Genomic DNA, 138837 nt, shown 5'->3' on the forward strand with positions numbered 1-138837 from the left:
TACATTAAAAAAGACGGTTATAGAATAGGGACTTTGAGGTTATTATGTGAGCTTCCTCTATGTTCATTTGCTTATCCCTCACTCCATGCTTTCATTATTTCCTCGTTTTATTTTTCTAGTTTCAATATATCATTGGTTCATCATAGTTCCAGGGAACGTGTCTTGTCAGAATGGTTGTTTTGGATGTTTTTATGACAAGATTATAAATTAAGAGCAAATTGAGGGGATTTTTTTAATTAAATTTGCTTATTGATGCATTCACAACACTTTATTTTTGTCTATTTCTTATTGCCAACTTTTGTGCACTCATTCGATATAATGGTGTTGACTGCAGAGATTAAAAACCTGAAGAAAATATTTGTTGCACTACATGAGGAGTGAAGGTGATTCTTCAAAATACTCTCAACCTTGAACTTCACATTTAATTTCTATTTTCCAATCTGATTTATATGTGCACATTGCAGCACTTCAAGCAAAGGATAAAAGACTTTGCAAATTGCACATACATACGTGAAGGATTGAAGATTAATAACTATACTACTATTCTCACGATTGGCTTATGGGCAAAAGGTTTAAGTGGCTTTGCCCTTATGCCTGCAAAATTGTGAAAGGTTTTTAGGTATTTTCAATACATCGAAAGACAAACGTTAAAAAGTTTTGGGAATTAGACAAAAAGCTAAGAATGTGACATGCGTAGATTATTGAGAAATGATTAAATTTTTGGGGTCTAATTAGTTTGTTCAACTTTTGGTTTTAATGAGGTTTATAAAGCAAGCTTGCTAAAACTTAGCACCACTATGCACTGAGCATGGAAAGTAAAATGATATTGCACTTTCAAACCCGTGCATCTGTTCGACGAAGTCATTGATCTTTGTCCAACAGAGAAGACATTAACTGGATTCATGGTATGCTAATTCTCCAACTTGCTTTTATGAAATGCCACATGTTTCAATTCTATATTTATTTTACGTGATGTTGTGGCTGTAACATTATCCTTGTTCCCTATAAATTGGAAAACCAATTTTTTGTGCATGCAATTCATGAACCATGCAACAGTTTGCTTAGAGCTGAACATCTCATATTCAAGATAAACATTTAATTCACATTATTATTAGGTTATTTAGTATTTTGCTCTTTGAAATTAGTAATGCTAACTGTGGGTTATTGTATTTATTTGGTACATGCACAGTTGAAAATCTATAAGGTACAATTAACTCCGTTTTAAGAATCTATGAGATACAATTAACTCCATTTTAAGAATCTATGAGATAAAATTAACTCCATTTTGAGAAACTATAAGGTACAATTAACTCCGTGCATTGGTAAGGAGAGCAGTTGTGATAGGGAGCACTTGTAGGAAGTAACATTATACACTTTTTTTGCAAATATTTCTTCTTAGGAAATTAATTGATTGTTTAGGTCCACAAATACGATCTGCAATCAGTAGTGTTAATATTAGTAAATCAAAATCTGCAACATTATCATTTGTTCAAGATGTTACAAGGTGGTAGTGGCAATCAAATCAAATTTAATACATGCTTGACCTCCCAATAACAGCGTATGGATCAAGAAAAGTAAAACTTTTTTTAGCAAAACGCAAGGCATCCATCTATTAGTTACTCGAAGACATTGACGTCTGTAAAACTTGAAATTTTGACATGAAAGCACAATTTCATTTTCAATATAAAGTTCGCAAATATTTATTGTTAAGAAATTTTTGAAAATACTAATAGACGAGTAAAATGTATGACATATAAAGTTATTTTGTCATTTTGTTAATATAAGAGGTTATCACATCCACTGAGACTGTCAATGAAACCACAATATCAGCTGTAGGGCTTGGTGCATACATAGTAGCAAATGAAATACTGATAAAAGCTCAATCAAACATTTAAGAAAAAGATTTCCCATATTCAGGGCAAACAATTTAAAATTTGAGTTCATTTTCATATTTTTTTGACATGTGCTTCTTAAAATAAAAAGTTAGTTTTTGAAATCTATAAAAAATCCAGCCTCAGTGCTGGCTAACTTTGGAAATTCACACACAATCAATCACAAGTTCAATTATGTCAAAATTTCCACATCTTAATTTACGAGTTAGATTACTCCCATACCACATTTGATGTTTAACAAGAACAATGTAACAATGTTTAAATGAGCTGAAATTTTGGGATATTATAAAGCAATATAATATGCCAAAATTTCAGCTCATTTTAACATTGTTACATTGTTCTTGTTAAACATCAAATGTGGCATGTTAGTAATCTCTGGAAAAAATTCCAAGTAATGAATAATGAGTGGAATTTAGGAAACTCAGTCGTAAACCCAGTTGAATCCACAGTTTCCAAAACTGGAACACAAAAACATTTACCTATCATTCCTCAAAATTTCTCACCAATAGAATATCAATTAATTAACTTGTCATGCAACCAAACACAAGACATAATAATTGATATGTTGACATAGAACTCCTAACTTAATGAATCCCTAAATCAGAACGTAGACATTCCATTTCGATATAGCACAGTGGAAACACAATTGTCATAAAACTAAGTCGCTAAACATGCTAACACAACAAACTACTCCCATGTATCAGCAACATAAATAATCTTAAAAACTATAAACTCATAGTTAAGGCAAAATAATACCTTCTGAGTGAAATAAGTGGTTACTAAGCCATTTTTGTACAAACCCAGTATGCTGAATAATTCCCAAAAAGATTTAGCTTGGTTGGTGTAGTGATGCCAATGGATTGACTGTTATCCTGATGTTTGAGTCGGGGTACGTTCTGTGCTTGCATCGGTATATTTGTTGGTCTAAGTGGAGGTATTATAGTATGATTCTTCCAAACTATTGTTCTACATGTGGTCGCTACAATCATTCCAACTGTATATGTTAGTTGGAATTAGTGATGGATTCTTAATGCAAGTTCTAATCGTATAGCCAAGGTTGTTACATCGGCTGCATTTTTTTTTTTTTGGCCTTTTTAGGCAGCCTCGGTGCTCTTTTTGTTAATACAAGCATAGAGTCTTGGATGAGGTTGGGATTTGCCTAAAAATCTAGTACACTTGTTCTATTTGTAAGAGAAGACATAAATTGTAGCCGCAATATGAGGCTATGGATTCCTTTCATCATTTTTTTGTAGGCTTCGAGGCTCTACCCATCAAAATACTACAAGCTCTTGCATGTTGCATTGATTAACCCTGTCTGCACCATTTTGCTCGTGTACACCTTCTCTAATTGGCCATCATTCTACAAAAGGTTGTTTATCTTTGCAGTTTTCAGCCATTGCATTAGTTTCATACATTCTGGAATTAATTGAACATCTTCAGCTTTTTAATCAGCTAATGAATGGGAACAAGGTATGCGCAGCCTCTCAAGAAGTTGGCACTGGCATGCGGCAAGCTTAGATTGGTGATAGAATAAAACCTTCCACTCTTTGTTTGCCTTTCGGAACTCTTTGATGCTATAAGTCCAGGTGCTTATGTCATCTACATATCCTTTAATAAAAAGCAATCTCCCTTTTTTTAGTTCTATGCAAACTGTTTAAAAAATAGACTTTGTGTAAATTTCCCTAACTTGCCACTCATATTGTCTTAAGTGGGTGCACAATATAGGTGACCATATGAATAATCAAAACCATTATTTCCCTCCAACTCTTGTTATTTTTTCATTAACCTGTCAATTTGACCCACAAATTCTATTAATCACATTTTTTTACTGACATATTAGTTTAAGAAAGCATTAAATCCCTCACATCCTGTCTCCGCATTCCCCCGAAAAATTGTCCTTTGAAATAAGGTTTTGCCCATAAATGCCTATCAAGATACATTTTCTTCACCCATTCGCTACTTTAAACTATATATTTATGCACCATCGCATCCCATTTGCTTTGAAAATCTTCATGCTCATTTGTGTAGAGCATGCAATCCTTAAAGTTAACTATGAATTCTGTTTTGCCCACATTTGTTTGTGCATTCCTCTCAAGGTGCCAATAACACAATTTATGGATTGATTGTGGAAGTGTCTTTAAAATTACTTTGCTTATTTCTTTTTTTTTCCCATCAGTTAAGATTGCTTTTGGATGTTTGCTCTCTATAGCATCCAAAAATGTTGTCAACAATCATATATAGGTTTGTTTAGTTTCTGCAGTCAGCAAAGTGAACCCAAAGATTGTTGTTCTATAATGGTAGTTAATGCCTACAATAACAACTAAAGGTTTGTGGTAAGCATTTGTGCGGTAAATTGTATCAAATGCAAAAACATCCCCAAATATTGCATAATCTACCGTACAACTTCCATAACACCAAAAAATATCACAATCTATATTGCTCGTCAATTGTGTACTCAAGATAGAAAGAAAGGCCAGAGTTTTTTTCTCTCATTAAGATATGCTATGCATAACTCAGAATCAGAATCCTTTAGTTGTTTTCGCCTTTAACCTACAACTACATTTTTAATATCCCTTCTCATGTAGCCGACGTCGGTATATCCACCAAAACATAGGTCCATATACTTGTGTATATGAAAATGCTCAATGCCCACACGATGCATTATTAAAGCAGAAGCCAAATCCACCCTAGAAACTTTCCTATGCGCCCAAATGTAGTGAACATGATGTGGTGGGGTCAAGTTATGATTGTTATCTACAATAAAAATTGTTGAGACCTAGACTCCTTTATTTGGATCAAACAGAACCCGTAGTTCTGCCCTGCATCTAGTTCTAATAACAGGTCTTACAGCCTTTTTCTTGTTCGTGTTCTACATATACTTACGAGGCCTGAACTCTTCCCAGCTGAAGACATATCTCCTACACTTCACTTAGCCATTTCTATCAATGCATTTCACATATTTCCTTACTCCAAAACTTTTCAACTTGTCATAACTGAAGTACAAACTCTCCGCATCATTTTTGGTGAAAAATTCACTTCCTATAGCAAAACGATACTCCAACTAATCATATGTAGCTTCTCGTCTTATATTGTTTGACTAAGGATTAGTAGTTCTTTCATTCGGTTGTGGGTTTTGATCTTGCAGATGGGGTTTTGTATGTGTATGTTCCCCCACATTTTCACATTTGCATGTGCATCAGATGAAATGCCTTCATTTGGCATGTAATTTGCCCAAGTCGTAATAGATTCTGTGATGAAAACATTGACAAATGGGGTCATTTTCATGAGGGAAAAAGAAAAAAAAATGGGTCCTGTGCTCATTATTGAAGATGTAACATAATGTGATGACGATCCCTAAATTATTGCATAAACAATTGTATTTATGTAGACTTTAATTAATATTGTACCTATAAACAAAACATACTAACTATTGTCCAAACAGTTGGGACTATTTGCCATAACAAATTGCCGCAATCAATGTTATCTGGGAAATTGATGTTTGGCATAGTTGTAGTGGGCGTTCTCAACCGAGAATCAATTTTTCTGCATACCAAAATTTAAAGCGATTATATAAATTTTTTTAACCCCAAGCTCAATACATGTTTAATCGATTACTCTTCATAAATAAATGCTCACCTACCTCGATTGTTGGAATTGGTTCGTGCTTAGCTTTTTCATCCTTAAATTGGTGACGATAGGCGGTTCCGCAGTCAATCTTTGTAATTTCGTCCGGGAATAGGATGATGAATTTTGAACATGCTTGGACTTTATTGTTGGTCTTTATCATTCCTGTCATTTTTTTTGCACTTTTCAATTTTTAATTTTGTTGTACGGATTGTCTTTTCCTTGACAACAATAATAATTCACTGGAGATGTAGTGAGGCCAATAGAGAATTTCTTCTTTTACAGCTTATGCCATGCTCAACTTAAGGTGCCTCCCACTCTAAACCCTGATGTCACAATATTTGTTAGAGAATTATAGAACTTTGTGTGATTGATTAACATGATGAAAGTTGCAGAAATCCCACTGTGTGTTTGGTCAAATTATAGTGAGCAGTGCTAGCAACAATAAGTTGCTAGCGTTGTGTTGACACGTATTTCCTTTTTTTTTTTAATTCATTTTATGGCTACTGAATTTATCCTAACATCTTTATAAAATCTTTGTCTATTAACATCTTAATTTAGTTAGTTCTCATGATTTTTTTTTAAATAACAAGTTAAACAAATCCCTATCTTAACAAATGACTGTCCTCAAAATTGCATGACCTCAAAAAAAAAAAAAAATTGAGTGTTATACTGAAAACTTTATTTATGAGCAAATCTAAGCCCTTTTAAAAGGGTTGAAAAAACTAGAACAACTTTTGTTTGGTGGGTATTTTTGTTGGGAAGAACGAAAGTGTTTTGAAGAGTTATTAATGATTAACACGTGATTATGGATTTGAGAGTGAGAATACCGGCTATTGATGAAATTGAGAAATCAACTGAGTTTAGTGAGACAAACAGGGATGGGCGGCTTGAGGGCTCGACTGGATGGAGAAAAATCCAGGAAGAGAAGAAGAAAAAATGCCTTGAATTATAAATTTGTAATTTAAAAATATTTTTTTGGATTAATGAATAAAAGTTTGCAGTCTCACGCAACCAAGTGGGGGGAAACTTTTAAAATAAAAAACCAAACACGTGTCTGCATGTAGAATCGTGGCAGCACTGCCCCTTTTTTTAGTCCTGACATTTGCCTCACATTTCTTCAATGTATTCACTATTTAAATAGATGAATCTATTCTGCGTATTACATGCCTACTTGTTCCACCACACAAACATTTTAAGGGTTACTGAGTGAGTGTCCATTCCATTTAGGATACTTGTATTGAATAATCTCCATGAATGAATAGTGGATGGCTTTTCCAAAAGGCCAAAAAGAGAAAATCTTTCAGTATAAACTTGACATAATGCGCAATCGGTAAAGAAAATAACAGAATGCCAATGATGGAATTAAGTCCCATAAGAGTAATCTTAATGTCACACAGATTATTAATGAACTGTTCATGAGACTGGTGAATAAATAATACAATCAAATTGTGGGACTCTTTGCACCCTCAAAAGTTTTCTTATAATCCTTTTCATTAACGTATAAATGAATTGTATGATCCCCAAGTTACATCTTTTTTCATGGCTGAGCATATTCTTAAGTTGAAGTCCTAAAGCTCCATGATTATGTGTAATAATAATTTAAACAAGACCACAGGCCTTGTTCGATTCTTTATTCATGTCATCATATTGCAATTCTGTCATTAAATTCTCATTGACGGCTGAGAAGGAACGCAAAATGATTGTTGCTCATCATACCTGGATACTTGCAAAAATGAAAAAAAATGAACAAAAAAAATACATGGACAAATTCCATTGAACATGTGTTAACATTAAAACAATATTAAATTTGTATTGGTTTTCAAATTATTTCATCCGTCGCTTCAAAATAATTATTTCAAACACGTCTAGATGGATAGAAGTAGGGGTGGCAAAATGAATAATCGAATTGAATTCGAATCGAATCGTAAATGAATTGAGTCAAAATTTCATGGATTCGGATTCGATTCGTTTATTAAAAAAATATTAAGTTCTATTCGATTAATTCATTTAATAGAATTGATAAACGAATTGAATCGAATTCGGATTCGTTTATGATTCGTTTATCCTATTACGAATCTATAACGAATCGGATCAGGATTCGTTTAGGATTCGTTTAGAAAAATATAACGAATAAATAAAATTAAGCAAAATAAAAAATAAAAAAGCCACATATTTAATATCCTACAACATAATACAAATAACCCAAACCATATTCATAAAATTAAATATACAGTTGTCTAAATATTAAATTACAAATCCCTAATAATACAAATAATGATAATTCAAATTCAAATTATAAAGGAAGGTAATTTCTTTAATTCTCTTCATTTGTCTTTGCCACCTTGAAAACAAAAATCATGTACCAAAAAGTAAATAAAATGTTATTAACATGCTGCAATATTGATAATAGTCATGGTAAAATTTTAAAATATCAAATATATAGCAAATTTGTAGTATTGTTAAGGAAATAATAATTAAACAGGATAAAACTTTACCTATCACACTCACACACTGTAATTTGGATTATTGGCACTCTTTGCAGATGGAGCACAATTAGTGCTCATGTTCATAATATTCTGAGTAAGTTGGTCCACAGTGACATCAAAATTTTCTACAATAATTTATAAAAATAATCTTAATTAGAAACAATTGCACATAATATTATAAAAGAAAAATAAACAAATTTTATGAACAAATTTTACCAAACTCTCCAAACATCCAATCTCTAGTAGTAATAATTGCTTGGACTGTCTCTGGCTTCAATGCACTTCGAAATTGATCAAGAACTCGACCGCCAGCACTGAAAGCTGATTCAGATGCAACAGTGGATATAGGAATGCTCAAGATATCACGAGCCATGGAAGAAAGGTTAGGATAACGAAATCCATTTCCTTTCCAAAAACTTATAATGTCCCAATCAAATTTTCTATCAATTCTAGGCTCATCTAAATAAAGCTCCAGTTTAGATTTTCTAACATGAGCACTACAATCCATGCTATCAAAATCATCAAACTCCTACAAAATAATTAAGAAATAAGAATACTCAAAATCCAAAACAAGCATGGAAATAATAAGTTTTTACAATGAATAAATAAGAAAACTGTAAATATACCTTCAACATATCCATGGCCCTTTGGTTAAGTGTACTCTGACCATTGTCATTACGTCCCGCACTTGAACTAACATCACTCATTTGAGTGAGTACGGATGTAGAGGAGGAAGATGGTGTGATCAAATTATACTTACCAAAAACTAAAAACAACTTATCTCGAACATGTTTCAACTCCTCTGAATTTTGACCATAAGCCTTGTTATAGGCAAACTCAATGAATGCCATCTTGTATCGAGGATCCAAGATGACTGCTATTTCTAAAATGGTACAAAAATCATACCAATACTTCTCAAATTTTTCGATCATTTTCTGTGCCATAGTTTTCATGTACACATCCTCACTACACAATAATTAATCCAAAGCAACCTTAGCCGCAAACACCTCGGAAAATACAAATTTGAAGTGGGATATTTTGACCCAGAAAAAATGCATGCGATCTCATAAGACATAGATAAGAATTTCTCAATCTTTTCTATTTTCCTCCATTCTTCTTCAGAAGGACAATTCTTGTAATTTGAATCACTCAATTGTAAATGATAGAAAGCATTTTTGTAATACACAACACTATCAAGCATAAGAAAAGTTGAATTCCATCTTATAGGAACATCTTGTCTTAATCCTTTCCTATCATTTAGAGATACTTGCTTAACACAGTTTAAGAATTTTCTTTTTCTCACTTGTGACCCTTTGACATATTTCACACTCTCACTGGCTTTTTCTATTTCTTTCTCAATTTCTTTCAAACCTTGTTGAACAATTAAATTAATAATATGAGCACAACATCGAATATGAAAGAAATCTTCATCACACACCAAAGCATTCCTTAATCTCAATTGACTTTTTAACATTACAACACAAACATCATTACTTGAAGCATTATCTACAGTCAATGAAAAAAATCATTTGCTTAATACCCCATTCACACAACAATGGCAAAATTTTTTCGGCCAAAGCAACCCAAGTGAGTGGAGTTGGCATTTCACAAAAATTCAACACTTTTTTCTGCAAATTCTATCCCTTATCAATGAAATGTGCAGTGAGACACAAATAACCATATGTAGTTATAGAAGTCCATAAATCAGTAGTAAGACATTCTACTAGGAGCTTCTCCTAACGTGCTTCTAATTTTTGCCTTTTCCCTATTATGCATTTTTAACACATCTGCTTTCGCAGTGTTCCTACAGATGTTGGGCACTTCATCACACAAATAATTTCAAATTCTTCTAATTCTCTCATATTCAACAAATTGGAATGGCAAATCATGCATAATAATGGCATAAGACAATAATTCACGAAACACATAAGCTTCAAACTTGGGAACATGAGTTGACAGACCATCACTACGATCTAGCATCATTTGTACATGATCACGCCTTTTAAATTTTGCACAAGTTTCATAATGTCTTCTCAAATTACCTGTACCAGAATTATGCATAGCTACATACTTAGTGCCGGATTTTTTACACACCGTTCTCGGCTTGTTGTTTGGGTACTTATCCCCTGAAACCTTACGGAACAATGACCAAACTTGTGAAGTTAGTTTCCTCTGTCGTGGTGCCTTTTGTTCGACCGTCCTTAAACCTTTTTCAATCTCTTCTTCCATTTCGATTATGTCATTTACATCATCATCTCCAACACTAGAATCATTAATTGTGTAGACTGAATTACTTTGGCTTGTGTCTATTCTCCTAAAAAAAAAATCAAAATTATTTAGGAAAATGAATTAACAATTTAACTTAAATAATATATATATATATATTAATTGAAGAATAAAAGATTAAAATTAATTAATTAACTATTTAGGAAGATGAATTAACAATTTAACTTGAATAATATATACATATCTATTAATTGACGAATAAAAGATTAAAATTAATTAATTATTATTAAATTTTGTAATTGAAGAATATACGCAAGAAATGAATACGCTAGCAAATATATTAAGCAAAATCAGGTTCATAGTACAAACCAACTCTCTTGATCCGGGTTGTATATTTGCTGCCACTAGTTAGCCGCCGTTGTCAGAAAATTCTTTTGGGAATTTCGTTTGGAATGCAAATGCTTTGTGCAAAGATCATGATGATGAGGTAGAATTGGATGGCTTGGTGATTGGTGTAGAAGCTAAGGGAATCATTTACAAAAGTTGTAAAACGTGTTCAAGGTGATGGTGAAGGGTACGGGTGGTGATTTCCTCGCGAGCCGCCGCTGAGTTCAGTGAGTTGCTAAGGGAATAAAGGGATGAGGGGAAAGAGAGTGTGAACTGTGAAGTGTAGCCCTAATTGACTTTATATATTATGTTTAAAATTACAATATTAGCCTTCAAATTTTAAAAAATTTTCAAATAAATTTAAAGATAAAAAAATAATTTAATTAAACGAATTTTAAATGAATCAACTTGTATTCGATTCGTTTATGACCCATTTATTAAACGAATCCTAAACGAATAAACGAATCAAAATCTTCAAACACTCATTCGATTCGTTTAATTAGCGAATCGATCGAATTCACCCGTTTATTAAACGAATCGATTTTTTCAAACCTAAACCCATTTAAATCGCATTGAATCAAATCGAATAAATGAATCATGACCCATATTGAGTCTGTAGTTGGTCAATTTTTAAGTGCACTTGATGAATTAATAGGGCATTATTGCACAATTTTCAAGCAAATGGCAATTGAGACATTAAGTGATTTTTTGCTAAAGACTACTAGAGCATACTCTTAAATATTGTACCTATACCATCAGATTTTGATAATGCAATGTATTAGTCATAAGATACATTCATTTTTTCATTCTTTTTATGTCCTCTATAATTGAAGAACTAAGTTTCTAAATTATGAAATCTTAAAATATTTAACAGAGAATGGTATTAAATTAAAAGACAACGCATTGGTAAAAAATTACAATACTTTAAATGATAAATTGGAATAAATTCCAAACAAACTGGCAAATTTGAAAGTAAACATGATGAATTTCATACTCGAATCTCCTAAACTATTGAATACTGATTTCAACTATAAAAAGATATTACACCACCTTCAGTTTTGTAACTTGCACATATTAATTGTTTAATTATAATGTTTACAATGTCTTTGCAACAGAATGAAGAGATGAAAAGAGCATAAACATAAAAAAGTACATTCCGATTATATTAAACTATATATCTCGTGAGGCCTAATAGTGATAATAATAATTGTAGTAACATTAAAAATAAACTAAATTACAGTAGAAGAAATAGAAATAAAATAAATATGGCACATATAATTACAAATATTTCTTAGTTGTACCTCATGATATAATCAATAAGTTACTAATTTTAAAAGAAAATAGAGTGGTAATTTGTTTACACGACCTAAGTTTTTCTAATAATTTTTTAAAAACAGAAATACTTAAAAATATTGAAATGATATATAAGGGGTGTAAATACTTACGAGAAAGATGAACTCACACTAGAAAGAAAAAATCATTTTTCGACCAACATTACTAGGTGGTAGAATTCGAGTTATGCACGTTTTTACTTCCTAAACTTGTGGTAGAAATAAATTATTACTTTGGATCACTTTAAACCATTAAAAAAATAGATTAATATTTACATAACATTATTAACTATATTATATCTCCTCCAAAACAAAACTATGTTATATGTTGTAATTAAGGAGTTACATTAATTGTGTACTCATATTTTTTTAAAATTTGAATGTTTAAATTTTGAAGGTATTATTATACTTAATTAAGAGTGAGCATATAATATAGTTATAAGACTACGTTATATCAAATTAATTTTATGATACATACTCAATTATTCGTATGACTAAACAAAATAAAGAAATAATAAGTTTAATAGTACTCTATTACATTTGTGATCTCATTCAATCATCCAAATAAACTTTAAAAACCAATAATTATCAGTTGTATATTGATTGTTAGTATTAAATCATTTCATAAATTAATTATCACATAGAATTTTATAGTAAAGTATTCTAACAAATAGTATCATATGATTGATCAGCACTATCGAATCAATGTAGAGACTAAATTTTAAATACTGAAATTATATAGTAATATTTAATAACATTTTTTTGTATTTGACAATATTACTTAAGAAATTAGTCTGAGAATGACCATATAATTAATTTCACCATATAATGATAATTAGTTTTATAATGATCATACATCTAACTGCACAATATATTAAGATTTATTGCAATAATTAATTTCACTATTATAACATAAATAAACTCATTGTAGTGTCAATACATAAATTTTCTTACAAGATAACTACATATTGTTAACATTAATTTGAGAAAATGAGAATGGACATGTAAAAGATTAAAAGCTCAAATATACATATAATGAATTTCAAACTATTGCTTCAAGTAATGAAGATTTTTATGTATTATGTGACAAAATGATTTGTGTTCGCATAGTATGGGATTAACCATAATTCATCGATTTTATAGTAATCTTTTTTTAAAAAATTTTAAAAAATCATTTTAACATTTTTAGAATAGTCATTTTCTCATGAAACAATGATAATTATAGACCAAAAACAAATTTCATTGGAAATTTTCAACATCGATGTTCATTTTTAGAATAGTTGTTGATATTTTAGCAATGATGGAGGAGGATTCGCAGAAACAGCCACATTCACGGAGCAAATAACATTACTTTTAACATTAATTAAGTTCCACTAGATATTACATATATGAATCGAATTTCATAGTACATGCAAAAACATAGTAACAACCATCCCACCACAAAAAAGTTGATACATGAACATTTCGAATATCCATCTTATCACAAAACATAGATAAGTCTGGTATGAGCTATGTGGGGAGATCTCTGGTATATACATTGGTAGGTTTATTTGCCTCAAGTGTAGGAATATTAAGATCTGGAAGTGCATCTGCCAATGTATAAAGATTCATACAATTTTTTTATCCCTCTTGCTTGAGGAGAATTAATTGACTCTTTGAACATTTACAGGTCATAATCAAGGATAATGTTTTCTAATGTCATATGCATGGCTGGAAATTCCTCGAGAAAGTGATTGACTTCAACAAGCGCATTGTCCCAGGGTTGAACCACAGCTAGCTTGAACTGCTCATTCGGCAAAGCACGCGGACCGAGAGTATTAGCAATCAGACCGTACCAAGCCCATTGTTCTAAATGCACTCTACCAATATAATGTTCATCCCCATCGTCGTTAACAAATACTAGAACGGATCAATTTACGTCATCCATCTGAAATGTTTTTTAATACCCACCGGTGACTCTTTATGGGTTAAAGGTCTAAAGTGCAACACATATATGATATATAAGGGGCGTAAAAGAAATTTGACAAAAATATACTTATAACAATGAAGGTGCTTGCTAGAATGACCACAACTTATTTTGTGTACGATTGAAAAGTAATATAGAATTAAACTCACCTGGGCTTCTTCATTTCCTTGATTTGGAGTTATTGGTGAAAGCGAAAAAGTTGAGTCTTTAAATAAGAAATAAATTTTCCTTCTTTATTTTTTAATTTTTTTTTGTCATCACTTTTTCACTTTAAATGGTAGGTTGGTAGAGTGAAAAGTGAAATGAGTGGTTTGTAAAGTTGAAAGTGAAATGAGTGGTTGGGAGCATTGAACGTAATCTTAAGTGGGTGAAAAGTTGGGGTGTCTATGGGTTACCTTCCAAGTAGTCAAATCATTCCTGATGTCGAGGACTTGCCTACAATATGATGGCATTCAACAATGGCTAACCTATAAAAGTCATTTTTGTTGTGAAATGACTAAATCACCGTTGAGATAAACGAAACTGACCTTAATGAACTAGAAAAGAATAAATAAATAAAAAAGAATGACTAAGTAATATGTAAAATAAAAAAATTAAGAACATAAACAATGTTCCTCAACTATCATAAGGCTATTTACAAATTACACATTAATTAATGAAGCATTATTCTTAATTTCTTATTTATCGAGCAAACATTAAATAAAGTAAATTTCAATAATTTGCCTACAAAAACAACCAAAAGGTTATTCTTAAGCTAGTCAAATCGCCCCCATCTTGTCACTTATTAAGTGAAACTTAGGAACAACGGTATGGGCTTGGACAACCTTCCTTGCTCAAGTCACATCGTTGATGCTATGGCAATTGTCTTATCTATTATTAATTGGTGAAACCTAACGCATGTGGGAATGCTTTATCAACAAGAAATCGTTGATATCTTGTTTAAATATTTTTGTTTTGAATCGTATTATACGTTGGTAAATTTATTGTAACCTTAAGTGTGGGTTTCTTTAAAAATACCCGTTATGAAATTAATGTCAAAGTGATTTGTTTGATGTTATTTAATAACATTTTGCAGCTTACAGTTGACATAATGAAGAAGTAACTATAATTTACAGACTTTGCTTCCATAGATGATTGAGACTATTTGCATAAATAATAATAATAATAATAATAATAATAATAATAATAATAATAATAATATTGATTTTCTCATAAAACCCATTAATGAATGGAAAAGATTACAATTCTACTTTGAATCTGTAGGCATTTGTTCAATGACGAGGTATGTCGACACTACATTAATTAAGTATAATAATACCTTCAGAATCTATTGAAAATATTATCGATGTTAGCATAAATATTCTTTGTGGGTATATTATTGATTTTATTTAAATTATAATATGATCGTAATTTTTTTTAAAAAAATAGGTTTGCAATTGAAAAGGCAATAGCCTTCACTTTGGCCTTCAACTCTTCTGATATTTGGCTAATACATAGGTTACAAAACTAAATTGGCAACCACTTACACTTTCCAAAAAAGGGAAAAACAAAAGAACTAAATTAACAAGGCAATCCCTCACATAATTCCATTGAACTTAGCTGAACCTATTTGTCTAAGCAAGCGACTAAGCTCTTTCTTTTTTGTCTAATAATCATATGTCAGAGAAATTGATGAAAGTGGGAACAAAGGGAAAGTTAAATCAGCTAACAAGGTAAGATAATTTCGTGCTAGGACGATGGAATTTCTAACTCCTCCCTTTTCTTGCCACAAAGGTTATTTGTAGAAAATCACTTGTGGGAAAAAAAATTCATAACAAAACTACATAAATTGTTCATGATGAATGTGTGGCTAACTGTATCGCAAAGCCAAGGTCAACTCTTGAAAAGTTTGGTCATATAGTCCGTTAATATCCTGTACATGTCTAATGCTCGGAGACTCTCCCATATGTCATAAATATTCTTCAACCAAAATAAATGGGACTGAAAAGAAATTGTGTCAAATTGGGAAATGGAGACTCGTAACTCAAGAGACAGATGGCTGGTAAAACACTACAAATAGTAATAAAAAAGAGAAGAGAAATGTATTTAGATTACTATTTCAGTCTTTGCAGTATAGAGAAGGCTTGGTCCCAAGCTTTAATCGCCACCTAATAAGGGTAAAAGACAAATTGGCTGATAAAAAGGGGAAGGTTACATGGGGTCTTTATAATAGTGAATCAAATGAAAGCAAAGGCAGAGATAAAGGTAGTTCGGTAATAAAAATTTTTGATGATGAGGTTTGGAAAGACTTATACTCAGAATCATCATTTGATTCAGATGATGGCGTTTATAAGGAGTTGAGTAAAGCAATAAACAGACTCGAAGATGCAATTAAATTTATTGGCATCCCCAGCAAGAGAGTGGTTCATAATTGTTTTGCACTTGAAGATTCAGAAAATGAAGACGAACATTTGCCACATATAAGCGACAACGACGATGAAATTGAAGGGTATGATTCAGAATATGTACAGCCTGAAGTGTACGACAACTTTAGTGAAACTTCAGACCTGCTGTAGGGGAGGAGCTTAACATTCTCACCAGGAGATGACAACAAAATGATATTGCCTTTGGGGAAAAAGTTTCATTATGGATTGGTGTTTTGGCACGCAGTTAAGGCTCTAGCCCTGAGGGATGGTTTCAACATCTGCTGCAAGACCAATAATGAGTAATGTATTTCCGTTGAATGCTCAGAAATTAAGTACGACTAGCATATAAAGGGAAAAAGATTAGTTGAGGTCATGCATTTGACATGACGAGCATTAATCTTATCCGTAACTACTTCCCAAAAGGACGAAACAAAATAGAGAGTTCAAGGTGGATAATGTACACTTTCTTGCATGAATGGAATAGAGATCTTGAGGTTACTCTAATCACTATGGGTGATAAAATTCGACAATTATTTAAGGTTGATTGTCCGAAGACTAAGCTGTAGGAAGTGCAAAAAATGGACCGTGAAATTCTAAGGGCTAACTATGTTGATTTATATACATGTCTTGGCCAGTTGGTTGCTACAATTGAGGACATGGATAGCTCGCACAAAGTCTATCTTGAAATTGAATAGTGCAGTGTTACAAATCAGCATTGGTTCAAGGGATTCATCATTTGTTTATATGAAATTGTTTAGGGTTTTAAATTTCGTTGCAGGCATTTTATTACACTTCATGTATGGCGTGTTATGGGTAAATTCAGTGGGGTTATGTTAATTGTCATAGGAATCGTTGCCAGCAATAGAATATGGCCTGTAGCCGTTTACGAGATTAAAGAGGAATCAAACTCCACTTGGTATCATTTCTTACTCAAACTATATGAACTGTTGAGGGTGGATAATGGGGAAGGTTTTTATTTTATGTCACATGGTGAGAATAGCGTTAAGGAGGCTTTAAAAGCCTTAATGTGTAATGCAGATATCGGAATTTGTGCTAAGACTGTTTATGAATAGATGAAGGCAGAATTCTCAAGCAACCTATTATGCTATCTGTTTTAGAGGGCTTGTCACAGTACTAGCGCAGTAGAATTCTGTAGACATTTAGATCAAATAAAAGTAATAGATGAGAGGTGCCAAGAATGACTGATGCGATCAAAATAAGAAATGTGGGCTTTGCATTGCATTTGCATGCTTGCTTGGGAAAAATGTACGCATGTTACAAATGAAATGGGAAAGAAGTTTCAATTGTGAATGCATAATTACTTTGCACAAAGCATCACCAAAAGAATGTGAGCGATTGTTAGGAAGATAAGACATTTGTTCAAGCAAAGATACTTAGCATAGTTGTCCTAGAAAGGCCAGCTTCCATCTGTTGTTAGTAAAAAGGTTAAGAATGCAATCGAGGTTGTAAGAGATAAGGTTGTGGAAACAACTGAGGGGCAGGTCCTATGTGTCTTAAAGAATGGAAATAGGCAGGTCAGTTTTGATATTAAGAAGCAATTTTACGAGCGTGGTATGTGGCAAACTACTGAAATTCCATATGCTCACGCATCGAGATATATCTTGAATGTATGGAGAGAAGTCAAGGACTTTGTTAATCTATTACTAACAAAAGATAGATATATGTCAATGTTAGAACTTAAAAAATTTGTCACCGATTTAGTTCTCCCAAGATCCACCTTTATTTGCTTAAGATTTCAGAATCTACTTAGTTTTATTGGCTAATGAATAAAATGGTAATTCACTCAAGCAATTCAAAGAAAACAGAAAAGAAAGTACACACATTTGACACCAGTGATTTATAGTGGTTCAGCCACAAGGTGAGCCTACATCCACTGTGAAGGAGAAGAAGAGTTCCACTATTAGAGCTTATTAAAGATACAAAGTTCTTGAGAAGATAGTACAGAATCACGCTACACAAGATCTCATCATAGGGCAATATATATAGTACGGAAAGGATCTAGAAGGACCCTTCATCAGTCAGCTGCTAACGCCACTTGGCTTTGTTCATAACAAACCCAGTCTTTTGCCCGCGTGATAACAGCCTTTAACGGCCTTTTGAACCTCTGGTAGCCATGTGTTTCATCTTCTTAAGCTCCTGAGTACAAAGCGGTATTCACCTCTGTCGCTTTGAGTAAGTGATGCACGTGTTTCATCACGTGAGTCACTTACTTATTTTACCGACAGAGTAAGAATGTCATACAGCTCCTTGAACTCCTACGACTAATATGTCATACCCAATGCAAGGTTTAAGTTGACTTGTCGTATACAATCTCAAGTTTAGATTTTGAGCTCCATATCTAATATCCTCCACCTTAAACTCAAATTTGCTACTCCCATTCCTCACCATCACTTTACATCTGCAGTCTATATCTTACAGTTCCCAGCTGACTTCAAACAGAACTCAAACTTGGCACCTGGAACAGCCTTAGTTAGGAAGTCTGCAAGGTTATCATCAGTGTGAATTTTCTCTAACTTCACTACTCCTTTTAATACCTCTAGTATCAGAAAATGAAGCTTAATATCTATGTGTTTAGTTCTTTCGTGATGGACTTGATTTTTACTCAAACAAATAGCACTGTGATTGTCACAATGAACCAACACCTGCTCTTGTCTGAATCCCAATTCAGTTACCATTCCTCTGAGCCATATTGATTCTTTAACAGCTTCTGCTGCTACAGTGTACTCTGCTTTAGTTGTTGATAATGCTACAACATTCTGTAATGTGGCTTTCCAGTTGACAGTACAACCATTTAGAGTAAATAAGTAACCTGTCAGGGACCTTCTCTTATCCAGATCCCCAGTAAAATCAGCATCTACAAAGCCTTCAACTCCGACTTCCTCTTGTTTTTTGATTCTATAGACCATACCATAATCAGATGTGCCCTTCAGGTATCTCAGCACCCATATCACAACTTTCCAATGTTCTTGTCCAGGGTTTGCCATATATCTGCTTACCACACTTACTACATAAGATATATCTAGCCTAATTAGAACCATTGCATACATTAGGCACCCAACAACACTTGAGTAAGGAACTATGTTCATTTCAGTCTTATCTTCTTCAGTTTTTGGGCATTGCTGACTTGAGAGTCTAAATGAGCTGGTAGTGGTGTTTAGACAGACTTTGAGCTCCCCATCCCAAACTTCTCGAGTACTTTCGTGATGTATTTCTATTGAGTTAAGTATAGGATACCCTGCTTTCTATCTCTGATTATTTTTACCTCAAGTATTTTCTTTACTGCTCTTAAATCCTTTATTTCAAAGACTTCTCTCAGTTGTTGTTTAAGGACATTTATCTGCTCCATGTTCTGACCTGCAATCAACATATCATCAACGTATAACAGTAGATAAATCTTGGTGTCATCCTCCACCTCTTTAAAATATACACAGCAGTTAAAACTACTTCTTTGGAAACTATGTTCTGACATAAACCTGTCAAATCTCAAATACCACAGCCTTAGAGATTGTTTAAGCCTATATAGTGACTTCTTTAAACGACAAACATAATCAGCCTTTTCTGGATTCACATAGCCTCCTGGTTAATCCATTACAATCATTTCATCCAATTCACCATGAAGGAAGGTAGTCTTGACATCTATCTGCTCAAGGTGCATGTCTTTCACAGCTACTAGTGCTAATAAGATTCTTAAGGATGAGTGTCTGACTACTGGAGAAAACACATATGTGAAGTAAATACCCTCTTTCTGTATAAAGCCTTTGGCAACAAGCCTAGCTTTATACCTTTGAGGTTCAACACCTGATATCCCTTCTTTAATCTTATAGACCCATTTACAGCCCACTACCCTCTTATTTGCTGGTTTTTTCAATCAGCTCCCATGTTTGGTTTTTTATCAATGATTGCATTTCCTCATCTATAGCTTGTTTCCATTCCTTTGACTTATTACTCTTAATAGCTTCTGAATAAGTTCTTGGTTCATTATATTCAACTTCATGTGCTGTTGTCAATACAAATGCAATAAGGTCTGCATAAGCATATCTCTTTATTGGCTTTATAACCCTTTTCTCTCTGTCTCTCACCAACTGATAATCCCTTACTTCCTGATCACCTATTGAGTCAGATATAGACTCAGGAATCTGCATATCAGATTCTGACTCAGGTTCAGCTCTTGGTTCATGTCTTGCATTAGAAGTTGGGATCTCTACCTCAAAGTGAAACTTCTGGTTTCTGTCTCCAAGCGTAGTGATCACAATTTTTGGTTGTGTTGTATTTTAAAGCATTTCAGCTTCATTAAATACAACATCCCTACTGATAATAGCTTTTAGTGGTTTCAAATCAGTACACCAGAGTTTATATCCCTTCACCCCATCTGGATAGCCTAAAAATACACCCATCAAGGCTCTAGGTTCTAGTTTCCTCTGCTTAATGTGTGCATATGCAGGGCAACCAAGCACCCTTAAATTGGAATAGTCTGTTAGTTTACCAGACCACAATTCAATTGGAGTTTTAAAGTTGATTTCAGAAGAAGGACTTCTGTTTACAATGTAATAGGCTTAGATAAAGCTTCTACCCATAGAGCCTTTGACAGTTTTGAGTGTATTAGCATGCATCTCACTTTGTCAACCAAAGTTATATTCATCATTTCTGTTAATCCATTCTGTTGAGGGGTATGCCTAACTGTTTTATGCCTCACAGTACCATTTTCAATACAAAAATCATCAAACTTCTTATTACAAATTCCAGCCCGTTATCAGTCCTTAGCCTCTTGACTTTCCTATTTGTTTGAGTTTCTACCAGTGTCTTCCAAGCTTTAAACTGATCAAATGCATCATCCTTGGTTTTCAACACATATACCCAAACCATTCTAGAATCAATGAGAGATAATAAATATCTTGCCCCACCTAGTGAAACTGTCTGTGCTGGCCCCCACATATCAGCATGAATGTAGTCTAGAGTTCCCTTTGAATTATGAATACCAGTACTGAATTTTACCCTTGAAGACTTTCCTAGGACACATTCTTCACAGAACCTCAAAGACTCTATCTTGTCTACACCTAGAACTCCTTGTTTTGTCAGTTCTTTTAAGCCCCTTTCACTTATATGGCATAACCTCATATGCCACAGTATATATTTGTCTATATTCTAATTTGTCACAGCAACTTCACCTGTTACAGCTGAACCCTGAAACACATACATGCCATTGTTCATGTTCCCCTTCATCAAAACCATTAACCCCTTCATAACCTTTAAAATGCTTGATTCAAGTTTAACTAGACATCCCATTTTATCAAGCATCTCAAGAGAAATAAGGTTTCTTTTTAATTCAGGAACATGTTTAACATCTCTTAGTTCCTTAATCATGCCCAAACATTTTTAGCCTAATTAAGCCCCTGCCAACTACCTTACAGCTAGCATCATTACCCATTACAACTATTCCACCATCATAGGCCTCGTAGTTCATGAATAGACTCTTATTATGGCACATGTAAAAGGAACAACCAGAATCTAGAACCCAATTACCTCTGGTTTGATCATCAGTTGCTATTAGAACTCCAGTTGAGTCATAGCCATCAGATCCCTCGAATTCTTATGCAACAGCAGCATCTTCACTCTTCTCTTTTGCATCTTTATTCTTGTATTTCTTCTCAGGACAATCCCTTTTGAAATGACCTTCCTTATGACACTGAAAACATTTCCTTGATTTCGATTTGGATATTTTCTTCTTTCCCTTGTTCCCTTCTCTTTTTTCAGTCATTCCTCTTACTGTTAGGCCTTCTCCATCTCTGGATTCTTTCTTTGTTGCAGCCTTGGAACTCAGAGTCTCATTTACATTTACCATGGTAAGAGTTTGCCTTCCATACATAAGTGTGTCAACTAGATGTTCATTGGAGCTTGGTAGTGAATAAAGCAGGATTATAGCTTTGTCCTCATCATCAACTTTCACATTAATGTCTTCAAGATCTAGTATGATCTTGTTGAAAGCATCAATGTGATCAGTGATTGAAGACCTATATTCCATCTGAAGGGTATAAAGCTTCTTCTTTGTGGCTAGACGTTTGGTCATTGATTTCTTGGTGTAGAGATCCTCAAGCTTTTTCCACAGACCTGCTACTATCTTTTCACCACCAACCTCTCTGAGTACACCATCTCCAAGGCTTAGAATTATTGCACTGTGAGCTCTGTCCAGTACATCTGGTAAATTTTCATCAATAATTTTTCTTGGTTTCTTCGATGATGAAACCTCCCCAAGTGCTACATCCAGACCTTGATGTACCAACAAGGCCTTCATTTTAAGCTTTCACAGTGAAAATCATTTTCACCTGAAAATTTCTCTACCTCAAGTTTTGGTGCAACCATTCTAAGATCAAGAATTTAGTGGACTGGCTCTGATACCAATTTGTTAGAACTTAACCAATTTGTCACCGATTTAGTTCTCCCAAGATCCACCTTTATTTGCTCAAGATTTTAGAATCTACTTAGTTTTATTAGCTAATGAATAAAATGGTAATTCACTTAAGCAACTCAAAGAAAACAGAAAAGAAAGTACACACACTTGACACCAGTGATTTATAGTGGTTCGGCCACAATGTGAGCCTACATCCACTGTGAAGGAGAAGAAGAGTTCCACTATCAGAGCTTATTAAAGATACAAAGTTCTGGAGAAGATAGTACAGAATCACGCTACACAAGATCTCATCATAGGGCTATATATATAGTAAGGAAATGATCTAGAAGGACCCTTCATCAGTCAGCTGCTAATGCCACCTGGGTTTGTTCATAACAAACCCAGTCTTTTGCCCGCGTGATAATAGCCTTTAACGGCCTTTTGAACCTCTAGTAGCCACGTGTTTCATCTTCTTAAACTCCTGAGTACAAAGCGGTATTCACCTCTGTCATTTTAAGTAAGTGATGCACGTGTTTTATCACGTAAGTCACTTACTTATTTTACCGACAGAGTAAGAATGTCATACAGCTCCTTGAACTCTTTCGGCTGACATGTCATACCCAATGCAAGGTTTAAGTTGACTTGTCGCAAGTTCAGATTTTGAGCTTCATATCTAATAGTCAATATATGCATTGATGATGCAAATGGTTCCAGATGAGAAATGTTGGCCAAGTTTGAAGTTTCAATCAATATTGCCACCAAAAAATGGTGACACTACCCAGCTAAATACATCAATACATAGGGTAGAAAAGAGAGAGTTTAATATTTCGATGGCAAAAGAAGTTAATGTAGTAATGTCACTTTATTGAATTCAGCCATGCAGATTATTTAAATGTGTCTTATCATGTTAAATATTACTAGTACAAGTTTGCAATTCAATTCTTGTTCCATGTGTGAAGGATATGCTTGATGAAACAAAAACTTCAGCTCCCACAAGCCTGTTTGAGAGCACAAACCTTGACTATAGCTCAAAGGCCTATAGCGGTAAGTTATTTCTAACTTACTCTTCACAGTTGTATATTCAATTTTATTATGTGTCTTTGTCCTTCATACTTCTGCTATTTAATTGATAACACATCTGTAATTATGCAATAATAATTATAAAGTAGGTATTGAGATATGATAAACTAACCAGTGATGTTATGAAGCAGACATGGAAGAGGAAGTGTGCAGAATTGTATTTTTTGGGTTATTACAACTAATATTATCTTTCGCAATACATACACAATCGTCAACACTGGGACAACTTTTTGTGATTCTAGTGATGGAACTTTTTTTATGTATTAATGATAATGGTCATAGTGTAACCATATAACAATATTTTAACATCAATATAAGTGGGAAGAATATTTGTGTTGGTTCAATTGGTTGCATTAATGGATTAATTCCTCATTTGTGCTGATTGTTAAAAAATATGAAGTTGATAACTATTTATATAGAGTGCATGTGTGACAATGTAGCAACACCATGTAGATGACTAGATTTTGTGACAAAAATTCATATTTCCAGCTATTATACTTATAATGATAAATTCTATAATGTAGTTGTTAAATCGACTGGGTGAGGAAAGCAACATCGACAATTGTAATTTTCTGATTTAGGGTTGGGCCATTGGTGGTGAACAAAATCCATTATGTAAGGCAATCAACATTTATAATCACAATAGTAATAATTCACATTTGAACTGAACAGAATCTTGAAGCCACTATAAGAACACAATAACATAACTGATTATGTCATTTTAAGACCAATAAGAGTGTATAGCCATAATTCAGATCTTGGCCCATTGAAGTAATAAGCCTCTTTGTAAAGAATAATTTTCAAAATTTCCACATGAAGTTAGGATGAAAAAAATTTCACATTAACATTTCTTTTCATGATATTGACACTATTAGACTTGTTTGATTTCTTATCTTGGACGATTACATAATATATATTTAATGATGCATATGATATTAAATAAAATTCACACACAATTTTTGAAATGCTCATGTATAAAAAATGGCTTTTGAAAAATTTCGGAACCACAAAATTGTTTCAGAATTGATCAAATTTTGGTCGGAACACAAAATGGAGGAAAACACAGGGGAATCGGCTAGCCTCATAACCTATAGCAAAACCGAAACCTAATGGCCAGCCAACTCAAATAAAGTGGCTAGCCTCTATGTTTTTGCCCACGAAGCGGTTAATTGCTTTCTTCAAGGGGCTAGCTGCTTCTTGGGCAAAAACATAACGGCTAGCCGGCTCAAATCAAGCAGCTAACCGTTATGTTTCTACTAAGAGCATCTCCAAAAGCCTCTATAAATTTTATTCTTCAAATACCTATTTGCTTACCTATGTGGCAAATAAAAGAGTGAAAAAATATGATATTCTCCAAAAGACTCTTCAAATAAAAATAAGTTAATATTATTTTAATCATATAATTAGTTTTTTAAAGGAAAACTCAATAGCAATTAAAGCACTTCTCTCTCTTTCTTTAATGAAAAGTAATAAAATATAAATTGAAGATGGAGAAATTAACTCTCTAAATTTGAAGAGAGAGAATCAATTCTTATTTGAAGAATCTTAATTGGATTGTCTTTTGGAGCTTTAAATATTAATATGACTCTTCAAATAAGTAATAAAATCTTATTTAAAGAGCCTTTTGGTGATGTTCTAACAACACGGTTAACCGCTTTCTTTAAGGAGCTGGCCGCTTCATGGGAAGAAACATAATGGTTAGCCAGCTCAAATCAAGTGGCTAGCAGTTATACGGTTAACTATTTAAAATAAACGGTTCATCATCTTCCTCACTTGTCCTCGCTCCCTCTCTTCTCTCAAACCTGTTCTTCATCCTCACTCTCTACAATAATTCATTTCTAATAAATTTTCTTGTAAAATTGAAACTGCAACATTGTTTCTTATCCTTTAAAGCTCCATTATTCATCTTCAAATCATCATTTTATCCTTTTTTCACAAAAATCCCAAATTTCTAAACCTAACTCACCCGTTTTACACACTCTCGTATTGAAGCCCTTTTTAGCCTGTTCTTGACCAAATTGAACCTGTACATTGTCTTAAATTATCTTTAGGATCAATATAATCCGTTTAAAGTCATCCATTAATTTTATAAACCTGAATTTGTGTTTTTGGGGATTCTTGATGTTTCAACATGCCTGGTGAGAAGTCTAAATGAAAGCATACAACTAAGAAGCGCAAAGAACTTGATAGAGACGTTCCGGAATTCATTTCCACCCACTTTCCAACTTCGCCTGTATAGAAGCGCTTCTATGACCGATTTATATTAAGGTCGGTTCTCACTGTTTACTTTGTTAACCTTGATAAGTTAGAAAATTTGTCAATTTGTAACAAAACTCTTAGAGAGTTACTTGCTAATATGGGTTGGACCAATGCCTTAGTTATTAGAGAGCCAGTTTATTAGAACTTGGTACGACTATTTTACTCGAACATGCTGATTTCTACACACATTGCTATTAGAGTTGTTACAAATGTTTGTAGAATTTCTATTGAGTTTGATGTGGAGGATCTGAATATAATCCTTAAGACTAGGAATAAAGAGTTGGATATCTATACATCTATGCAGAGAATTGATTATCCTTGCTATTATGTTGTCAATGCTGTTATGAATATATGTAGGCGATCTGATTTATCCTCATAATTTTGTAAGTCTACTTTAAAATCACAAGCCTTACCCCTTCAACTTTAGGTTCTTCATAGTCTCCTTCAACATGTAATTAGCTCTCGTTTAAGACATGGCAATGAAGTTACACACTTAGATGTTGCCTTATTAGATAGTATTTGTTCATTGATTTATATAATCAATTATTATCAATGCTAATGTGCAAGTATACACAACAAATAATAAAGTGATGAGTATTCAAGATCGTCTCCATAAGGATTGATGTTACTCCAAAATGCTAAAGCAATCACAATAGCACAAATCAACTAAAGATCGAAACAAACAATTGTCAAATAATTCTATCGTAACTAATAATTATGAGAGATGGAAATAAAATAATATTGTACTGAAATAAACTAAATTAAATGTGTCTGAGCTTTAATTGAGAATATAGTAGTTGAATGATCAAACTCTCCTAATGGGGTGACTGTTGTTTACCAGATTAGCACCAGTTGTTACAATAAGTGCTGCAGCAATGGATAGAATAAATCTGCATCTGCAGCTATCGCATGTTGGAAATCTCATACCTTTAAATCTACTAACAATGACCAGTTGCTCATATATTTATGGTACGACATTATAACCTTTAATCTCTCTACCCTACAAGGTGAACACTTATGTCTAAAGTGTCACAAATCTTAACTTCAAGCATTGCCCTTATGGGATTCAAGGTAACCTAATCCAGGAAACTCGACTTAAGAACAAGTAATACTCTAATAATATCTGTTAAGACATGCCTTTTTGCTGCTTTATCTTAACTAAAACTATTAAATGGGAGGTCAACCGAAATAACAGTTGTATTCATAAGAACTACTAGAGTATAATGCTACAACATTACCATAACAACATAAAAGAGCAGTCAAGAACCCATTGGATTATTTGTCATTCAACCACAAGTAAATTTAGTTCATAATCTGAATGAGAAAAATAAACACAAATATGTTGATTTCGGAATACATCCAAACAATTCAAGGAAGAAGAGAAAATATAAGTTGAGCACGATGAACGAAAAATAATTATGCACGGTTCTTTTCTTTGTTTCCGAATAGCACTCTTCAATCTTGATCTCCTTCTTTTTACCTTTGTAATTATTTTTTATGATAATTCCTTGCCGCCTTTCTAAGTGGTGCACGCCTCATTTTATATTGAAAATTAGGGTAAAAGACCCAAAGTCCATGCGCGTGCATGCGTTTTAAATTAGGAAACATGCAGATCGCGATTTTATGGCTAGCCCACGCGTTAACCTTTCTCCTGCATTGCTCTCTGATTGCTGCAGCACTGGTTGCCCTAGCATCCTCAACAGCACTGCATTATTACCGATTGTGCTTGTCTTCTTTTGTGGCCATCTTCTTTCCTCCTCTTACTCATCTAATGTCTCAGCTTCCCCTTATGAATTAAAAACCTACAATTATGCACATTTTTTTTAGCACAAATTACTTTATTTAAATAAAACTTATTAAAACCCAACTAAAATGAATGTTTATTCAAAAGGTAATCAAAATGTAATAAAAACACCTTATTTATTTTCTAAATGACCTTGATTCAAGTCTGGAATTGATGTAATAACTCTCATTTCCTAGAGTTATCAGTATTCTAGAGGGAATGGTGGTAAATATTGGGTATATCATTCTTCAGCGTATGCTTAGTACTCCGGGTATAACAAATAAATCTTTTTCTTTTGGTAGGATAATTACCCGAATCCTTAAACATTTTTTAGTTCCTATAACTGCACCAACTTTTGACGATACCAAAGAGTTAAGGGACGATGCTATAGCTAATTTGGGGTTTGTATGGGTGGATGATACATGGGTTAAAAACCAACGACTTAAGAATAAGGTTACAGAGCTTGCTCCTTTAGATAATTGTATCTTTAATGATGTCCTTTCACCAGACCAGCTTCCCAATCTTAGCGGTCCACAACGATTATATCCTCGACATCCCCCTTCAGAGGATCGTTTCTATTCTACTTTAGAGGATCCTTCCCATTCCACTTCAGCAGTTCTTGAGGACCCTATGCAGTGGTTGTTGAGTGAAGTGTGCTCCATATCTAAGCAGCAGAACTGACTTCAGTCACAGTTGGAGGGATTTCAAATTCATTTCTTTTTTTAGCAGTAGCGCCTCTTTGATCAACAACAACGCCTATTTGACCAACAACAGTATATCCTTAACGACTAGCAGCGACTTTTTACTGTCCTTGGGCTTCCACCACCATCATCCTCATCATCTCAGCCTCCTAACTAGTATCATTCTTCTCTTGTTTTTATTTTGGTTCATGTCTTTTTATGCACCTACATTATCATATGCATTTGATACTTATGTTCTAACCTTGATTTCTAGATTCTTATTAATGTTTGGATGCTTTAATTAAACAACATTTCTGGATGCTTTGGTCATTTGCTTTATATATGTCGGTTTAATGATTAACAATCACGGAGTTGTTTTTAATTTTAACAGACGTAATTTTGATAATGAAGGGAGAGAAGACAAACAACATGTATTTTATAATATTGAAGTACTTTTAGTATTTTGTGAGATACTCACGAGGAGTTTACATATATTGTAGATCATACTTAGGGAAAGTTTAAATTTACAGTCATTAAATATCATGAAGCATTGCTTCAAATTATTTTGTGATTTTTGTTATATATTTTGTTTACGTACCCAATTCACCACTCTCCCTCCTGGGTTGCTTAGCTAGAATTTTAGCTAACCCAACTACAGAGCAAAAGCATGAATAACATACTGTTACTAGCAGCATTTCCTTCCGTTGTCTTTATTTTTACTCACTAATCAAATGCATAATAATAATCTCAAAATCAATATACACTAGATAATTAGTTAACAATAGTTTTAGAATATACAAATTACCATACAATTCCTTGTAATCCACACACGCTGTGCATATGGGCACTTACAATATATACAACATTCAACTTAAACCACGTAACCCAACAAACACACACGCATGCACAGTTTTAACTAATACAGAAAAAGATATAGATGATATTTGCTTTTGGTTTCTCAAATCAACGTTGTGCACATTTTTCTGAATCAAACAAACCCCTGATACCGGCTTAGTTCTCTCTTAATGATAACCTATAATAAAAATTAAATGAACATCATTAAATGGGATTTTTATCTCCAAACAAGTCATGTGAAGGTTAATACGCTGCTCCTGTGTTATCAATAAAGACAATTAAACTACGTTTAGCTAAACTTTCAACAAGATATAAACCCCAAGCCCTGAGTTGGTTTCTACAGTAGTCATGTTCTTCAAACTTCATAGTTTAACTTAGACAACTCTTTTATGTTATGCTAAAAATATTTAAGATTAAAAAAATTACAAACTGAGCCAATCTTAGTAAAAAGAATCATCTCGTATATAGTATAAGCTAAAATCTATACATGAGTGTTATGAATAGTTGTGCAATCAGGGAGACTTTGTTGTAGGGATGAAAATATGTTCATTTTTGGTACATTTATTAAAATCAAGATAATTGTAAAGACAACAGTATAACATCAGTACTAAAAAAACCTACAACTTTCCTATAGCTTTAGCATGTGTGCATAGATTGCATACTGCACCAAACTAATTGATAAACCAAGCTAGTAAATTAAGGCTGGGTAAACATGTTAAAAGAAACTCTCACACCTTCTATTCAACATAATTTTATAGTATACCTAAGAGATTTTCAAGATATTAGTCTCACCAAGTCAATAAACAACATAAAACATAAAAGTTCCAACCATTTCTACTTCATCTTTGTAACTCCCCAAACAATGAACTTACCAATTGAAGTTCTATCCAATTCAAGAATGATGTACGTACAAGGGAAAAGAATTACAACAGATAGGATCCATACAAGATCTCTAACCACAATACATCTCCAATTCTGGAATTTATACTTTTGCCTATAATATTTGGGATTCTTTCTCTTTCCACTACTGTAAAATTTGAACTATATATTCGCTGCTATGTACGAACAAAATTATATCTTGTCTCACATCTCCAGTTAAAGTGTTATAACTTCCATGGTTATCAGTTTTATCTACTCATAGTGAACTAATTGTTTGATTGTTTTTATTGTATTTTGAAAAACAACTCAGCACATGTTCCCATAGCATCATACACCTAAATGGCCCTAATTACTAATAAGCACATGTAATTTCTATCTGTTTACTTTACTTATCGCTTTCATCTATTAAATCATAATCATTTAGGGAACTACGCCTTTCCTTGTAGTCATCATGACAGACTTAGGTTTCATAAGCATATATCCCTCGTTGAATTCTACCTACAAGTTCTATAAGCATATATCCCGCATTGAATCCTACCTACCACTTTATTATACCACAATTTTGCTCTTGCTAGATGACAAACACGACTTTAAATTGCTCATCCCCTTAACTTTTCCCTTTTATCCTCGGTGCAAGCTTCAACTCGTGTTCATTTTAACTACATATGATACAGTGAGAATATTTCTAGATCCAGCTTCCACAGAACTTCTCAGCATTAAGTTACAAGACACATAATATACATCATTTCATATATAAAATTTTGATACCTAGTAAATTAAATACTATTTCTGCCATATCAAATTCATACAGGAATGGCAAACTTAGTTATGCATGAAGCATTTGAATTCTTCGCTTCGAACAAAATCTTTTTCTACTTCTTCAAGCTACATTTCAAACAAAAATGAGTAGTATTTTGTTTTATTTTATTTGTTAAAATTAAAAAGAATCATACATACTCTGTAGTCAAAATTTGTTCTCAAAATTGATTTCCTCATTGTTTATCTAAATATTAATTAAGATGTTGAAAATAGTAGTTCTAAAGTTTAAGTTATGAGTATTATAAATTGAATAATGAGTGTGCTATATGGGTGTCCAAAGTAATTATATAATATTAACTTATAATAAATTATCCTTAATAGTTATTTATATAATAAGTATTTCCTTAATACATATTTTTACTAAAATTAAAGTGTTCAGTATAACTTTTAGAGTGCAAATAGCCTCACTCTTAAATTAATTCGCACCTCTATTTTTCAAATTACACCGGCTCAATGATCATCAACTAATGTATTTTTTTTCTCATTATGAGCATTCTTGTTTAAAGAATTAATTAAATAACTTAATGATGTCATCTTTATTTTTATCTGTAGAAAAGATTCGAATATGTGCAAAATTACCCATTTTGGAACCTTAATGAATTAGCCAAATATTATTATAGAATTAATTAATAATCTAGTGCTCTAATTTTTTTTTTTCAATACTAACAAAACTATAAATTTTTCTTTCTTATTTTTGTTTGGATGTGATTTAAATTGTAATTTTATTTGCATAACGGAAATGCACCCACAGAACCGAAAAAAAAGAAGAGAAAAAGGTGGTCCACTTATTCAGTGGATTCTGTACACTCTTCCAACCATTCCAGCCTTGGATACATTTTACGATTTAACTAATTAATATTAATATTCCGTGAAACTGAAAAATAAAAACATCCCCAAAACGACGCGTCACAACTCCGCAGTAACAGATCACCTTTGCGAGCATCGCCAGTCGTCGGCATCGAGGAGATTCGGTCACGCTACCAACGAAAGTGGGGCTCACCACGGCCTTCCACGTCAGCATTGGCATCTTTCCTTATTCCCCATAACCATTGATCGCCACTAATAAGAAGTCGCAATCACGATTCACAAAAAACGCAAACTTAAGAAAGCTTTCGACTCCAGTGAAGGAGAGAAGAAGAAGCTTCGACTATGCCGGGACTAACAGCACCATCAAGTTACTCTCAAGAGCCGCCTCGTCATCCTATCCTTCAAATTAATTCCAAGGCAACTTTTTTTATTTTTACATTATTATTATTTTCATTTTATCTCGTATTTTGGTTAATGTTATTTAATCTGTCATGTTAGAAAAGTTTTGGTCTGTATGGAAATTGAACTAAGTTGTAATTCTTATGCTTTTGAGAGTTTGACAGTAGTAAGCTAGAAATAAAATCACTTGAGCACGCATGTTTTTATTTTTTGAGTGTGCTACTACTGGTTGGTGCAGGAACCATTCAATGCGGAGCCGCCGCGGTCGGCCTTGATTTCATCTTACGTGACGCCTGTTGATTTTTTCTACAAGAGAAATCATGGCCCAATTCCGATAGTTGATGATATTGAAAGGTAATTTTTTTTCTCTCCTGGTTTTCTTCTAAACATGGTTTAATCACTTTCAGTCTTGTTTGACAAAATGGGAAGTAAGAAAAAGAAGAAAAAAAAAAGTGTAGATGACTGTTACTTTACACTTCTTTGTATTTCTTAAAGAGGGAAGAGTTCAAGAGAAGAGAAAGTGCTATATGTTAATTTGACCATTGTGTTCTTAGATTTTCAGTGTTTATGCTGTCCACATTGTAATATTTAGGCTGACGAAATATAAAACATAAAAAAAATAAAAAAGAAGCATGAAGGTATTATAAATGTTTATTATTTCCACCCCTCTTATGTGTATCTATGTATTGAACAAATTTTTGAGTTCGGAGAGATTGTATGTCCGTCTCCCATTTTTCCCCTTATTTTTTCTTTCCAGCAATTCAGGGGAAACAGTCTCTCTATATCATTTTATTTTCCTCCCCCCTTCACTGTCTCCTACCAATCTAGGCCTTGAATTTTTTTATTTATTAATTGTTTTATTGATTTCGTTACTTATTTGCTATTGCAGCTATTATGTCTCAATATGTGGTTTAATTGAAAATTCCAAAGACCTGTTTATGAGGGATATTCGGTAAGCCGAATGCTTGTTCCAGAATGTTTGTTGGTTTTCTCAGCGAGTTGAAACTCTTTTTGATGCTCTTTTGAAAAATTTACGTTGTTGCTTTAACAACGAAGTTGACTTTACTGTCAAATAACAGGATGCTCCCAAAATACAACATCACTGCCACTTTGCAGGTATGACATTCTATGTGACTGCTCTGCTTGTAATAAGATATAACTGAAGTATTGATTCGGCTTGTATGTGTTGTGCATGGACAGTGTGCGGGTAACCGAAGGACAGCGATGAGCAATGTCAGAACGGTGAAGGGAGTTGGCTGGGATGTTTCTGCTATAGGAAATGGTTTGATTCTTTAATACTGGATTTATCATAACTCTAACTTTTCCTTTCTATTTATGTATATGGTATATAAGGAGTATGAACGCAAAAGCCCCTTGGACAGGCTGATAATTATTTACACACACTGATAATTATTCCTTCGTAGTGAACCTAGTGATAGCCTTATGGAATGCTCAGAAACAAACTCCAGCCCAAGGAAACTGCCTTGTTTCTACCTTGTCTTAAAAAATATCTGGCTCTTTTCCCAGCTTATTACTCATAAAATGTCCATAATTCACTCTTTCATAGCAGCGTAGCCGTCTTTTTTCTTGAGTACATCAGATATGCTTCTCAATGGATGAGGAGATAGAAGAGAATGAACTAGGCCGACCCTCACAAGCAACTTGAGATAGAATTTGCCACATGTTAAAGGCAACTGTTGCTCAGGAGGAAAAGATGATCATGCTTTCCCCTGGCCTTACATCTTGGAAATGCAGCACGGTGATGAAGACAACTATCAGGTCTATCCTTCGAATAAAATCATTTGTGTTAATCATACTATGAGAAGCCATCCCAACAAAACCTCGAACTGATGGGCTCGTTACTCTCCAAATCTTCAAAGATGGGTCTAGAGAATTGAGGGAAGATTCATCTTCAGGCATTAGAAAAATGTTGATAGAAAACAGCCTCAATTTATCAAGACGCTAGGGTCATTTATCCTCGATAACTCCGAACATTTTTCAACTAAAGTCTGCAAATATAGAGGGTTGGTGATTTCTGTTAGAGGTTTGGTGATTTCTGTACTTGAGGGATCACATATTTGTTCTTGTCACCCATACTCTACGCAATAGCTGTTCCATGTAAACAAAAGAATAACAAAGTAGAGAGAGATCAATTGCATTCATATTAACCGAGAAAAGCAGCATGGTTGGAATTATATCTCTATTAGAATTATCTTTTAAATTTGCATGTGTCGTCTGTACTTGAATAATCCGAAAGAATATATCAACTTGTTCTTGCTTTTCTGTGCAGTTAGAACTAATTTATCATTTTCATATCATTTCCTTTCAGCTGTCTGGAGTGGTGCCAAATTGGCTGATGTTCTTGAACTGGTTGGGATACCAAACTTGACAAGTGTCACTAGGTCAGGTGGAAAACATGTTGAATTTGTAAGCATTGACAAGTGTAAGGTACATGTTGGCCTTTGAATGTCATTCTGAAAATTTTTTGCATGTGGGTGGGAAATGGATTTTATTTGAGAAATTGTTCAATTTTGTAGGAGGAGAATGGGGGTCCATATAAAGCATCAATTCCACTTAGTCAAGCTACAAACCCAGAAGCTGATGTTTTACTTGCGTATGAGATGAATGGAGAGGTTGGTATACTTGCCTTCGAGCAATTTTGTGCTTGTGTAGGTTAAATATTTTAACCCTAAATACCCCAAGTACCCGCATTTTGAAAATAAAAATGGATTGGGAGCTGGTGCTGGTAGAAAATACTTATTTAGTCACATTTCTTCATATTCTTCTACTGACAGAAACTCATGTTTCCCACAATGTGCATCCCTGCTCCTGCAGGCTCAGTATCCTGTTGTTGCTTTGTTTCTTGTGTTTTGGGCCACCTCTTGCTTGAATCCTGTTGAGTTAACCTCTTTGTTGACATTGAATTCAAATGCTTACAGGTCAATGAAGCTAATGCATTTCCATGCAGACTTAAATGGCATCCAATGCATGTGATTGCTTGGATGATAAACACATTTCGCTCAAATAATCTCTTTTGTTAATGCATTAGCTAATCTGAGTATATTATTTTTGTTTTTTCTAGGGTAAAAGCATCTTTGAGAAACATAACATTTTACAGTTTTGTTCTAACAGTAAGCTTTTTCTTTCGATTATAATGCCAAAGCCTCTTAATAGAGATCATGGTTATCCTCTTCGGGTAGTTGTACCGGGTGTTATAGGTGCTCGTTCTGTCAAATGGTTGGATACCATCAACATCCTTGCAGAGGAATGCCAGGTTCGAAAAAGTTCTCTTTGTTCTTAATTAATAGTCTGTTTACACATTTTTATATGCATATGTATGAGTCCCCATTACTACCTTACAGGGCTTCTTTATGCAAAAGGACTACAAAATGTTTCCACCATCTGTGAATTGGGATAACATTAATTGGAAGTCCAGGAGACCACTAATGGATTTCCCTGTCCAGGTATTTACTTGATGGTGCTTCCATTTGGCAGAGTGTTGGGTGTTCATACATAGACGCATGAATCAATAGCTTTAAAACCTGTTTTATTCTTTTAGTTAATAAGATTTGGACTAGCCAATAACCAATCCATCTCTTAGCTACTCAAGCTGATGCCCAAGGGCAAATATGACAACATTCTGAAATTAGATTGTCAATATAGGCTTTTTGTTGAACTTGCAATCATTTAAATCCTGCTGCTTTAGGAGTTGGTAAAAATGAAGATTGCTTGACCTGTTACTGCATTTGGTTAATTTTTCAATGAGAAACATTCAATATAATCCACTTTTTATTGCAAAAAAGCACAATACTGAAACTTGTTGGTTGACAGTGCGTAATTTGCTCACTAGAGGACGTGAATGTGATGAAGCCTGGAAAGGTTAGTCTTTTTTTTTTTTTTTCTTTTTTGACATTTACAAACTGTGTTTTTCTCTTTACGCATATAAGGATTGGATGTGCAAAACCATCTTTTTGGTGACAGTGTGCCTATCTTCTGAAATCAATTTTAATATTTTGTGCAGAATTTAGATTCTTTTTCCTTAATTTTTCATTAGTTTAAGGTACATCAATGGTCTGGCAAAGCACGTTTGCAATATTATATATAAGGGTTACTTGCATTTTTTTCAAATTATCCAAATGCTTCACTTCTGGTGATGACAATATGGATGCTTCCCTTTGAACCTAGAGCTGGAGAAGATCCATCTTTCCCCCACCCCTCTCTATCTGCCTCCCATCCCCTCACTCCCTTAAGAGGATCACTGCATCTTTCTTCACATTGACGCAGCAGATCCTCAACTATTGTACAACTTGCAGGCAAAAGTTAGTGGATATGCGGTATCAGGAGGTGGGCGTGGAATTGAGAGAGTAGATATATCTGTTGATGGTGGTAAAAACTGGGTAGAAGCCTCCAGATGCCAGAAGACTGGTTTTCCATATATTGCAGATCACATGAGCAGTGATAAATGGGCATGGGTATTTTTTGAAGTCATTATCGATATTCCACATAGCACTCAAATAGTTGCCAAAGCGGTACGTCGTCTATTTATTAATAATGTTATTTATTGATAATTACCCGCAATTGTAGCACCCATAGCTCCAGATATGTTGATTCGTATTTAGTGATCAAATATAATGTTATTTTAAAAGAAGCATACACCCAAGTTGCCAGTATCAGAACTCAGAAGGGATAGATTAGTAAGTAGCAGATTTGTCTCTGTGTTGCATCCATTAATGAAATCAACCAAAATTGTGTCATATGTCAACTGGTTAGTCATTTGTCACCCACTAGGTGAACTTTGAGCCCCTGATGAACCAAAATGCACGTTGTAACTCCAGATAAAATCCAAGGAATTGAATAATGCAGCTGATCATCTGATAGAAATTTCTGTCCTAGGGTTCAGCTTGTGGATAGATTCCCCCTTGTTCTGTGAGATGTTTTTGTTGTTTGGCTCATAGTTACACTGAAGGATGCTCTCTTAAAAAACTGCTTCACTTGTTCAAGAATTTACATTTAACAAATTTAGTTTAATGTATAAGCAGGTTGACACAGCTGCAAATGTCCAACCTGAAAGTGTGGAAACCATCTGGAACTTGAGAGGCGTACTTAACACCTCATGGCACCGGGTTCAGGTTCGAGTTGGACACTCAAATATGTAAACTTAAACATAATAGAAACAAAAATAAAGAAGTTGAATAGTTTCTTGACATACTGTAATAAGTAGTTGGCTCTTCGCGATGTGCTGTCCACAAAAATAATGTGTTTAAGCTTGTTGATGATATTCACTGGGTTGTTGAAACTTCTTTGATGAGGCCGTTTTCTTTTGGTGCTGCATTTTCGCGGGGCCATGTTTTGAATTATTGCGATGTTGCCGTTTCTGGGCCAATGTTGCCGTTTCTGGGCCAATGATGTGACTAATGAAAAAAAAAATTGACACCCTCCAAGAGTGAGATAACTTCGCCGTGGCTTCGAATGCAAAATTGTACAGTGGCCTTAAAATTGTCTATCAAAGTATAACTTTATTGGGTATTACGTGAGGGCAATTACTATGTTACATATGTAAGATACATCCCCTCGTATAAACAGTACATATGTGAGACGTGAGAGGTGTGCCAAGCGGAAACGTAGGCTATTGGCAAAACAAAAGTTATTGCCTTTTGGCAAGGTGTCAGTGGTAATTCTGTTATGCGGTGGAGGAATCGCATCAATCATTTCATTGACTAGTTTGAATCACACTGAAATTATGTAAATGGACATTTGAGCACATGGGCATACGTCCATAATATGTTTAAATTTGAAACATAAATATGTTATGCTTTTCATGCAGACAAAAAAAAAATGTAGTACAAGTCTACAATGGAATCAAAGTACTATATAGTATTTATTCTAGCTGGTTATGGAAACCAAAAAAATGGGTCTGCAGAATCAGCAAAAGAAACCTGCTTGGGTGCTATTTTTATTATGTTATTTTCTTGGGTTCGCGTTGCTGATGTCGGGGATTGCCAACACAGAACAAGTGGCTATCAATCAATCAACCGAAAATAACTTGGTTTAAAGAACACTTAATCACTAATTGACAGACATTCTACGTGTGAACTGGTGTGAACATGGTATATAATAAAAAGATTACGCTTAATCCCCTTTTCACTTTAATTTAATCATGCCCTATTGTCCTTTTCTCCTTCAACTTGTTGCTGTAAGTTTCCACAAGTTCATACGAAATAGGAGGTTGTGTCATCATCTTCTTTATGTACTTTCAAGCTACGGTGCTTGGCTGCATCTGCAACGACGTTCACAATTGCACGCTACTGTGTCCTTATGTACTGACTAATGACGTATTAAACAACACTTGGGTTTGCACTATTGGCAAATTATTGGAACCTTTAGATCTTGCCCTTTTTTAAACCTAAAGAGTTATTAAACATAATGGCATTTATTATTTTCCATTTTGGTGGCCTTAATTGGGAATGTCGTCCCCATGGCATTTATTTTTTTAATTATTTTTTTGGCTGGCATGGATATGTACGAATTAAATGATGTGTTAAAAAATGTCACATCCATTTTTTTTTTTAAAACTAGTGTGTCACATATAAAATATAAATTTATTTGCAGGGTATAAAATATAAATGGCATGTCACATTTTGGCTTGGCGGGGAACTTGCTATATTAAAAACCCACCAGTCTACCACTGTGTTTTCAATTATTTCAAAGCTGAATCATTATTTTGATACTACTTTATTGGTGGAGTGTCATTAAATTGGAAATAAATGAAACTCATGTTAATTTAGTCACGTTTTTAAAGATGGGTAGCCCATATGCTGTCGGCCACCGAAAATACAAGGAGATTTTTCCACGCAAATATTTCTAAAACCTCCAAAATTTCCTTCTTTTTTTTTAGCCTTTTTCTTAATGGACAGACAGATCCCCAAATTTTGATATACAGTTAGATCCTTGTTTTCGAAACAGTCATGTTTAGATCTCTCTGTAGATCTGTTAAAAAATTTCATCTATTTAAAAGGAGATTGGAGTATATTCATCAAGATTAATGTATTATATAATCTTAAGATCATTGTTTCTTTTTAAACAAGTTAAGAAAATATGATGATATTGAGCCATAATGAAACTAATAGGATTCTCTACTGTCGTTTTTTATTTTATATCTTATATTTTATATAAAAAAAAAAGTTAATAAATTAATGATAAAAAAATTATAGAAGGTGTTGTTTCTATCACCATCACTTATAACTGTTCATAATTAAAATTTACTACAAAAGAATTCTGGATAAATCTATTATTCATAGTTGAAATTAGAGGTTTAGCCATTTAAATAAATCTTAATGTTACAGGTGTCTTCTTATTTTATAGTTTGAGTAATTATGTGGATAGTTCTGAGAGGAATGTTTTTTTTTTATCAATGAGACGTGTCAATAAATATTATAAAATTTTAATCGAAGTAACAATTATATATTTATTTCTAGAACGCTCCATCGTCCCGGCCCCTACATTTTATTCTTATCTATAATCTTTCCACTACATTTTGTCTTGGTTAGTAGAATTAATTATTATCCTTAGAAATATTCATTTAACTCTAGCCTTAGATTGGTTGCTCAGTCATTCATGTCTCAAATTGTCTTTTTTTAAAGATCTGTGGATTTTTCGGTATGATGGATAATTAAATATGGATGCTGCCCATTGTAAATTCAATTTCATCACATGTCATTATTTTGTTCAATAAAAAGTTAGTCCCTGATCTAGGTTTCTACTTTGCTTTATGGGGTCGTTAAAGACTTGACATGGCTTAAATATTATTTTTGGGATATTATCATTTTATCACTAAAATTATTCTGACATATCATGTGGTTTATCGAAAAATATATTTTAGTACCAAACGTTTGCGCCGTTATCAATTTACCACCCTTCCGTTAAAAAAGTTAAAAATTTATTGATATTTTGCTGAATTAGTATTTGAGAGTGGTTAGGATTTCAGCCACTGAATATTTGAACTTGGAATCCAAGACAACGAGTGGGTGTTATTGTTATTATAAATTTTTATTATTTTTAGTTGTGATTAATACTTGAATTTCATAGGTTATAATATTAATTTTGAAACATAAATTTTTATTAACTAGAAAATAAAACCGCGCTTCACGCGGCTTTGAAAAAAAAATTTAGTATTATCTTTTTTTGTTACTTTACATTTGATGAAACTGATAAAAAATATGAATTGATTTTTTTTTAAGATAAGACAGCCTTATAAAAAACAAAAAAAAAACTATTAGCCAGCAATACAAATAAAGAAGCAACGCAAGATAAAGAATAAAATGAGAGAATATATTATAGGGTGATTTTATTCATTCCAATTGTGTGTGTATAAAATAAAAAGATGGGCTTTCCTTTTATAGTTACATAATCACTCCATGAAATTAATGAAAAATTATGAATCATAATTCCTTGTGAGATAATGTGAGTTATACGAAAGCTAAATGTTGCTAATGGGAGATAGTGGAGAGACTAAGAGATATATGTTATGAACATCTATATTTATTTTAATAAATTCATAACACTCCCCATTGGATGTTCATTACAAAGAATATGCATCATTAAAATCTTTACATAATTGTTATTGTGTAATAACAATCAAATTAATTATGAGAAGATGAAAAGTCAAATCTAAAAGAAAATTTCTCTATTTATTAGATAATAGAGAATATACAAAGATGAGAAATGGTGATGCCACATCACCTCCTCAAGTTCCAGCTTTATATATATATATATATATTGTTCTTTGCCATTTATCGTAATTCTGAATATTATTCATTATTTTTTTATTAATTACAATTTTTAGTTGTTTTCTAAATCTTATTTTTGTTCACCGTTTCTTTCTTTTCAAAGGGTGAAATTATCTTTTATTCTCTTGGGGGTAAAATCGACTTTGAACTCATTTTCTGTTAAACATTAACGTTTTTCTAACGGAATGTGGTAAATTGATAGTAATGCAAACGTTTAGTGGTAAAATATACTTTTAAGCAAAGCATGGTATTGACATAATATCTCAGAATAACTTTGGTGGTAAAATAATAATATTCCATTATTTTTTCATTTAATGTCCCACAAGATTATTTAATGAACTAAATAAGAACGTATAACATGGGAATCTATTTTCATGCTTCTTTTTTTTTTCTTTCCCTTATATGAAACTTTAATTTGAAGTTGATTTTATCTATATCATCTTTGTTAATTTATCAAAATTATTTGTTCGGAGTTCATGTTTACTATGTTAACATGAATATGTTAATAATATTGATTTTGATGATAACAAACTTTAAATGATTTTTTATTAAAATGTTGGAGCTATTCCTTAATAAACGAAAGCCTTATAATCATTCCGATCATATTCATAAAAGATGGACTTTCAAATTAGAAAATAATTCTCTGCAAAATCTGGTTTAAAATGTGATTCTGGAAATAAATGGTGAACCGTTTTTTTTCAAACGATTAACCGATTAAAACCAGAGAGCAACATATTGTCTAAGCTCTAACCGATTAAGAAAATCGGAAAACACAAAAAGCTGGGAAGGCTACTGGAATTTAACGATGACCCGTTTATTTAAACGGTTAACCGATAAAATCCAGAATTGAAGATTGTACTCTTCTGACACCATTTAACAAGACCAAATAAGGCTAAATTATTTTGTAGGTTACTGGAAACAAACAGCAAACCGTTTATTACAAACGGTTAACCGATAATATCCAGAGAGGTCACTTCATGCAAATCCTTAACCATTTAATGTAAACGGATAACTGATGTTCATCTTGCAGGTCTCGAAAATTTAACGGCGAAAGGGTAAGCCTAAACGGCAAACCGTTTATTTGAAATTTGGCCCAACGGTAACTTTTGACCAGCTAAACGGTGAACCGTTAATGGTTAACGGCGAACCGTTTTCGGGCAGACAGTTTGTAACAGCTAATTTTTCAGCTCCAACTATAAATAAGCTCATTCAAATTCAAACAAGATTGATCACAACACGACCATTGAGCTTATATTCGAGAATACAATCTTCATAGACCTTTAAAACACATTCTTGTTTCATCTATTCACACATTGGACATTGAGAAAAATATTGTGTGAGAGAAAAATAATTTTTAATCTTTTACTTTGAGTGATTGTAAGTGTTGGGATACACTTGAGTTAAGAGATTGTGGATAATCTCTTGTTGTAAAGGTTCATTGACACCTTGGAAGTTAAGTGTAAGCATTTGAAGCGTTGGAGGCTTGCTTAGTGAAATTCTCAAGCCCGGAAAGCTTGGAGGCATGGACGTAGGCGAGGTTGACCGAACCACGTAAAAATCTTCGTGTTTGAATCTCTCTTCCCTTATCTTTTTATATTGTAATTGATTTAATTGTTATTCCATTAAATTCATTCTAGATTTACATGATAATTTGTTTTAGAATCAAATAATTTTTAGAATCCCAATTCACCCCCCTTTTGGGTTGCATACTTGTATTTCAATTGGTATCAGAGCTTTGTTCTCTTATTATGACTTAATCGTCTAGAGTAAAAGATCAATGACAACCCTAAATGACTCAACCTTTAGAGATGGGCAATCCACAACTAGACTACCGTTCTTTGACGGTAATGACTATGCATATTGGAAAACTAGAATGAGAATCTATTTGCAAGCTTTAGATTATGAAATTTGGGAAGTTGTATGTGATGGTCCGTTTTTGCCCCTAACTAAAAATGAATTCGGGGAAGATATTCCAAAACCTTCAAGGGAATGGAATGAATTGGAAAAGAGAAAAGATTCTCTAAATTCCAAAACTATGAATGCTTTATTTTGTGCACTTGATAAGAAAGAATTCATAGAGTATCTAGTTGTGAAAGTGTCAATGAAATTTAGCACAAACTTGAAGTAGTTTATGAAGGCACAAATTAAGTGAAAGAGTCGAAAATTAGTAGGTACACTCGACAATATGAGTTGTTCCAAATAGAGCAAAATGAGAGTGTGTACCCTATGTATACCAAATTTACGGACATAGTAAACACCCTAGGAGCCCTAGGAAAGACCTTCTCAAATAGCGAAAAAGTTAAGAAAATCATTAGGTCACTTCCAAAAGAATGGAGACCTAAAAGAACCATTATTGAAGAGGCCAAAGATTTAAATACTTTACCTCTTGATGATTTAATTGGTTCTCTCATTTCATATGAATAAGATTTGGCAGCAGAAAAAGGGCATGAGGAGAAGAAGAAAAGCATTGCTCTCAAAGCTTTAAAATATGATAGCGATGGGGAGAGTGAACCGGATGATGAAGAACTAGCCATACTAGCAAGGAGGTTCAGAAAATTCTTCAAGAAAACCGGAGAGCGAAGAAATTTCAGAAACTTCAAGAACCAAAGGGAGAAGAAAGAGGTAATCACATGCTATGAATGCAAGAAGCCTGTCCATATAAGATCGGAGTGCCCACTTATCAACAAACTCAAGAAGAAAGCAATGGTTGCAACTTGGCATGATAGCGATGAAGATTCAAGTGATGAAGAAGGATCGCAAGAAGTATCAAACCTAGCGCTTATGGCAATACGAGGGGATGATGATCTCAATGAGGTAAGTAATCCCACCTATGATGAATTGTATGATGCTTTTAAAGAATTGCATAATGAGTTGATGAAGATTGGTAAAAAGAATGTACGTCTTAAAAAAGGAAATGGCAAAGCTTAAAAATGAAAATGAATCTCTAATTGCAAAAATTGCATGCCTAGAAGCAGAGAACAAAACATTGCATGATGAAATTGCATTATCAAATGAGAAACCTAGCATCTCACATGAGCATTTAGAATCACACATAGATGATTTGAAAAATTAAAATGAAATGCTTAAGAAAAAGAGCAATGAGTTAAATGAGATTGTTTTGAAATTTATAAATGGGCAAAAGATGTTGGATAATATGCTTAACTCACAAAAATGTGTTTTTGATAAAGGAGGACTTGGGTATAAGCCTAACTTGAAGCAAAAATATTATAAGAATTATTTTGTTAAAGCTTCCTCCACAAGTGATCATAAGATTGTTTGCCATTATTGTAATCAAAACGGTCATATGAAATATAGATGTCCCGTGAAAAGGAATACATATTATGGTGTCAAATGTATTTGGGTTCCAAAAAGAACCATTACTAACTCTCAAGGACCCAAAAAGCTTTGGGTACCTAAAACTTGAGATTTTCTTTGTAGGGCTTAAAGAAGAAGAAAAATAAATGGTACTTGGACAGTGGTTGTTCAAGGCACATGACCAGAAACTATGCATAGTTCTCAAGCTTCACCAAAATTGAAAATGGTGGAGACATATCTTTTGGAGACAATTCAAAAGGAAAAATTCTTAGAATTGAAAATTGTTGGTAAAGTTTCCTCAACTCTAATTGAGAATGTATGTTTGGTTGAGAACTTGAAACACAACTTAATTAGTATTAGTGAATTATGTGACAAATGTTACAAAGTTATTTTTGATAAATTTAGTTGTGTTATTGAGAATTCATGTGATGGTAACATCTTATTTGTTGTGAATAGATGTAGTAATGTTTATATCATTGACATAGAATGTGCATTTACTCTTGATAAATGTTTTTCCGCATTACATGATGATAGTTGGTTATGGCATAGAAGGTTAGGACATGCAAGTATGGATTTAATTTCAAAAATTTTGAAAAATGATTTAGTTAAAGGTCTTCCAAAAATTGGTTTTCAAAAAGATAAGATTTGTGAAGCTTGTCAATTTGGAAAAAAAAAATCAAAACATCTTTCAAAAATAAAAATCATATTTCTACTTTAAAACCACTTCAACTTCTTCACATAGATTTATTTGGGCTCTCTAGATATGCTAGTTTAAATGGTAAATATTATGCATTTGTGATAGTGGATGATTATTCTAGATATACTTGGTTATTATTCTTAGCCAATAAGGATGATGCTCTTGATGCCTTTAAAGTGCTTTGTAAGAAAATACAAAATGAAAAAGGGTATGGTATTGCATGCATTAGGAGTGATCATGGAGGAGAGTTTGAAAATCATGCATTTGAGATTTTTTGTAATGATTTTGGCATTGAGCATTAATTTTCATCACCTAGAACTCCACAACAAAATGGAGTTGTTGAGAGAAAGAATAGATTCATTCAAGAAATAGGTAGGACTATGTTGAATGAAAATTCATTGCCTAAGTATTTTTGGGTCGAGGCCATCAACACCGCTTGTTATGTTTTAAATCGTGTGTTGATTAGACCTAACCTTAACAAAACTCCATATGAGCTTTGGAAACATAGAAAACCCAATATTGGTTATTTCAAAGTGTTTGGATGCAAATGTTTTATTTTGAACACAAAAGACAATCTTGGCAAATTTGATCCAAAATCTAATGTTGGTATTTTTCTTGGATATTCAAACTCAAGCAAAACTTATAGAATTTATAACAAAAATACACTAGTTGTAGAAGAATCTATGCATGTTACATTTGATGAGTCTAACCCCTCCTCTACGGAGAAAGTTGTTGTTGATAATGATGTAGATGAAGACTTACAAAAAGAATCATCAAAAGATAACCAAAAGGATGCATCTCATGGGAATCAAGATGAGCAACATGAAGAAATGAATGTAGAGCAAAATGAAGGTACTTCTCAATCACTCCCCAATGAGTGGAGGTATGTTTTTTCTCACCCTAAGGATGTAATTTTAGGAGATCCCTCACGAGGCGTTACAACTAGATCATCACTTAGAAATACTTGTGAGCATAATGCATTTATTTCTCAAATTGAACCCAAATCCTTTACGGATACGGAAAATGATGAATCTTGGATTATGGCAATGCAAGAGGAGTTAAATCAATTTGAAAGAAATAATGTATGGGAATTAGTTCCTAAACCGGAACATCAATCTGTCATGGGTACTAAATGGATATTTAGAAATAAGATGGATGAATCCGGTGTGGTTGTAAGGAATAAAGCTAGATTAGTGGCTCAAGGTTACAACCAAGAAGAAAGAATTGATTTTGATGAAACATTTGCACCCGTAGCTAGACTAGAATCAATTAGAATATTGTTGGCATTTGCATGTCATAAAGATTTCATTTTATTTCAAATGGATGTGAAAAGTGCTTTTTTGAATGGTTTTATAATGGAAGAAGTGTATGTAAAACAACCCCCTAGCTTTGAAAATGAAAATTTTCTAAATCATGTTTATAAGTATGTTTATAAGTTAGTTAAAGCTTTGTATGGCTTAAAACAAGCACCTAGAGCATGGTATGATAGCTTTAAGAATTTTTTGTTAGAAAATGATTCTTCAATGGATAAAGTGGATACTACTCTCTTTGTCAAACATAAGGACAAAGACATACTTGTTGTTCAAATTTATGTTGATGGTATTATTTTTAGTTCTACTAATGAATTGTTGTGTAAAGAATTTTCATCTTGCATGAATAATGAATTTGAAATGAGTATGACGAGAGAGTTGAAGTACTTCCTTGGGCTGCAAATAAAACAAAATGAGGAAGGAATTTTCATAAATCAAGCCAAGTATGTAAAAGATCTACTCAAAAGATTCGGCATTGGTGACTCAAAGACTAAAAACACTCCAATGAGCACAACAACCAAACTTAACAAAGATGAAAAAGGCAAGGAAGTGGATATCAAAATGTATTGAGGTATAATCGGATCTTTACTCTATTTAACTGCAAGTAGACCCAATATCATGTTTAGTGTATGTTTGTACGCAAGATTTCAATCTTGTCCCAAGGAATCCCATTTGCTTGCTGTTAAAAGAATTTTCCGTTATTTGAGTGGAACCATAGATATTGGCCTTTAGTATCCTAGGGGAACTCATATAGATTTAACATGTTATTCGGATGCGGATTTTGCCGGTTATAAAGTTGATAGGAAAAGCACTAGTGGAACATGCTATATCCTAGGTCACTTACTTGTTTCATGGTTTAGTAAGAAACAAAATTCTGTTGCACTCTCAACTACCGAGGCTGAATATATAGCAGCAAGAAGTTGTTGTGCACAAGCTCTTTGGATGAAACAAACACTTAGAGACTATGGTATTAACCTAGAACATATTCCTATTAAGTGTGATAATACTAGTGCTATAAATCTTTCAAAGAATCCCATTCAACACTCTCGAACCAAGCATATAGAAATAAGACATCATTTCTTGAGAGATCATGTTTAAAAGGAGGATATTGCATTAGAGTTTATTTCTACAGAAAAGCAACTCGTTGATATTTTTACCAAACCTCTTGGCGAAGAACAATTTTCAAAGATTCGACATGAACTTGGAATGATGAAATTTTCACATTAACGTTACTATTCATGCTACTAAGTGTATTGAATTGATTGACTTATTAGTGATTTAATGATTTAAATTATTAAGCTTGATATTCAAATGATGTGCTTGCTTTGTTAATTCTTGATTGATTATATGAATTAATTGCTTGAATACATGTTCATGAATCATGCATTAAAATGGCTCATAAAATATTTTTAGATCAATTAAATGATCTTGGAATGTATTATTTGCTGGCAAAAAATTAAATCAAATGTGCGAAATTATAATAAAATAAATTGCTAACCGTTTCCAATAAATGGTGTACCGTTTTATTCCAGAAACTCGATTATGTTGTCTGCCTTTTAACCCTTTTACCGTTTGATGCAATCGGTAAACCGTTTAAAATCAGATAGCTCTCTAGCAAGTTACTCCTCAGCCGTTAAGAGTTTAACCTTTAACTGTTTCCCATTCTTTAGCCTCTGAAAGTTACCCCTTAACCATTTTCGTGATTATAAAATTGTTCAAAGGTTTTTTCTTCTCCTTCTCCAGTTGCCCTTTCACCGTTTCAGCCATTGTTGCGCAGCCGAAGCTTCCTCTGTCCTCAAACCTTCATTTTTCTTATTTTTCTTGCCAAATCAAACCTATAACATCATTTCTTATCACCTTTAGAACACTTTCACCGATTCAAATCTTCAAATCAAGTCCAAAATTGAAAAATCCCAAATCTAAACCCTAACTGCAGCCGTTTGGATTTCTTCCTTTTTAACCCGATTCTCACCCTTCTTCAACCAAATTGAGCCTCAAAATCACATCGTTTACTCATTCCTAAGCAAATAATCGGTTCATCTCCTTCTCATCATATCTCTCCCGTAATTTTCCAACTCCTTCATTCTTCCCCATGGCTGCACCCCCTCGGAGAAATCTCAGGCGAAAATCTATGCCTCCAAGGAATCCTATACCACCACAGGAAGTCTCTGAATTCGCTCAAATTCATTTCCCCATGCCTTCCTTGGCCAAGCGGTTCGAGGATCGCTTCAATGGTCAAAAAGTACTTGACTCTTCTTATGTTGAAATAAATGATTTCAGTACCTTAGTTGTATGTGGTAGAAGCATTAGGGATATACTTCAGCCTTGGGAGTCTGCCATTGACTTTGATGACCGAGTTTATCCCAATTTAGTGCGAGTCTTTTATTCGAACATGGAAATCTCCGCAACTCGCCTAAATAGGATAGTTACTCAAGTCGGCAGTGTGCCTATAGAATTTGATGATGAGGACCTAGCTGGCTTTCTTGGTATCTCTAGTGAGGGTCATGACATTTACACCTCTAGGAAAGCCCTTTCTTTTGACGATTTTAGTCATGTTGATAGAGTTCGTAATATTTGTCACCGCCGAGACTTGTCTGATGAGACCTGCAATCTACCTTTTAGGGCTCAACTTTTACCTCTCCAAGTTCGCATTCTTCACTCTATTTTACAGCACATAATGACACCTAAGAAGGGTCACTCGGATGAGGTTACGAGGTTGGACGTTTGCCTATTAGATAGCCTCATTTCAGGTCATCCTATTAACCTCGGCTATGTTATTGTGCGGCACATGTTGAGTACTCCCGTGGTTAACCACCGCTTGCTTCCATATGGTAGTATCATTACTAAGATACTGCGACGCTTTGAGGTGCCTCTTCTCGATACCAGTTATATGGAGACTAGATGGATTGGTCCCGAGGCCATGACTAGTATCGGTTTTTCTAGGAAGAATAGAGAGTGGATAAAGACAAAAAAAACTCCAAAAACCGGGATACATTGATTGCCCCAGAGGATGATCGGATGCTCAACGATGTTTATCCTCCCGATAAGCTTCCAAATTTTAGATTAGGAGCTCATCCTCATCCTCTGCGTTGCCATTTTGTCCATCGGCCTCCAGCTGACTCTGACTTTGAGGAGCGTGTGATAGATGCTGATATTCCCTCCTCTTTCGAGCCGCCTCTGGCTCCTGAGCAGCCTCCTGCTCCTGAGCCCTCTGCTATTCCTGAGCAGCCCTCTGCCTCTGAGCCACCTCCAGCTCCAGTTCAGCCCCCTGCTTCAGACATTGTGCAGCAGTTGATTGCTGATGTTCACCGGATTTCGGAGCGCCAGCAGCTGATTCTCGATCGGTTGGACGATTTTTCCTGTGACCACCAGCAGCTACGTTCTGATTTTCAGACCTTCCAGCAGTAGAGCATTGATCAGCAGCTTGAGCTTATAGCTGGATAACACACTCTTCTTTGCTATTTTGGTTATGATCCGGGGAGTACATCTTCTCCACCTCCATAGTTTCTGAGTTCTATTTTCGCACATACATTTCATATTTTGTTTGTTTGTGTGTTGCTATTTATATTTTTATATACACTGCTACCTCTGTATGATCTTGATGGATTTTGATGACATGTTTGTGTGATGTTCTTGATGTTGGATGAGTTGATATTGGTTGATGAAATTGTTGGTTTATTGGTTAATAGAGTTGTTGGTTTGTTAGTTGATGGAGTTGTTGGTTTATTGGATGACGGAGTTGTTGTTAATATATTTTGGAAGTGTTTTAATCTCATTTTGTATTAGTGGTTTTGCTCCATTTTAAGGGAAACTCTGCCAAAATTTTGGCTCGTCAAAACTGGGTAACTTCTTTAACGGATTTGCAGTTGTTTTTTCCTTTCTCTCTGTTCTTTTTGATAATGAAGAGGGAGATAATTATGAGAAGATTTAAAATGAATTTAAAAATGTTTTCTTGAGCAAAAATCTTTTTATTGGACATTTCTTAATTTGGCCATACATTTAGGGGGAGCATATATTAAGGGGGAGTAAAATATTGAATGAAGTTTGTCATCATCAAAAAGGGGGAGATTGTTAACATGAATATGTTAATAATATTGATTTTGATGATAACAAACTTTAAATGATTTTTGATTAAAATGTTGGAGCTATTCCTTAATAAAAGAAAGCCTTATAATCATTCCAATCATATTCATAAAAGATGGACTTTCAAATTAGAAAATGATTCTCTGCAAAATCTAGTTTAAAATGTGATTCTGGAAATAAACGGTGAACCGTTTTCTTTCAAACAGTTAACCGATTAAAGCTAGAGAGCAACATATTGTCTAAGCTCTAACCGATTAAGAAAAACGGAAAACACAAAAAGCTAGGAAGGCTACTAGAATTTAACGGTGACCCGTTTATTTAAACGGTTAACCGATAAAATTCAGAATTGAAGATTGTACTCTTCTGGCAGCGTTTAACAAAACCAGATAAGGCTAAATTGTTTTGCAGGTTACTGGAAACAAACGGCGAACCGTTTATTACAAACGGTTAACCGATAATATCCAGAGAGGTCACTTCATGCAAATCCTTAACCGTTTCATGTAAACGGATAACTGATGTTCATCTTGCAGGTCTCGGAAATTTAACGGCGAAAGGGTAAGCCTAAACGGCAAACCGTTTATTTGAAATTTGGCCCAACGGTAACTTTTGACCAGCCTAAACGGTAAACCGTTAATGGTTAACGGCGAACCGTTTTCGGGCAGACAGTTTGTAACGGTTAGTTTTTCAACTCCAACTATAAATAAGCTCATTCAAATTCAAACAAGATTGATCACAACACGACCATTGAGCTTATATTCGAGAATACAATCTTCATAAACCTTTAAAATACATTCTTGTTTCATATATTCACACATTGGGCATTGATTTGTAATCTTAAATATTGTGTGAGAGAAAAATAATTTTTAATCTTCTACTTTGAGCGATTGTAAGTGTTGGGATACACTTAGGTTAAGAGATTGTGAATAATCTCTTGTTGTAAAGGTTCATTGACACCTTGGAAGTCAAGTGTAAGCATTTAAAGCCTTGGAGGTTTGCTTAGTGAAATCCTCAAGCCCGGAAAACTTGGAGGTGTGGACGTAGGCGAGGTTGGCCGAACCATGTAAAAATCTTCATGTTTCAATCTCTCTTCCCTTATATTTTTATATTGTAATTGATTTAATTGTTATTCCATTAAATTCATTCTAGATTTGCATGATAATTTGTTTTAGAATTAAATAATTTTTAGAATCTCAATTCACCCCCTCTTAGGTTGCATACTTGTATTTCATACTAAACACTCATCCACTTTGACTTGATAGCCAGAGCTTCCATTTCACAATATTTATAGCCTTAAAGCAGCGACACCACAATTGCATGCAACCAACCAGAGCAGTGCTAGATCAATTGCTTTTGATTCTGAGAGTTCTTTAGCAGTATACAGCTTGCTGCAATAGCTTCCCACGCTGCGATATTAACAATAGTAGTATCAAAATGAAAGCATTAACAATGGATAGCAACTCTACTGTTGCATATGTCAAATCAATTTGGAAATTCTTCTGACTTGATGTCAATAGAAAAAGACTGGCCAGTAAGATAGTGGAGCACCAAAAAACCGCTTTTATGTTACTTTAGTTAGTGACTTGAACTGAGAGAAGTAAGTCAGACTTTCAGGGATGCCACTTAACTACCCCTTTTTAACTAATTCTGTACTATAGATCCTATACATAAGAAAATTACAAAGGGAAAAAATGATAAAGAGAAAAAAAATTAATTTTCTAAGTTCATGGGCATGTGCATATTGACGAGGTGTACAAACCAGGTGACCAAGCAAATAAAAGATAGAGAGAGACCGTGTCCATCATGTTTCTGCATAATTCAACTGAACCATTTCGTTATTGCGGTGTCCCTGTTATTAATAAAATAAAATAAATAAATGAAGATAGAATATCTCCCTTTATAATAATAAATGACACATGTCAATTAACGGAACAGAGAATTATACTATATATAAAACTGATAAGGATTCAGTGTTGAGCTAAGTTTTTGTACTAAGTACTAAATTAATAATTGTTAGGTAAGAGAAATAAAAAAATAAAAACTTAAAATAAATCTTCATCATTAATTCAGTGCTAAAAAAAAAGCTCAGCTAATCGATATAAAACAGTCTTGCCGTATTGTTTATGAAGTTTTGAATACTCATCATCCACCCTCACCCCATTCATTTGATCAGTTGACTAAACTGCATGCCCACAGATGAACTTATTGATCATGTCTCTGCAGCAGTGGTTTCTTGTTTTCCTATGGATGATTCTTTACATTTTGTACGTAATTTTAAGTGAATTCAAGAGAGTTTCTAAGTTGTCAGGCCCGCCTACTTTTCCTGTAATCGGATGCTTGATATCTTTCTACAGAAACCGGCACCGTTTGCTGGATTGGTACACTGAACTCCTTGCAAAATCGGCCACCAACACGATTGTTGTCAGCAGGTTTGGTGCAAGAAGAACCATAGTGACGGCAAACCCAGAAAACGTTGAGTACATACTCAAGACCAACTTTAACAACTTCCCCAAGGGCAAGCCTTTCACCGAAATTCTGGGTGACTTTCTTGGCTACGGGATATTCAATGTGGACGGAGAGCTTTGGCGCTCTCAGCGAAAGATGGCCAGCCACGAGTTCAGCACCAACTCGTTGAGAGAGTTTGTGATGAATACACTCAAGGATGAAGTTGACAACCGGCTGTTGCCCTTGATGGACTCATTAGCAAAGTCATCCGAAGAAGTTGACTTGCAGGAGTTGCTAACAAGGCTTGCTTTCAATATGATTTGCAAAGTTTCGATGGGGATAGATCGCTGTTGCTTGGATCCTTCTTCGCCCGCGCCACCTCTTGCCAAAGCTTTTGATATGGCATCAGAGATATCCGCCAGGCGGGGAGCTGCGCCTTTGTTTATAGTTTGGAAGATTAAGAAGTGGCTTGGAATTGGGTCAGAAAGGCAACTCAAAGATGCCGTCGAACTAGTCCGCGAATACGTTGAGGAGATTATCCATAACAAGAAGATGACAGTACGCCAGGGAGAAAATGACAGCCAGGATCTATTGTCTCGGTTGATAGCGTCTGGCCAGGAGGAGGAGGTAATAAGAGACATGGCGATAAGTCTCATCATGGCAGGAAGAGACACAACTTCGGCAGCAATGGTGTGGCTATTCTGGTTGATTTCATGTCACCAGGATATTGAACAAAAACTGGTTAAGGAGACAGGGCTCGTGAGTGAAGATATAGACTATGAATCATTGAAGGAGTTGAGATTGTTGAAGGCTTGCATTTGCGAGTCAATGCGACTATACCCTCCCGTGGCCTGGGACTCAAAGCATGCAGCCGCCGACGATTTGTTGCCGGATGGGACAGCGGTTCAGGCCGGAGACAGGGTGACATATTTCCCATATGGAATGGGGAGAATGGAGGCATTATGGGGCAATGATTGGTTTGAATTCAAGCCACAAAGATGGCTTTCCCAAGGAGAACCTGACAAGGTTTGCCCCTACAAGTTCCCAGTTTTTCAGGCAGGTCCGCGTGTTTGCCTCGGAAAGGAGATGGCTTTCATTCAGATGAAATATGTGGTGGCTTCAGTACTCAGGCGGTACCAAATCAGGCCGGTCAGGTCCGGTCAACCGGTGTTCGTGCCACGCCTTACAGCCCACATGGCCGGCGGATTAAAAGTATTTGTTCGAAGGAGAGAGCAATTAAGATAAGGCTTCCAATAAAATTTAATTGAAAGTCAATGGTTTTAGTTTTAAATTTGATGGGCAATGTAACATGCTGTTGCCTCTCTAGTAATATAGTTAGGAGAATTGTCAAATGCAAACAATCATACAATGAAACTAGATTGATTGCTCGTGAATGCCGGCATTCTCTAAGGTCATGTTTGGTTTGAAGAAAAGGGAGGAGAGAAAAAGAGTGGAATGGAGAGGAAGGGAGAAGAAAGGAATGAAGAAGAGTAGTGAAATTAAATTTTGTTGTTTGGTTTGACATAAAATTTGATAAGGAAATGAATTATAATTTTTTTCTTTAAACAAATTTATCATTTACCTTAATATTAAATTATTTATATTAGTAATAATATATATATATATATATATATTAAATTAATAAAATAAAAATTATTAATGTCATTAAATAAGTTAAAAAGATGAAGGGTAATTTTGAAAACTTTAGTTTATAATATAAGAGGAATTTAAATTCTTCACTATTTAGCGTGGAATTCAAATTCTATATTATGATGGATATTAAATTCTAAAGAAAATTAAATTCTTATACATTTTGTTACTACCAAACAATGAAAATAAAAAGAAAATTTAAATTACTTTCATCTCTTACATTCTCTCATCCCAACCAAACATGACCTAAGATTATGGGCATCATTTGGGGGCATCTAGACTTGGTCTAATTTTAAAATCAGGTCAGCATATTAGATTAGATGTCTTTTATTATGATAGCAGTTAATCAATACGGGCCGAGACGAATTAGTTAATGACTGTGAGTAAACATAGAACAAATAAATTAAAATACATAGCTCTCTGCTTTATTTTATTGGGGAACAATATGATCATCTTATGCTTTATCTTTAGTCTAATTAATCTATGTAAATAAATTAGTGTAATTAGGAAATAATTATTGAAATTTGAATTCGAAGCACATGCTTGCTTGGAATGATTATTTGAAATTGTATTTGTTTAAGTAGAAAAAGATGGAGGCTGTCTATAATTTATATACATCGTATTAGTCATAGCACAGCCTTTCCTCCGGGCTTTTATTTTATTTTATTACGCGTGCTTGGAATGATAATTTGAACTTGCATTATATTTGTTTAAGGAGAAAAGGTTGGAGGCTGGCTGTAATTATACGTCGTACCGTATATGCGCAATTTTATAATGAGCCCCGAACAAATTAAAAAATGAAAAAATACACTATGAAACGTGTTGACTCGTCCTGTTATTATAAAATGACTCCATAGTATATATCATATTTATTTAGAGCTTTTATTTGACTTTGTTAATATATTTTTTAACTGGTGGAAGGATGGATAAAATATAAATCAATTTTTTATTCTTAGTTCTCTCAAAATTGGAATAGAGATGGCTTGTTGACTAAAATTACTCAGCCACTCCCCATTGGACTTTTATTTAATTCTTTTCTACTATATAATGTATAGAGATTGATGGAAGATAAAAAAAAAGTTATGTTTCAAGCCGTTATAGCTTCACCCGTGACTCAAATTGAACCAGCCACCTAAAAATAAAAAGGAAAATGAGAACCGCTATTTTATACGGGAAATTTACAAAAATGGCCATAAAAATTTTGCGTTTTTCAACTTTAATCCCCCAAAATTTTTTCTATCATAACTAGCCAAATACCCTATATTTGGACTACATTACCCTCGTCACTTTCATCAAATTTACAAAGGCATGCCACTTTTTCAATTCCAGCAAAAGTAAATACAGATTTTCCTCAACAACTTAACAAACATTCATCACTCTCAACAAACTTCATCATTCTCGATAAATCAATTGCATAATCGAATATATAATTATCAATGTGAGAGCTTCTTAAAATTAATTTATTCTCTTATACAATGTAAACCTTTAATCTATTAATTTTATCAACTAAATTCGAAATTAAAGTGGGTTTTGTTGTAAATATTGTTATTTTTCATTTATAAAACAATGTGATTTGTTAAAGTACTTAGTTTGAGTTGAAAAATGAAAAAAAAAACCATTAAAAACACAGAAAAATCGGGCAAAAAATGAAGTTCAGAACAAGTGAGACATGCAAGTGGAACAGGTGCATGTCTCACATAAACGCACTGCATTTATGTGCGACAGGCACCTGTCCCACTGCCTGCCGTACATAAACTCACGAATTTTATGGAGTACATGATTTTGATTTGTCTCGTCGTAAGCTTCGAAACGGTATATTATACGCCTAAAACGGACATATATAGCTCAAGTTATGGCTTTCGAAACATAAATGAAATTTGGTGAGACAGGCAAGTGGGATAGGTGCTGCGTTTATGTGCGACAGGCACCTGTCCCACTGCCTGCTGCACATAAACCCACGGATTTTATAGAGTACATGATTTTGGATTTGATTTGTCTCGTCGTAAGCTTCGAAACGGTATATTATACGCCTAAAACGGACATATATAGCTCAAGTTATGGCTTTCGAAACATATATAAAATTTAGTGAGACATGCACCTGTCCCACTTGCCTGTCTCACTAAATTTCATATATGTTTCGAAAGCCATAACTTGAGCTATATATGTCTGTTTTAGGCGTATAATATACCGTTTCGAAGCTTACGACGAGACAAATCAAATCCAAAATCATGTACTCTATAAAATCCGTAGGTTTATGTGCGGCAGGCAGTGGGACAGGTGCCTGTCGCACATAAACGCAGCACCTATCCCACTTGCTTGTCTCACCAAATTCATTTATGTTTCGAAAGCCATAACTTGAGCTATATATGTCCGTTTTAAGCGTATAATATACCGTTTCGAAGCTTACGACGAGACAAATCAAATTCAAAATCATGTACTCCATAAAATCCATGAGTTTATGTGCGGCAGGCAGTGGGACAGGTGCCTGTCGCACATAAATGCAGTGCGTTTATGTGAGACATGCACCTGTCCCACTTGCATGTCTCACTTGTTCTGAACTTCATTTTTTGCCCGATTTTTCTGTGTTTTCAATGGTTTTTTTTTTTCATTTTTCAACTCAAACTAAGTACTTTAACAAATCACATTGTTTTATAAATGAAAAATAACAATATTTACAACAAAACTCACTTTAATTTCGAATTTAGTTGATAAAATTAATAGATTAAAGGTTTACATTGTATAAGAGAATAAACTAATTTTAAGAAGCTCTCACATTGATAATTATATATTTGATTATGCAATTGATTTATCGAGAATGATGAAGTTTGTTGAGAGTAATGAAAGTTTGTTAAGTTGTTGAGGAAAATCCGTATTTACTTTTGCTGAAATTGAAAAAGTGGCATGCCTTTGTAAATTTGATGAAAGTAACGAGGGTAATGTAGTCCAAATATAGGGTATTTGGCTAATTATGATAGAAAAAACTTTGGGGGGTTAAAGTTGAAAAATACAAAATTTTTATGGCCATTTTTATAAATTTCCCATTTTATACTCTAGAGATTAGTGACACATTTTAGAATATTAGAAGCCGACGTACATTTATGAACACCGGTGGAAAATGACAATTACAGCTTATATATATATATTTTTTTTTACTGGGAAGCAATCTCTAAAGAGATAAGCTTCCAAATTGCTTATTCCATTCTTCATATATACCAAGTTCATTCAGAGAAACAGAAGCCCGCACCTGTGGCAATGCATTCTCAAAGTCCTGTGTAAAAGATAACGAGATGGCCTCCGTCAATCGACCCGATAAAACTACGCATTCGCGTGCACATTTAATTTAATTGATTTCTGAATATAATTACCTGAAGAGTTACCGGTTGCATATCCTCCTTTTGCAGCCTTGTAATTTCTATTCCCAGTCTCAGGGCCTCTCTCAGTGGACCCATTGATGCTTCCTTCACTAAGTTTTTCATATCCGATCCTGAATACCCTAGAAACAAACATGCCAAGTCAGGAAAATTTGAAACAAAAACTCAAATGTCAACGTAAAGTACCACACAGCTAATAAATATAGTTGTGAATGATTCAAAGCAAACACCTTCAGTTAATTTGCATATGGTACTAATATCTTCATCAGAAAGCTTGAATAATCCATCCTTCTCTAAAAGATTACGTATGATCCAGGCTCTCGCTTCTTTATCTCCGGTACCAGCATGTTAGTGACACATCATTGCAATAAAAGTAGTTATCGAAATAAATGAGTAATATATCTTGCACCTGACGAAGGAAGGGGAATATAAAGCCTCTTGGTCAGCCTCCTACGTGCCGCTTCATCAAGTTCTTGAGGTCTATTTGTTGCTCCTGAATAATTTTAAGAAGTGAATGCAACTACCAAGTAAACTGAGCTACTGAAAATCAAGAGTAAAGACAGTTAAAGGAGATTGAGGCGAAACAAATGTAAATTGAAACATAGTCTGTTTTTATTTTTTTATTTAATAACTGCACCAAAATTCAGTACAAGCATAGGCTTTTATAGCCCAAATATATTGCTTAAAACTTTTTAAGGTAATTAATTACTTTACTTTCTTATACATTTTTCTTTTCATTGGGTGCGTTTGGTACACGTATTGTATTATGCTGTATTGTATTATTTTAATGCTGGTGTATTGTATTATGTTGTATTGCATTAACACTGTACTATAATAATACTGTGCAATGTTTGGTACTACACTGTACTGTAATAAATTTTTTAATTAATTTAAATTAAATATTATACTATATTTTATATTAATATGTTATATTATATTAATATATTTAAATTGTATTAATATTTTATATTATTATTAATTTTAAATTAATATTATTTAAATTTATTCATATTTAACTATTTATTATTAGTTATAATAAATTATAAATTTATTAATAAATTATAATATAAAAATAATTAATATAATATAATAATATTGAATAATAAATTACATATTTATTAATTTATATTAATAATTATAATGTAAAAATAAAAAATAAAAATATTATATTATATTAAATTAAAAGTTATTATTATTATTATAAAACAAAAGTCAAAAGTCAAAAAACAAAAGCAAAAGTCAAGTTGCAAAAAAAAGCAAAAAATGGAGGAAAAAAAAAAAAACCAAGCGACAGTTGCCGCATTAACTTAAACCCAACTGTGAGTCGGGTTTATTTAATGCGGCAACTTGGTGCATTAACTTAGCCCAATAATGTGGTGTTACTGTAACTTTTGTTTTGCCAAACATGGGCTTGTATAAAATTAATACAATGAGGGTCTTTAATACAACAACCAAACAAGCCCATTGTGCACAAGATTATAGCAATGTACATATTAACCATGCAAGTGTGAACCATTACTCAGATTGTCTATTCACTTGCAGAAAGCACATTAAATATTGAGTTCAACATGCAAGGGAGAACCATGATCATTTCCTAACAGATATTGCCAGGCAAAGAGTGGGAATATGAATGAAAATAAGGAGAAACTCAGAGTTCACAAAATATACCACTCTGAAATGTAAGTGCAACACGTTTGGATATTTGGGATCATGGATATCTGGAAGTTAAATCTAAGGAGAAGCAGAGAGAATCTCACTACAAGAATTTTTACCAGACCCAAAACCCTGATAGATGCTATGATATAGCCGCTTAATACTATTCATGATATAGCTGCTTAATACTATTCATATTTAGCTTTAGATTTTCTTTTATTTATTTTAATGCAGATAACCCTTAACCTGTCAAGACCCACTTAGTATTCTGCAGAGCGCAGATACAATTAAGACTTCTGAAGCTAAAGCAATGTATGTACTAATCTTTTGTCTTTTCTTTCTCAGAAACCAGAAAAACATGTAATTAGAAAATTCTGCCAAACAGTTTTTAAGTAGCCATTGCAAAAGAGGAATGCACAGTCAGCATAAAGAACCTTAATTATAGTTAAAATATACAGGATTATGCTTGCTTCTTGGAAACAAACCACTGGCAGTGGCAGTCAAAACCTTTCTCCTAAACCGGAAACAATATACATAAACTAAATAATTGAATTTAGGGATTCAAAATTTACCTACAAGGAGAATTTGCTCACTGCCACTGTCAAAGCCTTCCATTTCAATCAGGAACTGTGTTTTCAGTCTTCTACTTGACTCATGTTCACCATCTGACTTGCGCTGAAAATAAAATCGTTTTAAGCAGAACAGTTTATTCACCAGCAAGACTGGCATTAATATGATGAACATGCATGTAAGGCAGCATCTAGAAAAAAAACGAGTATAGTCCTCATTTTCCAATGGACCAAGTAGAATCCAAGCAGAAAGAAACCTATCTAAATCATTAACTTGCCTTGCAGAAACCAGTCTTCCTGTACAAGGGACTGATATAGCGACAATAAGGCAACCTGAACCAACACTATAGCTTTGTCTTTAAGAGCTGTTAAGTTAACCTACCTGAGAAAGAAGCGAATCTATTTCATCAACAAAAATTACAGCTGGTTGACGGCAACTAGCAACTCCGAAAAGGGCCCTCACTAGCTTTTCGCCCTCGCCAATCTACAGTTATCAATTCAATTGAAATTCATTTTAACATATGATACAATCTGGGAGAAAGTTTTAAAATGATTCAGTAGTAAGCTGTTAAAGATCAGGAGACAATTTGGGAAGCTTTATCGATCATTGCAATTCAATTATGAGTGACATAGTATGTATCCCAAGTAACAATATAGAAAATTAATAATCATTCAAAATTTTTCTGGGAAATCAGAAATTAACTCTATGAACAATCACACAAAATAAGACCAAAGAAAAAATACTTGCCCACTTGCTTGTCAGCGAACTTGCAGATATAGAGAAGAAAGTTGCTTTTGCTTCTCCAGCTATGGCTTTCCCAATCATTGTTTTTCCTGTTCCCTAAAACATAATAGGAAATAGGTATATCATAACTAAGTGGTGTTTGTATCTTCCATATGCCTGAGGATTTAGTACTTACTGGGGGACCAAAGAGGAGAAGACCTTTTCCTGGGGAACGACAGCCTTTAAATATGTCAGGACGCAGTAAAGGCCATATAACCATCTCCATTACACATTTTTTAGCATGCTCCAAACCAGCTACAGCATTATCAAGTAGTGATAGTAAATAACAAAAACTTCATACATAAACAGATTGACATGAGAAAAACTGAAATATGTAAGGAATCACATAGTACCAATGTCATCCCATCGGACATGGGGATCACGATCCATAATCTCATTACTAACATGCTCAATCAAACGAGGTTCCAAATTCCTCAATTTTTCAGGAAGCTCTCCATCTGGACCACATAGCATCTCCAGACTATAATTGAAGGACGAAAAAGGAATTAGGACTTGCACATGTTCGTAATTGTGCGCACGTGTATGAGAGATAGACATAAACATTATTGTCAAAACATAAACTGAAATTCTGAATGAACAAGACAGAAAGTAAAAATTGCATGCCTCTTTCAAATATGAAGAAAATATTCCCCTAAAAAACCATATGTAAGTCAGGCACAGAAGTTTATAGTTTCTTTAAAAGCGCATTATTTGATTCGTTTGAAGGCAAATGAAGCAAACTGGTTCCCAGCAAGCATTATGTGTGCACTGAAAATATCATCAAAATACAAAAGATGCTCTGATTTGTCAAAACCTCTGGGTATACTTGAGACTGTTAGTGCATTAAAAAACTGGAACTCCTTATTTCCAAAAAGCAATATGTAGACAAATTTTTTTTAAAATTCCTCTAGTTATTTTCACAAAAAGTGATTTTATTCAAAAGTACTTTCTACAAAAGCCAATCAAATACACCCTATATAGATGAAACATACTCTAATGGTCAAAGATCATTAGTAGGTTTTCCAAACTTGAAACGATACTGATGGCTGTCAGCTTGTCACGTTCAAACAAAGACGTACTTTAAGGTATGCTGTCTATATTTAATTATATGAATTTACATAACTCACCATGCCTTAGTCGAGTACTCTAGAGCATCATCATTCTTTCCTGCACACCTAGAAGTCATGTTTCCAACATTGCTCCCATTATTTCTAATAGGAGGAACAAAACTACCACGAACTCCACGACGTGAAATGCCATACGATTTTGCACCATAACCCCTTATGTTAGGATTGTTATCACTCTGAGGGGAAACCGAAGCACCCGACGATCCCACAAGCCCTCGTCGTTGCCTAACATCCCTTTCCTATGTCGGAAAAGGTTGTTATTAACAATGATTCTCGTGGAAAAAAAACATAAGCTGGAGAGAAACGGATTTAGCTTCCACAAAATATTTCAAATAAATTACAATCTTTTTTAAGCTGTGATCTTATTATTCATTCTACTCTCTCTGTCTCTCTGTCTCTCTGTCTCTCTCTCTCTCTCTCTCTCTCTCTTTCCATCTTCAAGGGACTATGTATATTAGATATACATGATTTACTGAGATGCTTCTACTTAAGTTCATATCTTCATTCTACAATGAAAATATTAATCCTGTCCAATGTAACAAAAAAGGTTGTCTAACTTCATGTGGACACAAAAATAAGCCATTAGGTAAAAAATGAACATTGAGAAAAGGGGAGGGAAAAAAAATAAAAATAAAACCCCAAAGCCAAATAATGTCACAATCAAAAACTGAGAAAATGGGTTTCGATGTAAAATAAGTACCAATTTTGCTTTTGCAGTAACAAATCCATTGGCAGAAACATCGTTGTTGACGTTTTCAGTGGCTGATGGTGACTTGGAAATCCAGTTTGTAGGGCTACTAATGTCAACATGTGCACGTTTCATTCCCGAACTATTTGTATAACCTCTTTCTTCCTCTTCAACTTTAACAAATTTGGAGACATTATGACCCTTCGGAAGGTTGGAAAACAAGGAAGACTTTTCTACAATCACGCAATCTTCAGAGCCGTTGCTTTTGGAGTTCAACATACTCCTGAATGAGCCTGTATTTGTCTTCATGATGTTGTTCCCGTACAAGGATGCCAACTTTTCTTGTGTCATAACTTTTGATTGATTGCTAAACAACTTGCCCTGCCTGTCTAATCTGCCTCCCTGAGACAATTTGAGATCTCAACTAGTTAACGTCACCAGTGGGCAACTGATATTCTTCTAATGCTTGTGGGAGAGAAATACTAAAGACCACAATAAAAAAGGAAGGTTCTTAAACAACTTATCATAATATCAAAAGAGAAGCCAATTAGAAAAAAGAAAATTCAACGAGTACAGCCTCTTAAACTGTCATTAAGTGGGAACAAAACAATCAAAGAGAAAAATTTGTGTTCTATACCAATTCACTTGCAGCCCGTTCGTTATATTGCTGTAGATTTGCTCGAAAATATTTTGATTGCTTAATCTTCTCAACGTCTATTCCTCCTTTCAAGCTAAAAGCACAGCCAGGAGCTCTGCCTGCCTGTTCAAATGCTCGCCTAAGAGTGCATTGAACAAATTATCAAAATTGAAAATCAGAGAGTATATCTCAGCAAGTGAAAAGAGAAATTTGACATAAAATGCATAGTCCTAGTCAATAGACCCAAATCAAAATTAACTAAATAAAATAAATTCAAAGTTCAAATGCTTAACCAGAACTCTATTAACTCCAGGAATTCTTCACGGTCAACATCTAGCTTCATGTACAGAGACAATGGACATAAGCTCCATGGAATGCCAAGCCATCTATTGTTCATCGTTAAATAGGTAAAAGTGACTAACCCTCATTTTGTTACTTCATCATTAATGGGGTTCTAACAACAAACATACCAGAAAAGAAAATCACGGTTAATTGCCAAAATTCAATTAATAAAAAGACTTTTCAGATTTTAAATTCTAGAAAAAAAAATCCAGCTTCAGCTCCAATTTCAATCATGCAACTCCAAGTAAAATTCAGAACATTAGAGCCCAATATCTTAAATTATAGTACTAAAATTAATATAATTGAAGTAAAGATACACAAATAGATACGCAGCCTTATATCAATCAAGATCTAATGACCAAAACAATCTTTACAGAACTACAAAATAATAAACGTATTTGTACCGATCGGAGTCCGGAACAAGAGCGCGCCGAGCCTCGTCGAGTTTGGCGACGGCTTCGCGGCGGATAGGGCGAGTAAGGATCTCGTCCGTTTCGGACTGAGTGTGGGAGTCGAGGAAGCCGAGGAGACGGAGGCTGAGGAGCCGAACCGAGGAGAAGTCGCGCTTATCAAGGAAGTAATCGGCGCCGAATTTCAGCGAGTGAAGCCGCTTGAGGTTGTCGTCGACTTGCTTTCTCCAACACGACGTCGTTTTCGGAACCTCTCCACACTGTTCTTCTTCTTCCATTTCTCTTTCTCGCGGTTTCAACAGAGGAGAAGAGAACGCTGGTTTTTTATTTTCCTTTCCCGCCATCCGCTTTTTGGTTTTTGGGGGGTTAGTGGATTGTTTGGGCTGGGGACTGCGTTTTGAATTTTGGCCTGGGTCAGGTGCGTGGGAATTTGGGATACAGACATATGGCCCTATTTTTAAGCCAAATTACGAGATGGCCACTGAATCAATTTATCGTATGGGAAATAAAAGAAAAACCTTCGACAATCGCAAATTGGACATTTGGCAAAGTCTTAATGGGTCCTAATAATGAGATTTATAATATTTAAAATAATTTTTTTTTATAGATTTTACGAAGACCTATCAAATATCATCACCTCAAACCTATTAAAATAAGACTCCATCTACCGTGCTCTTTGGGTAGTATACCCCATTTGTTTGTCTGGTAGTGGTAGTGAAGGCACCATTGGAAGAAAAAGAGAAAGATCGTGGAAGTGGGAAGTCACTAGGTGGTAGTTGAAGGAAATATGGAGTGCAGGTCAATAGACATGAATTGTTTACGGCGCCACAATTTTGTTTAATCGAACAACAAAAAGTTGGTGTAGATAACAATGAAGTAGTTAGCTGTAGCAATTAGATGTAGAAGCAAGTAGTTAGCAAGAGACAATTTTATATACATTATAAACAAGTATTTTGATCTAAGAGGGCATGTGAGTGTGGTTATCGTAGCATGGAAAAATGGAATGACATCGATTGATGTTAATTAAAGGAAAAATGAAGCAAAACCAAGAGGATAGGAAGTAAATGTAGTTGATTAGAGGTGTTGAGAACGCACTTGGAGCCGCAAAATCCGGCAAGTCCTCAATAATTGGAGCGAAAAATAATCCAGTATGTGAAGGGATGAAGTGGATGGATTGGTGAATTGGAAGGAAGCATCCGAAAAATTGAAAGCCGCAGTTGGTGGACCATTTGCGGCATTAGTTCTACAAATGGGCAAATGGGGAGAAGATTATTAATGATGGAATAGTATAGAAGGAAGAAAGCTTGTGTAAATGGCATCGTTTGTAGTGCATGGAAATAATGGGAAAACGAGGAAAATAATAATAACACAATACGCAATCTTGAAACAAATAAGTAAAAGAGAAAAGAATAGAATGGCAATGAAGTATAATCGCGTAGATAGTGATTTATAAATAAAAAAAGAGAGAGAGAGAACAAATTGTGGAGTGGAGAGAAGGAGGAATATAATTATAACAATGATAGATTAGAATGTGTGAAATTTGCGTCGAATCTGAAAATGTATTGGATTGAATTTGAATAACAAGTAGAAATCTAAAAAAATATGTAGCAAACAAAGATTTGTGTGGAAGCAGGATAATCAATTCAGAGAGCAGGAGCTATGAAATGGACAATAGCTAGAAAACCCATTCATGTGTTGTTATTATGGCTATCACCATAGCCATGGCTTGAAATAACAAATATTTCAGAAAGTGTGTGGTTACTTAATATGAGAACGACCAAATACCCATCATCTTTTATTTATTACCATGAAACTACACTTTACAACACCATATAAATACATTACTAATGCACAAAACAGATACATGTCCATTACATTGGCAGCCCCAAAATAAACCCAAAAAAAAATCCAATAAAATCAATAAATCAAATCTACAACAAACAGTAAACCGTAAGCATGTACCATTCCCCCCCATCAACATCTCAATGCTTCCAATTCACTTCTTTCAATTATATGTCCTTAATTTTCCACACATGTTCATTGAAAAACTTAGTAACACTAAAACTACTATAGAACTTTCGATCATACATTCGATTATCATTACATGTGCTTACCAAAATACAAAACAAAAAAATTATGGTATAAATTTAAAATTGACAATTGACATTTAAGACGCTAGGTGCTTTTAAGAAGTTGAAGTTGAGTCATAGTTGAGTGCATGGTCAGCATGAAGATAAAGAAATTGACACCAAACACCACCAACACAATGAAATTATAGAGCAAAACAACAACTACTTTCTCATCAATCCTATGCATTAAATGGGTCTAATTGAATTGTTGGTAAATAATCCCTAAATCGATTTGAAAATTAATACCCTCTACTCCACAATTTTGCCATTCTTTGTACTAAATCTCACTTCCCAGCAGGTTTACTAAGATAAATTCATTATTCAACTCATAAATTTCAATTTCAGCTTCCACTAACTTCATATTTTATTGTAGTGATCTCTCCCTCCGTTTCGTTTGATGCTACCAGACAGAAATTAAACTCACCACGATTCACTTCATAAATCGTAGCTGACACACCGTCGCTACGCACCCCAAGACCAGTTACGAGAGTACAACGAGTTGGAATGATAGCCCAACTTTAACTCAGTATTCATTATTGAAACCCCAGTCGTTAGATTTTACTCATTATAATCTAACGGCTTCCCAGGAAACCGTCGAATAAAGGGGTATTGTGCCCAGGGGGCCACGGTCGATGGACCCATCGACCATCATATCTGGTCAAGTATGTCACTTTTAACTTTCGCATGTCCTACATAAAATTTTCTTCAAATATAAATAGGTTATTGGGCTTTTTTTATATTTCTCCAGCATAATATAAAGAATAAACCCGGCTTGTACAAAATGACTTAACATCTATTGCAAAGAATGTGTTTTTTGAGTTCGAATAATAGGTGTTAACCATACTCGTTAGGCAGTAATATAGTGAATTATTAAATAATACAAACTTTATATCTCCGATTTATACATATATGAATCTCATTTGTAAAATTTAATCAATAGAATACCACATATTATCCTCGTAGCATACAATTTTCTACTTTTGCTGTGTCACTTGGATTTCTGTTACACATACCTCTTACGCTAATCCTTTCATCGTAACTGCAAAATTAATCTTGTAATACATGTATACCATCAGCAATATTATTAAAATCTATTTTAGCTGATTCGCTTCGTAATCATCAATCATGATACTAAATTGTTGGCAAGCTTTCTGTTAGTTCCCACCAACCTAAGCACAATCATTTAACAGTTGATCTTCTGCAGTGAATAAAAAGATAAAAGCGCCAAAAAAAAGGTAAACAAAAACCTGAAAAATAAACCCCCAAGTTAACATCAATATTTAGCAAGCATACTGTTGCTGCATAAACACATGGGGGGATCATCCATAGCATTTTAAGTATCTTCCTTCTGTAAATTAAGAACTGAGTAAAACACAACTACTGTAACAAGCTTGTTCGTTGAATATGATGAGTAAAACAATGACAACTACACCTAAACAAAGCTACAGAGCAAATTTTTCTGGTTCTACAAGCACATAGCATTCCTTTTGCGGTCAACTACAACAGTAATCAGATACAGCTGCACTACTTACATAAGACAAAACTAAGATGATCTATAGACACTGACTAAAAGCAATCACACAATGGTCCACCAACGGATCTAGAAAACGGTCAACTATGTGCTTCCAGGAGCATCACTTCCGGCAGCTGGCTTACGGTTCAAATAACGAATCACAGCATCTTCAACCCTGTTAGGATCACCAAAACCAAACCAAATGTTTTAAGACCTGCTTAACGATTCTTTTCTTTCTTAACTTGGAACAATATCCACAGAGAGTATATAAAATCTTAATTTCAAACAGTGAAAGGTGCTGACATATCTTTATTATTTGACTAGTTGGAAATATAAAACAAAATGTTAGTAACTAAATCATCAAATGTCACAGGGCATATACATTAATTATGAAACAAGCCTTGTGATGCCAAAGACGAAGTAATTAGGTTTCTGCATGTGTGATCACAAATACTTCCATCGAACTATTCAATACATTTAACAATGCCAATATATCAAAGTAGGCACAGGCCGCGGCTGAAAAATTAAATGGGGAATACCATAACTAGTCGTCATCGAGTCAACAACAGACTCAAGATATTGTGTAAATAAATAAGTGCGACTAAAATGGTAGGGCAAAGTATTAAAACAAAGAAGAGAAACTCAATAGTAATAGATAGTAAATGACTTACCATGGTTGGTTGAAGAAATCTGATCGGCGCTCTTTCTCAGCACTTCGACTACCTTCTCCAGCCACAAGCTTCAAATCCTTGCTTTGAGACTCAATCAATGTGTTAATAAATTCCACAGGAGATTGACTGAACCCTAGAAAGAACGCTCTCCTTCTTCGGTGTTCATGGATCTTCCTTATAGCAGAGCATATTGCTTCATCACACTGATCAATCTCTTTGTTCTTATCAGCATTGGCCAATAGAGTAGACAATTCCCTCTGTATTGGGAATGGCACATCAACCAACACATCATAGCATGCTGTTCCAACTGGACTATTACCTGAAAGCTTGATCTTGTGCTCCAAATGTATGGGTTGTGGAGGAGATAAATGTTGTGATATCTTCTGTGAAACCATAGTGAATTTCATCTTTTCTTCCCCAAATACTTTTTGAAGAGGTGGATCACAAGTAAAGATGGAAGGATCATTTGGGTGCTGCAATTTTCTAGCCTTCACATAATGCCAAATTGCCGCTATAATTCTCGGCCGTGTATCAACCTCAATACCAAGAACCTCCATCAAGGGAGGAGACAGCTTAAATTTCTCAGGCACATAATTCATTTCCAACCGAATGTTTACGGTAAACTCTTTATCTCCTTTTCTCTTTACTTCAAAACCCTCATGAGGTGCTGGGGATCGGGAATTCTCCCATACAATGATATGATTATCAGGGTAGAGTCTCTGGTCTAGGGAAATGGTAACTCTCTTGAAGAAAGATGAGAACTTCGGGTACAAGGGATTAGACTTCTGTACCATTCCAGGCTGGTCTGGATCTACACCATCTTCCAAGATCCTCCCAATTATCTTAAGCGTCCACATAGGTGGCTCGGCATTCGGCTTCTTCGGAATAGTTTTAATCTGATTAGCAAATGTATTGAAAACATAAATCCGAAGGGTTTTCTGCAAACAAGGGGGATTCTTAAGTGCCTCCTGGATATCAACTTTCTTTCTAGTCAAGGCAGCATCAACACGAGCCTCAAACTCAAGGAGCTGGGTATACAAGGCAGATTCGGGCAAAATTGCAGCCACTCTTTCTTGTAACTGTTTCTCTGGAAGTTTTTGCTTCTTCCTTCGTGCAGCAGACGTAAGTTCCATTGCTTTTAATGGCGAAACCATGTTTGACATTGGAACCACAGGTGGACGAACAGGGGGCTTCTGAGGCATCCTTTTCAGACTTGCATTACCAGGAGTCAAATTAGAAGGTGAAGATGAACCTAAGTTTCCAATACCAGCATTCTGGAATTGGTTAATGGAAAGCCCTTGAGCTTGTAAATGAGCTTGGAGCTGGGCATGAGCTGCTTGGGCTTGCGCCACCTGAGCATGCATTTTTGACTGATGTGCCTGGGCTAGAGCCTGAGCTTGAGATAACTGAAACTGGCTCGGAAACCCAGCACCCATTTGCGCCTGAGCTTGTGATTGCGGAAAACCAGGGTTCATGGGCATAGATGGACTACCCATTCCAGCATTAGCAAAGGGTGACGAAGTTTGCCCAAGACTCTTGGCAGGGTTATTGTTGTTCGCAGACATTTGTATCTAACTAATTATATCGCCCAAAAAAAAAAAACCTAAAATTTTGCACTTTATCCACGCATAGGCTCTAAAACACAAACCCAAGTGATATTTTCCACAAAATCTCCAACACCCAACAGCAGCAGACAAATCAAAACCCTAGCAACTTGAAACTTTAAAACCTAAATTCCAGCAGTGGCTACCTAATTTCGAGTAATAGACCAGAAGGGTGAGAAATGGAAACCCCAGAGAAGAAAATAATTTAGCTATAGAAGTAGATTAGAGTGGGTTTAATAATACCCTAATTAGCACAAGTAATGAACTTAAAGAAAAATGCTTCTTTTCTGCAAGGAGCTGAGCATAAATGTAAATAATAATATGATAATTAATTTCTTACGAAAGGGGTAGCAGCCAAAGTTTGTTCGCTTCGCTCTGCGTCCTCCGCTTAAGTTAAGCCCCAGCAGCAGCAGCAGCAACTGAGAGAGGAAGACTTTTGCATACTTTTGTCTGCTTGCCTTGATATTCTCTCTCTCTGTAAGAAATGTGAATCATTTTTAAGACACTCAATTCGACAACCCGGTCCACATTTAACGGTTCGGGTTCCATCCCAGCCCATGTTTTTTATCCTTTTTTTTTTTTGTAACCACAATAACATCTTTTACTGAAAGTCATAAATATTATTTAATGTTTTTTCTTTCTAATAATATTTTATTAAATGTTAAACAAATCGCGACCGAGCTCATGGGGTTTAGTGAGGTAGGATTTCAATCTCAAACAATTTTTTTTCCCGGTTTATTAGTTGAACTAATTAGAACCTACAATAATAAAATTTAAAATTTTACTTCTTTTAGTTTATTTATTAAAAACATTTTGAAGATAGCATATTTTTTATCCCATGAACAAAATAATCTTTTAAGTCTCATTATTCATTTTATATTATATATATTTATTTTCTTTTAGGTTGAAAAACCCTTTTCGCCAAATTTTTCTTGAAAATCAAACACGCAGTATAATTCTTTTATAAAAAAAGTTCAATGTTGTCGAGTAAACAAGCTCGTTAGAGAACTTTATATTTTACCGCGAGTTGAAAATATGACAAATAAGCCTTTATATAGACATTACAACTTGATTGTTCACAAATCATAGTGATTATACAATCCTTTTCTTGATTTTTGCAAAATTGTAATCTTGGTAATTGTGGAGAGCAGGAGAGGACGCTAATTGTTTCAAGTAGAATCTCAAGCATCCTGCATTCCTGCTCATAACGGTGCTCTTGAATAGAAAGAGTGTGATCTGAGTTTGAATTTTAAACACAATCTTCAAAACCAAGTCAAAAAGTAAGGTAAAAAAGGGTATTGTTTTTGTTTAATTGCATGATATTAAAGAGAGATCTGCTAAATTCTCTACGACACCATCACATCTTCTGCTCAAATCATCTAAGCAATAAGCATATTAAATGTGGCTGCTGGTACTACATGTTGCATATCCAAAATTCTTCCCGGATAATTAAAAAACTAACTGGGGAAGCAGGAGACGGAGAAGAAGATAAACAAGTTCCTTGAATTACCCAATTATCATCAGCAAGTTTGGAGGGACACTTCATGAAGTACACAACAAGTTAATAGAAATTTCGCACAACTCCCTAGCTAGCTATCTTTCAGAAACCGAGTGTTTATTTAGAAACTCTCTATAAGGTTACTTCTTAGGGAACACAATTGATTCAAGCTACCATAACAGAACAGTTATGAATAAAGTGACTAAGTGGTCTCTTCCCACACTCAAGAAGTCTCCATTGCAATTCCCCTGCATCAGAACTGGGACAGCAAGTGTATATGGCCATACTTTCATGAGAAGATGTAGAGGATGCACCTATCACTAGCAGTTCGTTGCCTAGTGATTTGAATGCTATGCCCCATCCTCTATTAAAATCAGCTCTTACTGGAACCAATCCTAAATTCTTCCATGAGTTGCTGTCCTTTAAGTACACCCTTAACTCGTTGGAAGAAGTTTCCAGCGAGTAGAGCTCATTGTTCACTACAGCAATAAGAGGAGGCGACTTTCCAGTCTCAGCTGGGAAATCTTTCAATATGTCTGGGATATGGTACCAAGTTCCTGCATACTCGTCATAGGCCTCTCCACAAGTGAGAGGTTTATCCTTCTCATTTCGTCCCCCAATCACATAAAACTTATTGTCCATGTAACAGCCAGAGCAAAGCTTCCTCCTTTGCCGCATCCCTGGAAGGGAATCCCATGATTTAGTCTCCGGATTGTACCTCTCAGCAGAATTCAAGACACCGCTGCCATCCATCCCATGCCCACCAGCTACAAATGCAAAGGTGCCACAGGTGGCAGACGCGAACAAACACCTAGGCCTTCTCATGGAAGGGCCTTTAAACCAGTTGTTTGTTTCTAATTCATACCTCCAAATTACACCACCCTCTATCTCATTACCAGAGACAATTAGATGAGTACCCGCACAAAGAGACTCCTTATCTCCTAATTTAAAACAAGGGTCTGAGGGTAACTCTGGAAGCTTCCTACGAGTCTGAAAATGCCTATCAAATGCCCACCAACTACTATCCCCACTTGCCAACATAAACACAGATGGTTCCCTAAACCCAATTTCCCTTCTAATCTTGAAGAGCTCGCCACTCTTCAAAAGAGATAAAAATCGCTTGTTTAACAAATAAAACTTCCAGTATTCTGCTCTAGGAACCCGGGCCACAATCAGAACCTCTAACTCATCACTGAGAGAGGGAACAAAGGAATAATCTGCATCCTGAGGTTCTACACCTGGAGAAGCTGAACCACCACGCCTGCCTTCAGTGGAAGAAAATCCATCAGCCCAGTTCGGGTTTGCTCTCTGACTAGCCTCAGCAAACCTCTTCTTTCTCAGTGGCAAACGATTGGAACTCACAATAAGGTTATCACCACAATTCCCAACTAACACCCATTGCTCATAGAGATCATCATCAGTTATGCGCAGGTCCTCTCTTTCTTCTTGTCCCTCAGTTTCTTTCTCCCTTGACATTGATCAGAAACCTTCTGAGCCCCAAAAAGTCTGTCATTTTGACAAATGAAAAATAGTCAACAGTCAGCAATCAATAGCCAGTCCAGTATGTACTAATTGAATGGTTAGAATAATTTGTGCCATCAAGTAACAATTCTTGAAAAGAAAAAAAATGGACATAAATGACAAGTAATCAGATAAATAGAGGAGATATAAGTCTATAACCCAGGAAAAATTTGTTACAGATTGATCAAAATGTCAATAGCTGCAGGAAAAAATTGAATAAATGCCCCAGATGAAAAATTGAGACCAAACACAACCTTGCAAACCCCCCCCCCCCCCCCCCCCCGCCCAAAAAAAAAGAGGGAGTAACAAAGAACGACAGACCACACAGAGAGATGGAGCAAAATAGATCATTTGATGACAAAAGTATACTTCTGAACAATTTTTCACATCGAGACCCAAAGAAATCTTTTACTGATATATATAGAAACAAAATGGGATATTCAGACCAACTGATCAATTCCATGCCTTGGATTGATCAAGATTCAAGAATTAGAGATTATCAAATAAGGACATAAACTAAGCAAATTTTATTATCATCCAAAATCATTTTATTGTCATGCATCAAAATGAATCTTTTTAAAGAAGTAAAATCACTCTTATAAAATAGCTCAGATGAGATTTGATATTATTTATAAAAAAAAAAAAAGAGCCATGGGTCAAATTAACAATCAAGTGATAAAGACATAGATGATAGACTTGTTCTCACAGAGAAAAAAAGAACCCATTGGAGGATATTGATACAGAAGATAAAAGGTTTCATAATATTATCATTAGCAGTTAACAACATAGGGACGCTGATCAAAATATATGTGAAAAGTTAATTGATACACATAAACTACCTACATGCACAGTAACAGAAACCCAGGCAAAAGAGAACAGAGAGCACCAAGAAATGAACACTAGGAAAGCAATACAACACTTATATATCCATACAGAGACATGCATGTACAGAGCTAAGTGCATAAAATGAGAAAAAAGACTAAAGAGGAGAGAGAGAATGAGTCATGAATGTACCAGCAGGAGAAGTCAAGTCAAACAAAAGTAAAAGAAGGGACGGTTATGGTCTTCAACTCAATACTTGCTTTTGTTTATTCCGTGACAGAGAGAGAGAGAGAGAAGCTAGCTTAGCTAGCCCTAAATTTTGGCGCAAAGGAAGAGAGAAAGAAGATCAAGAACAAGCAGAAAGAAAGAAAGGAAAATGAAAATGTGCAGTTTTTATTCAGACTATATATGAATAGAAGCCAGAGAGTGAAAGTGAGAGTGAGAGACCATAGGAGAATGAAAGAGCGTTCAATATCAAGGCACCCCATTAGCTGGAGATTTATGCTTTATTTGGTATACTGGGGTGACAAAGTTTCAATTTTAATATATTATTATTGTTATTTATTCTTATTCTTACTGTTATCATCACCAAAACCAACATTTTTTTTAATAAATAATGAATTTGGTTACTTATATTTTAGTAAGATGTTATCTATGACTCTAGAAAGAAGAAATTTGTACTAAATAAAATCATCTTTGAAACGTTTTTTTTCTTCATTTGTCATATTCGGGGTTACGGAAGGATGTGGGGATCCAGCTCAGTCTACATTATAATTTACCAAATCCTTTGGCTGGTTTTGAGATGAAATTTAATTTTTAATTTTCTTGGCATGTAAGCAATGACAATGAAGAAGGTTAATTAAAAAAAAAGAGAAGAAAAGAAAAAAAAAATCTACATAGTCTCTAATGGATAGTTAGAATTATATAATAATACGATGATAAATCATTTATTTTCTCATTTACTAGGAGAATTAATTTGAGATTATTTTAAGTTCACTCTGTTATTCATAATACTGCTATCACATAATTTATTTAAGGGATTCCTGCGAATTTCTGAAAATATATAAAATTAAAAGAAAATGTTCTCTACCAAACTTATAAATACGTAGCTATAGCAAAGCTAAATGAAATTTACATGAAAATTTAAAATGAAATTGGATTCCACTTTCTACATTGGTCTTCTGATGAACAAAATAAATTCTTTGCCCTTGAATTGAAAAGAAAGCGACATGAAATGAACACATAACAAGCAAAAAAACAAAAAAAAATTTGTCATTACTTGTGTTGGACAAAGTTCTTACTATCAAAAACTATAAAGACATAAAACATGTTCATGTACTTCTGTCTCCATTTTGCTCAATAGAGACACTGAGAGAGCTGGTGGTTTTCTATTTTCTCCACGCCCAGTAATGCTAAGAGTGTGTTGCAAACGCCATGAAAGAAAGTTATATTTGGTTTCCTTTAATTAATTATTTAATTAATTCCTTTTTTGCATTAGTGTCAGTTTTGGAGTTTTTGTAAAATACAGATAATTGGCAAAACGACCTTTGAGGGATAATATTATAGTGTGTATTAAATAATTCTTTTAAGGGAAAACTTATGGTGTGGTTTTTTTATGTAAATTTTATGGTAACTTTGTAAATACAAGGTCATGTTATAGGAAGTCTGAACGCTCGTAAATTTTTAAAGATATTGTGCGTGTCACAAGGATATTTTGTAAAATGTATTATTAGTATTTAAATATTCTTATGTAATAAATATTAGAAAAATTATCATTCATATACCTTATAAATATTCTGTTATAAAAAATATTACAACACTTTAAGGGTGTATCAATTGTCCATCCTAAGTTGACAAACTGTATCTGCCGTCCACTAAACCGTTACTTGCCATTTAAATAGGATAACGTCAGAGAGGTAATTTGGTCTTTTCATAAGATACAAGTAATAATTTTTAAGGGTAAAATCGTCAATTCACTATCATTCCGTTAACTTTCAAACGTCAGCTAACGGTTTGGTGGTCGGCAGATAGTTTTTGTCAATTTAGGGTGGACGATTGATAAACCCTCAAAGTGTTGTAGTATTTTTAATAATAGAGCATTTATAGGGTATATGAATGATAATATCCTTAAATATTAATCATATTCTCGTGTAACAGAAATTCATCTTATGACAGAATTTTGATTTTATTTCATTTTTTTTAATGATTCTTATGTTAGTGCTAATTAACTACTTTAGGCCTAAATCACATATGTACTCAGTATCTCAAATGGATAAGAAACTATACGATTGAAAAAGAAAATAAAATTAGCAAGGTTTTATTTGGTTGATAAAGATTGGCTATGTGCTTGAAAATCTAATTGTAAATACTACTTCATTCAATTTTTAAAAACTCTTGTCATAATTTAAAAGTTTCAAAGTTCGAATTCGCTCACATTCAAATTAAAGAAGAATTTTTAACTTATAATCATGTAATATAAAGAAAGAAGAAAAAATTATTGAAATAATTCATTAGGGAATTGAATCACCCATGTGACTGAGCAGTGAGTTTTAGAAGCTTGCAACTATGCCACACTGACACAAGGAAAGATGCAATTTTGGATTCAATTCCCAATTGTGATTCAATGAAATAAAGGAGGTATCGAACTATACCAACCAACTTCAGTTAATGCCATAGTAATTTTCACAAAATCGAATCAAAATTTACAAGGACGTTTAACCTCTGTACCAAAATGATGCAAGAGCCTAGAAGCTACATTGTTAATTAATTACACAAATAAAATAACCAACCATAAAAGTTAATCTGGCCCCTAAAATCCATAATCTGATGTGCAGTCCATGATCTACACTTTCTCTCATTCTTTCTCTGATTATTCTAATGGAAGTTTTAATCTTTTGGATGCTTGTGAATGAAAGGTGGCACAACAAGTGGGCAGTTGGTCTTAGATCAAAGAGCAAGAAAATAAAGTATCCAATTACTAACCCAAGAAGAACATTATAATATAAAATTAACAAAATTCAGAAGGCCAATACATCTGTTCCATTTTCATGTTGTACTAATCAATAATATAATTAAAAGTTAATTAATTACCAGTTACGTTAGATTAATTTAATCAAAGACCAATGGCAGAGAAGATGCCACACCCAAACCCTAGAAAGTGGAAACCCATTGGATAAGGCTATCCTCTCCAAGTGTTCGTTTCTTCTTCCTAGGCTTCAATATTTTTTATTTTTCTACTTATTTAAAGTTTATGCATGTGTTGGCTCTCCACTTGATTAGTGTGGTGGATTTGCCTTTAATATTTAATTATATGTTTTTATATATTATAATTAAAAGCCCCACTATTTTAATTGCGTGGGTTTAGCATTTATATTAGACAGGTGTCATTTCTCAAAAGGTCTGAGATATGACTAATGTCATTTCGTAAAATAATCATTCAGTACCACCATGTATCACTTGTCTGCTTTCTCTTTTTCATCTATTTGATTAACGCAACAATATTTTTACCAATGAACATTGATACTTGAACAAAAGCTTAACAGAAAATTGATAAAAATACACTCAAAATGGCATCGTTTAGGTGTATTTTTATTAACATTTTGTCAAGCTTTATAATTTCCAAATAATTTTACTTTATTAGTTGATGGTATGGGTTAGGGGTGGGCACGGGTTGGGTTGGGTCGGGTTGATGCATGTAGAACGGGTTGAAATTTTTCAACCCAACCCAACCCGCAGTTTTGCGGGTTGGGTTAGACTTTTAAAAAAAATTATTTTTATAATATAATTAAATAGTGAACAAAAATAAATTAATTAATTAAAAAACTAAAAAATACAAATATTAAAATCTTTAGAACAAATCCAACATTTTAAAGTTTTTATATTTTTATTTTTTAATTTTTATATACATACGGGTTGACCGATTGGGTTATGTTGATTGGATTGAGTTTTTGAAAAAATCTATTGTTATAGTCTAATTAAATAGTGAACAAAAATAAATAAATAAATTAGATAAACAAAAAAATGTAAATATTAAAATCCTTAAAATAAATCCAATATTTCAAAGTTTTTATATTTATATTTTTTTAATGTTTATATAAAATATCAAAATTTATATAATAATTTATATATATATATATATATATATATACGGGTTGACGGGTTAGGTTAAAATTTTTTAACCCAATCCAACCCGTTTATTTTATTAACCCAACCCACAAAAAATCACACGGGTTGGGCGGGTTGATGCCCACCCCTAGTATGGGTGATGTTATGCCGTTGACATAGGTAGCCAAGACCCTATCGTTTAATTGATATAAGGCTCTAGTAATTAATTAATATAATATTAGGCAGCCTAATCGGCTTTAGCCCACAGATTTTTGGAAAAAGAATGATGGTATTGAACCTGAAACCTCAATATATAATTAACCCACTAATTCTTCTTTTTGAGTCGGTAAGGATTGTGAGCACTACGTAAGTTGATGGAGGAGGGTAAAGGCATTTCATTACGCTTTCTTAAAAGGACTCATTTACCAAAACTTTAGCCACTTTTTGGGATGCCCAATATGCGATGTGAATCACGGGATGCTTAAAATTCTTGGTGAATTAATAAGAAACACAAGTGTCATGCTTTTTGGGAGCTTTGGAAGTTGTAGAGATTTGCATCTTTTTGCAATGAGCCATAGAAATACACTCAATGTCCCTTGTAATGTGACCACATGCATTATCTTTCTTTAGAGCATATGTTAATGCACAAATAAAAATTTCCTTGCCAATTGTATCCAACAGGCCAAATGGTATGAACCATGCATCAACATCAGCAACAAGAAGTTACCCAATGAATCAACTGAGATGTTACATATCCAAGATTTAACACTATATACAGTTTAAATCATTTAAGATTTTTTTTTAATTTGTTACAATTTAGTGATATTACCATTTAAAATTTATTATCAGTCCGAACTTAATACATTTATAGTATAATCTAATAGTTCATTGATTTACACCAACTAGAGGCAAAACCTCTGCCCTTACATTTAGAGAGATTTTTTTCTCTTTGATAGTTAGAAAAATATATCTATATCTACGTGCATTGGTTAGAGAGAAATTTTTTATTACAAGTTCCGCATAAAAAGACTTTAACAAACCAATTCCATCAACAAAACTAGGCCGTCATTTGGTTCTTTTATTTTTGTGTTCAAAGTAATTGAGATTAGAAAAAATAAGTGATGATGAAGAGAGATTCAAGAAAAGCAATATGTTTATAAAGTCATAACCCAATGAGAAAGCAAAGGCGGTGCATGCAACAAAACATCCAGCGGTTTAGTGGGATAATATTGATGTCCACATCAAACCCTAAAACTTCCACTTTCAACTGTCAACCGTTTCAATCTAATCTTAAGAATATGATTAACAATACGCATATATTTTTGGAAATTTCTTAGGATTGTAATTGGTTGAAGCTACTGCGTCTGATAGTTTGTTTTGGTAAAGCTATCTTTTCATAATTTCATTGGCACGAAAACCGTGTCAATCAGTGCAAGATAAAAAAATAATCTTAATAATAAATACATGAAGCAACGTGCAAGAAATTATATATTTCGTACATAAAATAAATTCGCATTTTATAAAAAAAATTACTTTTTTTTTTTACAGTCTTTCACTTAAAGTTTACAAAATTATCATTTTTCCACTTTTTCATTAACCGTTATAGGATTTAACAATATATTTACAAAATAACTATTTTACTCTTGAACATAAAAAATACTAGTTAATCATAGTTAAATGACAAAAAAACATATTTCATTTTGTAGCTGTTGGGACCAATAACGTCTACAAAATTAATTAACAAACATGCTAATTTAAAGATATAAAGTCACGAAATAAGTACCCTATCTAATTCGTAATTGATTTACAATATAAATCAAGAATCCCTGCTCATATAATCCATTTTGAATATCATATTTTTGACAATATTTGTTGATGCGAGATTCTGGTGTCTGCTCGTCCGCGACCAGGATCTCTCCTCAACTCCTGAACTCACGACCAACCGAGAGTACTTCACGTAACTCTTCTAACCGAGCAGAGCTATGCCTCTTATGACTTTTACTTAGTAGACTCCTGCGCACACAAAAACTGGTCAGAGCACGCCGGAAGTTTTTCGGGTGTAAATCCTCCGACGCTCAAGTCAGAAATTTAGGCTTACTTTTTGGGAACTCGGCCACTGATCTCGTGGCTCTCTAATGATCTCTTAGGCAGTGGAATACCTATGAGTTTTTCTCTCATTTTCCCCTAAATGCTCTCTTTTCTTAGGTTCTAATGTAAAAGTGTCTAATGTTGAGTGTTAGAAAATATATATTTATAAAGGAGAAAATCGTCATTTTACATTTCAAGTCTTACTAACAACCTTTACTTTTATGTATTTACGGTTCTTATAATTTAATTATGTGTGTTTTATTTTAATTAAGTATTTTGTGTATTTTAGGGGCATCATAGTCATTTCACAATAAACGAGAGATCAAACGGCAAAACAGACATCACTTTTGAACTCAGGACAGTCGAAAACCTTAGGAGGAGCATAAAAGGAAAAATGGCACTATTCACATATACGGTACTATTCACGTGTACGGTACTGTCTACGTTACTGTTCATGACACTGTTCACATAGACGGATCGATGACGTGGCATTGACCGATGATGTGGCATTGACCGATGAGGTGTCACGATCCTGTTGGGCTAGAATTCTTATGTACTGTTGATGGTGACGTGGCATCATATCAGTAGACGAAAAATCTCGCGTACGGTACATGCATCACACAGGATTATTTTCAACCAAACCGCGTTACTGTTCATCTGGGTCAAACCGTGTTACTGTTCATCCACGTGGTCAAACCGCGTACTGTTGACTGATGACGTGGCGCAATCTTGAGCGTCGAAACTGTTTTTAATCCGATGGCCATGATTTACTCCGTGTATCTATAAAAAGGGAGCATCTCCCCCCTAATTTGATATCTCTGAATCCATTTTTGGGATCCATTTTCTGTAATTCCTTCTCCATCTTGTATTTTCTACGTATTTTAATAAATTTTCATTTTGCCCCTAGTTCAATTATGAGTAGCTAATTTTATTTCAAGCTTGGGTTGAAGGTGAAGTCTCAACATGTGTCATGGACTTAATTTGGTAAATTTATTTTCTCTTCCCCTCTAGTTTTTGTGGATGTTTTGACTTTTCGTCGACAAATAATAATAGTCTTATCTAGTACTGCCCTGGTTTCATCAGTTCCCTAGTACAAGGTTATTATTATTTGGCACGATAAACCCTTAGCACCATATTGATTAGAGCGTTGTTCATGAGGTGTGGATTTCCCTCTCATGATTTAATTGGCATTAATAATGAATATTTAGCCCACGATGCATGTTGATACAGATCTAGATACCTAAGTACGCCATTTCAATAGAATTCTCTTCAATTTATTCTCGCAATTTCAATTCCAATTTTAGAATTTATTCTCGCCATTTGAATTTAAGTTTTAGCATATTCCAAATCATTTCCACCACAAATCCAACACCCATTTACAAAATTAATTCTACACAATTAAAATCCACCTCCTCGTGGGATCGACACTCGTCTCCATTAATCTATTCTACAATAGATTCGTGCACTTGCAAGTTCAATAAAATTTGCACAACATCTAACCCTTTTACCTTTATTGATTACCTCTTTTATAGCCTTTCTACGAATTCGGATCCCCACGATCCATGTCCATCACCTCCCCCAGCTCCCGGAAGTGGATGCTTGAATATCGTAGTTGTGGGTAAGTGGGTGTCGTGCCTGGATTTTTGGATAGGAGTGCACATCTCGTTAAGTGTTATGGACTGGGTCTGCCGACCCTGGTCTCCAGCAGGAAAGGCTCTCAGCTTCTAGCAGGAGGCCTGCTCGTGCTATGGTCCATAAGAGGGCGTCCTCGTGATTGAGCAGAAAATTCCTGCTCTTGGATACTTACTACCAGACTTCTCCTGTCTGCTCGCTTATAAGGAGGCCGGCTCCTCGTCTAGGGTGTGGTTGGTCATTTCACAGTGCACCATCAAACACCAATTCCCCAGTTTCTGGTATTAGTAATGTAATGGACCAATACTAGAAACTCAATAATTCTGGCTTGCTCAAGGTAGGATACGGCTTCTTCACTTCAAGCGGAGGAATTGCTCGCTTTTTATGCCCACCCCCTTTTCTCAGTTGCCAACAGCCGTTTTCTTTAAAGAGTCGTGTTGCAATTAATCGCGGGTGATGTGACAGTGATCTGTTCCTTCGTTTGAATTTCAAACCAATAGTTATAAAATCCTTGGAATTTGTGTCGTTAAATGCTAATAAACCAAAGGTTTGTATCTCATTTGGGAACCCTAAACTTCAAAATGAAATTTCATCTCTTAGTCTTCTTTGTCCTCTTCGGTGACTGAGAGACTTTTCTCCCTTGAAGTTGAAGCTACCTTCCTTGCCTCTATTCTGCCGGGCCACATCTGCAGGTATTTTTTCTATTTCCTCGGTCTTGGATAGTTGTAGAAAATTTCTTTTTTTTTTTTTAATGGCGTTTGGTGGTATTGTTTTAGTCATAGTTTAAGGAATGTCAAAAGGCAAAGAGAAAGTGATTGAGGTTGATGATGACGAGTTAGACTTCCTGCCTGGTCTACTCGCTGATCTCGCTTTTGACCTTAGGATCTCTTTAAAGCCGATAAGATCTAGCGTATGGACTAGTGCCAGGAGAATGTCTCATGAAGCAACCACCTCACCCAGCAATAGCGACAATGCGGGGTCTTCTGGTTCGGAGGATACTCTAAGTGAGCACTCGGGTGAAGATTCCGGTGAAGTATCATCACCAGGAGTATCGCGACCATAAAAGAAAAGGAAACTGGGTGGTAGAGCTCTAGCAGAACATTATGCTATTGACCTCATGACCTGTATGACCACAGTAGAGGACCTCGTAGAACTTCGAATTGTTTACGACATCCCTGATGGTATACCCCTTAGAGTTTCATGGAAGAAAGACACTCCCAGTTGACCTCCCAAGGGTTAGTTACCCTGTTTCTGGAAAGCTTTAAATTTGGAATGAGGCTCCCCTTACAACCTTATTTCATACAAATGCTTGTTTAACTTTAATGGGTGGATGTTACTTTATGGTCTGTTCGCTTTGTGGGACAAATGTGGTCATGGTGAGCCTACAGTTGATGAGGTCAAATACCTATATCAGTTAAAGAGCAGCCCCAAAGACGTCGGCTGGTATTATTTCATTTCAAGTACCAAGACCAGGAAACCTATAACTGATCTTCCAACAGGTGGTGGTGGCAATTGGAAGAGAAAATTCTTTTTTGCTGGGGGTCCCTGGGGTCAAGTGGCACAGATTGATGGGGAGAACGTTCGCGTCCCCTCCCGTTTCATAGTTTCAGGTTGCCTGCTTGCTTTAGATGTCTTATACCACTAGTTGTTCTGATGATTGAACCATTTCTAACACGGTCTTTGTTCAAGTTGCAGGTTCATGGGGCTTCCACTACAAGCTTAAGCCTGAAGTACTCAAGTGGGTCGAGACTATATTGGCCAACTCCTGCCCGTGTAGAGATCTATTGTCTCTTTGCAGCTTGATCGACGAATCTCACTTAGTCCCTGCAGCTCACATTATGGAGGACGCTGTGATTAGGGTTTTGAACGGGAAACATCCTCGGCCCACTACTACAAGGCAAGATCAAAGCAAAGATGCTCCCTCTGGAAAGCGAGTCGAGCAAGCCTCTCCTTTGAAGACTTTACCACCCCATCCTCCTAAGGTCGGAGAATCTAGTGGAACTACAAGTGGCACTGGTCTCGCTACCCCGTCTCTACTAGCAGGACCAAAACATTGACTGCAGGAAGATAGACCAGAGTACTGTTGGCGAGCTGGTTGGGGCTATGCAATTCAGCGCTTTCCATCTGGGTTGTATGGCTACCTAATATAAAGCAAATGTTGGCAGTTATGACCGCAAGATGAAAGAGGATATTCAATCAGCCAGAAGCAAAGTTGACGCTGAGGAGAAGAAAGTTGGATATCTCAACCTCGAGAATTTAAAGTTGATAGAGCAAGTGTCTCTCGTGCAGACAAACGCTATCACCCTTTAGAATGAGCTGAATAAGGTTAAGGAGGACTTGCAAGCACGAAAGGCTATTTACGAAGCTAAGCTCGAATCCCTCAATGCTTCTCACCAGATTCAGGTCAAAAACTTAGAGAAGGAAGCTGACAACCAGTACGACCAGGGGCTTCGGCATTCTTATCGGTGCATCATGGCCGTCCTTGGGAAATAGCATCCTGATCTAAAGATGGATGAGATTGCTGCTAGTGTAGCTGAATACATGGACGAGGAAGCAGCCAAAGAAATTGGCGAAGGATTGGAGCCAATTGCAACCAATGAGGCAACCTCTCCTTCTTGAGGAGCCCCTATTGATGCTGCCGAGGCGAGTACCCCCCCGGGCGCAACTGGTGACACACCTCTTGCTCCCCAAGCTAACCAACCAGCAGAAACAACTCTACTTATTGACCATCCTTCCTCTTGAATGTGTTATAGATTTCTTTTTGGAACGTTGTATGTCGAGATTATCAACTCTTTACTGTTGTTGTCAAATTAATAAAACTCCTTAGTTTGTTTGCTTTGCCTCTCGCTCTTTTTTTTTTTTTTTTTGCTTGCCTGCACTTGATTGAGCAGATGCTGACAAGCTTGGCTTCCAGTCTCGCCATCGAATAAGCTTTGAGACTTTGGAGCCTTTGCATGCTTTAGAAATTTTTTAGAACTTTTGGTGGTCATCTCGCCTTCGCTTGGTCAAGCAGATATTGGCATACTTGGCTTCCGGTTTCGCCATTGACCAGGCTTTGAGACTTTGGAGCCTTTGCATGCCTTAGAAACTTTTTGGAACTTTTGGTGGTCTGCTCGCCATTGCTTGGTCGAGATGATCCTAACATGTTTGGCTTCCGCTCTCGCCATTGACCAGGCTTTGAGACTTTGGAGTCTTTGTATGCCTTAGAAACATTTTGGAACTTTTGGTGGTCTGCTCATCATCGCTTGGTCGAGCAGATCCTGGCATGCTTGGCTTTCGGTCTCGCCATTGACCAAACTTTGAGACTTTGGCGCCTGTGCATGCCTTAGAAACATTTTAGAACTTTTGGTGGTCTGCTCGCCATCGCTTAGTCGAGTAGATCCTAGCATGCTTGGCTTTCGGTCTCGCTATTGACTAGACTTTGAGACTTTGGAACCTTTGCATGCTTTAGAATTATTATTTTTTTACATCGATAATAATTGAATGAAATTCCTCCAGACTTCATTGATAAGAAAGCCGACTTACAGGAAATTGACTGAATATATAAAACAAATAACAAGAGGAATGAATATAAATAACTCTTAACCATTATTGGGTCTTACTGGAAGTATTTCTTGAGATGCGCTGCATTCCACGGTCATTTCACTTCGTGGCCATCAGAGCGAACGGGCTTATAGGCTCCGGGTCCAGCCACATGTTTGACTCTATATGGCCCCTCCCAGTTAGGACCGATTACTTATTGTGTCGAGTCTTTTGTGTTCTGATTCACCCTCCTAAGTACCCAATCGCCGACCTTGAATTGTCGTACACGCACATTTTGGTTGTAATAACGTGCAACCCTTTGCTGGTAGGCGGCTGATCGGTTGGATACTTGCTCTCTCTTATCAGTCAGCAGATCTAGATTTAAGTATATCTGGTCGTTGTTTTCATGCTCATCGAAGTGATAAGTTCTGTGTGTGGCTGCCCCTATCTCCACGGGCACAACGACTTCATGTTCGAAGGCCAAAGTGAACGGAGTTTCGCCGGTTGCTGTTTTATGGGTTGTCTTGTATGCCCATAACACCCCTGGTAGCTCATCAACCCATTCTCCCTTCTTTGCTTCTAGCCTGATCTTCAACAGCCTCTTGATAACCTTGTTGGCTGCTTCCACTTGTCCATTAGACTGAGGGTGAGCATGCGAGCATAACTTCAGCTCTATTCCGAGGTTCTGACAAAATTCTCTGAAGTTATGATTGTCGAACTGCCTGCCATTGTTTGCTATCAGGGCATAAGAGATCCCATATCGGCACACCAGGTTCCTCCATACAAAATCAATCCTCTTTCTTCTCTGTGATTCTGTTGAGGGCTTCTACCTCGACCCATTTTGTAAAATAGTCTATTGCTACTACTGCATGCGTAGCTGCCCCCCGTCCCTTTGGCAACGACCCAATAAGATCGATTCCCCATTGAGCAAATGGCCATTGCGAGGCCATAGAAGTGAGCTTCTCTGGTGGCTGGGTGGAGAAATTGGCAAAACTCTAGCAACTCATGCAACTTCTAGTTTTCTACTGTGCGTCCTGGTGCATATTCGGCCAGAAATACCTTTACCTAAGAGCTTTGTTGGCAAGGGATTTTGCACCAGAATGGTTTCCACAAACCCCTTCATGCACTTCCCTTAGTACGTAATCCGCATTGTCCACGTCCAAGCATAGAAGGAACGACAGAATGTACCTTCGCCGATATAGCACCCCATCAATTATTGTGTACCTTGACGCTTGAGCTCTGATCTTCCGTGCTTGTAATTTATCTGCTGGTAACACCCCATCCCGGATGTATGAGATTATGGGGTTTATCCACGAGCACTTCTGTTCTATCCCCATCACCTCCGGATTTTACTCGATACTAGAGCAAGACTTCACCTTCAAAGGGATTGACTTGGACATTTTTGGGTCTGCTACAGCTGCCATTTTGGCTAGGATGTCTGCTCGATAATTCTCCTCCCTTAGAATTTGCACTACGTCCACTGATTCAAACTTCTCAATCATTTGTGTGACTTTCTTTAAGTATTATTCCATCTTCCCATCTCTGGGCTGAAATCTTTTACTGACATAGTTGGCAACCAACTGGGAATCGGTTCAGATTTTTACCCTATCCACTTTCACTGCCTTAGCCAATTCTAGCCCCGCTATTAAAGCTTCATATTCTGCCTGGTTGTTTGTGGCCGTAAACTCTAATCTAATAGCATAAGAGATCTCCTCCCCTTCTTGGCCTTCCAAAACAATCCCTACTCCGGCACCCTGCTACCCTGAAGATCCATCCACCGACACCCGCCAGACCTGATCCTCGTCGTTGATTGTAGCAGCACCCGGCTGGTCGAAACCTACTTCGGGCTCTTATGAATTCTGCCATGAAGTCTGCCATTGCCTGGACTTTTATTGCTGCTCGGGGTTTATAACTTATATCGAACTCGCTTAGCTCTATAGCCCATTTCACTAGCCGACCAGAAGCATCCGGCTTGTGCAGCGTCTGCCGCAGCTGTTGGTTTGTTATTACCGAACGAGGAATGGTTGAAAGTATGGTCTCAGCTTTCGAGCAGCTACTACAAGAGCAAGTGCCCATTTCTCCAACAGCGGGTACCTGGTCTCGGCATCGAGCAGGGCCTTGCTTGTGTAGTATATTGGATATTGAACCCCTTCATCTTCTCTTACTAGAACCAAGCTCGTAGCATGATCTGATACCGCTAAATATAGGAACAACATGTCCCCCTCCTGCGGTGTGGACAACAAGGGTGTTTGCTGCAGATATTGTTTCAATTTCTGGAAAGGCTTCTTCGCATTTGAGGGTCCATTCTGTTTTCCTTCCTCTCCTTATCACTTGAAAAAAGGCTTGACACTTATCCGTCGCCTTGGATATGAACAGACTCAATACTGTCAATTTCCCCGTGAGGCTCTATATTTCATTCAGGTTGCGAGGGGATCTCATCTGCACGATTGCTTGGATCTTCTTAGGATTCGCCTCAATCCCTTTATGGCTCACCATGAATCCAAGGAATTTTCCTGATTCGATTCCAAAGGCACACTTCTTCGGGTTGAACTTTGTCTTATACTTCCTCAAAAGCCCAAATATCTCCTCGAGGTGCTTGACACGTTCACTCGGGATTTTTGATTAAGTTATCATGTCGTCCACTTATACCTCCATTGTTCTTCCAATCAACGACTTAAAGATTTTGTTCACTAACCTCTGGTATGTGGCACCCGCATTTTTAAGACCAAACGACATTACTCTGTAACGGAACAAATCCTAGTTAGTGATAAACACCGTGCTCTCCTCATCCTGCTCGAACATTGGGATTTGGTTGTATCCCGAGGATGCGTCCATAAAGCTAAGCAGACCATGCCCAATTGTCGAGTTAACCAGCTGGTCGATCTTTGGTAGGGGAAAGTTATCTTTCGGGCACTCCTTGTTAAGGTAGTAAAATCAACACTCATCCTTCATTTGCCATTAACCTTCTTTATTAGAACAACATTCGATATTCATTTGGGCTAGTTGACTTCCTAAATGAACCATGCCTTCAAGAGTTTCTCTATCTCGCTATTTATCGCTTCGTACCTCTTCTAGTTGAAGCACATTCTCTTTGCCTTACCGGCTGAGTACCCTTCTTTATTGTCAACCTGTGGCAGACTACCTCAGGGTCGATTCCTGGCATGTCATCATCTGTCCAAGCGAACACATCTGCGTGAGCCCGCAGACAATGCACCAGCTATTGCTTCAGCTCTTCTTTAAACCTCGACCTAATTCAGATTGTTTTTCCTGAGTCACATTGTTCCAAGTTTACTGTTCTCGGCTTCTCAACTGGCTCTTGTCTGCCATCCTTGACTTCCCCTCGAATATCAAGCGATGTGATCTGCATTACCTCTCTTGCTGCTGTGGAGTAACAGCTTCAAAAAATTCTCTAGTCTCCTTGTACCACCCCCACTACTCCATTCACATGGTACTTGAGAGCTAAGTAGTGATTAAAGAGTACTGCCTTGCTCACCCTTAAAAAGGGGCTGCCTAGAATCATCTGGTAAGGGCTCTCCTCATCGACAATCATAAAATCCAAGATCATAGTCTTTTCTGACGGGGAGCTGCCTATCATGATGGGCAGCTCAATTATGCCTAGTGGAACTAGTTTTTCTCCACCGAACCCCTTCAAGGAGGTATTGGTGTGCTCTAACTTCAGATTTGCTATTCCCATTTCCTCTAGAGTTGACTTGAACAAGACATCAACCGAGCTTCTTGTATCTACTAGGATCCGGTCAAACCTCTTACTGGCAATGGTGGCTTTAATGACTAATGCATCATCATATGGATATAGAACTCCCTCTTCATCCTTCATCCGTCCACATGATCGGCACCTGCCTGATTCTTGCTCGTTTGGCTGCCGGGGTATTGAAGAACATTTCTTTGCTAGTCATGACATACCTAGTATAGTTCTTCATCGATCTGTTAGAGTCTCCTGCCAACGTTGGGCCCTCAGCAATTACCCTTACTATCGGTTGCTCGTGGCCCATGTTTCTATTACTTTGCTCCTCTTCGCATGACGAACCCACCATCGGGATAGCTCCATCTACGAACTCGTCCAGGTAGCGATTCTTCACTAAATCTTCCACCTGAGTTTTGAGATCCCTGCATTTGGTCGTGGTATGACCATGGGTGCCATGGAACTTACAAAACCATCTCTTATCTCTCATGCTGGGTGTTGAGTGTTAGAAAATGTATATTTATAAAGGAGAAAATCGTCATTTTACACTACAAGTTTTACTAACACCTTTACTTTTATGAATTTAACCTTCTTTTGATTTAATTCCGTGTGTTTTATTTTAATTAAGTATTTTATGTATTTTAGGGGCATCATAGTCATTTCACAATAAACGAGAGATCAGATGGCAAAACGGACATCACTTTTGAACTCAGGACGGTCGAAAACCTTAGGAGGAGCATAAAAGGAAAAATGGCACTGTTCACATGTACGGTACTATTCACATGTACGGTACTGTTCACGACACTGTTCACATAGATGGATGATGACGTGGCATTGACCGATCATGTGGCATTGACTGATGAGGTGTCACGATCCTGTTGGGCTAAAATTCTTATGTACTGTTGATGGTGACGTGGCAGCATATCAGTGGACGAAAAATCTCGCGTACGGTACATGCATCACACAGGATTATTTTCAACCAAACCGCGTTACTGTTCATCCGGGTCAAACCGCGTTACTGTTCATCTGGGTCAAACCGTGTTACTGTTCATCCGCGTGGTCAAACCGCGTACTGTTGACTGATGACGTGGCGCAATCCTGAGCGTCCAAACTGTTTTTAATCCGATGGCCATGATTTACTCCATGTATCTATAAAAAGGGGGCCTCTCCCCCCTAATTTGATAGCTCTGAATTTATTTTTGGAATTCATTTTCTGTAATTCCTTCTCCATCTTGTATTTTCTTTGTATTTTAATAAATTTTCATTTTGCCCCTAGTTCAATTATGAGTGGCTAATTTTCTTTCAAGCTTGGGTTGAAGGTGAAGTCTCAACATGTGTCATGGGCTTAATTTGGTAAATTTATTTTCTCTTCCCCTCTAGTTTTTATGGATGTTTTGACTTCTCGTTGACAAATAATAATACTCTTGTCTAGTACCGCCCTGGTTTCGCTAGCTCCCTAGTACAAGGTTATTATTATTTGGCACGATAAGCCCTTAGCACCATATTGATTAGAGTGTGGTTCATGAGGTGTGGATTCCCCCCTCATGATTTAATTGGCATTAATAATGAATATTTAGCCCATGATGCATGTTGATACGGATCCAGATACCTAAGTATGCCATTTCAATAGAATTCTTTTCAATTTATTCTCACCATTTCAATATCAATTTTAGAATTCATTCTCACCATTTGAATTTAAGTTTTAGCATATTCCAAATCATTTCCACCACAAATCCAATCACCCATTCACAAAATTAATTCTACACAATTAAAATCCACCTCCTCGTGGGATCGACACTCGTCACCATTGATCTATTCTACAATAGATTCGTGCGCTTGCGAGTACATTAAAATTTGTACAACACTGGGTAACTTTGCTATTGGGGTAGGGGGATACAACAATCCCCGGTCTTTTATGGCCTCATACACCTCGTTCAAGGGCACTTTCAAGGAAGTATACCGCTCATAACTTTGGCTCTGATTGATCATATGCATTGCCCTTTCCCCATTGGTGCTGTTCTGAGCTGGAAGGGGCACCGGTGCCTCTGGTCTGCTAGTTCTCACACCGTGTGGGTAGTGAGCCATCGTGGGGTGTTAATAAGGATGGTTGTATGTCTGATCATGACTTCTCCAGGAACTCTAGCTGGTGAGCAAGGAGATTGCATCCTGCTACGTTAATATTGGGGTGGCCTCTGGTGAGGTTGGTAAGAGGTGACCCAGCCTCCTACACCGTCACCTGGGGCATAATGGTCCTTCCGCTTAATCGGCCCGTTTCCCGGTGGGGCTTTCTTTTCTTTTCTCCTCAACCCTTCTAGCTGATCTGTCTTGATCCTTACTGCCTTTTCTTCATCGATTTCTATGTCCTTCTTGGCCTGCTCATAGGCGGCGGAATATGACTAAATTGCTGGACTCCTCAAGTTGTACCACATGCGTCCTATCCTTACTCATTCTTTTAGTCCCCTCAATGCTTGGGGATGGTTGAAGGCTCCTAGATCGAGGACATCGCGATGGAACCTTGTGATAAACTCTCGAAAAGTTTCATCCTCTCCATGCTTCATGCTCGTCAGCTCTGTCATGTCATCTTCAGGTGCCATTGCCACCCGAAACTGCTCTGTAAATTCTTGGCACATCTGCTCGAATGTCTTGATACTCCCCCGAGGAAGCTTCCGGTACCACTTACGTGCTTGTCCCTCTATAGACAGCGGGAACACCCTGCACTTTTGGACTTGAGATAATCCTTGCACCCTAGTTATGTTATTGAAACGCTCTATGTGCACCAATGGATCGGTTCGCCCTGAGTACTTGAGGTCGGGGAAACAAAAATCCCTTAGGATGACTGTACTCATGATTTCTGCCGAGATGGGGGATTCACAATCGAGCATTATCCTCCAACCAGGTGCTCTGCTCCGTCCCTGTATGTCATCTATAATCTACGCTAGTTTACGCACTTCTTTCTCCAGCTGCATGGCACGACTAGGGTCACGTGCCGCAACCTGATCTCGTTCTAGTTCCGACATCTCATCGTGTTACCGTTGTTCCTTCTGTCAACGTGCCCTGATGTTATTTCGCCACTTCTCATCCATTCCTCTTGAATTCCCGTTTGCTCATTTCTCAACTCATGTAAGATGGTTGTCAGAGTCTTCATATGTTTTTTCATCAATTCCATCCGCTCATACATTGTTTTTTCTCGTGCTTCGTTAGCTATCTCTCTCAATGTCAGACTCGTTAAGCCTCAAATCATCCCCTTAGGCACTACCCCCACCTATGTCCATTGTCTCCCCACTCTTTTTCTCTTTCTTCTCTCTATTGATGGAAGCTTTTTGTTCAGCTCCCCACAGACGGCGCCAAAATATTGATGCGAGATTCTGGTGTCTACTCGTCTGCGATCAGGATCTCTCCTCAACTTCTGAACTCACGACCAACTGAGGGTACTTCACGTAACTCTTCTAACTGAGCAGAGCTATGCCTCTTATGACTTTTACTTAGTAGACTCCTGCGCACACAAAAACTGGTCAAAGCATGTCGAGAGTTTTCCCGGCGTAAACCCTCCGACGCTCAAGTCAGAAATTTAGGTTTACTTTTTGGGAAACTCGGCCATTGATCTCGTGGCTCTCTAATGATCTCTTAGGCAGTGGAATACCTATGAGTTTTTCTCTCGTTTCCCCCTAAATGCTCTCTTTTCTTAGGTTCTAATGTAAAAGTGTCTAACCCCTTTACCTTTGTTGATTACCTCTTTTATAGCCTTCCTACGAATCCGAATCACCACGATCCACGTCCATCACCTCCCCCAGCTCCCGGAAGTGGATGCTTGAATATCGTAGTTGCGGGTGAGTGGGTTTCGTACCTGGATTTTCGGATAGAAGTGCACATCTCGTTAAGCGTTATGGACTGGGTCTGCCGACCCTGATCTCTAGCAGGAAAGGCTCTCGGCTCCTAGCAGGAGGCCTGCTCGTGCTATGGTCCAGAAGAGGGCGTCCTCGTGATTGAGCAGAAAATTCCTGCTCTTGGATACCTGTTACCAGACTTCTCTTGTCTGCTCGCTTATAAGGAGGCTGACTCCTCGTCCAGGGTATGGCTGGTCATTTCATAGTGCACCCTCAAACAATATCAACAATAAATCACCAATGTAAACAATCTTAATTATCCAAAATATATTCAAAATAACCAGAAAACCAGTTATCAAAAACTTTGAATATTAAATTTGTTTCTATCAATAAAAAATAACGACATAAAACTAATTATGGAGAAATTAGAATTTACAGTTTGTTTCCATAAATCTAGAATAACAATTCATTCCAAAAGCACCTAAAATAACAACTAATTAATAGTCCTTTTATATTCAGGGACAAAATAGTTATTTTATCAATATTATGTTAAATCATCTTATCTTGTTGAAAAAAAAGTGGAAATAGTGATACATTTTGTAAACTTCAGGTGGACAGCTACCAAAAAAAGAAAAAAAATTGGTGAATTTTTTTCAAAGTGTAAAATATTAGGTGGTCCGTGGATATTTGCTTAAAAAACCACCTACAATCTTAAAATTTATTCAAATATACACATAAATTCTCTAGAATCTATGTTTTAGAATTAGTCACACTTAACTGTTTTTTAACAACTACGTACAGATAGAATTATAGTTTGACCACTATAGTTAAAAGGCAAAATTGAACTAAATAGGATATGTGTTATCATTTCTGAATTAAAGACTATCTAAGTATATATTTTATACTTTTTTTTTTCCAAACTTTAATTTACTAAAACAACACCATTAATAGAGATATGGATTTATTAGACGTCATCCGGTGCTCAATGTTAGATGGAATATTTCAGTTTAATTAATTTACAGCTTCAATATCATTCACAAATGTGCAGTTACTCACCATACGATGAAATAAATCCCCATTTGTTGTGTTGTTATTAGCTCCAAGCCCAAATCTTCACTTTGCATGAAACAAAAGGCCCAACAAACAACCGGGTCAACCCATTAACCCAAGCACAAACAAAAGGATAGGACCAAAACGAATAAAAACGCCGAACAAAATCCACAAATCCACAAGCAGAGCATCACCAGTAGCAGTAATCATCATCAATGGCTACCCCACTCTCAAATTTCTTCTCCTTCATCTTACCTTCAAACGCACTTCCAAAAAATTCAACACCACTAGCACAACCCAACCACCTCTCTCTTTCTTCTCAGCAAAAACCCAAGAATGCTTCGTTCTCAAAGGTGGCTCCTGCACAACCTCAAGAGAGTCACGACTCATCATCTGCTTCTTCTTCTTCAACTGAATTGGCCTCAGTTATATGCCCTTCTCTTGCATACGCAAATACCCTTTTCTTTAAATCTGCATACAATGTGCAAGTGGTTGTTGATGAGAACGAACCTGAAGAGAGGCTCTTGAATAGGTTTAGAAGAGAAGTCATGAGAGCTGGTGTCATTCAAGAGTGTAAAAGAAGGAGGTTCTTTGAGACCAAGCAAGATGAGAAGAAGAGAAAGACTCGTGAGGCTGCTAAGCGCAATCGCAGAAGGTTTCCTTTTTATTTATTTGTTTTTTGTGATTATGAAGAGAAAAAGATAAGATTTTTGGTAGTTTTTGAATGAAATACTTAATAAATTTCAGAAATTTATTGAAATTGAGACAGCTTGTTGTACGTTAGGCTTAAACAAGTGGGCAATTTTCCATTTTTCATGTTTGGGTTCTGAGAAAATTTATTGAGGAAAAACAAAAATATGGGTTTTTCTTGATGCTTGTTGCACTACCTTTTGTTATGTCTGAACTAATAATTGATATTCTAGCTTATTGGAAAAGCTAATTTGCTGGTTTAATAGATATCAAGAGATGGCTACTGCAATTTGATTAGTGATGCTTAGCAGTGTGGACCGAGTATCTAGTGTCTTTTGCGAGCTCCCGATGGTTCCCCTACTAATTGAATGTATCTAATGTAGAGGGACTTTGACAGTACCAGTTCATCACTTAGCATTGGTTCATCAAAAAAATTGGAGCACTAAAATTTTTGATATCATTTTTCTTGGAGACTGAATTATACAATATTGCATTGATATACACAGATGTATTTTACAGGCATGTATACTATTACAGAATACAGCGCAAACTACCCCCTGAATTGTTATTTTTGTTTGTTTATGTCATTATGTGGGGTTATTTAATTTGTGCATCTCTCGTTTATATATCTTGGGACGGTTAAAAGTGGCTATATTTACTGTGGTGTTGATATATTATGCTGTTCAACATTTGCTTCTTTAGTGGTGATATGGTGGCTTCTACGTGACTATAAATCTGTATTGTTTGGGTACTCAAGTCATGTTGATATATTTTCTCTGTTTAGTAGATGTCTAGCTTTTTGTATCCATGAGGAATTTCTTTTTGCATGTTTATCTGACAGATTTTCTTGATAGAGATTACTTATTTGCTCATTTTTATGATCAGGCGTTCTCAATTTAGAGTTCCGGTCCAGAACAGGCAAGAAGCTACTCCAACCAAGAAGGACGATGATGACGAAGATAACTGGGAGTTGCCAGAAGGAGGCATTCCTTATTGACCGAATTTCAACATGTCTTTCATTCTTAGGATCACCTTTTGCATTTGACTGTGAATTTGACTTTGAGAGAGGCTTTGCTGCTTGTAAGTTGCATTAAGTGAATTCCATTTTGTTTGATTGACTCAATGCCTTGTGATTTTGTTTTTCCTTATATCAAGCTATGATTTTCTAATTTCGTAGAGACATCTTGATTTTCAAATATCTTGAGAATGTAGAGAAGAACACATGCAGAATAAAATTGTATTGTTTTAGTAATCAGTATCTCACTTGGATTGGCACATTATCAAGTTTTCTTCAGCCCTTGCATTTGCTAGGAGCTCTCCATGTAAATGGTGATGACCAGCCTTCCATGCTGATTTTCTTTGTGAAGTTTTTCCAATCTTCAAGCAGTAGCTTCAGGTCATGCACCTTACTTTCAGTATCATCACAGCAGTTAGCTCGCAAGGTATGTATTGTGCTCGTATTTACATTTTGCTGACAAAACCCACCATAGAGATTGCGCTCCATATACGTGAACCTCAATTCAAGCGTTTTAAAGAGCTCCCTATTTACAACAGTTTCCTCACAGAGAGATTGGTCTTGAGAATTAGTATACAGAATCCTTCTCAACTCCCGATACTTGAAATACTTTGATGTTACTCTATTTGATCTCACATAAAAGAATCCCCCATCCATAATGTTGTTTATGCTTTGTAAATCACCAGGGTGTACATCACATGCAACTGTTATTGGCTTTAAACCGTCAACCTGTGGAATTGGATTTCGAAGCCACATCACATCTGCATCCTGCACAAAATTTCATTATTATGATTTATTACATGAACACGCATTACAAGTGTCCTTAGAGCACGCGTTAAAGGAATGCAATTATAAAATCTGTGAAGGACCTTACAGTGTAAACAAAACTATAGCCCAGTTCAGTCACTTCTATCCAGAAATTGTTCTTGAGTAGAGGTAGAGACAATTGCTTATTCCTAGCATGTCTTATTGAAGAGTTAGAGAGGTAGAAGCAATGGGGATGCACGGACTTGCAGTACTCAAATGCCTTGTTGTCCAAGGCAACAATCAACAGGTGATTCAATAAGGGTTTAGTTCCCATGCCGTTGCGAAAACTCTCCAGGAAGAGATCAAGAATGGATCCAGGACTTGCCCATTCTTGGCCAACCATGGTCACTATCACTTTCATGTCTTCCATTGTTGTTCTTGTTAACAGATTCTTCAACTCATCTGTAAAAAAATCCCTAAGGACGTAGAAACAACATAATTGTTAACTTAAAAGAATAGAACATTCGAAGACATTGAAGGAATTAACCTTCTAAAATTCCTGATGCTACATTATGCATGTGAAACAAATATAAAAATACCCATTTGACAAAATCCCAAAAAGAAACTTATTAAATCAATTAAAAATGATATCACACATAAAGATGATAAAATCAGACACGAAACGGGCCTGTTTTATCTCCCTTTTTTCTTTGGATATCATTGCTCCAAATCAGTTATTAAGATAAAAAAAGAAAATTAAAATAAAAACCTTACTGGGGATTGAAGCCAGAGTGGCCTTGTTTTGACAGTCCCTGTTGTTGGGTTACAAGAGTTGTTTGAAAGCAAGAATATGATGAGCATGATAAAAAAAATTATGATACAATATGGAGACTTTATTTTTCTCAACACCATCTTAGAGATTCTAGTCCAAATATCAACTAGTTTGGTGTATTACAGTGTTTCGACAATAAAATGGGCCATCCCTAAACAAGTCTTAAATGGGTTAAAACTTATAAAGAAAACAACTGAGCATTAATATTAAGGGATGCTTAAAATCCGTTTTAGTTGTAGAAAATAATTAAGTGAGAATTAAAAGGGAAGTTAATTATTAATGCTGTCGTTTCTGCACTTGGGAACAGTTAGCTTTTAAAGTTTTAATAAGTCTCCTGAATTAAGAACCAGAGATTTGGAAAGAATATATGGCATATAACGTGACATTCATAATTAGAAGATAAAAGAGTATAATAAGTATTTATGGAAGTTATAAAATTTACAATCCAATTTATGTATATGGTTCATTTTATGTTAATGAAGGAAAAAACAGAGACAGTATTTGACTGGACAAGAACCAGTATAAATATAGACTATTAAACTAAAATTATAAAATACACCATAAGAGACGTCAATTTTGATACAAACTATATATCTTAATGAGTAATAATATGTTTACAAAGTTGGGATATAGAGTTTGTATCCAAACTTACACACACACACACATATAATTAATTAATTGATCACTGGTTATTCAATTATAAACTATAAATGGATAGCTGTTTCACTAACAGCTCATTAAAATGAACCTTGATTACGGTGGCAACATTGATCAGAATCATGACAACAACAAAAATCTTAAGCATAGTTAAGCAAACCATCCACAATGAGTGTCCAAAACGAGCTAAGTTAAATCTCAGAGGGAGGAGAAATGTACAAGATATTTTAGTTTTTACTTGGGTAGCAAGCTAGTGCCCTATGCAATAAAGACGAGTTATGTCGGCAGATGTTTATAACTTAAAGTTTTTGGCTGATTTGCACCACATAATTTTATTCAGCTGTAACACATATTGAATTAATAAAGGCACATATGCAATGAACTAATCATTTCCATGGCAGAATCTTGTTGGGATAAGATGGTCTTTAAAAAAATAGTAGCAGGAGATCACCCAAATGGCCAAATCTCATCATGATAAAACCATCTTCTACGCCGGTAACGATTAATGTATAGAACTCCAAATATTCATAGTAGCACAATTACATAAGATACTATAAAAGTGATGTTGAAACTGCCCACGTCAACGAAACAATGATCATCATCTTCTGGCTTTGATGATAGTGATCTGTTTTCATTGCAACTCCTGGGCAATGGCAGTCCACAAAGAATAAGATTTCCCTTGTAGCTACTCTCGTTAAGCGTTGTAAATTGTGCCGTCCACTCTGTTGTAGCTACTCTCGTTAAGCGTTGTAAATTGTGCCGTCCACTCTGTTGTAGCTACTCTCGTTAAGCGTTGTAAATTGTGCCGTCCACTCTGGGATCTTATCTGATAAGTTATTGTATACCACACTGTGAAAACAGCCAGTGCAATTAGTTCCACGAGCTGAGGAGGGATTTTTCCATTGAATTTGTTGTTGTAAAGATCCAAGCTTTCAATTTGCTTGAGGTTTGAAAATGTTGGTGGGATTGATCCTATCAAGTTGTCGTGGGACCGATTCAGGGCACGAATCCTGAAGAGGTATCCAATTTGAAGAGGAATCTCCCCTGTGAATTTATTGTAAGAGAGATCAACGCCAAACATACTATTGAGAGGTTTCTCCTGATAAGAGTAAGATATTTCCTTCGTTGTGAAAACTATAGTTTCCATCTTTTCCAATGGAGGCCCATTGTAGTTAATATTCGAATTTGGAGGAGGACGACTATATGAATTAGCTAGATCCCATAAACTAGAAGTTTTTTTTTTTTGAAAAGAAATTTCTATTAATTCAGAGAAGATAACAGATACATGACTTGTAGAGGGTAGGAACCCTTCCATACAACAGTTTCACATTTCTCTAAAGCTAATTTAGCTAGAGAATGGGCAATGGCATTGCAAGATCTATGTGTATACACACAACTAACATGATCGAAGCTTTCTTTCAATTTCTGAATTTCCAATACTACCCAATAGATCTCGGATCTGCTGCCCTGTCTGTTGTTTACTAAGCTAACTACTTCTTGCGAATCTGACTCCATAATTACATCTTTCACATGCGCATCTTTTGCCACCTGCAAGCCCCATTCCATAGCTTCTGCCTCAGCATAAGCTACACTTCCATGGAATTTTGAAACCTTGATCGCAGTTGCTGTCACTTGCCCATTTTCATCTCTAATCACAGCCCCCAGCCCAGCAAGATTCTTTTCTGAGTTGGTAGCGGCATCAGTGTTGATCTTAACAAAACCTTCTTGAGGGGGATTCCATCCCAGCTGAGCCACTTTCTACTGCTTTCCATGGCTTACATCAGCTGAAGGCTGCACTCTCTTATAAGCCTCCATCACAGCTTCAGCTTTAGCCACAACAGATTGGGGGTTCTCTCGCTTTCCTTTGAACAGCCATTGGTTCCTTGCATTCCACTTCGCCCAGAGCATCGCGGCAAACAAATCTACATCTGCATTGCTTCTCATTCTTTTCACGCCATGCAACAAGCTCAAAATATCCTGCCCTGGGGCTGCTTGAATATCATTATCAAAAAGGGATAATCTCCAAACCTTCTTGGCTGCTTTACAATCAACTAAGGCATGAAACACATTCTCTATTCCCATTTTACAAAGCTGGCAGGTAGGCTCTTGGACAATCTTCCTCTTCCACAAATTCTCATCTGAAGGAAGCAAGTTTTTGGCTGCCCTCCAAACAAATATTCTGATCTTCTTCGGCAGAGCAAGAGACCAAATGATATTCCACTCATTTTTCGAAAACTCCGAGCTTGAAGGCATGGCTGGAAATCTAATATTCAGTGCTGTCTGGTAACCGCTTTTAACAGTATATTGGCCACTCTTTCCAAAATGCCAAATGAGTTCATCCTCCCTTGATCTTCTCGGCAACGGAATTTGAGTTATTACATCAGCATCCATCTTATCAAAATGCCTGTATATCAGCTCCTCATCCCAACAATTCTCACCATTGATTAACTCCGAAACTAGAGCCTTACTCGGCAATGTTGGCTTAATCACAGGCTTGAAAGTAAAAGGTTTTGGAATCCAGTTAGCCTTATGTATATGGACATCTTGACCATTTCCAATTCTCCATCTAGAGCCCGCACAAATGATTTGTCTTCCCCACAAAATACTCCTCCATAAACTAGAAGTTGGAGCTAAAGAATCATAATAACCTTTGTGGAGTGTAGTATTATCTAAGCAAGGAGGAATTTGACCATTTGTTAAGAGAAAGATCAATCAGTTGTAATTGGTTTAACTGGCACAACTGAACTGGCACTTCACCTTCAAAATGGTTATTAGCAAGGATAAGATAGCTCAATTGAGAAAGCGTACCAACCCAATCAGGAATCCTGCCGTTTTAACGATTATGGCTAAGATTTAATGTCACCTTAAAAAAGCTATTATAAAATATACCTTTTTCTAGTTGTCCTTGTAACATATTTCTAGACATGTGGACTTATCTAATAGAGAGAGGACTGAAACAAAATGGTAAACTCCTAGATAAATTGTTCTCTAAGATGTCCAAAATTTGAAGAGAATCAGGCTGACAAAACTCCACTAGGATTGGACCTTCGAGATGATTGTTGGGCATGGTTATATGTTCTAAAAATGAGAGATTACCCAACCATCTTGGGATCTTATCAGAGATATTATTATCACTTAGATACAATCCTATTAAAAAAGAGCAATTAAACAAGTTTTCTGGGATCTCTCCGCTGAAGAGATTATCATCTAATTTTAATCTTGACAAGTTTGCAAGTTAAAATTTCGAGAGAACATATGACCTTGTAGACTGTTATTTGATAACACAAGTAATTCCAAGTTAAGGCAACCTATCACCAAGTGTTCAGGGATTTCAGCAGTCAATTAATTACTAGATAAGTCCGGATTTCGCAATTCGTGCAAATAGCCAAATGAGGAGGGAATGCTACTATTGAAGGAAGTTCCAAAGAAGTTTAATTCCCTTATGCTCCAAAATCTATTGGAATCTGGCCTTGGAAGAAATTGTTAGAGATATATGAAAATGTTAATTGTACGAGATGATGAATTGGCATCCGAAAAGGTCCTGAAAGAGAATTATTGGATAGATAAAGTGTATGTAAATTTGTGTTATTTTCTAACAACCACTTTCGAAATTCCCCACTCAAGTTGTGTGAGAGGTCAACATACTCCAAGTCATGTTGGTGGAAGAGGAATTTGGGAAATGTGCCGCCATCTCCATAACCAGACAATGAGATAGAAATTAATTGGAATTTTAGCGTCAAAGAATGTGACTATGTTTCTGCATATATTTGGTTTTTTCCACCATCAAAATATTTTTTAATCAATCAAATTAACCTTTTTTTTTGCTAATTACTACTATAATTAGTTTTTTAACTCCACCTGCCAAAGATTTAAATCCGACTGGTCAATAAAACGAATTTGCTTGGAAATCATTTAAAGATACTTGAACAACTTAAGATTAATTTTTGTAAAGAAAGAAAAAATCAACTTCATTTACCAAGAAGGAAAATTAATTCGGGCAGGAATTTCAGGCAATGTTACATGACTCTGCAGAGAATTATAATCAAACTAAAACAGCAATAATTAACATAAGGCACCCCAAAGCCTGTTGTTTAATTACCTTGACCACGTAGAACACCATTCGAGTAAGAAAATCGAAAGAGATTTAGGATTTACCACAAGGCTAAGAATCACAAGGCTGATTGAGGACGTCAACCAGCTTAGCAGCAGTTAATCCTTGTGAAGGATGTTGGTGAATCAAACTCTGAAGGCTGGAATGGCAATGTTTTGTATGTGGATGTTATATGCTGGAGTCGCGTAGAGAAACACATGTTTCACTTATAATCAGTTAACTTCAAAACGGCAACTTTGACATGCCGTTTCGAGCATCACTTAAGTGATACATGTGAGAGTCATGTGAGCAGCCTTAACTTAAGGTTGTTAATTTCGTTATCCACGTGTCAGCTAGCTGTGCCTTCTGGGTTTATGGTTCCTGTAACTGGTGCAGTTATAAAGCTGAGTAACGGGGCACTTTGGGAATGAATTAGAAAGTAAGTCAGAGTGAGGAAGAAGAGAGGGTTGGTTCTAAGCAATTCATTGTAATCTCTTGTATTGCTCTGTGAAAACGATCTCCATTGTTAATCAATAAAAGCCAATCAAAAGGCTTCTCCCCTGGATATAGGTTGTGCCATTTTTGGACAACTGAACCACGTAAATCTCTCTCTATTCTTTCTTATTTGACCCTGAATCGTTTTCTTTTAGTTTGAACTTGATTTGTGATTGTTGTTTCTGGAGTTCAAGTTTGAGTTTTCTGGTTTTCAACCTTGTGAAGTGTGCAACTTGGTTTAATCTTGTTCAAAGATCCTGGGCAGTGATTGATCTTGTGAGGCAATAAAGCAGATCATTTCACTACAATCCTGTCTCTTCCAAGCCGTGAATACTAAATTCCGTTGAGATTCAGATTTATATGTTGAACTTTCCAGATCAGCTACGAAAAAACTGATCCGGACTAATCTTTGAGCCATCAAGAACACCTTCAAGTTCATCACCACGTGCTGAAGAAAGGATTTCAGATTTCCAGATCGTGTAGTTCGATCAGTCAAGTTTGATCGGTGCTATGAATGTGAAAGATGAAATAGAAGGTGTTTCGTAAGCTTATAGATCGTAGCTCTGATACCATGTTAAAGTGCTTGTTTGGAAGCTCAGAAAATAAAAGAAATGAAAGGAAAATGCAGAGAGAAAGATGAATTGATTTGAGAGTAAACCGAATTTGAAACTTGTGTAGCATTTGCTAATTACACTTATATTTGTATATAGATCTAAAATGATCCACACGCTTTAAGCATGAGCTATACAATTCGTTTTGCTAAACAAGTTGCTCTAACAAACACTCAACAAAAAAACTAGTCTTGCTGACTCAGCTGACATGTCAACGATGCCAACCAACTTGAAACTAATCAGTAACTGATCAGTTCAGTTACATTATCTGTTAAGGCCAAAGAGTGTAACTCTGCCTCCTCGTATATTTGAGTTTTGAAAGATTGAAAATGGCTCAAGTGGAATTGGAATTTGAAAGTCCGAGTGCGGCGATCGATGGATGTCAGATGCACGAGGGCGGATGAAGAGATATTTCCACATAAGTTGATTGCAAGAGATGTGCGTAATACTTTAAAGGAAGTCAGATTTGCCGAACACCAAGGCAAAATGCGTCTTAAAAATAATCAAAATTACTTGGGAAGCAAAGAATTAGAAGAAAGATATGGTTTTAATTTCTTGATGCATCTTGTATTTGCTTTTTCATTTTCTTTGTAATTCTAGCTCACTCAATTGCTGATTTGCTGTTTATCTTTGTGGTAGCTATGTTTCTGATTTACTTATTTATTCTTCCTCTATGATTTTGATGGTCCCTATGTGGTAGCAAAATCTGTTAACTTTTTTAAACTTAGGAGTTTATCACTATACTCCCTAAGTCCCACACTCCCACTAATCTTGTTTTCATATGAAAGGACAGAATACAACAGTATTCGTTTGGTTTCATCAACTTTATATGACTTGAACACTACGGTATGTTGGTTGGCTCCGTATTCAGCCCTTGCATTTGCTATGAGCTCTCCATGTATAGGGTGGTGATGATCCTCTCAAACTGTTTTTCTTTGTGAAGCTTCTCCAATCTTCAATCAGCAGCTTGAGGTCATGCACCTTACTCTCAGTATCATCACAGCAGTTTGCACGCACGGTGCATATTGTGTCCATATTTATATTTTGCTGACAAAACTCACCATAGAGATCCTGCTCCATATAGTTAATCCTCAAGGAAAGAGTTTCAAAGAGCTCCCCATTTACTACAGTTTCCTCACAGAGAGTTCGGTTTTGAGAATCCGGAAACAGAATCCTGGTCATGTCCTGATACTTGAAATACTCTGAAGTTATTGCATTCGATTTTAGGTAGAAGAATCCTCCATCCTTAACGTAGCTTATGTTTTGTAAATCACCAGAGTATACATCACATGCAATTGTCATTTCCTTTAAGCAATCCACTTGCAAAATTGGATTTCTAAGCCACATCACATCCACTTCCTGCAGAAAAATTCCACATTATGATATACATGAACGTGTACGCATTACAGGATGGAATACTAGTAGTGGGAAAAAAATGATCTTACAGTAAACACAACACTGTAGGCCAATTCAATCACTTCTTGCCAGAACTTATTCCTGACTTGAGGTAGGGACAATTGCTTTTTCTTAGTATATCTTGTTGAGGTGTTGGAAAGGTAGAAGCAATGTGGATGCACAGTCTTGCAGTACTGAAATGCCTTGCTGTCCAAGGCAACAATCAACAGATGATTTAACAAGGGTTTAGTCTCCTCGCCGATATGAAAACTCTCCAGGAACAGATCAAGAACAGAGCCAGGACTTGCCCATTCTTGGCCAACCATGGTTATTATCACTGTCCTGTCTTGCATTGTTGTCCTTCTTAACAATTGCAGCAACGAATTATTGATTCTGGAGTCAGCTACAATTTTATCAGCCTGCACATGTGCACACAACAAATGAAAAGAGAAAATTGGACCCTTTTTTATGTACTAGTTCTCCATATAATTCATGAAGCTCCAAAAGAATTTAGTGCAAATTAACTCTCTTCCCTTTGGGTATTAATGATGCCATGTTTGCTTCAGATGTTTATTATACCATCAGTGCCTAGATAACATTGTGCAAGAGTTTGGGCCAACAATTAATCAATTATTTCATTTTTTTTAAAGATGGGTGTGGACAAAGCCCAGATGTTTTTTTAACTCATACATTTAAAATTTAAATTCGGGTGGCAAACGAACTAGGGTGGCCAGCAATAAAAAAATTACTTGAAACTCAGTTAAGCCTTTAGGGCTGGGCTAATCATTTCATACTTTAAAGCTCTAATCTAGAAAGAAACATAATCAATAATTATTAAAAAAAAAATTGAAAGACCTTGGAGGGAATAAACCTTCTAAAATTCCTGATGCTACTAACAATCATTAATTTCCTTTTTCTTTTCCCTCTGGGGCCATACTGTGATACACGTGAATCAAATGTGAAAAATCAAATGTGAAACTTCTTTTTCCTTTAATCTCTGGGGCCATATGAGATCATGATACATGTGAATCAACTATAAAAGATATTTATGAAAAGCAAATAGTCGACAAATCCAAGAGAAAGAGTAATATGAATCAATCATGAAGATTTGAAAAAAAAAAAAATATCTTACTGGAGGTTGAGACTTGAGTGCCCCTGTGTCGACAGTCTCTGTTGTTGGGTTACAAGAGTTGTATGAAAGCAAGAATATGATGAGCATGATCAACAGTACGATGATACAATCTGGAGACTTTATTTTTCTTAAAGCCGCCATGTTCGAGATTTTAGTTTCAGTCCAAATGTCACCAGGTTTGATGATGGTGCATTGCAGGGTTCTGCATGACAATAAAATGAGCAACCCTCTATAATAATCTTAAATTGGTTAAAGCTGATATAGAAAATAATTGATCATTATAATCTAAGGTTGCTTAAAATCATTCTAGATGTAGAAAATACCAAGATCAGTTAGAATTAAAAGGGAACTTAATTAATGCTGTCGTGAGAATCGTATCCTTCTAAAGATTTGAGACTTTTTTAATTGAGAACTAGAGCTGGAAATAACTTATGGCAAGTGCGGTGACATTCATCAAATAAAATATTGGATGAATAAAAAGTTTACAGTGAAATGGATGATGAACATGACATACCAGACGAGTTTGATTTTCTGCATAAATTGAACTAATAAAAAATATAAATTAACAAATTGAAATCATAAAACTGACTCGTAATGTTAACTATTATTATTGGACAGTCAGTCTATCATAAAAAGGAGCAGGCTAAGTTACAGATTCTGTAACTTACAGATTGTGCTTAACCAGCTATCAGACAAAAGCATTTGCTCCCTTTTTTCTCCATAAGCAGGACACCTGTGGTGCATGCATTGGTGCTGTATGTTGCAGAATCTGTAACGTAGTAACCTCCAAAATAAAAAATTTCCTTTTCAGTCTGACCCACCAGCAGATTTTTTCACCTTATCGGCTTTAATTGCCATCATCAGTAATGGTAGTAACTTATTAAATTCGGACCCAGATAACAATACTTTAATTGCATGTCTATCCATTTGTAAAAAGTTCGAATCATTTGGTACTCATAGGTAAGCAGTGAAGCAGTTGAGTTCTCTCCTTCTAGGTAGGAGTTTTGCTTTTCTCATTTTTTTATTATTATCGAGAAAATCGGCTCTGTATTTGGAACAAATTTTAGTCTAGATTACATAGATTTAGGTTCAGTGCCAGTAGGCCATAGCCACCATTTTCCCATTATTTAATGGTTTGCTAAGGGTTTCAATTTAAAGAAACAAGATTTTTCAAGAAATTGTAAGGATGGTTTTGTTGTTGTTCTCATTTAAGTAGCTATCTCTTTTTTAATCGAAGTTCTTTTTTAATCTATAGGGGCTGTCCTATTAGAACAAATTTTGAAGTCTTGTTACCTTTTAAGTTTTTCTCGTTTATTATCACATAACTCTTATTTTGGGTTCAAAGAAATATTATTCTTATCAGATTTAAGGTCTTTTAAATTTTCTAATATATTCTTATAGATATATTTTTATCTATGTGTCTTTCTCTTTTACTGTCAAGGGTCACTCTATGATACTGTTATAAAAATTATAGTGTTAATAGTGGTATAAATATTCACTGTTAGATTTACTCAACAATTCATAAAAATAAAAGTTAGTTAGGAAAATATTTTAATTTCAATTATTAAAAATTTAAATTTACTAATAATCAAATGTGTTAAACATGTTTGTTAAAGATTAAATAATAAAAAGAAACAAGTATAGTCTATTAATACTTCTATATTTCCTTTTAAAATATATGAATTTTAATATTAACACAACTTAATCTTAGTTTATCTTTTTATTATTATCTCCATTTCAACAAAAATTTACTAGATTAGTAAATATTGCAACGATTAATTCAAATCAATCTTCAGCAATGAGTAATTTTTTTTTTAAAAGACAATGAATAAAGCTAAAAATTCAAAATTATATTGTCCCAATTACAAATGAAATGACGGGCCTGAATTAACAAGCTTTGTTGAAGATTGAATAATTTATATTTGTTATTTACACATCTAAACTAATTTATATAATTGCATATTTAATTTTTAATTTTGTTGGTGATTTAAAAATATTTATATCCATGAACTTGAATATTATCTATTAATTGTTAAGTAATTAATTATTTATCCACTAAATTAAATCAATGGTGAAAATTAAAACATTTAAATCCTAGGGCGCATAATGACTCCATTATCAATATTGTAAAAGTTCATATAGCATCATGGAGAATTCCTTCAAGGGATTATACTCATTTTAAATAATCAAGACCAACAAAATGAATGACCAAATCTCTTAACGTTTTCTATGGCGTACGTGGTATAAATCTATAATAACAACAACAATGTTAAAAAATACTTAGAAACATCTTACATCACATTACTTAAATTAAAATTGAATATATATCTATTTCTTTGCGGTAAAAAGAGCGAAATCTCCTTGTTGTTTGACAACTAATTGAAACCTCTTTAATATTTTAAAACACATTCTCCCTTCAGCGCCAATTTTCTTTGTTGCTCTTAGCATTTTATCTTTGATGGTTGTTTGATATTGAGAATATGAATACCTTTAATTATTTAATTAATTAAAAATTTTTAATAATAGTTAATTGAAAAATTAAATGCAAAATTATTATAGTTATGAAAAATTAAATGCAAAATTATTATAGTTATATATATATAGACACTATTTTTTTTTAAGAGACTGATAAGTTGAAATTATATACACATATAAACGCGAACACACCCCTCCTTCATCTAATAATTTTAAATATCGTCAAACTTACTATTCTCCAAAACAATATTATATTGTCACGACCTTAATGTACCACGCAGCTTTAAGCATCAAATCTGATCAAACTTAGTGCCTAAGTCAGCCTAAAACCCAAAAATCCTAACTTAAAAATATAGAACAAAGAAGAGAGAAGAAATCACAAAGAACAAAGAATAAAATTAAGGATCATTGTATCAATATTGTAATTAAATATAAATTATATAAATGAAACATAAGACATGTAAATTTAACATAAAACTTATAAATCAACATTAAGTGTAAAACAAAACATAAATTATGTAAATAAAATACAAGACTTGTAAATGAAAGGTAAAACAAGTAAATTAACATAGAAATGGTAAATGAGGTATTACTAGTAAACAAAACAAAAAAATATATATGTAATATAAAATTTGTAAATCAATATTAAGTGTAAAATAAAATATAAATTTGGAAATAGAATATAAGACTTTTAAATAGAAGGTAAATCAAGTAAATCAACATAAGAGTAGTAAATTGATATATTATTGGTAAATAAAACGAAAACTTATAGACATAACACAAAACTTGCAAATCAACAAAAAGTGTAAAATAGAACATAAAATTTGTAAATGAAAGGTAAAATAAGTAAATTAACATAGGAGTTGTAAATTGATATATCATTGGTAAATAAAACAAAAAGTTCTTAATATAACATAAAACTTGTAAATCAACAATAAGTAGAAAATGAAATAAAAATTAAGTAAATAAAACATAAGACCTGTAAATAGCATGTAAAATAAGTAAATTAACATAACAGTGGTAAAATAATGTATTATTGGTAAAAAGAAATGAACTTATAGATGTAACATAAAATGTATAAATCAATTTTAAGGGTAGAATAAAACATAAATTAGGTAAATAAAAAATAAGACCTATAAATAAAAAGTAAAAAAAATAAATTAAATGTATTATTAGTAAATTAAATATAAACTTACAGATGTAATATAAAACTTGTAAATCTACATTAAGTGTAAAATAACATATAAATTATGTCAATAAAATAGAAGACTTGTAAATGAAATGTAAAACAAGTAAATATTATAAGAGTTATTGAAAGAAATAAAAGCTTACCAATGTAAAGTAAAAACTAATTATAATGATGATTACTTTATGTATTTATTGTTTTTATTTTTAAATTGAATAATGATAATTTTGGGTTTATATAATACATGAGATTATATATGTGAAATTTTATTAAGGATAAAACTTATTCTCAAAATTAGATTTTCAAAAAACTTTTCTTTTCATATTTTTCAAAATTGTTTGTAAGACAAATGATTTTGCATCCCTCAAAACCTCTTCGACAATAGGCCCAAATTAGTATAAGTAGAAAAACAAACTTTGAGACTATATGAAGTATATATAAATCTAAAAATTACATCCAATTTTATTGAAATTTCATATATGTCTAGTAATATAAGAATGTTTTTTTTATTTTATTATGCCTCGATCCACATCAAGAAAAAATAAATTTGCTTAATTAACTTGTATAGTAAACGACTATGATAGAAAATAAAAAAAAAATATAAATGTCCTAGCATGAATATTTAATAAAACATATTCTAACTGTTTTCAATATATTTTTTTTGATAGAATATACATTTTTTTTTTGTTTTCAATTGATGAATGATTTTTTTCTTTGCTTAAATGAATGTAACAAATAAGTTATTTTTTAAAATAAAAGTTTAATGTTGATTTATAAGTTTTATGTTACTTTTACAAGTGTTTATTTGTTTGCAATTTTAAAACACTAATTTACCACTCTTATATTAATTTACTTGTTTTACCTTTGATTTACTAGTCTTTTTTGTAATTTAAAAAATTTGTGTTTATCAAGGCATTAATGCCCTAATTTTAATCACAGCATTCTAAAATTTTCTTAAAATTAATTGTGGTTTAGAGCATTTTCCATTATTGCCTGCAAAGAGGTCTTTATATTAGGTCATAAGTAATAATTACTTCTATAAGGTATCATAATCTAATGAGGAGAATTCGTGTTTGAAAGGGAAAACATAACCTGTGCATGATTCTCTTTAGAAAAGTCTACTCCTAATCTATTAGGAAACTATCTACTCCTAAATATGTACAAAATCATCATAAGCACGCTAAGACACCTAATGAAAGCCCAAAACAACTCGTAAACTAAGGTGGTGTGCGTGAGCATTCCAGCCCACAACAGTAAGGGTGTGACAATATGTATATACGTGTGTGTATTAATTTTCCATTTAATTTTCAATTAATTCAAAAAAATTCAAAATTAATTGAAATATTGTGGCAATCCTTTACTTTTCCCATAATTTTTCATTTACTTTTAATTAATTATGATTAAAAACCTATTTACTTAATTAAATAACTAAAAGTATTTATATTCCCAAAGTCAAACAACTACTAAAGATAAAATTATCAGAGTAGTAAAAAAAAAAGATAATTAAAGGTGTTTGGATGTGATGAGAACATCAAAGAGATATCACTAAAGCTTCAGGTCATGCTAAATGCAGCTCAAGTTAATGTAGAGTCAACGAAAAAAGGGAAATTTTAGAATTAAGCTGACATTGTTTGAGTCAGAATTAATGTGCAAGGTATATATACCATTGAAAAGATAGTTAAGTCAGCTTTTCGATGTATTTCACAGAGTTGGATTTGAAGTTTTTTAGAAGAAGTTATGGTCAATCATTGCAACCTGTTCATTTTGCAAGTCATAGGAACTAATTTCGAGTTTAGGAATTTCAACTTTATTTACGATTTCTTTTGTTGTGTTTTAAATTTACTAATGTTTCATTTAAATCTAGTTTTAATATTGATCACTGGTCAAGTTATTTGAAGGATATTTTGAGTATACTTGCGCTTGGAGGATTGTTCTAAGAATTCAAGTGGTCTTTAGGATTTAAGTTATGAGCTATCATGTTTGTATAACTTAAAACTAATGAAGATGATTATTGTTATTTGAATTGAAAGATAATCGGGAGGAAAGTCTCTCTTTCTCTCTCTTTGGGTTTTCTCTGAGAACCAAAAAGATAAGAGGGTGAATATAACTGTCAAATCTCCATTTTAGTCACTTCTTAGTGAGTTGTATTGATGTCGAAGTATTAATGTTCACAAATTTATTAGTCTTTAGTTCTCTTCCAATCAATCAAGGGAGTTCTTTACTGAAATGTTCTTACGGTGGTTAGTAACCAACCAACTTTGCCGTATTTATTGAGATTCTACTAGTTTAAAAGAGAAATTTAAATGGACATAGAGGAGTTAATTAAGCGGTGTAGATTGATCTGACTAAGTGAAGAAAAAGAATGAGAAGTAGATTTCAAGAGTAGAATGAAAACAAAAGGAACAAAAATTTTGATTGGCTACCTAGTAGGGAAAATTTTATTTTCAAGAGAAGTCAAAATAGAAAGACTGATGGCAACAATGCAACAAGTGTAGAGAACAGGCGAGAAGTCAGAATTGAAAGTCGTAGAGATAATGTGTTTATATTTAAGTTTGGTTCAAATGAAGACAAAATGAGGATTCTAGCGGGTGGACTGTGGCATTTCGACAGAGCGCTCATAGTGCTTACTGAACCAGTTGGGATTATAGATATTAAGATGCAAGATTTCAGTCATTTATCCTTTTGGGTACAAATACACAATGTTCTTATCATGAGCATGGAGAAAGGGACAACTATAGAGTTGAGAGGAACGATTGGAAATGTGGAGTAAGTTGAAACATATTCATCCGGGGAATGTATAGGCAAATTTCTGAGGATGAGGATTTCGGTGGATATCACAAAGCCTCTAAAGAAAATTATAGTGCTGGAGGATGGAGAAGGTAACAAAGCAGAAGATATTCCAATGCTTGTATATTACGAAAGGCTTCTTCATTTTTGCTTTTACTGTGGACGTATTGGTCACCAATATAAGGAGTGCATTTATTACATGTCTGAGTCAAAAGATGAACTAGCCTATAGTCCATGGCTCAAAGCAACTATAACGACTGAATGATTAAAACAAAACAGAGGGAAAGATAAGTGGGATGCAGATTTCATTCAAGCGAGCACAAAAAGTCCAACTCAAGTAAGTGATGATTTGCTTCCAATCACAGGAAGAGATAAACAATGAAATCCAGTTGAGCAGGAGGAGGATGAGGGTTTGAACCAAACTTAGGTGGATTCAGGTATAAACAATTCTTTACCCGGGAAAAGTAAAGGTCCAAGAGTGGTTGGGGATCATTTAATCAGAGAAGCTGTAATTCCTAGAGAGCTAGAGAATAGTTATTTAGGAAAAGAAAAGCAAATTGACAATATCACAATTCACGGAGAAGTGATAGATGTGGTAGGAAAGAAATTAGGGAATAAAGAAGAAGGGGAAAAAGAGGTTCAAAAGAAAGAGCCGAAACAACAAATGAACTTTGATGATAGAGAAGCAGGAAATGAATTAAACAGTTTAAAAGTAGGAAAACACAGACACTCAACAAAAAACTTTTGTGTCTCTTTAACCAGATCGAGTCAGAAATAGAAAATAGAGATAATGGGCTCAATGCAGATAAATATAGGCCCAAAAAGAGAAAGTGGAAATCTAAAGTCCGAAATTCTAAAGGAAATGAGAGAATGAAAGATGGGAAAATAAAAATGAAAAGGCCAACCATCATTTTAGGTTGGGAAAGCCTAAATTCAAAAAGAATAAAAAAAATAGTCTGAAAAACTTATGGTTCTCCAACAACTTTAACCTCAGCTGGAGGATGAAGAGAATAAAGCAATGGGGGAAGTACCAATTATTGTCAATGAAGTATCGGCGGTGACTAGAAACCAGCCTTGCTAATAGCCATGAGGATTGTAAGCTATAATATTTAGGGATTAAGGAAAGACCCAACATTCCAAGAAGCCCAAGAAGTTTCCCATGAGCATAGACCTCAAATTTTATTTCTTTGTGAGACAAAAATAACAATTAAACAAATAAGAAAAAAGAGTGAGAAGTTACATTTTCAAAACTGTTTCACAGTTAGTAGAGAAGAAATGGGAGGTGATTTGGAAATTTTATAGAACTCTAGAATCACAGTAGAAATTAAACTATACATCAGCTATCACAAGATGTTGTGGTTCGTAATGAGAATGTGAGTTATTGGATGTGTACTGGCATTTATGAGAACCTGACATCGAATTAGAAGTGGCACACATGGACTCTATTAAAAAGGTTAGTAGATTTATCCTCGCTGCCATGGCTCTGTTTTGGGGATTTTAGTAAGGTTTTAAACCTGAATGAGAAAATAAAAGGAAATAAGAAGCTCGTAGATATGGTAGCTAAATTTAGAGAAGATCATAAGAAGTGTGAATTTGTGGATATGAGGTTCACAGAGTATTCGTTCACTTGGCTAAGTAGGAGGTTTGGACCTCACTTAACAGAAGAAAGGCTAGATTGATTCTTGTGCAGCAAAAGTTAGGGCAATTGTTTTTAGATGAAAATAGCATTGAATTTAGTTACATAGAGTTGCGATCATCATCCAATTTTGATGAAAGTTTTTTAAAAAAGGAAAAGGGTTGAGGTATAGAAAGAGAACTTTTCATAGAGCTCATTATGAAGATATGTGGAATCTATATGAGAGATACGAGATTGATAAACATGAGTGGAAGGATTCTAGTAGATGGAGTAGAGAAAATCCTATTAAATTGTTTTAAAAAAATCAAAGAAGTCTTTAGGTGAGCTTAAGCTATGGAGTAATAAAGAGTTCATAGGCAGATAGAAGAAATTGAAGTAGAGCTAAAAGAAGAAGCTGAAGGTAATCAGACATGATTACAGCCATTATGAGAGTGGAGACGAGATAAGAAGAACAAAAAAAGAGACTAAGAACATTTTAATAGATAAATAGATTTATTGGAAGCAAAGATCAAAGGTTGATTGGCTAAGGGAAGGGGATAAGAATACCAAATTTTTCCATTCAGAAGCCTTAGCAAGGAAGAGAAAAATTAGGATATTGGGGCTTGAAGATGAAAACATAATCTGGAATAAAGAAGCAAAAGATGTGGAAATATGTGAATCCTTTACAAACATCTTTACTACAACCAACCCATCTCCAGCTCACATAGATGAAGCTCTAACAGACCTTCCAAAATGAATAACAGAGGAGATGAACAACGTTTTAGATCAGTAGTTCATTGAAAAGGAAGTTTTAGATGCTCTTGCATAGATGTGCCCCACCAAAGCTTTAAGTCTGGATGATCTTCTAGCAGCATTTTCTCAAAAGCATTAGAGCTTAGTCAAGGAATGAGTGATCATTACCTACTTTTATTATCTCAATGAAGAATGTAGTATAGCACCCTTAAATCATACATATATTGCTTTGATTTTAAAAGTGCACAATCCTAGAAAGGTGACTGATTTTAGACCAATTAGCATTTGTAATGTTATCTATAGGATTGTGGCAAAAATTTTAGCTAATAGGCTGAAGCAAATTTTAAATGACATTATCTCTCCAACTTACAGTGCCTTTATCCCAAATAGATTAATCACTGATAATGTAATTATAGGCTATGAGTGTCTTAACAAAATTAGATAAAGCAAGGAAAAATGAATGGATTGGTAGCTCTCAAATTAGATATTAGAAAAGCCTATGGTAGAATTGAGTGGAGAGATTGTGTCATGCTAAAACAAGATGAGGCTTGGGCTTTAGAGACTTTTTTAGCTTTAATCAAACCTTAATTGCCTAGCAAGGATGGAGAATCATGCAAAATCCAGAGAATTTGATGGCACATATTTTAAAAGATAGGTATTTTAAACACTCAAGCTTTATGGAAGCAAAATTAGGCTCAAATGTTTTTTTGGTGTGGACAAGTATTTTATGGGGTAGGCAAGTTCTTCATAAAGGATTAAGATAGAGGATGGGAAGTGGAGAACATGTGTATATTTATAAAAGCAACTGGATTCCAAAGTCTGAAACTTTAAAACATTTCTCCCCTCAAAATTTACCCCCATATTCTATTGTTGTTGATTTGATTAGTAATCAACATTGGAAGGAATATGTGATTACTTAGCACTTTATGGAAGATACTGCAGCAAGGATTCTTATAATTCCTTTCCCGAGATCTTTACAGTAGGATCAATTAATATAACACTTTAACAGATATGGTAACTACTCTGTAAAAAGTGGATATTAGGTAGCATTAAAGTTGAAATTTCCAGAGAGTGCCAGTAGCTCAGACAGATCAAAAACTCGTTGATAGGCGATTTGGTCTAAGGAGATACCAGAAAAAATCAAGGTTTTTGACACGACTCAAAAGTTTTATTAATCCCAAGTATAAGAGTGTCTAGTTATAATATAATCCGGTGAGTCCGGGGTCGCACCACAGGGAATTTAAAATCTAATTGTCAATTTGTTAAACAAAGAAATTTAATTGCGAGAAAAGAAATCACTAGAAATCAATTTAAAAATATGCTAAGGATACATGATCCTCTCTCAGTATTCAAACTATAATTTGAATACTCTCTCATTTTTTATATTTTGCCTCACTTTTTTCAGTTAATTATGATATCATTGAATTCTTGACTAACTATGTGTGTGAATAAGCATGGAATCAAGTACCTAATGTGCCACACTATATTAATGTGTTGACATTATGTCAAAATACCATACAGATCCAAAGAAATTTATAAATTAACATGACATAAAAATAACCAGAAAAGAATAAAATAAACTTAAAACTCACTTGAGAAAGTAATTAATTTTATGATTTGAAACTTTGAACTTCACCCTTCACCTCAACTTAGTAAAATTAGTCACTCATATTAAAAGAAAACAAAACATTCTTTTTATTTGACAAACTTTTGAAATATATTACAAGAAAATTGATTACATCAGAAAAAAAAGAAAAGAAAGAAAGAAAGAAAGAAATCTCTCAGCTTCACTTTGTTTTCTCTCCTCGACTCGTCTATAGCTCTTGGCTCTCAGCTTATCCCCCGGTTCACTTGCATCCCCTTGCCTTTTATAGGCAAGGGATGCATATTCTTTTATTTTATTTTATTATTATTTTATTTTTATATTATATATGTTAATTGAAATGTGTGGTGGTCAAGAGGCCATCATGATTATTATTTTTTTATTTTTTTTATTTTAATTACATCTCCTCGATAAAGCTTCCAAATGGCTCCAGTAATTCTTCTTTGTTCCCACTTTCAATTCTAATTCTATCTTTATTTCTGAAAACATATTTACAAGATAAAAGTTAACATATTTCGAATTAATTTAACAAAAAAATACATTTGGGGAGTATTAAGATAATTTAAGAATAATGTGTGCATTAATCGACACAATAAGTGAAAAACTAATAATTTTATCTTTATTAAATGTACATTTTTTAATGTCAATCAGTTTTTATGTGGAGGGTAGATACAAACTTGCTACCTACAATTTGCAATCTTTGGAAGAGGAAAGTCACACAGGATCCACTATGCTACAAATGTCAGAGGGAGAGTGAGGATATTTTTCATGCCTTAATGAGATTCAAGTATGCTAAAAAAGATTTGGAAATTGACTGGTTTTTATGGAAATATCAAGTTGATGGCCTAGCAAGATATGTTAAGAGCTCTTTAAGAATTGGCAACAAGCAGAAGTAAGAAATATGTAGAGCTGATAATTGCAGTGTGTTGGTCTTTTTAGTACTCAAGGAATCTTCTTATCTTTGAAGATAAGAAGGAATATTCACAATTATCGGTGGCAAGGGCTATAGTAGTTGTGGAATCACATAGAAGATTTAAAGTTCCAACAGAGCAAACAATTTCAAGCATCAAAGCAACAACCAACAAGGATGGCTACCTCCTCCTAATGGGTGGTATAAAGTGAATATTGATGTTGCTATTAGATGTTCAAATCAGACAGTAGGGTTGGGAGTGGTTTTCAGAGATTCAAAGGCCAAGGTTATAGCAGCAACAATTTAGAGAATCCTTTATCAGGGGAGTGTGGATTATATGGAAGTTGAGACATTAAATTTAGGCATTCGAGTAGGTAAAAATGTTGGATATTTGTGTTTGATCATTGAATTAGACTTAAAAGAATTAGTTGATCTCTCTTACAATAGGAAGGGGAGCAAGTCAGAAATCTTTTCGATGATAGAAGCAATTTAGCTAGCTTAAAGAGATTGAATGGATAAAAAAATTCAGCATATTCCAAGGGCTTGCAATGCTACTGCTAAGTTATTATTAAAAAATAGCCTTAGATTATGATGCTCTTGTTGTTTGGCTGGAAACGTTTCCAACTGAAATTATGTTGTTATTTTTTGAAGTTGAAAGATAATCCTTTCTTTGGTTCTTTTGAAAATTAGTGAACTTATCAGTAATTGTATTCTTACGGCATTCCAAATCTAAATTATTACTCACATTCTCATTTATAACTTGAGGTGGTGTCAATATCATTTTTACACACCTCTAGTTCATATTAAGTTAAAAATATTAGATGAAAGATTGTTTTTCTCTTGTTCATGTTTCTCTTTAAACATTAGTTCAATATTTTGTTTAGCTTAAGTGTCTGTTTAGAACTTTCTTAGGTAATTTAAACTTCAAATTGGCTGTAGGACTCAAAATTTCACCTATGGGGTTCGTATCAAGATGTGTTTTAAAATACCAAGAGAATTTTGATTACTTTTGTCAAACAACAGGAGAGTTTCAGTCTTTTTTCCACTGTTTGCTCGAACATCATTTTTCATTTCTCTTTCTTTGATTTATACACTTGTAAATGTCAAGAAGGCAAGTCATAATATGGTGATTCAACTGAGTTATATTTAAATAAAATTTCATTTTTAGAATACTTTTAATCGTATTGTGGATATCTATTAAACAAAATTGTGGAGATCTCTTGAAATGAGACAAAATTTTGAGTTTTATTTTCACAAGGTTATGTACATGTTACATACAACAACCTTTAAGTTGTCACTTAAAACCAAATAGTTGTCTTATACGAAATAATTGAGTTTTCATGGATGACAACTCATGAGTTTGTATGTTACATGATATTCATTTAGTCTAATCAACTTTGACATTTGAGTTGAGGGATAAATTGGTTGTTATTCATATCAATGTAATATTTCAAGAAAATGATAAAATTAAATTTAAGACACTCTTATTAATATGCATTAACTTTGTTTACACACTTCTATTTGCATAATGTCATGTCAATTTGCATTGTTATTATTATTAAACCCACTATCTTTTCTAAGATCTGAACATAGATGACCAGCCAATAAAAACTATATAAAAATCACTTGGCTAGATTCAAACCACTTGCATTATTAAAGTTTTATACATAATACTAGTCATAAAATTAGGGGAACTTCAATTCACGTCCCAAATAAAATGATAATCTTTAATTCAACTCTGAAATGTATGAAAACTGTAATTTATCCCTATTTATTGTTAAGAAGATTAAAAGAAAAATTCATCAATGCACCCCCCATTTGCCATCATTTTTTGAATAATATGAAGATAAATTAAAGTATTCATATTTTTTAGGAATAAATTAAAGATTATCAATCTATCTTAAGGGTGAATTGAAGTTTACCCTAAAATTAATGAATGAAATACTGCTTCTATGGAACTATCATTTCTCTTATATAGGATTCCAACCATTATTCTTATCTCTTAAGAACAAAGTAATGAGATGTTTGTTGTTCACCATGCTTTCAACCAATAAATTGTTGGTTGAATTATGTTCTATGAAAATAAGATATCATAAGAAAAAAATTTATGAAAAGAATACGGCGACTAAAATACAAAGACCAATCAAAATTTGGTTAAACATTAATATATATGGTAATAATAAGTATTACTGTTCAAATTCTTATAATATTAAGATGAAGTATCATTGAATATCAATGATATAAACGCCAAAATTATACTATCAAAAGAAATTCTTATTATTGAATTCTAAGTCTCAAAACAAACTTTGTTTATACTAACTCTCGGCCAATTTAATCATTCCAAAAATTATACTAGGTGGCAAATATTTGAAGCATGTGATTTGCATGTATGATATATATAGAGTAGTGGACACCGCTTCATGACACTTCCCTTAGCTATCATCTACTTCATAATAATTATTGTTGACCTTTATTAGAAAAAATCCAATCGAATGAAAACCCAAGCAAAAGAAATACAATCATAAATTGGCACCGAATATGCTTCAAATTTGTCTTGTTAAAAACCTTTGCTAGTAAAAATTCATTAGAAAACTTGGTCAAAGGAAATAAGAGTACAATGAACATATGTCCAGATTTAGCTTTAGGAGCTTTCTCTTGTAAGATAGCACTCCCCTTGATGATTAACTCAATAGCTTATTTAAATGGTGCATGCTAATACCATATACTATCTCTTGAAATGTTGACGTGGGAAGAGCTTTAGTAAACATTAGAAAAATTATTTGTGAAGCATATTTGCTTGATATCAATATTCTTATTTTGTTGCAACTCAAGAGTGTAAAAGAACTTAGGTGAGATATATTTCGTTTTGTCTCCTTTAATATGTCATCTCTTGAGTTGAGATATAAAAGGAACATCATCTCTAAATATCATTGTTACGATGTTTGCACTTAAAGTAAGTTTTAGGCACTCTAGATATGATGGATGACTAACCATAACCATACACATTTTTTACTTGCTTCATGTCGAGTAAGAATCTCAAAGTGCTTAAAGGATGTAGCCACAAGACTCTGTTTCGTAGATTTCTAAGAAATCATTATACCGTTATAAATAAAAACATACCCCGTCTATGGACGAGTTTTATGAGGATCTGATGAATAACGTGCATCAGTATAACCAATAAGACCTTAATTTTACAAGATCTGGATTTTTTTTTTGTTAGCTCATTGAATAAAATAAACCTAAACCAATAATTCCACGAAGATAATGAAAAATATCTTTAACATTATTCCAATGTTATCTAGCTGATTCAGAATTAAACCATACTAATAGGTTTATTGAAAAGGCTATATTTGGTCTAATATATTGTGCTAAATATATTAAAGTGCTAATGGCATCCAAATATGATACTTCAAGACCAAGTACCTATTCATTATACTCTTTGGGATGAAATTGATCATTTTTAGGATCAAGAGACCGGACTACTATTGTGATATTCAATGGGAAAACTCTTTCTATATTGAAACATTTTAAAAAATTTTCAGTATAGTTAGATTGATGGATAAAGATATCATTAAATATGTTCTTCGTTTGTAGCTCGAGTCAATATCTAGTTTTCTCTAAACTTTCATTTCAAACTCACTTTTTAAATACCTAACAATCTTTTGAAGGACTTTGGGAATTCCAATCAAATTCATATCATTGACATAGATTGTTACAATAATAAATCCAAATTCTGACTTTTTTGTGAATATAATGGCGGTACATAATTGCTGGTTTTGATTCAATAGTAGTGGTTGGCTGGATAAAATGGAGGCAGCAACGGTGCGCAAGTGAAGGCGACAGCTTGGTGGCTTTGTTGGGAGTGTGTGAAGTGAAGATTAGGGTTTAGGTTTACTACTTACTAGTTTAGCCATTTAGGGATAATGTCTTTTTCCTATATTTTCTTTTAATTTCTTAAGCAAACTCAATTAGTTTGCATTTCCATTTTAATTTATCCTTTGGACTTCATTTTCATTTCGAGTGGTGCAGAAATTTAGATGATATAATTCTTTTACTTGCCATTAAGGCTCATGTAGAGGTGGCTAATGGGCCGCACCGTGCCGGCCCAAGCCCATCAAAGGAAGCCCGCACATGCTTGTGCTCGTGCTGTGCCCACTATGCATTTCGTACCGTGCCATGCCGTGCTTAATTTTTTTGCTTAGGCCCGGCCCACTACACGTGTCGTGCCCACTCTGCTGTGCTCACACATGTCGTGTCGTGCTGTGACGTGCCTAAGAAAAAAAGCCCAGTAAGCTTTTTTCCTTTTTTATTTTTTTTAAGAGCGCATGCCAAATTGTTTTATTTTTTTTAGGCCTTTGTACTTTTTTGGATCCATGTGCCTTTATTCAAATTTAATAGAATAAAGAATTCAAAACTCAAGTTCATATTCAATAATAATAAATTAATAATAATAAGAGAATGTAATGTAATTTTAATTACTAAGTTTGACTCTATATTATAATTCTTTTTTAGTACTTAACAACAACAACAATAATATTTTTTTTTTAGGGTTAACTCAATTGTTAACTCAGAATTACATAGAGTTATATATCATAGTTTATAATAATATTAATACACATTTTATAAAATCATGATATCAATTATTTATTTAATAAATTATATACATAAATCAATTTTATTTTTTTAAACTAAAAATTAAAAAAATTGGGCTAATAAAATATATTAAAAGATTCAATTTCAAGTTATTTATAAAATCATAAAATTTTAAGTTTACTTTCATTAAAAAATGAAACGTGCTTTTTCGCGTGTCGTGCTTTATCCCATCTCTAATCGTGCCGTGCTTTTAAGGCCCACGTGCTTAAAATCTAAGCCTGACCCAGCCCAGCCCACGTGTGTGCCGTGCCACGCCACGTGCTCTACTGAAACGTGCTCGTGCCGTGCCGAGCTGTATGGACATGTGTCGTGCCCGTGCCGTGTCTTGTGTCGTTCGGCCCATTGGCCACCTCTAGGCTCATGCCAATCATTATATGGCAATCTTTTTCTCCTAATAGAGGAAATTTTGTCTCATTAACATGACAATCTGTAAAACTTGCAGGAAAAAATCACCTATAATAAGCTCAAGATTTTTTTTTTAATAACAGATGGTGAGTTAAAGCCCATGTGAATCCCCAAACATCACTGGAGTCCCATTTTACTATACTGAGGAGGTGTAGTAGGCACTTGTACATCACATCAAATGTGCGTAAATGGGATATAACAAGTTGATGCCCTAGTACCAATTACAATAATAAATACTAGTGAGAGGTAGTAGGTCTCATGTAGATCACCGTTGTGCATGCAAAATAACATTTCCATACAGAATTAGATAATTGTGTACATAATATCAATGTTTTTGCAATTACTTGAAGGCGTTTGATGAAGAATATGGCTAGTCCATTATGAGTATGCATGTGTGTTATTAGGTGCTCTACATTAATCCCAACGAATATACGATAGTCATCAAAAGCTTTAGAAGTGAACTCACTAGTATTATCTAAATGAACAGTGTTGTTTAGATAATCTAGAAATTATGCACATAAACCTGATAACATGTGCAAGTAATCTTTAACTTACATGTAGATAATAAACAAACATGTGACTGTTACAACATAAATCAATTAAGTTCATAACATAATGAAATATACTATTAGGTAGGTGAATAACATAAATACACAATTTATCTTGATATTCTTCCTTTCTTCAAAGATACTTGATATAGATCAACATATTTCTGGGTGCATCTATTATATAGGTAGCTTTCTTGAATTTTGTCTTGGGCAGATTTTCCCTTGTTAATCTTTTAGTTTTGATGATATTTGTTATAACCACTATGGGATTGATAATAATTGTGACCATAACCACAATTACAATCACATCCACGGCCGCAACCATGGCCATAACCATAATCATGACCATGCCTTTGATCATCACTGCAACTATGTGAAATAGTATTTGCTTCAGAGCCACATTTGCTTCAAGAAATGGCTTTCACCAAGTAGATGCGCTTAATGGTTTTTCATTAAGTATTTATTAATCTTCTTAATTGATAATAGATACTGAGATTTTACAATATTTGATTGATGAAAATTCTGTACAAAGACATGAAATTAGTTCAAAATGCTTCTTGTATTCATGAGCTCGATATTGTTGCTATAGAACTATATTTAAAATATGGAATGTTGGGAATATTCTTTCTAGCATATCTTCATAGGCGACATTCTCATCATATAGCTTCAATTTTAAAGCGATTCTATAAAGCGCAAAGTTGTAATGATGCACTAACTTGAAATCTTACAATTGAAGTTGATTCCATTCGCTTTGAACACTTGGAACAATTACTAACTTCAAGTGACCCTATCTCTCATATAAATTGCACCAAAGGACATATGGTCCTTAATTCGCAAAATCAAGCGTAAGTAAACAAACTAATAGGCCTTATTCACACTAACACTCGACCAACTAATTCATGCCAAAAATTATGCTAGGTGGCATATCTATGAAGTGTGTGATTTACATGTATGACATATATAGAGTAGTGGATAGACATCCATTTTGCATACCGCTTCATGTTACAGAGCATGGTTAGAATATAGAGTTGTAGACATAAGATAATTCTCTTGCTGACGTGTTGCAGTTAGTTACCTGACTCAGCTTACTGTTAATAAGTTTGTTAAGCATGTGTATTTGTTGTAACAGACTTAAGTGAGTGTATTCATCTTTGTATATAAACCAAGCTCAGATCATTATTATGATTGAGTTAATAATTTCAATATACTCCAGATTCTTCTTATATGTTCTTCTTTACTTTCTCGTTAACTTTCTTGTTAACTAAACACATTGTATTACAAATTCTCTCATGGTATCAGAGCAAACATGATGAGCTCAAATCAAATTTCAGGATCCTATAGCTTTGCAACTCTAGTTAAACTAGATCAGAATAATTTCATTGTTTGGCGTACTCAGATCTTAACATCAATCAAAGGAAACAGTTTAGAAAGCTTCGTCAATGGTGATCGAATTTTTCCAGAGCAATTTCTCTCGTCAGCTAACACTATTACTAGTGGATCAACTAAAGCAGAGGAACGAGAGATCAATCCAGAATATACAGCTTGGACTAAGACTGATCAATTGATTCTGAGTTGGATAATGTCGTCTATCCACCAAAACTTACTTGCAACAGTGATTCATTGCTCCACAGCTAAAGAGCTTCTAGATGCACTCACAAGTATGCTTATCTCTCAGTCTCAGGCTAGAATTATGCCACTTAAAATGCAGATTCAAACACTTAAAAAAGGATCTATGTCTATGATATATTACTTTGCTAAAATGAAAAGGTTATCTGATAACTTAGCCTTAGCTGGAAAACCGGTTGAATTGAATGACTTTATTCAACATGTGTTAATCAGATTAGACTCTTCAGATTATGAATCTCTAGTTACTAGTGTTTTAGCTAGAGGTGACAACATAGGTATGGATGAATTTTATTCCTTGCTATTAAGTCACGGAAATAGAGTTGAGCAGAGAAAAGGAAAAATTGCCAGTGATGTTACACATCATCTGACAGCTAATATAGCTAATAGTTACCTGACTCAGCTTACTGTTAATAAGTTTGTTAAGCATGTGTATTTGTTGTAACAGACTTAAGTGAGTGTATTCATCTTTGTATATAAACCAAGCTCAGATCATTATTATGATTGAGTTAATAATTTCAATATACTCCAGATTCTTCTTATATGTTCTTCTTTACTTTCTCGTTAACTTTCTTGTTAACTAAACACATTGTATTACAAATTCTCTCATGGTATCAGAGCAAACATGATGAGCTCAAATCAAATTTCAGGATCCTATAGCTTTGCAACTCTAGTTAAACTAGATCAGAATAATTTCATTGTTTGGCGTACTCAGATCTTAACATCAATCAAAGGAAACAGTTTAGAAAACTTCGTCAATGGTGATCGAATTTTTCCAGAGCAATTTCTCTCGTCAGCTAACACTATTACTAGTGGATCAACTAAAGCAGAGGAACGAGAGATCAATCCAGAATATACAGCTTGGACTAAGACTGATCAATTGATTCTGAGTTGGATAATGTTGTCTATCCACTAAAACTTACTTGCAACAGTGATTCATTGCTCCACAGCTAAAAAGCTTCTAGATGCACTCACAAGTATGCTTATCTCTCAGTCTCAGGCTAGAATTATGCCACTTAAAATGCAGATTCAAACACTTAAAAAAGGATCTATGTCTATGATATATTACTTTGCTAAAATGAAAAGGTTATCTGATAGCTTAGCCTTAACTGGAAAACCTGTTGAATTGAATGACTTTATTCAACATGTGTTAATCGGATTAGACTCTTCAGATTATGAATCTCTAGTTACTAGTGTTTTAGCTAGAGGTGACAACATAGGTATGGATGAATTTTATTCCTTGCTATTAAGTCACGGAAATAGAGTTGAGCAAAGAAAATGAAAAATTGCCAGTGATGTTACACATCATCTGACAGCTAATATAGCTCAAAAGCAATATAATTCTGGAAAAAATGCTGGTGGTAACAAAAAATATAACAATGGAGCTTATGGAGGTGCTTATAATTCTGGTTTTAGTGGTAATAGTATGAGTCAGACAGGTGAATTTAATTCAACAATCATCTGTCAAATATGTTTTATACCTGGTCATGGAGCAAATAAGTGCAGAAATAAGTACAACTCTGCTTTTGTGCCTTCAAGGAATCAAGCTAGAGGAGCATTTAATGGCAACTTTAGGCGTGGTTAAAGGAATTTTGGAAGAGGTTTTGGAAATGCTGGTGGTAGACCTTTTAATGAAGCTTATGGTAGAGGTTTTTATCCTTATTCTGGCAATATGTTTGGTCAACCTAATCTTGGAAATTCTAATATGCCAAGAGGTTCTGGTTATCAACGTTATATGATGTACTCAGATCCTACTGCATTTTATGTTGCTCATCCTGGAAGCTCCTCTGGTGCCAGTCCTTCTGCACCTGCTTTTTGTTCTAATGGAGATTATAACAATGGATGTTCTTCTTCAGCTCCATTAGTGCCTGCTCCAGAGATTGTTGAAGATCCTACTTGGTACATTGATAGTGGTGCTACCAATCACATCACTAATGATTCAAGTAAACTCCTTGCACCAAAAGCTTACACTGGAAATGAAAAACTACTTGTTGGGAATGGTTCCTCTTTGCATATTAATCTCATTGGATCAATATTGCTAAACACAGCCATGCATGAGCCTTTATTACTAAATCATGTTATTTATATTCCTCAAATAACCAAAAATTTACTTAGTGTCTCCAAACTCTTAGCTGATAACAATATTACTATTGAATTTCTTGCAAATTTTTGTTATGTTAAGGCCAGGAGCTCAGGGATCATTTTGCTTAGAGGAATTGCAAAAGGAGGATTGTATTAAGTCCAAAGTGCATCTCAATTCTCTCAAGCTAGCACAGCTTTATTATGTCAATCTTCTTCCAATAAGTTTGAGTCTATGTTTGCTTATTTTCCTTCTATGTCTTGTAATCCTTCTGGTTCAAAAAATAATTCTGATGCAATCAATCATCTGTCATGTAAGAAAGCCTTCATAGCTAGTGCAAGTGTAGTAGATGTTAATCTGCTTCACAAAAGGCTAGGGCATCCTGCTTTTCATACTCTTAAAACTGTATTGAAGAATTGTACTGCTGGTGTTATCAATAAAACCAAAGTCTTGAATTTTTGTTCTACCTGTCAATTTGGCAAAAGTCATTTGTTACATTTTGATTCTGTTGCCACAAAAACAATTGAACCTCTTCAGCTTTTATATGCTGATCTCTAGGGTCCCTCACATGTTACTTCAACTCAAGGCTATTCTTATTATCTGTCAATCTTAGATGATTTCAGTAGGTTTACATGGATTTTTCCTTTAGCTGTTAAGTCTGATGCACTACAAGTGTTCAAAACCTTCAGAATTTTCATTGAAAAGTTCCTGAATAGCAATATTAAAACTGTGCAAACAAATTAGGGAGGGGAGTTTAGAAGTTTTTCTACTTATCTTGCTCAATCTGGAATCCAATTTAGACATCCTTGTCCTTACATTCACCATCAAAATGGTAGAATAGAGAGAAAACACAGGCACATTGTAGACATTAGCCTTACTTTGTTAGCACAAGCAAATTTGCCACTCAAATTCTAGTGGAATGCCTTTCACATGGCTGTTTTTCTCATCAATAGGTTACCAACTCCAACCTTAAATAACATTTCTCCTTACCAAAAACTCTTTGCTCAAAAACCAGGTTATAACTTTCTTAGAATTTTTTGTTGTACATGTTATCCCTATCTCATGCCATACAATAAGCACAAGCTTGAATTTAGGTCAGGAAGATGTGTTTTTATTGGCTACAGCAGTCACCATAAAGGGTATCAATGTCTTCATTCCTCTGGTCGAGTGTATATCTCAAACCATGTTATTTTTTATGAAAATGCTTTTCCATATATGTCTGGTTCAGATTTTTCTTCTATAGCTTAGTCTTGTGTCTCATCAAATACAATCTCTCCTGATTTCACTTCTTTTAGTCATTTTCCAATACAATCCCCTATGCAATCTTCATCAGCAAGTGATTCCTTAGAGACTTCATCTGCAGCTCCTAGAGAGGTATATACTTATTCTCCATCTCTATCTTCTTCTCCTATATCTTCTCCCACAGAACAACCATCTAACACATCTTTACTAAGCCACATTCACTCACCACCTCATGTAATACTTGCTGCACCTCCAGTAGGACATCATATGATAACCAGGTCTAAGGCTGGTATTTTTAAACCTAAATTATATCTTGCTGATCTTTTGGCTAAACCTTCAGAACCTACATGTATAAGCCAAGTAATTTTTGATCCAAAGTGGTTCAAGGCAATGCAAGAGGAGTATCAAGCTCTTAAAAGCAATGATACTTGGGACTTAGTTTTACCTTCCACTCCTGTCAAAGTGATAGGAAGTAAGTGGGTTTTCAGAATTAAGCACAACTCAGATGGTACCATTTTTAGATACAAAGCACGGCTTGTAGCTAAAGGATTTCATCAAACACATGGAGAAGATTACACTGAAACCTTCAGTCCAGTTGTGAAAGCATCAACAGTCAGAATAGTTTTAAGCTTAGTTGTTATGAATAAGTGGATTCTAAGACATGTTGATGTTAATAATGCCTTCTTAAATGGTATTTTGGTTGAGGATGTTTATATGGCACAGCCTGCAGGGTTTACTGATTCCCCCAAGCCTACTCATATATATAAACTCAATAAGGCCATCTATGGATTGCAACAGGCCCCCAGAGCATGGTTTGACAGGTTCAAATCTGCTATGGTCTCTCAATGGAGGTTTCTCAATTCTAAGTCTGATAGTTTACTCTTCTATAAGTGGAAAAATGGTCACATTTTGCTTGTTCTAGTATATGTGGATGATATCATTGTTACTGGTTCTAACTATCAGTTGGTGCAGCAAGTGATTCTTAATATGCAGAAAACTTTTGCTTTGAAGGACTTATGAGAGTTGAATTATTTTCTTGGGATTGAAGTCTCCAAAACAACAAATGTATTCTATCTTTCTCAAGCAAAGTATATAGCTGACCTCTTAGCTCAGCATAATATGGCAGATTGTAGCCCTGTTCCTACTCCTATGTCCACAGGCCATCAGCTCAGAAAAGGATCAGGTTCAACTATTCCTAATGCATCTTAGTATAGAAGTATAATTGGAGCTTTGCAGTATGTGACACTCACAAGGCCTAAGATAGCCTTCTCTGTTAATAAGCTTAGTCAATATCTGTCTTCACCAAATGTAGAACATTGGGAAGCTTGTAAGAGACTTCTGAGATATTTAAAGGGCTCAATTCATTTTGGTCTGCATTTTTATTAGTTTGGAACTTTACAAGTGAATGGCTTCAGTGACTCAGATTGGGCGTGTGATAAAAATGATCGAAAATCAGTTGCTGGGTATGCAGTTTACATTGGCTCAAACTTAGTTTCCTGGTGTTTTAAGAAGCAACCAGTAGTGTCAAGGTCTAGTACTGAAGCTGAGTATAGAGCTTTAGCTCAGGCCACATCTGAAGTTATATGGATCCAAACTCTGCTTGATGAGCTCAATATTAAACTTGCAGCAGCTCCTATAATGTGGTGTGATAATCAAGGTGCCATAGCATTAGCTTACAATCCAGTATATCATGCTAAGACCAAGCATGTGGAGCTAAATATTCATTTCATCAGGGAAAAAGTAGCAGCAAAGAAGATTGTTGTGCAATTTGTTCCTAGTGAAGATCAAATTGGAGACATACTTACCAAGTCATTAACTTTTCATCAGTTTCATTACCTTCGAAGCAAGCTAAATGTTCATCCTGAACAGTTTAGCTTCATAAGATAATTCTCCTGCTGACGTGTTGCAGTTAGTTAGCTGACTCAGCTTACTGTTAATAAGTTTATTAAGCATGTGTATTTGTTGTAACATACTTAAGTGAGTGTATTCATCTTTGTATATAAACCAAGCTCAGATCATTATTATGATTGAGTTAATAATTTCAATATACTCCAGATTCTTCTTATCTGTTCCTCTTTACTTTCTCGTTAACTTTCTTGTTAACCAAACACATTGTATTACAAATTCTCTCACTTCATAACACAAAGGTTGAGACTATTTGTAAAATTAAAAATACTTTGAACACTCTTTATTTTTTATTACAAAAAATCATTTTATAAAATTACTAATAAGGACATTAAAACTAAAATTTAAAAAATAAAAATAAATTTGCACCTGTTTATCATAAACCATAAATCTTTATTCACAAATTCATCATTACTCTGAAAACTCCAAAACAACATTATATATCTCGCCCTTAGTGCACAGATCAACAATACAATGCTTCCAACAAATAGGCTTAATTTATACTTTTAGTTATAATATCTCACAAATTATGTTTAAAAACAAAAAGCATTTATACAACTGTTGGCTCAAAATTAGGCAATACTGAAAATTAATTGAAAAGGATAATGGATTCAAATAAAAAAAAATACTAAATATAGGTGAATGATTAAATACTTAAAATTTTAAAATTTTAAAGAAAAATAAAACTTTTAATTAGAACACTCGTCTATTCACAAACCTGAAAGTCACGAATTAATTCTTAAAACATTTTTAATTTTTTTGAAAGAGTTCTGATGAGTTCGCAAAGTTCAAGAGATCCTCTTTCTTAGAAGTATCTTCTGAGTTCTATTTGAGAAAACAAAAGTAAGTGAAAAACAAATGAAAGAAAATAAGAAAAATGGATGTTGAAAAGGAAAAAAATTAAAGGTTATTTTCGAGATTTAATATAATGTGCATAGCAAAAGTTTGAGTTTTAAATTTTACAAGTGAGTGTTTTGAGTAATTTTTAGAGTGTAAATAATCACATCCTAATACCAATTATATTTTCTACAGTATGGTGGCATGGGCGTCATACTTCCACGGATATCAGGACATACCATGTGTTCCTGTGGAAATAAGTGGCGTTTGAATTTCCTAACTACTAGTTTATTTTATGTTTAAATTGATCAATCAAATCTTTTCAAATATTCTATGATTGGTGATCGTGATTGCAATTAATAGTTGTGAGAGGGTTATAAGTTACGTTCATGTAATTTAGGTCCTCCCAAAAAGGCTGGCGCTAAGTTACTGTAGTTGTAAGAGGGGCGCAAATTACATTCACGTAACTTAGGTCCTTCCGAAAAAGTTGGCGCTAAGTTATGTGAAAGTAACTTGCACCTCTCTCACAGGTACAGTACCCAGCCCCATCAAAAATACTGTAGCTGTGAGAGGACCGTAAGTTACGTTCACGTAACTTAGGCCCTCCCGAAAAGGCTGACGCTAAGTTACGTGAACGTAATTTACGCCTCTCTCACAACTATAATATCCGTTTTCATAAAAACACTGTAGCGGTGAGAGGATCATAAGTTACGTTCTTTCCTAAAGAAAATAATCGGAGTGTTTTCCAAGCCACATTAATGAAATTCAGTGTTTGACCTACTTTTATTGCCCCAACGTCAAGTGAGTAGTTGAAAAGACATGTGATTAAAGTGGTTCTATCACGTTATCAAAATAAGGGAGCGCCTAAGTTGCGATCAATGTACCTTACGTTTTTTGTTTTATTCTTCTTGGTAGATTTCATTTGAATCCCTTGATGTTGCTTTATTTTCTATAATTGAGGGAGTATTTGTCTCCTTCCATCTCTTCTACATCTATTTTTTATCCTTTCTAGAGTTGTATTTATTTCTTTTAATAGCAACAAGTGGTTATCAAACTCATATAGATCTATAAATTCAGAATATATTTCTGGTCCTAAATTTACTAATCCTATTCTTTCTTGCTCTAATAAGTCTATTTTTTGATTTATTAAATTTATATATGTACTTACTATATTTTCCCATCCTAAATGCATATGTTCTGTGCTGTTTATTAATTCCTGTATTGTGTTAACTGCTTGGTTCATAATGTTTCAGTTTTATACCATTGTATTAAAAATTGTATAAATTTATCAATAAATTTCATTTTCTTTTCTATCAATATTTCTCCTCCCGTGGTATCTATATTTCTTTCTATAAGTTCTTCAGTTAATTCCATTTCTATATTTCTTATATTATTTTTATCAGTTTTTAAAGCTTTTATCAAGTTCTTTATCTCCTCTTTATTATATACCTTTAATGTATACAGACTATTAACTATTGACTGTATTGGGTCCATAATTTTGTTTTTATGGCTCTGATACCATCTTGCACTGTGTGCTAAAAAAAATTAATATTAACAAATTAATAAAAAATAAAAATAAACCAAAAAGGTAAAGAATGAAATTATAACTAAACAAAAAATAATAGAATAACGAATTACAGAAAACTAAAAGCATAAAACAAAAATGTTTGTTCTATAAGGTATACATATCATAACTATTACTGTTATTTCTTACATATAAGGCAGTAACTTGTTCTCCTTCTATAATTCTAGGTATATTATTAAGAAAACTAGGAAAATAAAAATCATAATAATTATTATTAGTTTCTAAAATATATGCAGGATTATTAGTCATATCATAGAATAATTCTATCTGTATAAAGTATATATTATTATTTATTATACTAAAATAGTATCTAATTTCCCTTTGGGTATCTATTTTATAAAATATCCTGATTACAGGTACGTGGCTTGTTATCCCAAAGTGCAGAGGATACTAACGCCCAATAGGGATCGTCTATCCAATTTACGTTATGGGTTGCTTGCCGATATACCTTACAATCAGTTTATTTGTTTTATTTTACTTACTAGATTCCTATATTTCAAGTTCTTCGTTATCCGAATTTTCAACGTAATTTATATATGATGGTCCAATTTCTCGACTTTCATGTTCTATATATGCCAAAGCTATGTCAATTCCTTGTTCTATTGTTAACATGATTATATTATGTTTTAAATTATCTGTTTCGATATGGTTTATAATTTTTCTTTTTATTTCTTTTGGTAAATTAAGAGTATATACTGCTAGTAGATCTTCTGTTCTAACTAGCTCTGTTTTATTTAAAAGATATGAACTTTGTTTAAAAGATCCTAAGATAAAGTCTATTATCATCATATAGTCATTATATGTTATTCTAGTACTAGAGTTTATCATATATTCTTTAGAATTCCCAAGTAAAATATCGTTATTCATGTTTAAATTAACAACTCGTCCTCCATAAATCTCCTCATCATCAATCATCAACAAATCTCCACCAACAGATAAGGTTTGAGAATTATTACCTAGAGTTGTTCTTATTTCTCTGCCTTCCGATCCTTTTCCAGTGACCTTCAGCCTGGTTGTCCTTATTCCCTCAACGGCCTCCTTGCCTCAACGGGATCAGCGGACTCGAGCGGCCTTACTGTATGGATTTTGATCGTTATGCTCGGAAATTTTGAACAAATTTAGGTTTCTCTCTCCTTTCTATGGTGTCGTTTTGTTTATGATTTCTGATGGCTTGATTTCTGGATTTTGAGCTGAAGAGTTGTTTAGTTCTTCATTTTTTGAGAGAGTTTTTTGGAAAAGATTGATTTCGTAATGGAAGCCTCCCCCGGCCTTTTTTCTTCTTTCTTTTATTTATATAGAAAAAAGATTACATTCTTGCCCTCTTATGTTTGGGACTTTTACAATATTGCCTTCGTTCTATTACATTATTGCCCTTCTATGATTGGGCTTCTTACATCATTGCTGACGTTACATATCACTTATTTTAGCATTTAGTATTTTTGACATTTTCCTTATTTTGTCGGGCATCTTCTTTATGCTGTCTGCCACTTCTTATCGGGCATCTTCTTTATGCTGTCTGCCACTTCTTTTCGAGCATCTTCTTTATGCTGTCTGCCATTTCTTATCGGGCATCTTCTTTATGCTGTCTGCCACTTCCATAAGTTGAAAAGCTTGTTCCATAGTTTTACTGCTACTGGGGAAACGCATAGTGCTTATTTCATTGATGAAGTCTAATAACAGATTTGATGGTGTATGGCTGTCTTCAGATGTTATGAGAATGTAGTTCTGGAATTTAATGATGGTTCTGAAGTTTCTTTTGTATAAATCCTTAGCTATGCTCCATATAGCCTTTATTCCTCTGGCTCTTCGTGTTCTGATCCAAGGTTCATTTATGTGTGGAACATTTGTATAATCTGTCTCAACTTCGACCTTGAAATTCTTAGTGAGATGACCTATAGAGATCATATAAAAGGCTTGATATTCTACGTTCTGATAGTATTCTGGGCTTATGGTGTAGAATTTTAGGTATATGGGTCTTTTTTGGGCGAACCTTGATACTTCTTTTATTAACAAGTCATCAAGGCTGGCTATCTCCTGAAGATTTATATCTGGATAGACTAGATCTAAATACCCGTATTTCGCTATTTTTCCAACAAGGAGTGGGTCTGCTCCTTTTGTAGCAATCATTCTTGGATACATATTTTTTCCTGGTGCTTTGAAAATTGTATTCTTGTGGGAACAAGTGGAGTATACCCATGTAGAGAATTGTTTATATTCTTCTTCTTTTGAATTCAGGGGTTTCTCCTCTTCTTCTGTATAAGGATTGTTTATTTCTATGAACTTTTTTGGAAGTTCTGATTTTGGAGACTCGACTTCTATAGATATGACTTTATTAGGAATTGGGTCAGAGATTGGTTTATCTTCTCTGAAGGGTCCACTACTGCTTCCGATATTTATTGGGTTAATGTTTATTGGGCTCGTGTTTATAGAGAGAGCTTTTGTTAGGTCGTCTATGTATGACTCTAACAAATTTACTCCTTTTTCATGAGCCTCAGAAGCTTCTTTCAAATAGTTTATTGCATCAATTATATCAGATGCTTCTGTTTTGAGCCTTTGTACCTCAGCTTCTATTTTCCCGATGATTCTATTAACTTCGGGATTCATTCTCCAAATTCTATGTTCCTGCTTAAGAAATCTGCAAGAAAATTGTTAATTCCTTTTATATGGACAATTTTGAAATTATAATATGACAAATAAACTTGCCATCTATGCAATCTTCTATACTGAGGTTCATTTGGTAAAATTCTATTAATAAGGGAGTTTACCTGAGAATTATCAGTTTCTACAGTAAATTGTTTTTGGAGCAAAAATAATGAGAATTTTTTAATCCCTTTGTATATTGCAAGGAGTTCTTTTTCATGTACAGGATAATTAGCCTGAGCTTGGTTAAACGTTCCACTGGTGTATCGACAAATTTCATTTATATCGGTTTTGAGTATTGCTCCCCAATATAGGTCAGACGCATCTGTTTGTATTACTAATCTATCTTTTTCATCTGGTAGTCTTAAAGTTGGAAGGTTTTTACATTCTTCTTTTAAATTTTTTACAGTTTCTGTATGTTCCTCATTCCATCCCCTAGTATTATTTTTTCTTAATAATTTTTGGAGTATATTTCTCTTTTTTGATAGGTCTTTTATAAATCCTTCTACATAATTCAAACATCCCAAGAATTTTTGTATTTGTTGTTTATTTTCTAATTTATCTGGAAACTCAATTATTTTTCTTCCTATATGGCTCTGGAGTTTGATTCCTTGTTTATCAAGTATCATTCCTAAAAATTCTATTTTCTTATGCTCTATTACTGCTTTTTTACTAGACAGTACTATCCCTTCTCTAATACATGTATTTGCAAATTCTTTCAAATGGTGTCTATGTTCTTCTATTGTCTCTGAAGCTATCAATATATCATCAACATAGACTATAATGTAATTGTAGTCTTTAAATATTTTATCCATCCTACTTTGGAAAATTTGTGGAGCATTTTTTAATCCAAAGGGCATTACTAACCATTCATAATGACCTTGTGGGGTACTAAAAGCTGTGTATGGGATACTATCATTTTCCATTTTTATTTGCCAAAATCCTGACTTACAATCAAATTTTGAATAATGTGTTTTATTTTTTACAAGATTTATCAGTACTTCCTTATTTGGGAGAAAATATCCATAAAATTTTGTATATTTATTTAGTTCTTTGTAATTTATTACCATTCTTGCTTTTCCCCTAATCTGTTCTGCTCTTTTCCTAACCATAAAAGCTGGGCTATTATGCGGGCTATTACTGTTTCTAATAAGTTTTAAATTTAATAATTCTTTTATTTGAATTTTAAATTCTTCTCTATCTTCTTCTGTATACATCATAGGTTTAAGTCTTATAATCCTATTTTCAATTAATTCTATTTTTGCTCTAGGATGATCTGGTTTCCATAATGCTAAAGGATTTTCTTTATAAACTTGCTCAAGCTGTGATTTTATTGTTTCTAATTGTATATTATAACTTTGTCCTTTTTGTATTAAATAATGTTTTTCATAAATATACTTATCACCACGCTGGGCTGGCTGAACTCTGTAGGGTTTGAATTCGCGAGGGATGCGTAGAATATGATTACAAGGGGTTTTTAAAGTGATCATATAGGGTGTTTGTTGGTAATATTGGAACTGTTGTATGAAGTCATTTCCTAAAAGGATATCACAATCCATATTATTGTACTGGAATATTTGGTTAATACGTACTACTTTACTTCCTAGTAAGATTTCAAAGTTTAAAATAGATTGATTGACATGTTGTTTATCTCCTGTAATACCAATAATTTTTAATTTTCCATTTGATTCCCATTTATTAGATAAAAAGGATTTCATAATGGTTATTTCACTACCAGTGTCTAACAAAGCACAAGTATCTATATCTTTTTCAGTTATGTTTATTTGTATATATACAGACATAGGGTATTTTACATAAGCTTGTTTTAACATGTGTAACAGATTATTGTTTGGCCTTGGATTAAGAAAGTTATCTTATTAGGTTCAATTTTGTAATACTCTAAATCATTTAAAAAACTATTTCCTAGTACTCTATGTTTTTCTGGGTCTGTAGTCATGAATGAGTCTATATAACAGGCTACTATTATTCTGAGTCCTTCTATTATTATGGGGACTTTAACCTCTTGTTTACAAATATGTTTATTCCCATTGAAGTCAGTATACTCATATGGGATTTCCTTTTCTTTTACTAAGAGTCCTTTATTTTTTGTGTGATTCATGTAATTATGGCTTGTGCCAGTGTCTAATAATATAGGTACTTTTGCTGTGTAATCTATTCCATTAAAGTATTGTCCAAGTATTTTTACCACATTATTTGTTGGTACTGATTTAATTATTTGCTTATCAGTGTTTAATCTTCTAGAAGAACTTCCTCTTATTAAGGTTCTTCCAGCAAAGCTTATAGGAATAATGGAGTTTTCATTACTATTATTTAAAAATTGTTTTTTATCATCGATATTTAATTCATAAGTTATAGGGATTTTGTAATCTTGGATTACAGGTTCTATAAATGTTGCAATATCTTCACAATCTTTATTTATCTCGATGTAAGGTTTGTTACCATATATTTCTCCGTAGTTTGAATTACAAAAACTATATAAAGCTGAGTAATGTATTGTCATTATTCTATTACCTTCTTTCATTAAATCTTTCTTTAATAGCTTAAAGTGTAAGCTTAATGTTTCGTCTATGTTTTTATCTTTAATGTGTACACAATATCTAGGATGACAAGTAAATAATAATTTAGTATAACATAAATTTCCTTCTATTGTTCCAAGATGTCCTATGTTAGGATCTATAAATCTTTGATCATGCAATGATAAAACTATTGGGCTATCTATTCCTTCTTTAAAAAGAGATTTTATTAAGATTTGTATTTCAGCAAGATATACATATTGAATTTTTTCTTTAGTTGACTCACTTTTTATTTTTCTCAGTGCTAAATCTATGGATCTTTTATTTATTAAACTAAATCTAATGTTTCCTTCGGCTTGTGTAATTGTCACAGCTTTTTCTTGTTCATAATATTCATGTAATATTATTCGTTTTCTTTTAAACATATCCCTAAATCTATGGATTATTCCATACTCTGGTTTTTCCATATTTAATTTTAAAAGTTTATTATATTTTTCTTTGTTAAAAGTAGCAACAAGGCTGTATCCACTTTTGTTTTCTTCTTTTTCTATTTCTTCTATATCTTCTATTTTTTCATTATCTAATAACTCTTCTTTATTCTGATTCATTTTCAGATTCTTCTGCCATATAAACTTCCTCTCCTATATGATCAGATAAATTATTTATTTCTTCTAAGTCACTTTCTATATTTTCAAAATCTTCTTTTAAGAGTTTAACTTTTTTCTTTCTTGTACAATCTGTACTTATATGCCCTATTTCTCCACAATTCCAACATTTACATTTGGACTTATCTAATATTTTTCTCTGGTTTTTATATTTTCTTTTATAATATTTTCTTCCTGATTTTTTATATTTTTTCTTAAAATTATTATATTTTTTATATCTCTTTTCTTTATTATAAGATTTTCTTCGTTTTTTATGAGGTACATAACATCCCCATTGGGTAGGCATTTCTGTCTTTTCACAACATATTTTTGTTATATTTTTACTCTTTTTTATTAAACTTCTTTGGATATAAATTTCACTTAATCTTGTATTTAAAAATCTGATCCTAGATCCTAATGTATCTGGGATTCTACTATCGCTTTTATTAGTATGTTTTTCATATTCATTTATAAAATATCCATTCCATGGATAAGGTAATTTAGAATAATATAAATTTTTATAAATGTTCTGGTCTTCATGACTCATGAATTGTGTATAATAATATTTACTAAATTCACATGTATATTCTTTTACAAAACACATATTACAGATTGTCAGGTTTATTAATTTCATTCTAGCATTTAATTTATCATATTTTGCTTCATTTTCTGTATTTTGTAACCAATCTTCTCCTAAGAATTCACTAGCAATATATTCGATTATTCTTTCTATTCCTAATCCCTTATCTTTTCCTAATGCTATTTTGGTTGAATCTCTTATTAATTTTTGTGTATCTTCACTTAATCCTTTCCACCAATTAAATACATTTCCTGTAAAACTTGCTATTAGAATATCTGTTAATATATTTATTTTTTCTTCTTCAGTATCTACATTCCAATCATCTTTGGATCCATTGAATATAAAAAATAACTTCATTTGCATTCCCCATTCTACTAAAGCTTTTCGGGGGTCTATTTTACAATCTAAGTCTAAAAATGTACCTGCATTGCTTATTGGCATCAAATGGTTATTATTAGGTTGGTAATCTTTTTTCCAAGGGGTATTTTTAATGGGTGGATAGTATTCATAAAAAGGTCTATTTTTCTTTTTATTTGTTTCATATCTATGGCTAGGTTCTCCAATATCAGGTTTTAATTCTGGACCTCCAGCGACATTCATCTTTATTTGATATTCTTTTTCAAATTCTTCTAAATCACTAAGGTTAATATCACTAAATTTTTCTGTTAATTCTTCTAATGTATTTTCCATTATTCTGTGTCACTAGGTGTACTTTCTTTTATCTCTAATTTTTCTTTTC

The 138837-nt window shown here is 34.4% G+C and overlaps 10 protein-coding genes across 13 annotated transcripts; 4 read left to right on the forward strand and 6 right to left on the reverse strand.

Annotated features, from left to right (window-relative positions):
- Positions 1-7717: 7717 nt before the first annotated feature.
- On the reverse strand, positions 7718-10891 carry LOC107175833 (zinc finger BED domain-containing protein RICESLEEPER 2-like). The gene is made up of 5 exons (XM_015527606.3): positions 10601-10891; positions 8632-10319; positions 8222-8534; positions 8015-8130; positions 7718-7860 (listed from the first exon to the last, which is right to left on the reverse strand). The coding sequence occupies exons 2-4, from the start codon at positions 8956-8958 to the stop codon at positions 8024-8026; spliced, it is 747 nt and encodes a 248-aa protein (XP_015383092.1). The 5' UTR covers positions 8959-10319; positions 10601-10891; the 3' UTR covers positions 7718-7860; positions 8015-8023.
- Positions 10892-31942: 21051 nt separating this feature from the next.
- On the forward strand, positions 31943-37595 carry LOC102630816 (sulfite oxidase). The gene is made up of 12 exons (XM_052435330.1): positions 31943-32309; positions 32530-32641; positions 33177-33239; positions 33367-33403; positions 33488-33569; positions 34617-34735; positions 34825-34920; positions 35451-35561; positions 35650-35751; positions 36119-36166; positions 36601-36816; positions 37327-37595. Exons 1-12 carry the CDS (start codon positions 32231-32233, stop codon positions 37441-37443), a joined length of 1182 nt encoding a protein of 393 aa, XP_052291290.1. The 5' UTR covers positions 31943-32230; the 3' UTR covers positions 37444-37595.
- A 14854-nt stretch (positions 37596-52449) lies between these two features.
- Positions 52450-54432, forward strand: LOC102629732 (cytochrome P450 94B3). The gene has a single exon (XM_006470061.4). The coding sequence runs from the start codon at positions 52672-52674 to the stop codon at positions 54163-54165; it is 1494 nt and encodes a 497-aa protein (XP_006470124.1). The 5' UTR covers positions 52450-52671; the 3' UTR covers positions 54166-54432.
- A 3214-nt stretch (positions 54433-57646) lies between these two features.
- LOC102630504 (ATPase family AAA domain-containing protein FIGL1) lies at positions 57647-64799 on the reverse strand. The gene is made up of 13 exons (XM_006469991.3): positions 64146-64799; positions 63400-63538; positions 62775-63164; positions 62075-62313; positions 61301-61428; positions 61084-61202; positions 60912-61004; positions 60546-60647; positions 60167-60269; positions 58351-58434; positions 58172-58267; positions 57936-58063; positions 57647-57838 (listed from the first exon to the last, which is right to left on the reverse strand). The coding sequence occupies exons 1-13, from the start codon at positions 64493-64495 to the stop codon at positions 57737-57739; spliced, it is 2073 nt and encodes a 690-aa protein (XP_006470054.1). The 5' UTR covers positions 64496-64799; the 3' UTR covers positions 57647-57736.
- Positions 64800-67611: 2812 nt separating this feature from the next.
- LOC102630009 (SWI/SNF complex component SNF12 homolog) lies at positions 67612-70575 on the reverse strand. Of its 2 annotated transcripts, XM_006469990.4 has the most exons (3): positions 70409-70575; positions 68465-70214; positions 67612-67968 (listed from the first exon to the last, which is right to left on the reverse strand). In XM_006469990.4, the coding sequence occupies exons 2-3, from the start codon at positions 70027-70029 to the stop codon at positions 67896-67898; spliced, it is 1638 nt and encodes a 545-aa protein (XP_006470053.1). In that variant the 5' UTR covers positions 70030-70214; positions 70409-70575; the 3' UTR covers positions 67612-67895. The 2 variants fall into 2 exon arrangements, with proteins under 2 accessions (XP_006470053.1, XP_006470052.1); XM_006469989.4 differs by having other exon boundaries at positions 68465-70545.
- A 976-nt stretch (positions 70576-71551) lies between these two features.
- Positions 71552-74431, reverse strand: LOC102628964 (F-box/kelch-repeat protein At3g27150). Of its 3 annotated transcripts, none has more exons than XM_006469984.4 (2): positions 74102-74431; positions 71552-73072 (listed from the first exon to the last, which is right to left on the reverse strand). In XM_006469984.4, the coding sequence occupies exon 2, from the start codon at positions 73040-73042 to the stop codon at positions 71732-71734; it is 1311 nt and encodes a 436-aa protein (XP_006470047.1). In that variant the 5' UTR covers positions 73043-73072; positions 74102-74431; the 3' UTR covers positions 71552-71731. The 3 variants fall into 3 exon arrangements, with proteins under 3 accessions (XP_006470047.1, XP_015383132.1, XP_024950653.1); XM_015527646.3 differs by lacking the exon at positions 74102-74431 and adding an exon at positions 73931-74083; XM_025094885.2 differs by lacking the exon at positions 74102-74431 and adding an exon at positions 73927-74076.
- Positions 74432-83063: 8632 nt separating this feature from the next.
- Positions 83064-84352, forward strand: LOC107175852 (uncharacterized). The gene is made up of 4 exons (XM_015527630.1): positions 83064-83343; positions 83429-83762; positions 83899-84007; positions 84227-84352. The coding sequence occupies exons 1-4, from the start codon at positions 83064-83066 to the stop codon at positions 84350-84352; spliced, it is 849 nt and encodes a 282-aa protein (XP_015383116.1).
- Positions 84353-93993: 9641 nt separating this feature from the next.
- On the forward strand, positions 93994-95771 carry LOC102628693 (30S ribosomal protein S21, chloroplastic). The gene is made up of 2 exons (XM_006469983.4): positions 93994-94484; positions 95405-95771. Exons 1-2 carry the CDS (start codon positions 94045-94047, stop codon positions 95514-95516), a joined length of 552 nt encoding a protein of 183 aa, XP_006470046.1. The 5' UTR covers positions 93994-94044; the 3' UTR covers positions 95517-95771.
- Positions 95772-95810: 39 nt separating this feature from the next.
- LOC107175851 (uncharacterized protein At4g15970-like) lies at positions 95811-96768 on the reverse strand. The gene is made up of 2 exons (XM_025095020.2): positions 96409-96768; positions 95811-96302 (listed from the first exon to the last, which is right to left on the reverse strand). The coding sequence occupies exons 1-2, from the start codon at positions 96709-96711 to the stop codon at positions 95811-95813; spliced, it is 795 nt and encodes a 264-aa protein (XP_024950788.2). The 5' UTR covers positions 96712-96768.
- Positions 96769-103589: 6821 nt separating this feature from the next.
- Positions 103590-106082, reverse strand: LOC127900403 (uncharacterized protein At4g15970). The gene is made up of 3 exons (XM_052435387.1): positions 105494-106082; positions 104412-104780; positions 103590-104325 (listed from the first exon to the last, which is right to left on the reverse strand). The coding sequence occupies exons 1-3, from the start codon at positions 105632-105634 to the stop codon at positions 103834-103836; spliced, it is 1002 nt and encodes a 333-aa protein (XP_052291347.1). The 5' UTR covers positions 105635-106082; the 3' UTR covers positions 103590-103833.
- Between the last annotated feature and the right edge of the window lie 32755 nt (positions 106083-138837).

Source organism: Citrus sinensis, chromosome 2 (genome assembly GCF_022201045.2).
Source record: "Citrus sinensis cultivar Valencia sweet orange chromosome 2, DVS_A1.0, whole genome shotgun sequence".
NCBI lineage: Eukaryota > Viridiplantae > Streptophyta > Magnoliopsida > Sapindales > Rutaceae > Citrus > Citrus sinensis.

What these genes read in the sequence shown, in the direction of transcription:
- LOC102628964 (XM_006469984.4), bottom strand. Translation starts at nt 73,042, where the DNA reads ATGTCAAGGGAGAAAGAAACTGAGGGACAAGAAGAAAGAGAGGACCTG.
- LOC107175852 (XM_015527630.1), top strand. Translation starts at nt 83,064, where the DNA reads ATGTTACTTTATGGTCTGTTCGCTTTGTGGGACAAATGTGGTCATGGT. An exon ending in CTCCCGTTTCATAGTTTCAG is followed by an intron (nt 83,344 to 83,428) that starts GTTGCCTGCTTG and finishes TTCAAGTTGCAG; the next exon opens with GTTCATGGGGCTTCCACTAC. An exon ending in GGCACTGGTCTCGCTACCCC is followed by an intron (nt 83,763 to 83,898) that starts GTCTCTACTAGC and finishes AAATGTTGGCAG; the next exon opens with TTATGACCGCAAGATGAAAG.
- LOC102630009 (XM_006469990.4), bottom strand. Translation starts at nt 70,029, where the DNA reads ATGTCTGCGAACAACAATAACCCTGCCAAGAGTCTTGGGCAAACTTCG. An exon ending in GATTTCTTCAACCAACCATG is followed by an intron (nt 67,969 to 68,464) that starts GTAAGTCATTTA and finishes TGATCCTAACAG; the next exon opens with GGTTGAAGATGCTGTGATTC.
- LOC102630504 (XM_006469991.3), bottom strand. Translation starts at nt 64,495, where the DNA reads ATGGCGGGAAAGGAAAATAAAAAACCAGCGTTCTCTTCTCCTCTGTTG. An exon ending in CTTGTTCCGGACTCCGATCG is followed by an intron (nt 63,539 to 64,145) that starts GTACAAATACGT and finishes ATGCACTCTTAG; the next exon opens with GCGAGCATTTGAACAGGCAG. An exon ending in TGTCCGATGGGATGACATTG is followed by an intron (nt 61,203 to 61,300) that starts GTACTATGTGAT and finishes ATAATGCTGTAG; the next exon opens with CTGGTTTGGAGCATGCTAAA.
- LOC107175833 (XM_015527606.3), bottom strand. Translation starts at nt 8,958, where the DNA reads ATGAAAACTATGGCACAGAAAATGATCGAAAAATTTGAGAAGTATTGG. An exon ending in GGGCCATGGATATGTTGAAG is followed by an intron (nt 8,535 to 8,631) that starts GTATATTTACAG and finishes ATTATTTTGTAG; the next exon opens with GAGTTTGATGATTTTGATAG. An exon ending in TTGGATGTTTGGAGAGTTTG is followed by an intron (nt 8,131 to 8,221) that starts GTAAAATTTGTT and finishes AAATTATTGTAG; the next exon opens with AAAATTTTGATGTCACTGTG.
- LOC102628693 (XM_006469983.4), top strand. Translation starts at nt 94,045, where the DNA reads ATGGCTACCCCACTCTCAAATTTCTTCTCCTTCATCTTACCTTCAAAC. An exon ending in GCTAAGCGCAATCGCAGAAG is followed by an intron (nt 94,485 to 95,404) that starts GTTTCCTTTTTA and finishes TTTTATGATCAG; the next exon opens with GCGTTCTCAATTTAGAGTTC.
- LOC102629732 (XM_006470061.4), top strand. Translation starts at nt 52,672, where the DNA reads ATGAACTTATTGATCATGTCTCTGCAGCAGTGGTTTCTTGTTTTCCTA.
- LOC107175851 (XM_025095020.2), bottom strand. Translation starts at nt 96,711, where the DNA reads ATGGAAGACATGAAAGTGATAGTGACCATGGTTGGCCAAGAATGGGCA. An exon ending in GCTATAGTTTTGTTTACACT is followed by an intron (nt 96,303 to 96,408) that starts GTAAGGTCCTTC and finishes AATTTTGTGCAG; the next exon opens with GATGCAGATGTGATGTGGCT.
- LOC102630816 (XM_052435330.1), top strand. Translation starts at nt 32,231, where the DNA reads ATGCCGGGACTAACAGCACCATCAAGTTACTCTCAAGAGCCGCCTCGT. An exon ending in TGTTTCTGCTATAGGAAATG is followed by an intron (nt 33,570 to 34,616) that starts GTTTGATTCTTT and finishes ATTTCCTTTCAG; the next exon opens with CTGTCTGGAGTGGTGCCAAA. An exon ending in TAAGCATTGACAAGTGTAAG is followed by an intron (nt 34,736 to 34,824) that starts GTACATGTTGGC and finishes TCAATTTTGTAG; the next exon opens with GAGGAGAATGGGGGTCCATA.
- LOC127900403 (XM_052435387.1), bottom strand. Translation starts at nt 105,634, where the DNA reads ATGGCGGCTTTAAGAAAAATAAAGTCTCCAGATTGTATCATCGTACTG. An exon ending in CACTCAAGTCTCAACCTCCA is followed by an intron (nt 104,781 to 105,493) that starts GTAAGATATTTT and finishes GCACATGTGCAG; the next exon opens with GCTGATAAAATTGTAGCTGA. An exon ending in CCTACAGTGTTGTGTTTACT is followed by an intron (nt 104,326 to 104,411) that starts GTAAGATCATTT and finishes ATTTTTCTGCAG; the next exon opens with GAAGTGGATGTGATGTGGCT.